Source organism: Lithobates pipiens, unplaced genomic scaffold, assembly GCF_037356315.1.
Source record: "Lithobates pipiens isolate NorthernLeopardFrog02 unplaced genomic scaffold, aLitPip1_a1.2 Scaffold_27, whole genome shotgun sequence".
Classification (NCBI taxonomy): Eukaryota; Metazoa; Chordata; class Amphibia; order Anura; family Ranidae; genus Lithobates; species Lithobates pipiens.
Genome location: NW_027507788.1, coordinates 16833191 through 16948284, shown reverse-complemented (window position 1 = coordinate 16948284; position 115094 = coordinate 16833191). Strand labels below are relative to the sequence as shown.

The 115094-nt window shown below is 44.8% G+C and overlaps 3 protein-coding genes and 1 pseudogene across 5 annotated transcripts; 2 read left to right on the top strand and 2 right to left on the bottom strand.

Moving 5' to 3' along the window:
- The first annotated feature begins 18121 nt into the window (after positions 1 to 18121).
- LOC143933588 (phospholipase A2 inhibitor NAI-like) lies at positions 18122 to 35255 on the top strand. The gene is made up of 5 exons (XM_077456536.1): positions 18122 to 18173; positions 23470 to 23583; positions 27404 to 27553; positions 34460 to 34600; positions 34975 to 35255. Exons 1-5 carry the CDS (start codon positions 18122 to 18124, stop codon positions 35166 to 35168), a joined length of 651 nt encoding a protein of 216 aa, XP_077312662.1. The 3' UTR covers positions 35169 to 35255.
- On the bottom strand, positions 35039 to 87874 carry LOC143933585 (phospholipase A2 inhibitor gamma subunit B-like). Of its 3 annotated transcripts, none has more exons than XM_077456534.1 (6): positions 87730 to 87874; positions 76261 to 76380; positions 65558 to 65707; positions 57919 to 58059; positions 52545 to 52673; positions 35039 to 35164 (listed from the first exon to the last, which is right to left on the bottom strand). In XM_077456534.1, the coding sequence occupies exons 1-6, from the start codon at positions 87779 to 87781 to the stop codon at positions 35157 to 35159; spliced, it is 600 nt and encodes a 199-aa protein (XP_077312660.1). In that variant the 5' UTR covers positions 87782 to 87874; the 3' UTR covers positions 35039 to 35156. The 3 variants fall into 3 exon arrangements, with proteins under 3 accessions (XP_077312660.1, XP_077312658.1, XP_077312659.1); XM_077456532.1 differs by lacking the exon at positions 35039 to 35164 and adding an exon at positions 50290 to 50740; XM_077456533.1 differs by lacking the exons at positions 35039 to 35164; positions 76261 to 76380 and adding an exon at positions 50290 to 50740 and having other exon boundaries at positions 87730 to 87869.
- LOC143933322 (non-histone chromosomal protein HMG-17 pseudogene) lies at positions 40822 to 41107 on the bottom strand (annotated as a pseudogene).
- A 9750-nt stretch (positions 87875 to 97624) lies between the features above and the next one.
- On the top strand, positions 97625 to 113577 carry LOC143933107 (phospholipase A2 inhibitor and Ly6/PLAUR domain-containing protein-like). The gene is made up of 5 exons (XM_077456046.1): positions 97625 to 97732; positions 102108 to 102224; positions 107087 to 107236; positions 109702 to 109842; positions 113293 to 113577. Exons 1-5 carry the CDS (start codon positions 97681 to 97683, stop codon positions 113487 to 113489), a joined length of 657 nt encoding a protein of 218 aa, XP_077312172.1. The 5' UTR covers positions 97625 to 97680; the 3' UTR covers positions 113490 to 113577.
- Positions 113578 to 115094: the final 1517 nt, after the last annotated feature.

Here is a 115094-nt window from a genome sequence, read left to right as displayed (position 1 = left end):
TGGGATCCGTGTGTTATCCAGCAGACAGCGGGGGACCCGCAGGAAGTGGCGTAAATACCCGCAGATTCTGCAGAGAGCTATCCCGGAAGTGGGTGCAGATACCTGTACTGTACAGGTATCTGCACCCCCCTCCCCCCTGAAAGGTGCCAATTGTGGCGCCAGAGGGGGGAGGGTTCCAATGAGCGGAAGTTCCACTTTAGGGTGGAGCTCCACTTTAATTTACAGAACAATGCCCACAACTTTGAAGATGTTTTTTTTTATATTGTGAAGCAAATAACAAATAGGACAGAATAACAGAAAAAAGTCAATGTGCAAAACTATTCACCCCCCTAAAGTCAATGATAAGTAGAGCCCCCTTTTGCGGCTCTCACAGCTCCAAGTCGCTTTGGATAAGTCTCTATGAGTCTTGCCACATCTTACCACTGGGATTTTTGCACATACCTCCTTGCAAAACCGCTCCAGCTCCTTCAAGTTGAATGGTTTGCGCTTGTGAACAGCAATCTTTAAAGGGATTGTAAAGGTATTTTTTATTTTTTATTAAAATAACAAACATGTTATACTTACCTCCACTGTGCAGCTCGTTTTGCACAGAGTGGCCCTGAACCCGATCTTCTGGGGTCCCTCGGCGGCTGTCTCTGCTTCTTCCTGTAGGTACTTCTCACGTTCATGTGAGCTCCTTCACATGGTGAGAAGCACCTGCGGGCACGCTCCCGTGATACAGCCGGCGGCTATAGCCGTGCGCTGTATCACATGGCCCCGCCCCCCCCCGGCGTGCCGCGTCATTGGATGTGATTGACAGCAGTGCGAGCCAATGGCTGCGCTGCCTTCAATCCATCCACTCCTGCCAATCAGCGGCCAGGCTGAGCGGCGAAGAGGAAGTCGGGGGCGAGCGCGGGACTTTCGAGGGGTCAGGTAAGTAAAACGGGGGGGGGGGGCTGAGGGGGGGGGGGCGACATTGTCAGATGTTTTTTCACCTTAATGCATAGAATGCATTAAGGTGAAAAAACATTTACCTTTACAACCCTTTTAAGTCTGACCACGGATTTTCTATTGGATTGAGGTCAGGGCTTTGATTAGGCCAGTGATGGCGAACCTTGGCACCTCAGATGTTTTGGAACTACATTTCCCATGATGCTCATGGACTCTGCAGTGTAGTTGAGCGTAGTTCCAAAAATGTAGTTCCAAAACATCTGGAGTGCCAAGGTTCACCATCACTGGACTAGGCCATTCCAGCACATTTACATGTTTCCCCTTAAACCACTCAAGTGTTGCTTTAGCAGTGTGTTTGGGGTTGTTGTCCTGCTGGAAAGTGAACCTCCGCCCTAGCCTCAAATCACACACAGAGTGGCACAAGTTTTGCTCAAGAATATCCCTGTATTTAGCCCCATCCATCTTTCCCGCAACTCTGACCAGTTTCCCAGTCCTGAGTGCTGAAAAACATCCCCACAGCATGATGCTGCCACCACCATGTTTCACAGTGGGGATGGTGTTCCTTGGGTGATGTGATGTGTTGGGTTTGCTCCAGACATAGCGTTTTCTTTGATGGCCAAAAAGTTCAGTTTTAGTCTTATCAGACCAGAGCACCTTCCTCCATACATTTTGGGAGTCTCCCACATGCCTTTTTGCTAACTCAAAGTGGGGCATTTTGGGTTTGTTGCTGAAAGTAATGTCTTTCTTCTGGCCACTCTGCCATAAAGCCCAACTCTATGGAGCATACGGCTTATTGTCGTCCTATGTACAGATACTCCAGTCTCTGCTGTGGAACTCTGCAGCTCATCCAGGGTTACCTTAGGTCTCTGTGCTGCCCCTCTGATTAATGCCCTCCTTGCCCGGTCCATGACTTTTGGTGTGCGGCCGTCTCTTGGCAGGTTTGCTCTTGTGCCATGTTCTTTCCATTTGGTTATGATAGATTTGATGGAGCTCCTAGGGGATCATCAAAGATTTGGATATTTTTTTTTTTATAACCTAACCCTGACTTGTACTTCTCAACAAAAAGACAACTTCTCCTGCACTCCGGTGTCTGGATCCTCAAAGTGTGATACCGACAGTCTAAAGAGTCTTGCAGCCCTCCTCAGAATATTGGGTATACAAATGCTGGAGAAAACAAAACAAGAAGGGAGGGCGCACTGACCTAGTGCATTACCATAGACAGAGCTTTATTAAAAACAAAACATATAGCAAAATGGCTACTCACAAACGAGTATTGATAAAAGGCATAATCAATGCAGCCGGGTCCATCTCACCGAACATCCACACGCCCGGATCTGATGTCAAGTAGATAGACTAATACCCCAACACAAACGGCTGACGCGTTTTAGGGGAGAACCCCTTTCCTCAGAGCCTAGACGGGCAATGGTTTCTCGCTGGAGGCTAACGTTATATATATATATATATATATATATATATATATATATATATACCTAGATGTATACGTGGGTCTCTGAGTGCATGTGGCCAGAATACCATAGAGTTCCACCCACAACACTCCCACGGACCACCCCCCCAAAAAAAAAAAATACCTTTAATTTAATTAAATTTTCAACCCATTCCATATCCATCTATACTACTGGAAAATCATAATAATAGTAGTAATAGTGATAGTATCTCCAGATCTCTCAGATATCACACATCTCAAGGGGTCACCTCTGATCATAGTACTAATAAAGAATATATAAATATATAATATAATAATAAAATAATATAATATAAGAATAGAAATGAACATAGAACTGGTGGTGGTATAATAACAGCAGGGGCCTTACCCAGAGTGCAGATCCCAGGGATGTATCTATTGGAGAAAATCAGGTCCAGCATCTATACCAGAAAAGCGCTAGCCCAGATAGATTCACTGGGACGCTAGATTGATGGCTGGAACGCACGCAGCCTCGTAGAACAGGAAGTGCGGGTAGAAATGCGTTCCACCCGCAACTTCCGGCCGCCCCATATGTACCGCTTCCGCTCCTGCGCACATTAGAGTCGCTGGAGCGCAAGCTTCCGCAACTTCCGGCCGCCCCATATGCACAGCTTCCGCTCCTGCGCACACCAGAGTCGCTGGAGCGCAAGCTGCAACCAGCAAACAGGAAGCTTGGGTGGTGATAGCTCCACCCGCAACCTCCGACCGCCAGACCCAACCTCTCCGCTCTCACGCACACAAGCCAGATGCCTATGCGCGAGAGCGGCACAGTATCCATGGAGAAACACACGCCGAAGGCGCAGCCCAGAGGGGAAAACCAAATGCCCCACCCACCCCATCCGGCCGTCCATCCATAGAAGAAAGCCAGCCCCTACATCCAATCTACCAGCCCCTCAATCTCCTCTAGTCACCCTAAAAATCGACTAAAGTTCGAAGGAATACATCTCTAGCTTACATCTAGCAAAGATGTGTTAGATGACACATTATAAGTGCTGTCACATAGATGTAAAAAAACTACAGGGAGACCTATTCGAAAAACTCTCCAGCGAGAAACCGTATGCCTGTTGCCAATAGCGTGGACCAATAAACATAATGTTATAGTGTTACAGATTAAAAATAAAATAAAAAATAAAAAATAAAAACATTTTTTGACACAACAGACAGGGCAGAAAAATTAACAAAACCAAAACCAAAACTAAGTCTCCCTAACATATCTACAACTAAGGCTAAACCCACCACAAATTCTATATGACACATCTTAGTGAATATGGCTATTTAGTAAATGAATATACCCAATCTAAAAGATTGGGCCCTCATATGGCAGATGAACCACATGAGCAGATCTCATGGGGTTCGTCTAACCTCAATCAGTCCCGGGGCTCACAGAAACCACCAATCTCATATGAGATTATGTAGTTCGATTTCTTAATTTAAGCCCTTGGGGGCCATGGTCCCTAGGGAGAATATCCAGTAGGCCTCTCTATTACACAGTAGCTGATGTTTTTTGCCATTATCTACATAATTTGGCATAGCCTCGATCCCGAAGACTTTAATGCCATCAACATTACTGGCATGGGTCTCCTTAAAATGTCTCGGTATCGAATACTTGTCCTTCTTCATCAGGATGTTACTTCTATGCTCGTTCATTCTAGTTCTCATCTGCCTTGAAGTACGACCAACGTAGAGGAGGCCACAAGGACACAAAAGGCCATAGATGACATATGGGGTCCCACAATTAATGAACTGCTTGATCTTGTGGATTTTCCATCAGTGTCTATTACATCTTTCTTCCTATGGCACATGTATGTACAGTTGGCACAATTGGTACTCCCGCATTTGTAGCTACCTTTCTGGTCGAATACTGTGGTCCAAATGCTATTCAGGCCACTATTTTTAATCTTCTTTACCCTACTTGGGACAATAATGCTCCTCAGGTCTTTTGGTCTCCTAAAGACCACATTTGGGCATGGGGCAAGGCTAGTTTTCATGATGGGATCTGATTCAAGTATCTTCCAGTTCTTCTTAAGAATTATTTGTATTGCTGGAGCCCTGTTGCTAAACCTAGTGCAAAAGCGTATCTGTAATTGTTTATTATCGTGGGATTCTACCTTCTTCTCCCCTTCATCTCCAACATTGTCTTACAGTAGCAGATATTTAGAAAAGGCTTCCTCAATATGCTTGTCCTTGTATCCCTTTTCTTTGAATTTATTCTTAAGGATAAGACTCTGTGCTTCATAATCTCGTTTGAGGGTGCAAGTCCGCCTTAATCTGCAAAATTGCCCAAAAGGGACATTCCGGATCCATCTTGGGTGATGGTGGCTATGTGCATGGAGGTAGGAGTTGCCAGAACTTGGTTTGAAGTGAGTTTTGGAATAGATCAATCCTTTATCAACAACACGCAGTTCTAAATCAAGAAACACCAGAGACGCATCATCCACCATATGCGTGAATGTGATTCCAAAGGGATTTTCCGCACAGTGTGTTAGGAATCCTTCTAGTTCTTCGTCACTCCCATTCCAGATAATGAGGACATCGTCAATGTATCGAGAGTATAGGACTAAATTCCTTCCAAACGGGTTATTGGTCCAAATGTAATTATGCTCCCAGTAGCCCATAAAAAGATTGGCGCAACTTGGCACAAATCTAGCCCCCATCGCTGTAACTTTTACCTGTCTATAGAAGCCTTCCATGAACATGAAATAATTATGAGTCAAGGTAAACTCGGTGCTGTCATATATAAATTTAGCCTGCGCAGGGTTAAACAGATGTGCTTCTGCCAGATAATGTTCAATTGCTCTTAGGCCAAATTCATGTTGGATGGAGGTATATAATGACGCTACATCCAAAGACAACCATCTGTAGCCTTTTTCCCAAGTGTATGCACTAAGAATGTCCAGAATCTTTTATAAATGATGGCAAATTAATTACCAGCCTTTGAAGGAAGTGATCAATGTAACTGCCAAGATTGCTGGTGAGACTATCCATTCCAGCAATAATTGGTCTACCTGGGGTATATAGGAAAAGGAGAGACAGTCTGGCAAAAAATGTCCCTGACCCTCCAAAGAAACCTTTTTCCTTCTTTGAGGGAAAAGGTTTTTTTCCTTGCAAGAGATGTTATGCTTGCAGACATATTAATGATAAACCCAAAAAAAAGTCATTTAGATCTACGGTGACAGAAAAAGAATATATAATTGATGATTGCATTACCTGCTACACGGAAGGGGTTGTTTATTTATTAGAATGTCCCTGTAAGATCCAATATGTAGGAAGAACAAAGAGAAAATTATGGAAACGATTGAGGGAACACATTCAAAACATAAAGAAAGGTTTTGATAAACATAGCCTTTCTAAACATTATACTAAGTTCCATAATAAAGACCCCACGACATTAAAAATCTGCGGTATTCAAAAATTTGTACCTCATTGGAGAGGCGATAATAAGGTGATTAAAATCAGCCAAGCTGAGTCAAGATGGATATATGAACTTCGTACCCTTACGCCACTAGGACATAATGTCGAATTTGATCTCAATAGTTTTATTTCCAACTTTTAAACTTCTTTTTACCAAAATTTTTATAGATGGTTTTTATATATATTTTAGTAAATAATTATATTTTTTAATTTTTTATATGATATATATTGGCACTTATATATACTGGTACTGTATGGATTTATGTTTATTTTATGATAATATGGTGATTTTTGTAGTTTTAGGAAATCTTATTATAATATTTTATGCAATTTATTTGGATTTTTTTGGATATAGATATATTATTGAGATATTCTCATGAGATATTCACATGAGATATACTAAGATACTCTTATGTAGTTAGCTCTAATGGAGAGGATCATTTATAATACTGATCAATAATATTAGTATGATCTCTCTCTCTGTTTACTAGGTCCTTTGCCTTTTAATGCTTTTTATATTTCAGCATGAATATTTAAAGAGCTATTTTATATTTTAACCACTAGATGTCGCTCTGCTTATTGAGTCCGTATAACCAAAACTGTGTTATATATTTCAGTTTATTAATTTAAAGAGCAATTTTTTATTTAACCACTAGATGTCGCTCTTTTTATCGAATCCGTATTTATTACGGTGCTAATTTAAATTAAATGTATTTTAAAGAGCAATTTTTTATTTTTACCACTAGATGTCGCTCTTTTCGCCGAATCCGTATACATTGCGATATTGTTTTGATTAAATGATTTTTAAATGTTCAAATTATTAATTCCCTTTGGCTAGTGATCCATATATATAGTCCTGGTTTCGGATATTTTTTATAACTAACAATAATTATATAGGACATTGGTATCACAGCCACTATATCATCAGTCAGCAATAGCGGTGCCGCCCTGAGTTAATATGGCGGCGGCGCTCGTTGTATATATATACCTGTGACACCTACTTCCTTATCACCCTTTGAAAAAGTTACGTTTGTAACGCAACGCGTCAGGGAAGGAATTCGGTGTCGGACCCATTACTTCCGGTTTACGGCCGAAACCGGAAGTCCGCGTCTGCTGCACACTCTGCTGTAGTTTTAAATGTAAGTGAACTGTTACTGTTGTTTTCAATAAATATTGAAGTTACTGCACATGAGAGCCCTCTGTGTTTTTCCACCTTGTATGATCTGGATATCCTGGAGCTATTGGGAGGGCATTTAATATTCAATATCACAGTGAAAAACAATCAGCGGTGGAGCAGTGTGAACGAAGTAGAAGCCTGCAGTTATCCCTATACACAGTGCCTGTTTACCAGTTATTGGAGGTGAGAGGCTGGGGGAAATAGGTGGTGCACCCATTTAATGCACTGAAGTTTGCAGTGATTTGTCACCCGTGGGAATCATCTTTGCACATCTTTTTGCATGAACTTTATTTATATATTTTGCAATGGCATCAGTTATTAGTGCACGTTAATTATGGACTATCACGTGTATATATTGATTGTTTGATCAATTTTTTATTTTTTCACGTATTTTCTCTTCACCATTTTTACACTTAATTTGTAATTTTACATGTTTTGGATTATTTATGTGGATCATTTTAGGTGTTTAAATTTTTTCTTCACGGATTTTTGCTCACTAATTGTTGCACATGTATTATATACACGAGAATTTTTGAATTATCGATATTGATTTATTTTATGGTATTTATGTTACACTCAGTGGAAATTAGTTGATTTATATATATTTTTTTAAGAGTATTATTCACGGATTGGTTTTAGCACTTTTTTGGTAGCGCCGCATTTTTTACTTATTTATATTGGTCTACCTGGGGGCTTCTTCAGATCCTTATGTATTTTGGGAATGTGATAAAAGTACGGGACTACTGGGTGCTTAGAATACAAGAACTGGTGTTCGCTCTTGGTAATGACCTCATTGGATAGCGCTTCGTCCAGATGTTTTTTAAGGTCGGTACTATAGTTGGCTGTAGGATCCCTGGTAGGCTTCTCATATGTATTCTTATCTCCAATAAGTCTAAAAGCTTCTTCCACATACTGTTCCCTATCTTGTATCACCACACCACCCCCCTTGTCTGCCTTTCTTATTACAATATCAGAGTTTTTTTCTCAGGCTCTTTAAACATCTAGAAATGTTTCATGGCCCTTATTATATTTTCAAGTACCATTTCCTTCTAAATTCTTCCATCATCACTTCATAAAATGTAGGTATAAAATTCCCTTTATTCCAGTGGGGGTAGAAACTCGATTTTGGTCTGAACGCAGTCTCGATGGTCCTATCTTCATAGATCAGGGAGGAGAGATCATCTATGCACATCTGCCCCCCTTCCACGTATAGATCTTCAAGAGTTTCCAGTATTTTTTCATCATCGAGGGAATCCGTAGGAGAAGTAGGAGAGGTGAATATAATATTCGTATCGGCTGCTCCATTGAGTTCTGTCAACTTAAAGTGGCGTTTCACTGTAAGATTGCGTATAAACTTGTTAAGATCTATGAAGAGTTCAAAAAGATTTGGTGGATTCTCTGGAGCATAGTTGAGCCCTCTTCTAAGTAGCCTCAGTTCAGATTCCGGAAATTCACGTTTAGACAAATTAAAGATCTTAATTGTATCTACTGTTTTGGATTCCTTTGCGATTTTCCGGCCCTCCACTGCAGCCTCTTCTCGTTGCTTTTGCTGCCTCCTGGTGTTTGGGGGTAGTAGTAATCGGGATGTATTGTTTTTCTGCGCTGCGGATTTTACCTTTCCCGCAGCTCCTTCTACAAAAAAAAAGAACTCTCACCATTTAGTTCAAGTCTTTTATTATTTGTTATGTTTTCATCTGTACCCAATGAATCCTGGGATCTTGTTCCTTGAGTCACCTCACGTTGTTTCTTTGGTGCGTCCATATTTGGGTGCACCCTCAAAACTGAATCAGGTTGTTCCTCATATATTATAGTCTCTCTTTGTGGTGGTAGAATAGCTTTACTTATATTGACACATCTCATACCGTCTCCAACCTGACCCCCTTGATCCCTATGGTCCCTAATAGTATTGGGATCAGGGGGTACCAGTGTCCCCCCCTAAAGCTGGGAGGGGCGGAAAATCATCATGTACACTTGCTCTATAGGGTCTGTACTCCAACCTATCATCATCTACACTATTGGAATTAGTACTGGTGTTTGCAGCTAAGTGCTTATTGACATTCTTATCTACCCTTATATCTATATTTTTATTTCTGTATTTATTTCTATTTTTAATTTTAGCCTTAGTGTTACCATACTTATTCTTGACCCAATACCTGTTTCTCTTCTTATTATTATCGTGGTTATACCCACCATTATTATTCCTTTCATTCCTGTTTTTCAAATTCTTACCACTATTGGGTGGAGCTACCAAACGGTCTCTCTGCTCACCACCTTGCCCTACTTCATTTAATTGCAACTTGTTTTTCTTCCAATTAAACTCACAACCCGCCAAATAGTCCTGCCTATCCCTCTCAGCCCTTGTACACATGGTCGGAGAATCTGTCGGAATGTGTCCTATCGGACCGTGTTGTCGGATAATCCGACTGTGTGTGGTATGCATCGGACTGATTCCGTCCGAATCTCCATCGGACCCAATTTTCCAACATGTTGGAAATATTTTCCGACCAACTGGTTCGATCGGACATACTCCGATCATGTGTAGAGAATTTTGATCGGACCAAGTGCCATGCATGCTCAGATCAAATTCCTACATCAAAGCTATTGGCTACTAGCCTGAATGTAGTCCCATCGTAACGAAATTACGTCATCACGTTCTGAATGATCGGATTTTTCGACAACTTAGTCCGACCGTGTGTATGCAACAGTTTCGGACAAGATCCGACGGACAAAATCCCACGGATTTGGTTGTCGAAATCTCCGACCGTGTGTACAGGGGCTAAGACTTCCCTGTTTTTCTGACTATCAAATCAGCCTCAAATTTAGAGGTTTGCTCATTAATCTTTGTATCCCATTCACCTAAGGATTCTACTTCAGAAAATACTGCTAGCTGTTCCTGAATATTCACAATGTCACGCTAAATACGTTCTAAATTTCTCTCTCTTTGCCTAATGATCATATTCAACCAAGATTTGTTAAATTTTCGCATTTCCCTTGTCCATTCCTCACCAATGTCATCATCCAGGAAATTGCACAATTTAGTGATGCGCAACCCCCTAGGAATTCTGTTTACTTCCAAATATTTCTGTAACAAAATAGCGTCCCACCATTGATCTACTTGACATCAGATCCGGGCGTGTGGATGTTCGGTGAGATGGACCCGGCTGTATTGATTATGCCTTTTATCAATACTCGTTTGTGCGTAGCCATTTTGCTATATGTTTTGTTTTTAACCACTTCAATACCGGGCACTTAAACACCTTCCTGCCCAGACCAATTTTGAGCTTTCAGCGCTGTCGCACTTTGAATGACAATTGCGCGGTCATGCTACACTGTATCCAAATGAAATTTTTATAATTTTTTCCCCACAAATAGAGCTTTCTTTTGGTGGTATTTGATCACCTCTGCGGTTTTTATTTTTTGCTAAACAAATAAAAAAATACCGAAAATTTCGAAAAACAAAAGTTTTTTTTGTTTCTGTTTCAAAACTTTGCAAATATGTAAGTTTTCTCCTTCACTGATGGGCACTGATGGGGTTACACTGATGGGCAATGATAAGGCGGCACTGATGGGCACCGATGAGGTGGCACCAATGAAGTGGCACTGATGAGGTGGCATTGTTGGACACTGATATGTGGCACTGATAGGCGGCACTGATGGGTACTGATAGGTGGCACTGATGGGTGGCACTGATGGGCGACATGGATGGGCACTGATAGGTGGCACAAATTGGCACTGATATCTGGCACGGATTGGCATGGATGGGCATGGATAGGCGGCACAGGTGGGCATGGGTTAGTCGGCACAGGTGGGCATGGGTAGGCGGCACAGGTGGGCATGAGTGAGGTGGCACAGGTGGGCATGGATGGGCACTGATAGGTGGCATGGATGGGCACTGATAGGCAGCACAGATGGGAACTGATAGGCGGCATTGTATTATAATATACTGTACTAATGGATGCCAATCAGTGCCAAACAATAATGCATGCCAATCAGTGATGCCCATTGTGGGCACTGATTGGCATCCATTATGGGCACTGATTGGCATCCATTGTGGCACTGACTGGAATCCCTGGTGGTCTAGGGTGGCATACCTTGTCCTGGGCATCCTTGGTGGTCTGGTGGCGTCCCTGGTGGTCCAGTGTGGGCATCCTCGGGGGGGCTGTGCTGATAATCGATCAGCACAGACCCCCCCTGTCAGAGGAGCAGCCGATCGGCTCTCCTCTACTCGCGTCTGACAGACGCGAGTGAGGAAAAGCCGATCACCGGCTCTTCCTATTTACACTGTGATCAGCAGTGATTGGACACGGCTGATCACGTGGTAAAGAGTCTCCGTCGGAGACTCTTTACCGAGATCGTAGTTGCCGGGTGTCAGACTGACACCCCGCAACAACGATCGCCGCGATGCGCGCCCCCGGGGGCGCGCAGCGGCTCATAATCCTGAGGACGTCATATGACGTCCGGTTAGGATTATGAAACCACTTTGCCACCGTCATTTTGTTATAGGGCGGGCGGCAAGTGGTTAATTAAGCTCTGTTTATGGTAATGCACTAGGTCAGTGCGCCCTCCTTTCTTGTGTTGTACTTCTCAACAACATTGTCCCTTACTTGTTTGGAGAGTTCCTTGGTCTTCATGGCAGGGTTTGGTTAGTGGTGCCTCTTGCTTAGGTGTTGCCGCCTCTGGGGCCTTTCAAAAAGGTGTGTCTATGTAATGACAGATCATGTGACACTTAGATTGCACACAGGGGGGACATCATTTCACTAATTATGTGACTTCTGAAGGTAATTGGTTGCACCAGAGCTTTTTGAGGGCTTCATAACAAAGGGGGGTGAATGCATACGCACATGTCAATTATCAGTTTTTTATTTCTGAAAAAATGTTTTATGTATATATTTTTCTAATTTTACTTCACCAACTTAGACTATTGTGTTCTGATCCATCACATAGAATTCAGATACAAAAAAAAAAAAACATTGAACTAAAGGCTGTAATGTAACAAAATAGGTAAAAAGCCAAGGGGGGTGAATACTTTTGCAAGGCACTGTACATGAAAACTACAAATATATTCAATTTATTTATTTGTAAAATCTCAATGTTTAGAGACTGCTGATTTTTTATTTTTTTTGTTTGTTTTTTGTTGCTATATGAATAAAACACTTTATGCTTTAAATAAAAATGTAATACAAATTTTTACTGGCTTTCAAAATGTACAGTTTTAATTGGAAATACAATGTGCCCAGCAGAGAGGAGGGAGGATTTGTGCTCCATTTCAAATATGTTCAGTAGTTGGGAGGCTGTAGCATTTTTTACCACCCCCCCTCCCCCAATGTGGTTGCAAACCCTTACATATACCCAGTGAAGTGACTGGCCTCAGATGATACACAGGGATGAGACAAATCTCCCTACATACACTATATTACCAAAAGTATTGGGACGCCTGCCTTTACACGCGCATGAACTTTAATGGCATCCCAGTCTTAGTCTGTAGGGTTCAATATTGAGTTGGCCCACCATTTGCAGCTATAACAGCTTCAACTCTTCTGGGAAGGCCGTACACAAGGTTTAGGAGTGTGTCTATGGGAATGTTTGACCATTCTTCTAGAAGCACATTTGTGAGGTCAGCCACTGATGTTGGACGAGAAGGCCCGGCTCGCAGTCTCCGCTCTAATTCATCCCAAAGGTGTTCTATTGGGTTGAGGTCAGGACTCTGTGCAGGCCAGTCAAGTTCCACCACCCCAAACTCACTCATTCATGCCTTTATGGACCTTGCTTTGTGCACTGGTGCGCAGTCATGTTGGAACAGGGACACAAAATCGGTCTTCAGACAGTGTAACTATAACAACCCAGACTTTTCATGGCAATAAATGAAAACCACACACATCTCCCATGAGGACTCTGTTGCAGCAAATTGGACACAAACAAGATACAATTTTTATGAATAAGTATAAAACATGCATTATACAACAAGATTAACCACTTCAATACCGGGCACTTTCCCCCCTTCCTGCCCAGGCCAATTTTCAGCTTTAAGCGCTGTCGCATTTTGAATGACAATTGCACCGTCATGCAACACTGTACCCAAACTAAATTTTTATCATTTTTTTCCCACAAATAGAACTTTCTTTTGGTGGTATTTGATCAGTACTGGGGTTTTTAAATTTTTGCGTTACAAATAAAAAAAAGACCGAAAATTGTGAAAAAAAATGTAAGTTTGTCTTAGTTTCTGTTACAAAACTTTGTGAATAAGTTTAGTTTTCCCCTTCACTGATGGGCACTGATGAGGCAATACTAATTGGCACTGATGATGAGGCACTGATGTTGAGGCACTTATATGCAGCACCGATAGGCGGTACTGATATGCAGCACTGATGGGAACTGATAGGTGGCACTGATGGGCACTCATAGGCGGCAGTGATGGGAACTCATAGGTGGCACTGATGGGCACTTATAGGCAGCACTGATGGGTACTCATAGGCACCACTCATAGGTGGCACTGATGGACACTCATACGTGGCACTGATGGGCACTCATAGGTGGCACTGATGGACACTCATACGTGGCACTGATGGGCACTCATAGGTGGCACTGATGGGCACTCATAGGTGGCACTGGTGGGCACTCATAGGCGGCACTGGTGGGCACTTATAGGCAGCACTGATGGGCAATCATAGGTGGCACTGATAGGTGGCACTAGTGGGCAGCACTGATCAGGAGGAGGCACTGGCAGGCATCATTGATGGGCACAGAGTGCCATCCTAATGGGCACTGATCGGCTCACCTGGTGGTCTGAAGTGGGCATCCCTGGTGGTCTGAAGTGGGCATCCTCGATGGGTCTGCACTGATAATCAATGCACTGTCAGAAGAGTAGCCGATCAGCTCTCCTCTACTCATGCCTGCAGGTGCAAGTGAAGGAAAAGCTAATAAACCTCTACCTGTGTAAACAGGCTCTACCTGTTTACACTGTGATCAGCTGTGATTGGACACAGCTGATCACATGGTAAAAAGCCCACGTCATAGGCTCTTGACCTAGATCGGAGATGCAGTGTTTCAGACGTGGGGGCACGCTAGCAGCCTATCCTGCTGGACATCATATGACACCAACTGTCCCAATGCATTTTGACTGTGTTCAGTTTTCCTCAGGGTGTCGGGGCTGGGCTCAGCCCTTCCTTTTCGGAACTCACCACTCAGCTGTCAGCTAATTGCCAGCTCCCATCTCTCTCCACAGTTACTCAGCTGTTGATGATATCCTGCTCGTCAGTCCTGCCTACTTAAGCCATCTAGTCCAAAGGAGCTCTGCCTTTGCCTTGGTCAACATCACAGAAACTCCTGCGATCCTGTTCAAGATTTGCTTTGTTGACATCCCTTCTGGCTCCAGTTCCTACTTGCTGTTCCACTACATTGATCCTTGACTTCTGGCTTGGCTGACTATCCATTCTGGTTACTGAACTTCGTTTTGACTACGTTTGTTCTTTTTACTTTTATTATTAAACAAGTGTGATTTAACTGTACTTCTGTCTAGGCCTGATTTCATAGTTTCTGACACATGGGATATGTGAGGTGGAAATATTCCCAAATTGAAAGAAAAATAACAAGTATATAGATCCAAAATATATTACATATAGCCATGGACTACAGGGTCACCAATTTTAACTCGCATAAGTATACAGACAAGATCTAAAATAAAAAAATTAGTTGTAGCATCTCTTGTGGGACCCCAGGGTGCAGTGGTGGCTGGTGCTCAATATTTTGGGGGAGGGGGCAGCAAACCAAAGCCAAACCCCCCATCCTCCCACATGGGAGATGGATGGAAATACGGCAATCCCCCCCCCCCCCCGTGCGAGAGATGGATGAGAATGCAGTTGGGATCGGAGACCTCCTTACCTTAGAAAGGAGGCAGGTCAGGCAGACATGGATCTAGGCTGCGGCTCCTCACTCCGGGGCCATCGCTTCTCCTCCAGGCCAAACAAGAAGTGTGTCCTGACTGAGACCCGATTGGCTGGAAGTCCTAAGACTCCCTTGCCAATTGGGTCTCAGGAACTGCTTCCTGATTGCCCGGGAGGAGAATCAGGAAGAATCAGGGAGATAAAAGGGAATATTAATTAGCGATTTTCACACAAGTGGCTGAGCTTGGGGCACAGTGCTCTGCGCCCCAAGCCCACCCTTTTTTAAAGCCAATTAGACCCTCAGATTCTAATCATGTGCTTAAAAAAAACAAAAAACATTGGAATCCATGCGTCTGGTGCTCCAAATGTAGATTAGGGGGGCAGACGTATTGATTGGGGGGAGTGCAAGTGTGGCTTGTAAGGTCATGCAACCCATAGGGGATCAAGGATGGCCAAGCAGAGGCAAAGAATGTGAATCTAACCATACACTTGTTAAAGAGGAAGTAAACCCTGATGGGTTTACTTCCTCTTTGTTTTCCTGCAAATGTAAAGCATAATGGGCTACCATGCATCGCTGTTTGTGTCCACCTGTAAGGTGATTGATATGGTCAGTCACCTGTTATAAGCAAACCGAACACTTTATCCCTTGCTTGTAATAGAGACAGTATACCTGCATTATTCCTGTTCAAGGCTCCTGTTTGTCTGCCCCGCTTTGCTAGTCTGGATTTCCCTGTGCATGTCCTGGATCGGATATTGGACTATTCCTTGAACTCTGCCTGCCTTTTACCTGGACTGTTATTGGATCGGATATTGGGCTATTCCCTGAACTCAGCCTGCCTTTTACCTGGACTGTCATAGAACCACATTATCTGTCTGCTAACTTCAGGTAGTCCGTTTGTTTGCTTCCTTCGCATCTGCCCTGAAGTGGTGGCCAGGCACTATAGCATTGTGTATAAGTCCTGGGGGCAACCAAGTACTCAAACTCGTTCATCCATGTCTTTATGGACCTTGCTTTGTGCACTGGTCCAAATCATTTGGTGGAGGGGGGATTAAGGTGTGGGGTTGTTTTTCAGAGGTTGGGCTTGGCCTCTTAGTTCCAGTGAAGGGAACTCTTAAGTCGTCAGCATCCCAAGACATTTTGTACAATTTCATACTCCCAATTTTGTGGGAAACAGTTGGGGGATGGCCCCTTCTTGCTCCAATAACCCCACAGCATAATCCCTGGTCCACAAAATGATTTGGACCGGTGAACAAAGCAAGGTTCATAAAGACATGGATGAGCGAGTTTTGGGTGGAGGATTTTTGACTGGCCTGCGCAGTTGAGTCATGAACTCAACCCGATAGAACACCTTTGGGATGAATTAGAGTAGAGCCTGCGAGCCAGGCCTTATCATCCAACATCAGTGCCTGACCTCACAAATACGCTTCTGGAAGAATGGTCAAACATTCCCATAGACACACTCCTAAACCTTGTGGACATACTTCCCAGAAGAGTTGAAGCTGTTATAACTGCAAAGGGCGGAGCCAACTCAATTTTGAACCCTACGGACTAAGACTGGGATGCCATTAAAGTTCATGTGTAAAGGCAGGTGCCGGGTTGAGGTAAAAAAAACTGTCACCCTCCGAATCTGGTGCAGCTGTACTTGGTAGCCAATCTGCTTCTAACTTCAGCTTGTTCATTTAAGCTTTAACAATAAAACCTGGAAGCTGATTGGTTTCTATGCAGAGCTGCACCAGATTTTGCCCTCTCCAGTTTTAGTAAATTTCTCCCCATTGTGTATCTTTAGATGGCTCGACACACAGAGGCACTGTACCTAACCGATTAGAGGGTCTAGGTACCCTGTAATTGCTGTGATTGCTTGATTATCACAGCAATCACATGGTACCATTTACAGTGTTGATCCTTCCCCTTACAGCAGGGGAAGGATAGAGATCAGAACTTTTACTTAAAGTGGTGCTGCCATTTAAAAAAAAAAATAATAATTAAAAATCAGCAACTACAAATACTGCAGCTGCTGACTTTTACTAATCCGACACTTGCCTGACTCAGGATCCAGCGATGCAGGGGGATCGAAGTCCCGTTCGTCTCCTCCTCCATTTGGCAGCGCCGGCATTGTAACTGTGGGTGCCCGTCTGTGGCTTCATAGCCGGGCACCCACTGCGCATGCTCGAGTGGCTCCGCTCGCCGTGATTGGCCGCGCAATCATCTGGGACCTGTCACATGTTCCAGATGATTGACAGGAAGGAGGGGGCAGAGCTGAGCCCTTTCTGCACCAAGGGGAAGTGATGTCACGAGCCCAGGCACTGAAGGAGGCAGACTACGAGGGACCCCCTAGCAACAGCCATTTAAAGGTGAGTAAAAAAATAATAATTTTTCCAAATGTTTTTTTTTTATTTATTTTTTAGGAACATTCATGATTTTTTTTTTTTTTTTTTTTTTTTGGGTGCAGCTCCACTTTAATTAAATTTTACTTTTACCTACTTTTACCTAATTACTTTTGGTAATATAGTGTAATTTCATTGTGATTATACTGTAAATAGGAAAAAAAAATACAGAATAATATTAAAATTTGTATCCACAGTGACACTAGTTGTTTTAAAGCTAACGATAGTCAAAAGTAGGAAAAAAGTGCCAAATTTTGTTACATATTTTTGTCTATAGATTGCATAGCAAATAAAATATGTTTTTGCAAAACAATATCACTAAACTCATAAAAAAAAAATAGATTTATTACTTTAGATGTGACTCTCCACTTGGTTCGTGGATACACACGTGTCCCTTTTAGGTTGGAGACCCCTGTTTTATATGACTACAAATGTAATGAATTATTATTCTGTATCAATAGAAGACTTGTCTTTTAGATGGAGATTCGAGAGGCAGTTGTAGGCCCTTTAATGGTTTTGTATAGGGCTCCACCCCATATTTAGCCAGGCAAAAAAAAAGCTTTAATGGATAAGAATATTAAATTTTAATTTCTCAGATGGTAATATGACTTTCAAACTTTAATGCGCTCTTCAGTCTAGGCAATTCAGTGTTCATTTAGAGAAAAAGAACTCAAAGGCATTACAAAAAAAAAAAAAAAAAAAAAAAAAACATTGTCAGTAATATTTGTGATGCAGAAATATTATTTGTACCTGGTCCAAACATTACCACACCCAAATTACAGTAAGCAAGGCTTTCTCCAGCAAACAGAGGCAGATGTCCCTTGTACCAATGTAGATGTATTGCAGGCTCTCATAATGTCATTATTCTTACATATTCTCGGTGTGCTCTTGGCTTTGGCAGCATCCGGTAAGTGTTTATTTATATTTTTGTGAAATAATTTATTTAAATGTCATTTATAGATTAAAAAAAAAAAAAATGTAATTATATTTTTTTTAAAATTATTTGTTAAGGTATGTAAATACTTGCCTAAAAGTAATAACAGAAAGGTATGTCAACATTAAACTGATTTACTAAAAATGGAAAAGCTTGAACATGCTTTTTATTTTATTTTATTTTTTTTATTTTTTTTATTCTGAGTACCCAAAGATCTGCCCCAAGCCCCAGGCTCTGTTTGCAGCTTGTGCTACATGCAACTACAAATTGAAAGCACTGGATTTGTGAAATTGAATTTTATTTACAGTGATTTTCATTTTGTTTCTGTAAAAAATAATATAAATACATAAATATTAATACAATATTTAAAATAAATAAGTAAATAAAATAAATATTATAACAAGGCTACTAAAAAGTCAGGTCCAGGGTTTTCCAAAGAGGGAACCATTTAAAGCCCATTTCACCCTTAAAAAAAAAAAAAAAAATGCCTTCTCCATGCAAATGCATCTTGCAAAAAAATTGCAGCTTGCAAAAAATCTTTTGATTTTTACGCAAGATTTTAGGAAAATGACTGTAAAACTCAAATTGTGTACATTTCGAAAGTATGATGTGGGTACTGCAAGGGGTGAAGGAGCCATGCTAGATCTCTAATGTTGGGGCTGAATATGGACATCTCTCATCCTAATGTTGGGGCTGAATATGGACAGCTCCCATCCTAATGTTGGGGCTGAATATGGACAGCTCCAATCCTAATGTTGAGGCTGAGTATGGGCAGCTCCCGTCCTAATGTTGGGGATGAATATGGACAGCTCCCATCCAAATGTTGGGGCTGAGTAATGGCAGCTCCTATCCTAATGTTGGGGCTGAATATGGACAGCTCCCATCCTACTGTTGGGGCTGAATATGGACAGCTCCCATCCTAATGTTGGGGCTGAGTATGGGCAGGTCCCATCCTAATGTTGTGGCTGGATATGGGCAGCTCCCATCCTAATTTTGGGGCTGAACATGGGCAGCTCCTATCCTAATGTTGTGGCTGAATATGGACAGCTCCCATCCTAATGTTAGGGCTGAGTATGGGCAGGTCCCATCCTAATGTTGTGGCTGAATATGGACAGCTCCCATCCTAATTTTGGGGCTGAACATGGGCAGCTCCTATCCTAATGTTGTGGCTGAATATGGACAGCTCCCATCCTAATGTTGGGGCTGAGTATGGGCAGCTCACATCCTAATGTTGGGGCTGAATATGGGCAGCTCCCATCCTAATGTTGGGGCTGAATATGGGCAGCTCCCATCCTAATTTTGGGGCTGAACATGGGCAGCTCCTATCCTAATGTTGTGGCTGAATATGGACAGCTCCCATCCTAATGTTGGGGCTGAGTATGGGCAGCTCACATCCTAATGTTGGGGCTGAATATGGGCAGCTCCCATCCTAATGTTGGGGCTGAATATGGGCAGCTCCCATCCTAATGTTGGGGCTGAATATGGGCAGCTCCCATCCTAATGTTGGGGCTGAATATGGCCAGCTCCCATCCTAATGTTGGGGCTGAGTATGGGCAGCTCCCATCCTAATGTTGGGGCTGAATATGGGCAGCTCCCATCCTAATGTTGGGGCTGAATATGGATGAATATGAATGATAAATGTACCCAGGCACTTCTTACTTAATGATTTTTACTTTCATGTGAATTTTGCTTTGAAGAGTAGTTCCGGCTGATATAAAAGCAAACAAATGAATGCAGTTTTGCAAAGTACATGTGATTAAAGCAGAACTTTACGCATAACAACTTTATAAAAAATAATTATTTTTAGCAAGGAACATACATTGCACACTAACCACGTGCCGACCAGCGCACTTTGATATATGTCGGCACAAAGTTGGGAGCATGAAATTGTCCAAAATGTCTTGGTATGCTGATGCCTTAAGAGTTCCCTTCACTGGAACGAAGGAGCCAAGCTCGACCCCGGAAAAACAACTCCACACCATAATCCCCCCCTTAACCAAATGTTTTTGACCAGTCTACAAAGCAAGGTCCATAAAGACATGGATGAGCAAGTTTGGGGTGGAGGAACTTGATTGGCTGGCACAGAGTCCTGACCTCAACCCGGTAAGACACATTTGGGATGAATTAGAGTGGAGACTGCGAGCCAGGGCTTCTCGTCCAACATCAGTGCCTGGCCTCACAAATGCATTTCTGGAAGAATGGTCAAACATTCCCATAGACACACTCCTAAACCTTGTGGACGGCCTTCCCAGAAGAGTTGAAGCTGTTATAACTGCAAAGGATGTGGCTGCTCTCCTGAGCTCCAGTGAGGCCTACTGATCCAAAGAGCTTGATTACTTCTTATACCCAGAGTGAATTCAGGAATCTGTTGTGGACACAGGGGAGGATCCCCCGGATGGCCAGAATAGCAGTCTTCCCATAGCAGTGTTTTAGGACCTGGGAAAAAGCCCAGCTAAAGGTGAAAGCCTGGCAACCTACAGAAAGAAGGTTTGTGAGAGAATTGCGAGAGTCGCCAAGGAGGAAGAAGTACTTGCAAAGCTAAAGTTTGACTTCAAGCATAAAAAAAAAAATTGCAAGTGACCGGCTTCACAGTTCCAAAAGAAGACGGATTCGGCCTGAGTTAATGGCTTTGGAGGCCAAAGTGGAAAAGCAGAGTCTACTGGTGGCCACAGTGAAAGAAACCAGTGGAGCTTTCAAGGAGAAGTATGGCAATGATGATCGCTTCCGTGCAATGCACAGAGGGGCCATAGAGGCCAGTGGAGGGCAGGCTTCACCAGAGTGCAAGAAGCCAAGGCCGGTGCAATGCAAAAAAGTTTCTGTGGGCTTGGACTGAGTTTCTGGCCAGCACACTGGAAAATCTTCTCATCCCATGCCAAGTATCAGTATGCCTGCAGAAAGCGGAGAAAGCTTCGGCAGACAGTCTGTGGGTAATCATTAGTCAGGGTGTTTTGACTGGCAGTATGTCATCGGGCCAAGGAAGTCCTGTACCCTTATCACCACAACAGGAGGCTATGGAGCAGGGTTGCCAACTATCAGTAAATTTACTGACAGTTTTTAAAAATAAATCTGTGATTTTTACAAATTCCTGTAAATATCGGGGGCTAATAATTTGTTGTTAACTTTTTGTAGTGTAAACCAGGCAAATTTCTTGTTATGGGTACTGTCAGTGTTTCCGTTGTTGTATTTCTACTGTTTAAATATCAATTTTTCTTTGTTTTTATATAGGACAATTGACATTTTTGAGGTTTGCAGTAAAAAATGATAGTAAATTTGTCATGTTTTGCCAGTAAATAAATTCTGTGGGAGGTTGGCAACACTGCTATTGAGCAAGATGATCCATCTGAGCCTATGAAGGGAGTAGGATGTTCTAACTGGGATGTTCATGATGTTAGATGCAATTTTGCTCTGTAAAGATGGCAACCCCCTGTATATCAGTCATTATCCTCTTCTTCATCCTCAGATGATCCAGACACGTCAAACTTGCGACCATGCTAAAGTTCATTGGAGAAATGGAATCGCCTTTGCATGGTCGCAAATTTGCTGTGTCTGGATCATCTGAGGATGAAGAAGAGGATAATGACTGATATACGGGGGGTTGCCATCTTTACAGAGCAAAATTGCACCTAAAATCATAACCCCCCCCCCCCCCATTAGAAGGTATTTTTTCCATAATTTGGTTGGCTACTTTCCATGTAAGAAGTGCAATGTATGTATTCATAACACACGAGGGCGATGTTAGATTCTACAATTTAAATCAGCTATCACCAGTTGTCTAGACCAGACTTTCTCAACCTTTTCAACACAGAGGAACCCTTGAAATAGTTCTGCGGTCTCAGGGAACATCCTGCTAAAAATTTGAAATCTACAACTCATGATACATTAGTGTGATGGTCAGTGGGAAGAATGGTCCTTACACTTGTGGTCATTGGGAAGAATTACCTCCTTACAGATAGTTAAAAAGATCAATGGTGTCGGTGGGAACTTATCTGAGAGGCAGAAATTGCCCAATGCTGAAGGAACCCCTAGCAACCTCTGGAGGAACCCTGGTTGAGAATCACCGGTCTATACAATATTAAACACTCCTCTACAAAAAATGTGATTTATTCGCTCGCCTGCCCATGTGGCAAGCAGTATGTGGGCAGAAGCGGGTATATCTGAATCATGCCTGTAGCTACAGACATCATTTAGATATTGGTATTTTTAGCCGGCGATTCCCTACACCATAAGAACGATCATAGCGCCTGTTCCACCGCTTGATCATTGTTACGGGAGGCGACGTTCCCCTCCCCCTCCTTTCGCCCTCCGGTACTTCTACCGACTCACTGCTATGTATCTTTACATCTTGCTTGGCACACAGAGACACTGTACCCAACCAATCCGAGGGTCTGAGTACCATATGATTGTTGTGATTGCTTGATTATCACAGCAATCACATGGTACTGTTTATAGTGTTGATCCATCCCCTTACAGCAGGGGAAGGATAGAGATCAGTCCTTATGAATGGGGTCAGTAGATCCGTAGATCCATTCATTCTCTTTTAATCATGTCAGGATTTTTTTTTTAACCCTTTCATGCCCCCCTCTTCTCCAACACATCCTATCTGCATACTATCATCATGTGACCTGTATATTAACCTTTTCACGTCCCTTATCCTGCACATTAGCCCCTTTATCTCCATCCTGCCATTGTATGTGACCCGTAACTTAACCCCTTCCCCTCCTCCTCCTTCCTCTATGTATAACCCGTACATTCATTTTTCTAGTGCACCATTCCCCAACTCCGTGTTTAAAGAAAAAAAATTAAACTGTATCTGAGCACCAAAAAACTGAAAACACTTTAATTCACCTTTAATATGAAAAGCAAACTCTTTCATCCATATCTCCAACCTTGAGAAAGCACTTTGAAAATTTCTACTATCCTGGCATTTTAATTTCTAACAGAAGGTAAAGAAAACCATTTTTTTTTTGTTTTGTTTTTTGTTTTCAAAATGTTTGTTCTTTTTTTTTTTCTTTTTTTCAGTAAAAAAATAAAAACACAACACTTACTAAATACCACTATAAGGAATCAATATATGGAAACCTAATTTGGTAATAGCTTTGCATGATTGCGGAGTTGTCAGTCAAACTACCATAGTGCTGAAAACTAAAAAATGGTCTGTAATGAAGGGGTATTGAAGGCCGTACTCAGTCAGGTAAATCCCTTTTTAGTAAATGATAACAGGGCTTCTAGGACTGCTACTCACTCGGTGTTGTGATTTCTCTCTTTTTAGGCTACTCCCTCTTATGCACTCAGTGTATATCTCAATCAAAGTCGTGTGTCGGTTCCAATGTAAGTTGTCCTTCTGACTCTCTTTGTGGAGTTGCATACTCAGAAACCGGTTATGGTAAGTTTCTTTTTTATAAAAAAAACTGGTGCTAACCTTTATATGCCTATTTGATGGTAGAGCTTTAATGGCATAAGTTAGTATAATGAGTTGAAGGGAGATGATGAAATGGGGTGTGATGGAGTTGAGGAAGAAGGAGATAATGAGGAAGGGATAAGGAGGGGGTGGATGATGCTAGCAAGGGATTATTGTGATGGGTGGGTGGGGGGGGGGGGGGAATCAAGAGTTATGAAGATGAGGAGAGGGGGACATAATGATGAGGAGAGGTTATAGAGATGAGGTGAGGGGTGAGATGATGATGAGGGGTTGTTGAGATGAGAAGGGGAGGTGATGAAGTGTTATGGAGATGAGGACGGGTTATGCAGATGAGGGGGCAAGATGGGCGGTTATGGAGATAAGAAGAGATAATGATGAGGAGGGATTATGGAGATGAGGGGGGAAGATGACCGGTTATGGAGATAAGGAGAGATAATGATGAGGAGGGGTTATAGACATGAGGCAGGGTTATTGAGATGAGGAGGGGGGGAAGATGAGGATGATGATTAGGAGTTATAGAAATGAGAAGGGGGGGTGATGAAGTGTTATGGAGATGAGAAGAGGGGGAGAAACAGAGGAGGGGTTATGGACATGAGTGGGGAAGATGACCGGTCATGAAGATGAGGAGAGGGAGAGATAATGATGACTAGGCGTGATAGAGATGATGAGAGGGGGGAATAATGATGAGGAAGGGTTATTGAAATGAGGAGGGGGGAAGATGATGTTGAGGAAGGGTTATGGAGATGATGAGGGGGGGAAATGAGGATGAGGAGGGGTTATGGAGATGAGGAGGGGGGAAGATGATAAGGAGGAGGGTTTATGGAGATGAGAAGGGGTTATAGAGGTGAAGAGGAAGGAGATGATGATGAAGATAGGTTATGGAGAAGAGGAGGGGGAGGGGGAAATGATGGTAGATCTATGCTCCTTGTAATCCATTAAAGTGGAGTAGGCAGGGCTGACACCACATATTTAGGAATTAGGGGTCATTTATACATATGGTTATGGTTATTTATACATATGTATAGCCAACACTTTTTTTTTTTTTTTTTTTAAACAGCAAGGAAGTGTAGCCCTTTTTTGGGAGTGGGGGAATGTTATAAGAAATGGCACTGCAACTAGGATATAACATTGACTGTAAGTATGTAGGTGCACACCAATATGGAAATAATACAAGCTGTATATAAGACAAGAATAATAATTGTACATACCTCCAATGTACAAACAGGTATTATCAGGGCCCAACAATAGTCATGGTGGAATTCTACAGATAAACCCAGGTATATACCGAGGTATATAGTATATAATTATTAATAGAGATACAGCTTGATGCAGCAAAGTCCAGTTGCAGGGCCCCTGGGGATGATCACAATGTGGCATTCGTCTTTTTTTCATAGACCTGAAGACAAAATCTGCAGTGAAGAGGAGCCATTGTACAACCCGACTAGAACGCAGCTTCTCACACTGAAACTAAGAGTTACCCAGTGGGGGCATGTCCATTAGGGATGCACAGGCGCCACCACCACCTATCCATGCGTCTGGCCTCCTAATCTACATGCAGGGCACCAGGACACATGGATTCCAACAAGGGTTTTTTTTTTTGAAGCATGGGATTAGAGCCTGAGGCTCTAATAGGCTTAAAAAAAGAGTGGGCTTCAGGCGCAGAGCACTATGCCCAGAGCCCACCCAGTTCTGTGACAATATCGAATGAATATTCACTATTGTCACACTGATTCTCCTCCTGGCCAATCAGGAAGCGGGTCCTGAGACCCGTGTCCCAATTGGCCTAAAGGAGAAACTCGCCCATTGTCCTAGGAGGAGGAGGGGGAGCAGGGTTGGGATGGTATGGCGGCGGGCTCTGGAGCTGCTGGAGAGTTTTGCGGCCACAACGCTGTTGATCAGAGCCATGCAGAGTATGGGCAGAGAGGAGCGACAGTCTTCAGTGTGAGTACTGAACTGTATAACCAACTGACCCATGGAGGGGGGGCTGTGGGTGCATTGTTTGCCACCCCCCCAAAATATACCACCAGCCGCCACTGGAATTACCCTATCCACTCTGTTCTTAGCCCCTAGTAGTGTCTAATATGTCACGTAGCTGGACCACTAACTACCAGAATTGGCTGCCTGGATGCCTAACCTGGCTCTAGCCTATGCTGATGATTGAGTCCTAAGCTCAACCTAGCTACAGAATCCCAGACTAGAAAGGACATTGTTACCTAAATTAACCAGAGCTGCATATAACTAAAATAACAGGAGCTGTATATAACTTCTATTGCAATAAACAGGTCCACCTACTAATATAATGGAAGGTGACCACTACATACATACATAAGCAACAGACCTAGTTGTCTGGCACTGTGTATGTAAGATAACAACAATAGGACAGATACTGGTCTGTCACCAGGATTCAGATTAAGGTGTTATGGACAGCTACAGTTAAATAACCAGAACACACAAACAATTACCTAATAGTCTCTGCTTCTGGCCTGGATAAAATACAACAGCAGCTCGTGTATGTGGGCATGTGGTCTCCAAAAACCTCTCTATCTACTTGCTTCCTCTGGGGTATTTTAGCCCAGCCTCCCAGAGACAGGCAGTGCATACATAATAAACCCTGTATAATAAAAGAACAGGTATTTACAATCACAGACTGTAGGGGGGGGCAGATTCCTACAGAAGAGTTGAACCCCCTTATTTTTATGCAATCTGTATCCAATTAGAGAGATTTCTCTGTACTTTTTGCCACAGACTGGCAACAGTATTTGAAAGAAAATCTCTGCAAAGTGGGGGAAATCCCCGCTTTGCACCGTTGTCACCAGAACTGGCGTCCCAAATAAGGAATTTACCCTCACTATTTCTGTTGGCCACTATCTTATAATTCTAGATTTTCTATTATTTCTGCCTCAGTGGCAGCAGTCACCAGAAGAGGGAATCTACCTAGCTGGACAAATATAGAAATACAAATCTCACAGGGGTTCTAACCCTTCCCTACTCTATATAAATTGAAAAAAAAAAACAGTTTTGACTATATATTCATTGTGTGCACATCAAAAAATACATCATAGTAAAATAACTGTAGTATACCTACCCATTGCATCCAAATATTTACTCTTTGTTCTAAGGGCAGGTTCACACCAGAATCGCCCACGTTCCTGTGCAATTCTTGTGCTTCCACGTCGGACAATTCGATCGTGTGTGGGCTCCATCGGACCTTTTCTTGCCAAAAATCCGGCGGACTTTAGAAATAGAACATGTTTTAAATTTTTCCACCGGAACTCCGCTGGACCGAGAAATCCATTCGTGTGTATGCTAGTCCGACGGGCAAAAACCGACGCTAGGGCAGCTATTGGCTACTGGCTATGAACTTCCTTATTCTAGTCTGGTCGTAAGTCATCACGTTCAAATCCGTCGGACTTTGGTGTGATTGTGTGTGGCCAAGTCCGTTCATTCGGAAAGTCCGTCGGAACTCCGCTGAAAGTCCGTCGGAAAGACTGTCAGACCTAGTCCCTCGAAAAGTCCGGTCGTGTGTACGCGGCATTAGTCATACCAAAATGCACCAAAAGTAGTGCATGCATATGGTATTAAGATACCATGTGATCTGGGGCCTGCAAATGTTCTGCAATTGGGGTGCCGTTAACATTGTTTTGGCACCCGCAGCAGGTTGCAAACACAGTGCATTTTGAAGGCATTTTTGGTGTGAGCCATCCTTAAATGAGTTAAGTACTGGTCTGCTTTTAAAAATGTGTTATATTCATGGCATGAAATGATATGCTTTGTTTAATTCTAGGCTGCGATACTACAAACCTCTATGTGAGCTCATGTTTGCCTCAAGACAAGTGCGGTTTGAGTGGAAGTGCCACCTTTCCATCCAGGGTGATATTGAGGATGGGTACTTCATGTTGTTCCACCGATCTTTGCATCCCAAAATTTCCTTCTTGTAAGTGGCTTTCTTGACTTCCTCCCTGGCACTACTTTACTGAAAAGTTAAATGCCCAGACTATCAACATTAATCCATTGCTGATGCCTCCCTCTAGCCAGGGGGGACTGACCATTCAGGCACTCATGGGCCCCATGCCACTAAGGGGCCCCATCAGGGTTGCCAGCCTCAATAAAACCAGAGACAGTATGTAAAAATCTGTGTTTTTTTTTAAATCCCAAGATTATAGCTGCCCCATCTCTCCAGTACCTTTTCAATGTGTGTATACTGTGTGTGTTTATTGTGTGTCTGTGTGTGTATACTGTATGTGTGTGTGTGTGTGTGTGTGTGTGTGTGTGTGTGTGTGTGTGTGTGTGTGTGTGTTTATACTGCGTGGCCCATTAATCTATTGCCTGGGGGCTCCATAATCTCCTATTGCCCGGGGGCCCCATAATCTCCTATTGCCCGGGGGCCCCATAATCTCCTATTGCCCGGGGGCCTCATAATATTCTATTGCCCAGGGGCCCCATAATCTCCTATTGCCTGGGGGCCCCATGAGCTGTTAGTCCACTCCTGCCTCTAGCCCTTTAAAGTGATTCTAAAATCTAAACCTTCTGTGTGTAGCCCCCCCAATACGTACCTGAGCCCATCTTGATCCAGCAATGTTGCACAAGAGTCTTGGCCGTCCGGGACTCTACCCCCTCATTGGCTGAGACAGCAGTGAGGCGCCATTGGGTCCCGCTGCTATCAATCAAAGTCAGTGAGCCAATGAGTAGAGAGAGGGGAAAGGGTTGAGCCTCGGCTACTTGTCTGAAAGGACACACAGAGCAGAGGCTTGGCTTGGGTGCCCCCCCATAGCAAGCTGCTTGCTGTAGGGGCACTCGGCAGGAGGAAGGGGCCAGGAGTGCTGGCGAGGGACCCGAGAAGAATAGGATCTAGGCTGCTGAAGGTTAAAAACCTTGAGCCTTTAAAACCACTTTAACTCACATGATTGGGAACCTGTCCCATTGGCTCCCAAATATAAGCAGTGAAAGGGAGCTGTCAGTGACAGACAAGACAGTGTGCTGGGATAGCGCTCTCAGCACAGAACAATGAAGGCCAATGGCTGCATATATACGGCAGTCCAGGTACCTCTGGGAAACATTCTACTACTATACATGCAGTGGGGCTCCCCCTTCAATGCCAGGGTTTAAATTATAATTTTTGTCTGGTACACGGTTTTACTTATGTAACGCTCTCCCCAACCACCAGAGGCCTGGTGGTGACCCCCATAGACTGGGAGGGCTGACATTCCTTATCTGGGTGCAGGTTACTAGGCATGATGGGAGTTGTGCAGAGTGGAAAGATGGGCGCCAGTCACTTTTAAAAATGAACAAAGAGAACATTATTTCTCTTAACAGGAAAATTCGGGAGAGAGGGGTAGGGCTCAGGATACCCTTAGGCAAATGCAATAGCAAATCGGCAGACTCCTCAGACAAATACTAGAACAAGGCCGACAGCAACACAGAAAAAGTGCCTTTATGCTGAACCGAACAATCTGTATTCTTTAGCTGTCTCCTGTAGCAACAACTTAACTCACAGTATCCCACTGAATTTCCTCGGATGAGTTCTCTCCTGAAGTTTTCCCAGCCACTTCATAGTCCCCGGCTTATGAAGAGTCTCCTCTGATACTCATTTAGAACTCCCTCCCTCTCAACCTGTTCACCAGCAACAAGAGGTGTTGACCCTCCGGCAACTTTTTATCTCATGACTCCCGGCATCAACCAGGCTCCCTCCGGCAGAGCCCCTTTACACGTGGTTAGGCCTTAGGCTTCAGGCCTACACCTCAACAGCTGCTCCTCACACACCCAACCAGAGCGCAGTCAGGGTGGAAAATAAACAGATCATCTGACCGCCTCCGAATGAATACCTTGTCCCAGCATCCTCCGCAGCCAAAGAAACTCCTGCTGATTGGCTGAGAGAAGTATGCACACTTATAACCTGCATTCTCTGCCATTCATCACACTGATGCCAAAGGTAACAGTGCCGCCACCTGTTGACAAAAGGGAGAAATCACAGTTAATACCAGGCTTATGAGAAACTCATTTGATCAATAGACTACAAATTAGCCAGGCTAGCTACCACCTAGCATAGCTACATTTATTATAAGCCCTGTTTAGAACAAGGGTGCTACACTTACCTTATCCAACTCTCCCACAGTCTTCTTCCTCCTCTCTGTGCAACCGGTCCTCTTTTCTTCAGTGCTCTGTTAGTTAAACTCTGATGTCATCACATACAATGCAGGACCAGCAGTCCTAGATTGTAAGTGAAGATGCCCAGGGCCCAACCACAACCTGAAACATGGGAGGGAAGAGGAGAGCGCTGACTGCTGGGTGAAGAAAAATTTGAAGACATATTTCTCCACAGTGCCTATAGAGAGTGCTAGAGAAGTGAATGAAGGCTTGTTGTAATGTGTTCCTGCCAAGCTAACGCATATGTGCAGCAGTATGGTGGGTGTACTTTGATGCTGAGCCCGTGCATATATGCGTCAGCCAGCTTAATTTTGCTGTACTGAGAGCATGCTCATTGACACTCTCCCAGCACAGTGACCGAACAGTCACAAAAAAGCTCTTGAATACTGGAGTTTAGGCAGGGTTGCTAACAAATTTAGTTTGCCAGGTGGTAATTATCCTGGTTAATTGTTAGAAGATCCACTGATTCCTCTCTAATTCTGGAATTGCTGCACCTTTTCTCTTCTGTCACTAGGTGGCGCTGTAGCTGGTGACATTAGAATGACAAGGGCTTAGCAAGGTCAGATCATGAATGAATGGATGTCTCAGCCAATTGGCAGGGGTTTCTTTAGTCCCTTGGCCTGCTGGGAGAACCTATTTATTTGGGTGGAGTCAAGTACCTGGTTTTCTGTGCCATCTGGACGGCTGTCTGGGTGGATGTGTTATGTCGTCCTGGCCCGTTGCTAGGCTGGAAGCCTGAGGTCTATCCCAGGGACACTTGACAGCTGGGCTACCTGAGGCCTATCCAGGAGCAGGAGAAGCAGTGTGGGGTTGGGACTGCAAGATTGGAGTCCAACCGAGTTGTGAAGGTTCAGCCGGATGGGGAACCAGTTGTGGTCGGAGGTAAAGTGGAAGCAGTCGCCACTAAGGGACCATTCATTTTACTACCGGAGATTACTGTGAGAGAGCTGGAGTAAGTACCAGAGCAGTCTTCTCACCAGCCGGGGATGGTGAAGAAGTGGGAAAGCATCAGCAAGTGCCAAGCCAGGGACCCAGCAGGATAGCGGGTGTGACGCTTGAGGAGTATAAAGCGGGATAGCTGTGGAAGAGCTTGGGGGATCCAGTGACGACTGGGATCAGGAAGTCTAGTGAGAGACTGGGAGCTCAGTGAGTGAAGATCTACAGTGGGATACTGTGAGATAAGTAAAGGACTATTCTGTGTTACCAAGGGTTATGTAAAACTATCGTTAGTGACTGTTACAAGATTGGTTGCCATAGGAGACAGCGGTCCTACCAGTGGCGGAATTATCAGGGTCGCAACAGTCGCAGTTGCGACTGGGCCCTGGAATTCCATCACTGTGGGGGGGCCCCGGCGTGGTTGCTATCCACAGGGCTGTGAGTGGAGAGCGTGTCTCATGTAAACAGCAGCACAGAGACACCGGGACTTGGGAGTGAAGTTTCGTCCGCTCTCGCAAAGCACACAGCTGATCCTGCTCCCCCTTCGGCCCCCCCCTCCCCTCCCCTCCCCTCCTCTCTCGTGTGTTCTCTGCTCTCTGCGGGCATTCAGGTGTGAAGCGAACAAGCTCACATTTCCTGCAGAGAACACAGGAGAGAGGAGAGGAGAGGAGAGGAGGGGAGGGGGGGCCGAAGGGGGAGCAGGATCAGCTGTGTGCTTTGCGAGAGCGGACGAAACTTCACTCCCAAGTCCCGGTGTCTCTGTGCTGCTGTTTACATGAGACACGCTCTTCACTCACAGCCATGCTGACCCCTCTCCAGTGTGTGTGTGTAGACTCAGGAAGATCCCGCCGTCCATCAACATCATAGAGCTGCTGATCGCTGCCTCCCCCCAGGTGCGGGGGGGGGGGGTACAGAGATCTGCTGGGGGGCAAGGTGCACAGCGGAGTCCAGCAAGGTACAGAGAAACCTCTTTAAGGGGGGTGACTGTCTAGGGACCCTAAAGTAAGGGGGGGTATCTGGGGATCCTGATGTCCAGTACCACCGCCACCCCTCCTCCAGTACCACCACCCCCGTGCCACCCACCTCCAGGACCACCACCCCCGTGCCACCCACCTCCAGTACCACCGCCACCCCCTCTCCAGTACCACCACCATGCCACCCACCTCCAGTACCACCGCCACCCCTCTCCAGGACCACCATGCCTCTCTAGTACCACCACCCACCTCCAGAACCACCATGCCGCTCCAGTACCATTGCCACCCACCTCCAGTACCACCGCCACCCCTCTCCAGGACCACCATGCCTCTCTAGTACCACCACCCACCTCCAGAACCACCATGCCGCTCCAGTACCATCGCCACCCACCTCCAGTACCACCGCCACCCCTCTCCAGTACCGCCACCCCTCTCCAGGACCGCCACCCCTCTCCAGTACCACCACCCCCCCTTCAGTACCACCACTGCCACCCACCTCCAGTCCCACCGCCACCCACCTCCAGTACCACCGCCACCCCTCTCCAGGACCACCATCCCCCTCCAGTACCACCACCACCCCTCTCCAGTACCACCACCACCCCTCTCCAGGACCACCATCCCCCTCCAGTACCACCACCGCCACCCACCTCCAGTACCACCACCCCTCTCCATGGCCACCACTGCACTGGTGACACAAGTTCCACTCGGGACACAGGCTGCACAGAAATGTTTTACTTTGTTGTACAGTGGAAAAAAAATATAGTATCAAAATCATGCTTTTCGGGGGGGGGCCCTTCCTGATTTCTTGCACCGGGGCCCTGAGGTTTCTAGTTACGCCTCTGGGTCCTACCTATACAGAAGTGGCATCCAGCTGGAGGCCTTCCCCCGTATAGCTGTCTACCTATAGAAGTCTCGGAGTCTGCTAATCAACATTGCATCTACTTAAGGGTGTCCTGGCCCTAACCCTCTATCCCAGTTGTGTTAAGAGACAATAAATCTCTTGTTCGCAATTAAAAAGTGACTGGCGCCCATCATTTCTTCTTGCATTACACCCATCATACCTGGTAACCCACTCAACAGAGCTGTAAGCTCTCCCTGATTCTAGCGGTCACTATTAGGCCTCTAAGGGTCGGGGCCCTTGCTGCATACTGTTTACGAGAGCTAAGGTTATGACATGCATGCAATTAATTGACGTATTAGGGCTCATGTCATAGATTGTTTTTTGTATATATGATTTTTATCGATGTTTCTTTCATGTCCTTGTTGTTTGTATTATATATATATATATATATATATATATATATATATATATATATATATATATATATTATCATATCATATTATCATATCATATCATATTATCATATATCAGTAGTAATATACAAAAATATTAACATTTATTGAAAAAAAAAAATATATATATATATATATATATATATATACATATATACATATATACAATATACAATATATATATATATATATATATATATATATATATATATATATATATATATATACAGTGTGTATATATATATATATATATATATATTTTTTTTTTTTTTTTTTTCAATAAATGTTAATATTTTTGTATATTTCTACTGTTTGTTGTGCCTTTAAAGCCCGACCACAGGTTTCACTTATTTGGAATTATTTTTCTTTATTTCTTTACATTTGCATGAAACTAATCTACCTCTTTGTCCCCTGCTCCATTTGTTAAAGCGGAGGTTCACACAGTTGAACCTCTGCTTTTCGGAACCCTCCCCCCCTCTCCGTTTTCACATTTGGCACCTTTCAGGGGGGAGGGGGGTGCAGATACCTGTCTAAGACAGGTATTTGCACCCACTTCCAGGTATAGACCCCCAGGGGAGTCTACACCTCTTCCTGTCCCGCCGTGCTGTCTGCTGGGACACACACGGGTCCCAGAGACAGCAGTGACCATTTGGATTGCGCTGCGCGGCTCACGCTTGCGCAGTAGGGAACCGGGAAGTGAAGCTGCAAGGCTTCATTTCCTGATTCCCTTACCGAAGATGGCGGCGGCAGCATCCGAGGACCGAGGGATGGTTCAGCCTCGGGTGCTGACATCGCTGGACCCTGGGACAGGTAAAGCCCCATACACACTATCAGATTTTCTGCTGGTTTTTGTCTTCAGATTTACCAAAACCATGTAGTAGAAGGGCCTGCCTGATTGCATACACATTGAAACTCCTAAGGTTTGACCTCATATTATATGGTTTTGGTAAATCTGAAGGAAAAACACAGCAGTAAATCTGATATGGGGCTTTAGTGTCCTTATTTTAAAAGTTCAGCAGCTGCAGTATTTGTAGCTGCTGACTCTAAAAAAAAATTTTTTGCGAGACTCCCGCTTTAACCACCTGTCACATGAAGCTTTAATAAAAGGATTTTTTGAAAGTGCAGCCACCCGGAATCATTGCTTTATGTTTACGAGAGTTGTTGGGTTGGGTTCCCAATCATGTGACTATGGTAACAACCAATCACAAGGACCACAGGATCAGGAAGCGGCATGATTTGGACAGCAAAGGGGTTACAATGCTTTTACTGCTTGAACAGAATATAAATACTGAATGTAAATATTTTAGTAAATACTAAAGTGCGCACAGTCTAGGTACGTTCTGCATACCACTGGTTTGCAAAGCCAGAAGCTAGGCCTTCATCCTTCCAAGATCTTCATTGTTGGAAGGACCACGTATGGTGTCTGTCTTCTCTATCCTTATTACTAAAGTAAAGGTACTCACATGGAATTTTTTTTTTCCGTTTTCCTTTAGTGCCATGGTACAATTCAATGCCCAACAATGGGTTGACATGCCAATCTTGCAAGTCAGACTCCACCCGGTGTTACACTTCAGATACCATACAATGCACCGGGGATGAGAACATGTGCCTTCTGCATACTACAAAAATGTCAGGTAAATAGTATAGACATGATCTGTGTTATAAAAAAAAAAAAAAAGGCACGTCCGCGAAGAAGGAAAATTACCCATTTGCAACATTTTATTACCGAAACAAAGAAAAAAATATTTTCCAAATTTTCTGTCTTTTTTGGTTTATTTAGAAAAAATAAAAACCCCAGTGGTGATTAAATATCACATAAAGAAAGCTCTATTTGTCTCAAAAAAATGATAAAAAACGTCATATGGGTACAATGTTGCATCATGACTGAGTAATTGTCATTCAAGATGTGACAGGGCTGAAAGTTGAAAATTGGCTTGGGCAGGAAGAGGGGTGAAAGTGCCCGGTATTGAAGTGGTTAACATTGCAAAACTTTTTTTTTTTTTTTTAGGAAATAGGTCAATGTCAACAACATTTCGTGGTTGTGCCACAAAAAGCCTCTGCAACCTCAGCAGCCAATCTTATAGCACCGAAGAAGTGTCAGCAGAAATGAAGTTTATCTGCACCAGTGGAAGCACCGCTCTCCGAAAACGCTTCAAACTTCCTGCTGTGATCTGTCTTTTCTTGCTGAATTTATTCATCTAAAATGTTTGGAAAATAATTATTAGTACACAAACAAAAAAACGCAAAAGCTGTTTTGTTTTGCAGAATAAGAGATCCATTTATTAAAGTTTTCATCCAAGATTCACCCAACTGTCACTCAAGAGTCCACGATTTCTAGGTAAATCCTAGGCAAAAATGTTTGAATGTGTATGGAAGTGCACCTGGTGCAAACATTCATCTCACTCAGTGGGGGCTGTAGTTTTTTTGGGGGGGGCAGCAAACAACCCAACCCCCCTATGCTTTCGGTTGGTTGGGCCACCCACAACCCGCCCCCCATGGACGGTCCGTCATCCAGTCATGCAATTACCCCATCTAGGTCGCGGAGTGGCAGCGCTCCTATGTGCGTTGGCTTCCATTGCGTCTCCTCCTCCTCTGCATCCTCCACTGCGCATCTCCTCCCTCCTCCTTCAAGGTGTCCTAAAGGATCACCTGTATTTTCAGCCAATCAGGTGATGGGTCTCAGAACCCACTTCCTGATTGGCTGGGAGGAGAATCAGTGTGACACTAGCAAATATTTATTTGCTAGTGTCACACAAGTGGGTGTACTTGGGCACAGTGCACTGCACCCCAAGCTCACCCTTTTTTTAAGCCTATTAGAGCCTCTGGCTCTAATCATGTGCTTAAAAAAAACAAAAAAAAAATTGGAATCCATGCGCCTGGTGCCCTGCATGTAGATTAGGGGGTTGGATGCATGGATGGGGGGGGGGGGCAGCGCCCCTGTGCCCCTTATGGATGGGCCACCGCTGGTTGCAACATGATTAAGATGTACGTTCTAACAAAAGTAGGTTTTCCCCCAAATGTGCTGGCTGTATTTGTCGCTATTAACCAATAAATGTTGGAAAAAGTTCTTCAAGTGCGATCAGCGGTGGCCCCGTCCATTAGGGGCGCCCGGGCACCGCCCCCTCTCTCCAGCCACCCCATATATGTATAATGGATAGATTCATGCATAGTATGCATCTATCCATGGCTGCCACGGCCATCCCCAATTCATGCGTCCAGCCCCTTTTAAGCTGGCCATACAAATATAGATTATCTGCAGATTTTCTATGGTTAGGTGGCACAAGTTAACATTAGGAATTATTAATGGGGCAATACCATATACAGGAGTGAAGGGAACTAGTGTTTAGTTATAAGAGCATACAGTAAAAAGCCACAAAGTGAACATTATGAGTGTGCATGACATAACTATTTGTTGTGGAGCTGAACATAGAACACCAAGGTTCTAGAGGTTCTAGAGGATAGGAACATTTTGACCTCTCCCTCCCACAGAGCTGATTATTATGTGATTGGCCACTGGCAAAGTCCCCTGTCCTGGAGGCAGCTTCAAGTTGCCTTGTAAGTTGCCTCAAGTCGTGCTGTAATTCATACTCAAGTTGTGTCCAAGTTGCCTCCCAAAGTAGCGCTGGAAGTCGTGTTGCCCCTGTGTGAACCGACTCTTAGAGTCCATTCACACAGGGGCAACACGACTTCCAGCAAGACTTTGGGAGGCAACTTGGACACGACTTGAGTATGAATCACAGCACGACTTGGGGCAACTTACAAGGCAACTTGAAGCTGCCTCCAGGACAGGGGACTTTGCCAGTGGCCAATCACGTAATAATCAGCTCTGTGGGAGGGAGGGGGTTGCATAGAAAAGAATTTTTACTTCCTGCAAAGTTGCTTCAGTTAAGACAAGGGATCCGACTTGGAGGCGACTTCCATTGAAATCAATGGGTACAAGTCGCCTACAAGTCGGATTGAAGTAGTACAGGAACCTTTTCTGAAGTCGGAGCGACTTCAGTAGTGTACAAGACGGCTCTCATTCACTTACATTGATTTTATTAGGTTGCGTGACTTGAGGCAACTCGGGGACGACTTCAAGTTGGATCTAAAGTTGCCCCTGTGTGAATGGACTCTTAGTTTTGAGGTTTTAGTCCAGTTGCTAGTGAGGCAGGGAGCAGCAGATTTCCCTGGTAGATTGTGGGGGGATTCAGATGAAAAAAACCACAAGAAACAAAAAACTTGCTGGAATTTCTAGGGCAGTGGGAGCCATTTGCTGCCAATGAAAGCCAGTGATGCAGGAGCGTTGGGTGGTGCCGAGTCCCGCTGTTTGTGTCAATGGACACACTGTGATTGGCCAGAGCCACAATGACGTCACTGCCACACATGCACGGGAGCCACCGGTAACAACAGCTGAAGAAATGGTACCTCTTTGCCCATTACAGCACTCTATACTGTTCTTCCTCCACAGGGGTGAAATCACCAGAGAATTTCACAGATCAGAAGGGCAACATAAAAGCCAGATACACCCCGTGAAGGCTGACAGTCTGTGCGTAAAGGAATGTGAATTCAGCCCTGTGTAGATTGGGGGGGGGGGGGGGGGGTGGTATACAGTGCTGGAATGGGAAAGGAGCTCTGCCAAGTGCCCTGTCCTCTGATTCTCCAGCAGTGATCCCTGTCTTCTGGTTCTCCAGTGGTAATCCCTGTCCTCTGAATCTCCAGGGGTAATCCCTGTCCTTTGATTCTCCAGCGGTGATCCCTGTCCTCTGATTCTCCAGCGGTGATTCCTGTCCTCTGATTCTCCAGCAGTGATCCCTTTCCTCTGATTCTCCAGAGGTAATCCCTGTCCTCTGATTCCCCAGCGGTGATCCCTGTCGTCTGATTCTCCAGCGGTGATCCCTGTCCTCTGATTCTCCAGCGGTGATTTCTGACCTCTGATTCTCCAGTGGTGATCCCTGTCCTCTGATTCTCCAGTGGTGATCCCTGTCCTCTGATTCTCCAGCTGTGATTCCTGTCCTCTGATTCTCCAGCGGTGATCCCTGTCCTCTGATTCTCCAGCGGTGATCCCTGTCCACTGATTCTCCAGAGGTGATCCCTGTCCTCTGATTCTCCAGCGGTGATCCCTGTCCACTGATTCTCCAGCGGTGATCCCTGTCCACTGATTCTCCAGCGGTGATCCCTGTCCTCTGATTCTCCAGCGGTGATTCCTGTCCTCTGATTCTCCAGCAGTGATCCCTTTCCTCTGATTCTCCAGAGGTAATCCCTGTCCTCTGATTCCCCAGCGGTGATCCCTGTCGTCTGATTCTCCAGCGGTGATCCCTGTCCTCTGATTCTCCAGCGGTGATTTCTGACCTCTGATTCTCCAGTGGTGATCCCTGTCCTCTGATTCTCCAGTGGTGATCCCTGTCCTCTGATTCTCCAGCTGTGATTCCTGTCCTCTGATTCTCCAGCGGTGATCCCTGTCCTCTGATTCTCCAGCGGTGATCCCTGTCCACTGATTCTCCAGAGGTGATCCCTGTCCTCTGATTCTCCAGCGGTGATCCCTGTCCACTGATTCTCCAGCGGTGATCCCTGTCCACTGATTCTCCAGCGGTGATCCCTGTCCTCTGATTCTCCAGCGGTGATCCCTGTCCTCTGATTCTCCAGCGGTGATCCCTGTCCTCTGATTCTCCAGCGGTGATCCCTGTCCACTGATTCTCCAGCGGTGATCCCTGTCCTCTGATTCTCCAGCGGTGATCCCTGTCCTCTGATTCTCCAGCGGTGATCCCTGTCCTCTGATTCTCCAGCGGTGATCCCTGTCCTCTGATTCTCCAATGGTGATCCCTGTCCTCTGATTCTCCAGCGGTGATCCCTGTCCACTGATTCTCCAGTGGTGATCCTTGTCCACTGATTCTCCAGCAGTGATCCCAGTCCTCTGATTCTCCAGTGGTGATCCCTGTCCTCTGCTTCTCCAGCGGTGATCCCTGTCCTCTGATCCTCCAGCAGTGATCCCTGTCCTCTGATTCTCCAGCAGTGATCCCTGTCCTCTGATTCTCCAGGGGTGATCCCTGTCCTCTGATTCTCTAGCAGTGATCCCTGCCCTCTGATTCTCCAGGGGTGATCCCTGTCCTCTGATTCTCCGACGGTGATCCCTGTCCTCTGATTCTCCAGCTGTGATCCCTGTCCACTGAGTTTAGAAGCTGATTGGTTTCTATGCAGAAGTGTGCCTGATTTTGCACTTTCCAGCTTCCTTGTCCTCTGATTCTCCAGCGGTGATCCCTGTCCTCTGATTCTCCAGCGGTGATCCCTGTCCTCTGATTCTCCAGCGGTGATCCCTGTCCCCTGATTCTCCAGCGGTGATCCCTGTCCTCTGATTCTCCAGCGGTGATCCCTGTCCTCTGATTCTCCAGCGGTGATCCCTGTCCACTGATTCTCCAGCGGTGATCCCTGTCCTTTGATTCTCCAGCGGTCATCCCTGTCCTCTGATTCTCCAGCGGTCATCCCTGTCCTCTGATTCTCCAGCGGTCATCCCTGTCCTCTGATTCTCCAGCGGTGATCCCTGTCCTCTGATTCTCCAGCAGTGATCCCTGTCCTCTGATTCTCCAGCAGTGATCCCTGTCCTATGATTCTCCAGCAGTGATCCCTGTCTTCTGAATCTCCAGCAGTGATCCCTGTCCTCTGATTCTCCAGGGGTGATCCCTGTCCTCTGATTCTCCGGCGGTGATCCCTGTCCCCTGATTCTCTAGCAGTGATCCCTGTCCTCTGATTCTCAAGCAGTGATCCCTGTCCTCGGATTCTCAAGCAGTGATCCCTGTCCTCGGATTCTCAAGCAGTGATCCCTGTCCTCTGATTCTCCAGCGGTGATCCCTGTCCTCTGATTCTCAAGCAGTGATCCCTGTCCTCTGATTCTCAAGCAGTGATCCCTGTCCTCTGATTCTCAAGCAGTGATCCCTGTCCTCTGATTCTCCAGGGGTGATCCCTGTCCTCTGATTCTCCGGCGGTGATCCCTGTCCCCTGATTCTCTAGCAGTGTTCCCTGTCCTCTGATTCTCAAGCAGTGATCCCTGTCCTCTGATTCTCAAGCAGTGATCCCTGTCCTCTGATTCTCAAGCAGTGATCCCTGTCCTCTGATTCTCCAGCGGTGATCCCTGTACTCTGATGTAAAGAGGAACTCTGGGAACTCAAAACTCTTAAGCCACTTTGAGTATCTTGGCGTGTGGTTAGGGTTCCCAGAACATCCCTTATGTCAGAGTCCCCAGATTTCTCCCTTACATCAGATTCCCCAGAGTTCTCTCTTACATCAGATTCCCCAGAGTTCTCTCTTACATCAGATTCCCCAGAGTTCTCTCTTACATCAGAGTCCGCAGAGTTCTCCCTTACATCAGAGTCTGCAGAGTCTCCCCTTACAGTGAAAGAGAACTCTGCGAGTTCAGATGTAAAAGAGGAACTCTGTGGACTCTGATGTAAAGGGGGAACTCTTGTTATTAACTTCATATGATTAGAAATGTTATTTAATAGCAAAATATAGGTATAGTTTATAGTATAAAAAAAAATTGCTGTGCGCCGCTAAAGTTTTCGGGTTTGACTTGAAGAAAAAGTGGCAACCCTACGTGTGGTGGATGTATTTGCACGCACGTTGGAAAAGTAGCAGGAGGGGGGGCAGGTCAACTTTTGCATCGGGGCCCACAAGCTTCAAGCTACGTCTCTGGGCTCAATGTAGCTGTTAAATGAGTGAAGATGACACCATCATGTCACACCCTGCCCATTAAAACCCACAAAGCATTTGCCAAACACAGCTTAAAATAAAAGGTAAAGCAAAGTTCTGCATTGTTATAAAACTTGATAAAAAATAGTATTTCAAACTGTACAAGTCACCAGAAGTACACAATTATCAAAATTCACGCAGTCCAATTGGCATCAGCAGACGCCTCTGCTTTCTGTGCCTGGTCGGACTTTGCTTCTCCGTTCTCTGCAGCATTTGGTGACATCTTTTCCAGAGTCTTCCTTTCCCTTCTTGCCTTTGGGAGATCTGGCAGATTTTCTTTTTAGCAGCTGCCTCCTTGGTTTTTGGCTCTTGTTTAAGTGGGGCTGGTTTAATTAGATGTAAGCTGGGCAGATCTCCTTTGTGGCTCATCCTTTGGACTTCTCAACCTTTGAGTCTCCTTCAGCCTTTCTTTTCCGCATTATGACTTCGGATGGCAGCGAGTGGAAGCAAGACCCTCAAAAACTTCTGGCCATTATTTCTAGCGAATGAAATCCGAATGGGGTTTTTAAATGGGAATACTACTTGGATGGTTTGTGTTTGGTGGTAATACTGCCCATCGAATGTGAGAGGGGGCACATTTTGCTGCATCAGCAAAGCATTGTGGCTGTGGCATGTCTACAACCTCATCTGGCTGCCTTTGCAACATAAGTGGGGAGGCGATATAAATGCTGCTCAACAGCCAACCCCTCCCCCAACTACAAGTGTAAACTAAGACCCCGTACGCACTAAAATTTTCAATTTGGCCAGCAAAAGACTGATGAGATCTTTTGGTCGGAAAATGTGATTGTGTGTATGCTCCATCAGAGTTTTGCTGGCCGAATATCCTACCCCCTCAGCACATATCCTACCCCCCAAGCACATATCCTACCCCCTCAGCACATATCCTACCCCCCCAAGCACATATCCTACCCCCTCAGCACATATCCTACCCCCAGCACATATCCTACCCTCAGTGGCGTAACTAGAACCTTCAGGGCCCCAATGCAAGAAACCATGAAGGGCCCCCCTAAACCCCAGCCAGGGCCCTTCCCTCTGAGTCCGGCGGTGGAACTCCAGGGCGTGGTCACAGGTATGACCTTTGTGAGCCCTGTAGTTCCACCACTGGTATCAGTAGTTTTTTTTTATTATTTTATATTTTAGTTTTAGGTGCCCCATTGGGGGATTGTCCCTAGGCAGGATGGCGTCCCCCGGAAGAGATAAGGTCCTTTTCTCCAGGGCAGATGAAGTTACTGCCCCCAGGTGAGAAGGGGTCCCTGTCCCCAGGGGAGGTGGGGGTCCCTGTCCCCATGTGAGAAGGGGTCCCTGTCCCCAGGGGGAGATGGAGGGGGTATGTAATGGTGTGTGGGGGATGGGGTCCTCTCACTCACCATGACCAAGCTGTAGGCCGCGCACTCATCCATGTTGGCCTGGGCTCCATCCAGTGTGCTGGACGGGCGATCAGCATATCTCCCAGAAAGACCTTTCATCATCTGTGTATGAGGGGGGAGGAGGGGGGCTGGCAGACAAGCCTGCAGTGTCCTCCGGGGGGCTCTCATAGGGCTGCACTGCATCTGTGTGCTTAAAGTTTGTTTACCCGGGAGAAGTATGCAGTGCAGTGTGGGCCGGACTCGGGGGGGGGCGGGACTCTGGCTGGGGAGAACAGACATCGGACTGAGCGGCAATGCATGCAGCAGGAGAGGGGTACTCTGAGGAGCTGGCTAAGGACACAGGTCATGCAGGGAATGCACAACTAAAGAGCAGCCAGTGCGATAGTCGAGCATGGAGCTCTGCAAGTCACCCTCCACCTCCAGCCACCCATGTGCATGGTACACTGGTACCACTAGCTGCCTATGCTGCTGCCGGCCATATGTAGAGGGGGCTGCATGGGCCCCCTGCATCACAGGGCCCGGTTGCGGTCGCAACTGCTGCACCCCCTATAGTTACGCCCCTGCCTACCCTCCCCTTGCACTAGCCCTCTCCCCTCAGAAAGCGCCCCACCAGCACATATCTGACTCCCCCAAGTGCCCCCCACCACATATGACTCCCCCTAGCGCCCCCCAGCACATATCCAACCCCCCTACCCTCCCCATTGCTCTAGTCCTCTCCCTTCCCAAAGCACCTCCCCCAGTACGTGTGTTACCCCCCTATCCCTCTTGCACTAGCCCTCTCCCCTCCCAAAGCACCCCAGCACATATCCGACTCCCCCCACCACCATCTTGCGCTAGCCCTCTCCCCTCCCAAAGCACCCCAGCACATATCCGACTCCCCCCACCACCATCTTGCGCTAGCCCTATCCCCTCCCAAAGCACCCCAGCACATATCCGACTCCCCCCACCACCATCTTGCACTAGCCGTCTCTCCTCCCAAAGCGCCCCCCAGCACATATCTGACCCCCCCCTTGCTAGCCCTAGTTCTCTCCCCTCCTAAAGCATCCCTATAGCACATGTCTGACCCCCCCTGCTAGCACAAGCCCTCTCTCCAGGACATATCGGTCCCCTGCATTTTGTACATTAAATATTTCTTATCCCTGCTACGTGCACTATTTGCCGCGGCACGCTGTGCGCGTTTCATTGCCATGCGAGTGCTGGAAACAAACATGAAGATGAATTGTATGTTTTTCCCATTTTATTAAGTAAACAAAGTTGCTGGTTAAATAAATCATCTGGTCTGAGTTACTGGGAACACAGGGTGAGAGGGAAGTCCTACAGTGTGTGGGAAGGGGGAACGAAATGTAAACTTTATTACCAGGTTTATTCTAGTGTCTTGATGTGAAAAGTCTCGGTTGTGAACAGACCTTAGGTCCTATTTACGCTCACATTGCTGTCTGAAGAGTAATCCATTGTGGATCACTTTTCAGAAAGCAGTGCAGGCACAGCTCACATGCATTCAAGACACAATACTGCTGTCCCCTGAATGCCTTTTTTTGACAACCAAATGGGGTTTTTTGAATGGGAATACCACTTGAATGGATCACATTTGGTGGCAATTCTGCCCATCAAATGTGGTGTGGGATAATGTTTGCTACACTACAAAGCAAAGCATCCTGGTCATTGCCTTTGCAGCTTAAAGGGAATGGTAAAAACATGACTCAACTGCCTATTTTTACTGCCCCCTAACCACAAGTGTATACTAAGCCTTATGTACACACGATCGGAATTTCGGCCAGCAAAAGACCGATGAGAGCTTTTCGTTGGAAAATGTGTGCATGCTCCATCGGACTTTTGCTGGCCGAATTTCCACCAGCAAAAGATTGAGAGCAGGTTTTCAATTTTTCGGCCCAAAAAAGTTCAGATCAGGAAATTCCGATCGTCTGTAGCAATTCCGACGTGCAAAATCCATACGCATGCTCGGAAACAATTCGACGCATGCTCCGAAGCGTTGAACTTCATTTTCTCGGCTCGTCGTAGTGTTGTACGTCACTGCGTTCCTGATGGTCGAAATTTCAGAGAACTTTTGTGTGACCGTGTGTGTGTGCAAGCCAAGCTTGAGCGGAATTCCATCGGAAAAAAACATCCAAGATTTTTCTGACAGAAAAACCATCCAAGACTTTTCCGACGGAAAATCCGCTCGTGTGTACGGGGCATTAGAAATAGATGTTCAAATTACAAATGCAGCTTAAGGAGTCTCATGCCGCGTACACACGATCGGAATTCCAGCCAGAAAAGGACAGATGAGAGCTTTTCATCGGAAAATGCGACCGTGTGTACGCTCCATCAGAATTTAGCTGTCCGAAGTTCCGCCAGCCAAAAATTGATAGCATGTTCTCAATTTTCCCGACGGAAAAACTTTCTTTCGGTAATTCCGATCGCGTGTATGCAATTCCGACACGGCAAAAATCACCCATGCTCAGATTCAACTACGAGACAGAAGCTATTGGCTACTGGTTATTGAACTTCCTTTTTCTAGACCCGTCGTAAGTGTTGTACGTCACCGCGTTATAAACGATCGGAATTTGATGTGACCGTGTGTAGGCAAGACAGCTTGAGCCGAATTCCGTCGGAATTCCGTCGGTAAAACCATCAGAGCTTTTTCCGACGAGAATTCCGTGTACGCGGCATCAGATAGGACACAAACCCTTCCCATTGGATCTTCAATAAAAACTGTACATTTTAAATACAATAACATTTGTATTACATTTTTATTTGTAACAGAAAATGTTTTGCTCAAATAGTGAACAAAAAAAATCAGCAGTTTATAAACATTGAAATTTAAAGAAAAGTGGAAATTAAATCGATCTTATGCCCCGTACACACGAGCGGACTTTTCGACATCCAAACTCCGACGGACTGAGTCCGGCGGACTATCCGATCGTGTGTGGGCTGCAACGGACTTTAGCGAAGCTAAAGTCTGACGGACTTTAGAAATGAAGCATGCTTTAAATTTTCCCGACGGAACTCCGCCGGACCCGGTCCCCTTTGAAAAATCCGCTCGTGTGTGTGCTACTCCGACGGACTAAAACCGACGCTAGGGCAGCTATTGGCTACTGTCTAGGAACTTCCTACGTCGAATCCAGTCGTACGTCATCACGTTCGACTCCGTCGGAGTTTGGTGTGATGGTGTGTGGTCAAGTCCGTTCGGTCGAAAAGTCCGCCAGAACTCCGTCGGAACTCCGGCGGAACTCCGGCGGAACTCCTTTGGAGGTCTGTCAGACTTAATCCCTCTCGTGTGTACGGGGCATTATACTTCAATAGTTCTTAACCACCTCCGGACCGCCCGCCGTGGATATACTTTGTTTAGTAGACATACCGGGGTTATGGCAACATATAGCTGAAATAACGTTGGTATATTTTTAAACGGCAGGTGGTCCACTTTAACTTCTTGCCATCTGCACTATAGCCGAAAGATGACTACACCACTTACCGACCGGTATTGTATCGAATACTGTCCCCCATTGGATAGTGTCCGCCCTGTACTGCGCTTGCGCAGTATGGAGGACAACAGGGGCGGACTGACAACTCATGGGGCCCCCCGGGCAATAGGAGATTATGGGGCCCCCAGGCAATCACAGTATACACACACACACACAGTATACAATCACACAGTATACACAGACACGTTTCTATTGGCTGAGAAGGTACTGGAGAGGTGGGGCAGCTATAATCTCTGGATTTTTAGACCAAAAGGATGTCGGTAAGGAACATTTCGGAGACAGATGTAAAAAAAAAAAACACAGATTTTTACATACTGTCCCTGGTTTTACTGAGGCTGGCAACCCTGATGGGGCCCCCTAGTGGCTCGGGGCCCTCAGGCAGTGCCCGAGTGGCCCAATGGTCAGTCCGCCTCTGGAGGACAAGGAGACGCCAAAGGTCTCCAAAGATGAACGGCGTCAGATTCAAGCCCCACCATCCAAGTGGACATAGAGTTAGAATAAAAAATTGCCAAGCAAAGCAAGGCCGCGCCCGAAGCGTGTCGAGCGTAGCGAGCCCGCGAGGGGCTCTGTTACAAAGTGCTACCGTATGTCCACTTGGATGGTGGGGCTTGAACCTGGACTCAGTCTGCAGGCGCCGTTCATCTTCGGAGACTTTCGGAGTCTTCTCTTGTCCTCCGTACTGCGCAAGCGCTGCACCTGCACAGTACGGGGCGGACACTATCCGATGGGGGGACAGTTTTTGACAGAAAACTGGCTCATGTACATATACATCGGCAGTTTGAAGAGGAATATCTCGGTAATGGCAGCAGCTGCTGCCACAACCGTGGTATCCATCTTTGGAGCCGGCGGTTCTGTTTGCGATAATGGTGGTCTCTGCGGCGGATTCGCCGCGAGATCACCGTTACCTGCGGCCACTCTCCGGAGCCGTCGGTAGCAGCGGAGGCGATCGGGTCCTTCGCGTTGCTGGGTATGGAGACGAGTGAGGGGAAGATGCCCCCCACCCGTCTCCATACCATAGCAGGGCGGAAGCAACGTCAAAACGTCACTTCCGCCCATACCTCTTAAAGGCACATTTTTCTGTTGTCATTTTTTCAAATGACAATTTTTTTTTTTTTTTTTTATATTTAAGTCCAAATATGAGATCTGAGGTCTTTTTTACATCCCTTGTGATAGGAATAAAAGTGACCCAATTAAAAAAAACAAAAAAAAACAAAAAAAAAAGAAATAAAATAAAGTAAAATAAATAAGAAAAATATATATTTTTTTTAAGCGCCCCGTCCCGACGAGCTCACGCGCAGAAGCGAAGGAATACGTGAGTAGCGCCTGCATATGAAAACGGTGGTCAAACCACACACATGAGGTATTGCCGCGATTGTTAGAGCGAGAGCAATAATTCTAGCCCTAGACCTCCTCTTTAACGCAAAACATGCACCCTGTAGAATTTTTTAAACATCGCCTATGGAGATTTTTGAGGGTACTGTCGTCTTATTTTTCATTTTTTAAGTAAAAAAAGTGAATTTTTTTCCAAAAAAAGTGCGCTTGTAAGACCGCTGCACAAATACGGTGTGAACAAAAATTATTGCAATGACCGCCATTTTATTCTCTAGGGTGTTAGAAAGAAAGAAAAAAAAATATCTATCTATATATATATATATATATATATATATATATATATATATATATATATATATATATATATATATATCATGTTTTTATGTTCTAAGTAATTTTCTAGCAAAAAAAAACTGTTTTAAACTTGTAAACACCAAAATATCAAAACAAGGCTGGTCCTTAAGTGGTTAATTGCCGGGGGGGGGGGGCGTCCATGGACGTCCTCCCGAGTATGCGCTGTCTATGCGTCCCTGTGGGTCACATGCGGTGCCAATCTATGAGACTTGACTGATCAGAGATCGGAGTAAGGGGCCGATCCCAGCCCTTTACCAAGTGACCAGCTGTCAGGTGCAGTGATCAGCCAATGACAGCTGATCACTTGGTAAGGGGCAGTGATCAGCCAATGACAGCTGATCACTTGGTAAGGGGCAGTGATCAGCCCATGACAGTTGATCACTTGGTAAGGGGCAGTGATCAGCCAATGACAGCTGATCACTTGGTAAGGTGCAGTGATCAGCCCATGACAGCTGATCACTTGGTAAGGGGCAGTGATCAGCCAATGACAGCTGATCACTTGGTGTAAACAGAAGATCGATAATCAGTATTTTTTTTTTTTACACTGGCCCTTTGAAAAAAATTAATTTGATCACTTTTATTCTTATTACAAGGAATGTAAACATCCCTTGTAATAGAAATAAGCAGGACCGGTCTTCTTTAATGTTAAATCTGGGGTCAAAAAGACCTCACATCTCATACTAAAGAGGACCTGTCCTGCTTATTTTCTATTACAAGGGATGTTTACATTCCTCGTAATAGAAATAAAAGTGACTCAATTTATTTTTATTTTTTTCAAAGGGACAGTGTAAAATTAAAAAATAAAAAGTAAAATAAATAAGGAAAACAAAAAGTGTAAAGGGCCCTGTCCCGCAGAACTCGAAGTGAACTCATATGTAAGTCGCACCCACATATGAAAACGGTGTTCAAACCACACATGTGAGGTATCGCCGTGATCAGTAGAGCGAGAGCAATAATTCTAGCCCTAAACCTCCTCTGTCACTCAAAACTGGTAACCTGTAAAAGATTTTAAATGTCACTTATGGGGATTATTAAGTAAGAAAAGTTTGTCGCCATTCCACGAGCGTGCGCAATTTTGAAGCGTGACATGTTGGGTATCAATTTACTTGGCGTAACATTGTCTTTCACATTATAGAAGAAAAAAAATGGGCTAACCACCGTTTTCTTATTTTCTAAATTTAAAAAAGTGCATTTTTTTCCCCAAAAAAATGACATTTGTAAGACTACTGCGCAAATACGGTTTGACATAAATTATTGCAACGATCTCCATTTTATTCTCTAGGCTCTGCGCTAAAAAAAAAAATAATTAGAATGTTTGGGGGTTCTCAGTAATTTTTTAGCAAAAAATACAGATTTTAACTTTTAAACAAGGGTGAGAAATAGGCTTGGTGTGTTTAGAAAACATTAAAGGACAGGTTCACCTTTAAAAAAAAATAATAATAATAATAAATGCACATTTTTTTTTTTTGCAGGTAAATTGCAGATGCAATGTCCAGCTCCTGCAGACTCTCAGCATAGCAGTCTGCCCATACCTCGTACAGGCTGACAGTTACCAGAGAGCAGGAAGATCAATGGACTACGAGGACGCTCGCCAGCACCCTTGCAGCTCATTGAAAACTACAAGCTGTCAGCCTCAACGGTAATTGTGGGCATCCATTCACAGGAAAATGTAAATGAATGATGCGGCCGAGTGGGCGGAGCCACGCATGGCTGCGCTGTTTACAAATATTGACAGTGGGTGCGGGGAGAAGATCTCCAGCCTGCTGTCACAGGGAGGGGGGAGATCTTCAAATGCTGAAACATGTTACGTGTTCCAATCCTAAAAAGAGGTGGAACATGTACCGTGTTTCCCTGAAAATAAGACCTACCCCGATAATAAGACCTAGCGCTATTTTCCAGGAGGGCTGCAATATAAACCCTACCCCGAAAATAAGCCCTAGTTTGGTGCTGTGCCACTTGGCGCTCAGCTGATCTCCTCTTCTCTCAGTGGGGAATCTCGGCCCCCCCCCCCCCCCTCCCTGCATTGCTCAGAGCGGGGAAGACAGCTTGGGGCAGGCCATGGAAGCGCCGAGCAGGGCTCAGCTGATCTCCTCTTCTCTTGGGTGTCAGCGGGGGGATCTCGCCCCCCTCCCTCTGCAGTGGTCGGACCGGTGGAAGACAGCTCAGGCAGGCCACGGAAGAAGGCATTTGCACTGTTGCATTGCAGAAATGCACACCTTTTGCATTATGTGGTCCTCTGATAGAGGGGATTCTGGGAAGATAGCACATTGCATGGCAAGCCCTACCCCGAAAATAAGCCCTAGTGTGTTTTTGGCTGACAAAATTAATATAAGACCCGGGCTTATTTTTGGGGAAACACGGTAGCCTGCTCAATAAGTGGACTTACCCTTTAACCTCCCTGGTGGTTTTCCCGAGTGTGGCTCGGGGTTAAATTTTAGTACCATTAGCGGTAACCTCAAAGCCACTCTCGGGATTGCATTGCAGGATCCTGGTGCCATACACTTACCTTGTCCCCAGGATCCTGCGATGTCCCCAGCCCCCCGCCGCTGTGTCCGTGGGCTCTGTCCTCCGCCCAAAGCCTCTCTGTGCCGGGCTCCGTTCTCAGCATGCGTCGCAACGCACGGGGGCGGAACCCGGCGGCAAATTGAAAAAAAAGTGAAAAATTATAATGCATACAGTACACTGTAGTCTTACAGATTATATTACCGTATGAAATAATTTCACGTCCCTTTTGTCCCCAGTGCTTTGCCCAATGCCCTGCATGCAGTTTTATATGATATATACTGTTGTTTTTGCCTGGAAACTGGAGATTTTCCATAGCAACCAAAAAGTGTCCCTTTACTTTAAAAGTGGTTTTAGCTAGAAAACAGCGATAATAAATTAGAACACTTGTAGAATCGAGAGATAGTGAATCGTGGGGAAATTCATTTTATTATATAAATATATATATATATATATATATATATATATATATATATATATATATATATATATATAAATATATTATATTTATATTATTTTTTATAATTATTTTGATTTATTTATTATTAATTATTATATTAATTAAATTAATTAATATTTAATTTATGATTTTGTGTTTCAAACTTCATCATACCCGGGATATCTTCTAGACTCTGGTTTGGACAGATTTAAGTGTGTTATTGCTAAAAATTGCAGGCCTACAATGTAAAACGCTAAATTTCTATGCTAAATAATTGTACCGCTTTGAGACGCAAAAATCTGACATAATCCTACCGCCAGGGAGGCTACGGATTGCGGTTATCTTAGTTTAGAGGCCATTTTTTTTTTTTTACATTTGAGATCAACATTTTTAAAAAGAAAATACAAATCACAGCTGGGACATGGAAGGCTTTTTTTTTTTAGGGAGCAGTACTTCCACTAGTACAGCTAAAGTCGGCATATGTCGTTATTCCTTCATCACACATAGATAGGCGGCCGAAATTGCAGACGCTTCTTGTGGCGCAACCACAAATTGTTGATAAAGTTACTATTTGTTCTGTAAACAATAAGTACATAAAACGTTTCAGAAAATGTTTCATTTTCCCACAAATATAAAAAATAAAAATAAAAAATAGAATGACAATTTGATTTCAATACAATCCCAACAAATATCAACAAGTGCTTAAAAATGAGGCCCCAAATGTGTCAATTTGCTGTTTTTTATTTATTTATTTTTTATCTTGTTAACCTTTTTTTTTTTTTTTTTCAATGAACATTTGTTTAAATGTTGTGATGTTAAATGGGTCTATATATGATAATGTTGCTGTGAGAATGTCTCAAGCAATGATTTAGCTGTCACTAATAATCTACATATTTTGCCTACAAAATAAATTTCCTATGATCTTCAGCTCCAACTACTGGTCATAATGCAGTATTTTCCTAAATTAGACATTTTAGAAAATTACTGCAGCATGGTAACTAGATGGCATTGTTGATTATAGGAAATAAACATATTCCAAAATAAAAGATATATATATTTTTTTTAAATAGACCTCAACATGTATCTATAGCTAAAATGAATTTTCTCCTAGTTTTGGACAGAGCGGTGAAAGGATAGAAGCCCAGTCGGGTTTTACTTCTATTAGCCCTTGTACACACGGTCGGACATTCCGATGGAAAATGTCCGATCAGACCTTGTTGTCGGATAATCTGACCGTGTGTGGGCTCCATCTGACTTTTTTTGTCGGAATGTCCGACCAACAAAGTTTTAGAGCTGGATATAAAATTTTTCCGACAACACGATTATTCCCGTTAAGAGTGATTGACAATGGGTCATTCTTCAGAGGGCACTTGACAAGTAGTGAGATGCCTCCTCACCTGGACTGTGCCCCCATTCAGGAGAATGGGTGGCATTCAGAGGGCGTTACTGCCCACTAAGAAAAATAGGGGATATAATTTTTGCCACAACATAACCCTCATCTACTGCCTTGCAGCTTAAGGGGGACCAGTTGAGGGTGGTAAAAATGGAACTCAACCATGTATTTGCATTGTCCCCTGGTTGTAAGTATACACAAAGCCTATTGGAGTCCTGGAGAGCAGTAATAACCAGAGGTGGCCCATCCATTATATATTATATATTATTACCGTATTTATCGGCGTATAACACGCACTTTCCCCCCCCCTAAAATCAGGGGGAAATCGGGGGTGCGTGTTATACGCCAATCCCCCGCGGCGTCTATCCCTTTCTGCCGCTCTCTTTGGCTTCTGGGTATTTTCGTCTATCTTCAGGCGTTCTCGGCTATTTTCGGCTGCAGTCGGCCATTCTCGGCGGCTTTTGGAAAGCCGAAAGTTGCTGAGAACGGCCGAGTGTGGCAGAAAATAGCCGAGAAAGGCCGAAAATATCCGAGAAAGGCCGAAAATAGCCGAGAACGGCCGAGTGCGGCCGAAAATACTCAAAGGCAGCCGAGAACGGCCGAGAACTACCGAGCGCCGCCGAGATACACAGGACATCCGCTCGCCGGTGCCATTCTTAAACGGCAAACATACTAACAAGACTGCAAATGACTGGCAAGGCTGCAATGCAAGGCTGCAAATGACACTGATAAGGCTGCATTGATGGGCATTTAAATGTATGTTTTTTTCCTTAAACTTTCCTCCTAAAAGTTTTTTTCTTTTAAATTCCCTCCTAAACTTGGGGTGCGTGTTATACGCCGGCGCGGGTTATACGCCGATAAATACGGTATATTAATAATACACGTGTTTCTCCATATTTTACTGCACTGAAATAGTGTAAATGGGCCCATAAAGATCACAAAAAATTATTTTTTACAAATAACACTGGCTGTATCAGTAATACTGACCTGATACTTTTGAGTTTCGAAACAGGTTTTCATCCCCCATACAGTCTATCGGATCTGAAGGGTCACACTGTTTGGAATCAGTAGGCATGGAAGGCGGGCACATCAATTCATTGGAGCTGTCCCTTGATACTAAGGTAAAAAAATAAAAATGGCATGAGATTCAAGAGAATCTATATTTTAGTAATAAACAAAGGGTAACCATACTTGGTCCTTCCAACAATGAAGATGTTAATAAATTGTTAAGATGAAGGCCTACCTCAGTCTTTAGTGCTTCCATGATGTTTGGCTGCTGCCACAGGTGCTTTGGCAAGGAGGTTAGTTTGTAGGTGAGTATCACATACAACATTTTGTGGGGGTCTACTCCTGCACCTCTTGTCCAGCAGCCATGGAAATGGTGAAAGGGAGTATGAGGACACTGAGGGTCACTAGGACATGGGGTGGCCAGTGTAGTAGGCAGTACCAGATCTCTGTGGCTGTCAGGTATGTAGGATGAATGACTGTGGACCACAGGCCAGGAACCAGCTGCAGGGACACCAGGATACCATTTAAAAATACCTGTTGATCTTCCAAAATCCAGTGGGCTCCTAAACTCCTGTCTGGGCTGAAAACACAGGCCTTCTACTGTAGTAAAGTCCCAACCAGCATTGTCAGTCCTGCCTACTGTGTAATAGACTCATAGGCTTTTGGAGGGGACTAAATGCTAGCCTCTTTCATACTGATCATTGGATTTTAAGGGAACACTACTCTTTGTGAGATGTATGCCTGGGGACCCTTGCAGTAATGTTACTTCGGATTCAAGTCCATGTCCCCTCAAGACACAGACTCTGGGAACCCTGTATAGGGCCTATATGCCATATCAGAAATATTGACTGCTTCATACTGTTGGGACTCATAACAGATGATGATGTCATCAACTCCAGCCACCTGTCTGTCTGTTGTCTTCTATAATGTGTTTGTTGTAAATAAGTCTAATGTGGCTTCCAGGCCCGGACTGGGACAAAAAACAGGCCCGGGCAATTTAGACTGAGTAGCCAATTTTCCAGCAACCGCCCGTTCGCGAGGGTGGTTGGTGACGGGATAATCACGGAGTCGATCTCATATTTTTCTTTTTCCCCTCTTTCTGGGTTTTTATTCTTCGTGTTCTTTCATTTTTATCCTTTATTTATTATTATTTTTATTTCTTCTTTTTTTCCTTTTCTTTTTATTATAATTTATATATGTTTTTTTATTTTTTATAATTTTTATATTTATTAATATTTTTATTTTTTCACACTTTTATTTTTTTCTTACTTAGGTAATTTTCTTTACTTTTTTTTTAAAGTTAATTTTCCAACATTTTTTTCAGTTTCACCTTATCTTCCTAATTTGTCTATTTTTCCCACTCATTTTTTTCTTTTTTACTATTTTCATTTCTCTTTTTTTTTATTTTTCACTCGTATTTTTCTCTTATTTTCCTCTCTTTTGTCTCTTTTTTTTTTCTCTCTTTTTCTTTATATATTCCCCCTTTTTTTCTATCCGTTCTTCTTCCCACCTTCCCCTCTTCTTCCCCCTTTCTTATCTCCTTTTTGCCGCCATTTATCTTTATCTATTTACACTTTCCTCCTGTGTCCTCTATTACTCCCCGGACTGCCTTCTCATTTACCTGTTTTCCTTCCTTGTGTCTCCCTTCCTTGTATACACTCTGAATTGGCTTGACGACTCACGTTTACGTCCATTCAAAGCCCTGGCAACGTCCCGTTGCCTAGCTAACGTCGGCCGCAGCGCGCGTGCGCGTACAGCGATCGCTGTTTTAATTGGATCCGACTTGGTGCCTAGCAACCACGGATCCCTGTTCAGTGTACAGATCTCCGGCTCCTCCAGCCCCTGTTCTGCTGATAGATGACATCGTCGGCAGGGGAGGAGAGCCTGGAGAGGAGACACAGGCACAGCGGGAGGTGAGCGGGGACTGCGGCCTGTGTTAACCCTCTCCAGGCCGCGGTCACCGCTTACCTCCCGCTGTGCAGCCCAGCCATCATCGGGCATCAGATCACGGCCCCGAGGTTGAGCCCGGCGGCCCCGGCCCACCGGGCAAATGCCCGGTATGCCCTATGGCCAGTCCGGGCCTGGAGGCTTCTAATGCTGCATACACACGGTCGGATTTTCCGTCGGGAATTGTTGGATGTCAGCTTGTTGTCGGAAAGTCCGAACGTGTGTATGCTCTATCGAACATTTGCTGTCGGACTTTCCGCCAACAAATGTTTGCTAGCAGGTTCTCAAATCTTCCGCCAACAAAACGTTGTTGCAGGAAAGTCTAATCGCGTGTACACAAGTGCGTCGCACAAAAGTTCACGCATACTCGGAATCAAGCAGAAGGAGCCGCACTGGCTATTGAACTTCCTTTTTCTCGGCTCGTCATATGTCACCACGCTCCCACGTTCCTAATTGTTGGCCAACATTGTGTGACCGTGTGTATGCAAGACAAGTTTGAGCCAACAACCTTCGAACAAAAATCCACGGTTTTGTTGGCAGAAAGTCTGATCGTGTGTACGCAGCATTAGGGTCTTTCACCTATTGTTGTTTGTACTAATTAACTCTGCTATTGTGTAAAGGAGTTCTGGCTTGATATTTATGATAATGTGCATTGCAGTGTTGACCCATCCATATGGGGTGCACCCCCCCCCCCAGACAGTCACAAAAAAATATAGAAAAAAATGTCCTTTAAGTGCACTTAAGTGTTCGGGTGCCGGACACATGTATTATGGGAAGTGTGATGTCTATGCGGTCACAAGATTGCAGATGAGATGCTTCATTTGAAGGGTTTTAACTTGCCTTGTGGCGCAATCCATTGCGCCGGAATACTTCCGCCTGTAGTATCACTATGACTACGGGTGCTTTGTTATAGATTGGCACCACCATAGGACATGGGCGGTGCTTTCCCTCTGAGTTACGATGTCACTTCTGGTTTCCCTGTGCCATTGATAAACCGGAAAGCACGGCTCGAGCAGAGCTACTTCAGAATTGGTAAGCAATGTGTCTGCACTCTGCACTGTCTGCAGTATATCCTCCTTGACCCTAACACAATTGAAAAGACCAGTATTTTCTTGCTAGTTGCTATGTAATTTAATGCACTAATGCAATAATAAATTATATTATCTATAGATTCAACACCAAGCACTGATAGATACAGAACAGAGCAAGGAGCTTTTTTCATGTAAATAGTTATAAAAGGTGTCTCAAAGCACAGGGCTAATTCCTAATTGTTGTGAAAAGCCGCCACTTTGTGTTCTTATTCATTTGGCAGAGTTGAAACATCCTGATTCTCTGTGTGTTTCCAAAGAGGTTTGCTTCTGTATGTTCTTGTTGGAGTGCCATTTAAAAAGCTGGCCTTGTGGGGATAGCCATCCTCAGAAATTCACAGATGCTATGGCTCCAAGCAAGCATGATAGTTGAAATAAGATTCTTTGGCTTTAGATTGCTTGAATCATGGCCACAGCTGCATACTGTGTGCTTTGCAAGGCCTTAAGGTGCTGCACACTGTGTGCTCTGCAAATGATGACTGTACTGCAGACTGTGTTCTCTGTGAAGACTGAGCTAAATAATCTGTCTTGTGATGCTGAGCTATATACCCCGATCTGCGATGCTGAGCTATTTACTCTGTCCTGTGATGCCTAGCTATATACCCTGATCTTTGATGCTGAGCTATTTACTTTGTCCTGTAATGCTGAGCTATTTACTTTGTCCTGTAATGCTGAGCTATATACCCTGATCTGTGATGCTGAGCTATTTACTCTGTCCTGTGATGCTGAGCTATTTACTCTGTCCTGTGATGCTGAGCTATTTACTCTGCCCTGTGATGCTGAGCTATTTACTCTGTCCTGTGATGCTGAGCTATATACTCTGTTCTGTGATGATGAGGCTGTATACTCTGTCCTGTTATGCTGGGGCTATATACGCTGTTCTATGATGCTGAGCTCCTGACACTATGGGTGGAAGAAAGTGGAATACAGGGGACAGAGTGGGTGGATTCTATAAGGGGTGGGGCTTATGAGGAGTAGGAGTGGTCAAACGGGAAGGGCGGGGTGTGGTGCCCCCCATCCTAAAACTTCACCAGCCGCCACTGGTGTATTGTAGTGAGCTAGGAAATGACAAGGCTAGGACCTGAAAAGTCATATGTCTGAGTCACCTAGTCTTGTTGAATGATTAGTTAATTAGATCATGTTAATTATATGTCTGGTTACAGTTTGTATTGTCATCCTGGTGTATATATTTGTGTGAGATCTCAAATAAACCAAGTTATTTCTGGTGTACTTCAAGATTGGTGTTGTCTGGTTTTTGAGGGTTAATATAGCCAAATACCTTGGTCTCATGTTCCAGGAGTTGGGAAGCAGCTTCTCAACAGAATTACCCAACAGGGTGTTGGGACTCCGTCACATTTAGTGGCAGCGTGGGATGCTTCCTTGTGCCTGGAACATCCAAACCACAAACGGGACCTAAGATCAGGATTAGGGATGAGCCGAACAAACTCCTGTAACTGTTCAGTTCGCAGCAGAACATGCCAAAAATTTGGCAGAACGCATGAACACTGTTAAAGTCTATGGGACGCGAACATGAATAATCAAAAGTGCCAATTTTAAAGGCTCATATGCAAGTTATTATCATAAAAAGTGTTTTAAAAAAATGCCTGTTTTTTCAGGAGCAGTGAATTTTTTAATGATTAAAGTAAAACAATAAAAATTTAATTAGCCTGTAAAGTGGCACATTTTCATGAGTTTAGAACAGTACCACAGCAAAATGACATTTCTAAAGGAAAAATTGTCATTTAAAACTGATTGCGGGTGACCCCACCCCCCCTCTGACACCACGGGGAAGCCATGGGGAAGCCCCAGTGTGTCAGAGGGGGGCGGGGTTGACCGGTTACGTCAACGAGTGGCCTCGCCCTCAGTTATATAAGAGCTGGAGGCGGATCAGAAGCAAATTAGGGGATATCATTTTTGCCACAACGTAATCCTCATCTGCTGCCTTTGCAGTTTAAGGGGGACCAGTTGTGGGTGGTAAAAATGGAACTTAACCATGTATTTTCATTGCCCCTGATTGCAAGTATACACAAAGTATAAACACACAAAGTACACACAAAGCCTAATGAAGTCCTGGTGAGCAGTAATAGTTCTGATCCTTCCCCATGCTACCAAAACCTAAAAATCTGAATATAGACAGACTTTAATCTTGGTGGAAGATGAATAGAACTCCAGTGGACCTCACTGTGTGTAATGCAAAGAATAACGTATAATATGTGCGTTTCACTACATTTTAATGCAATGCAATAGTGTAAATGAGCCCATAATGATTTAAAAAATAACTTTTTATAAATAACACTGGCTCTGTATGTAATACTGACCTGATACTTTTGTGGTCATGCGAAGACACATGTTCTCATCCCCCATACACTCCATCATTTCCGAACAGTCACAGTGGTAGGAATCAATAGATATGCAGGCTGGGCACATCACTCCATTGTATCCTGAGCTGTCCTTTGGTACTAAGGTAAAAAAAATGGCATGAGATTCAAGAGCATCTATATTTTAGTAATAAACGAAGGGTAACCACACTTGGTCCTTCTAACAATGAAGATGTTAATGAAATTAAATGATGAAGGCCTATGTTAATGAAATGGTATGATGAAGGTATGATGTCTTTAGTACTTCCATGCTGTTTGTCTGCTGCCAACGGGTGCTATGGCAAGGATATTAGTTTGTGGGTGAGTGTCACTTACTTGATGGGGGACAAACATTTGGGGAGGTCTTCTCTTGTACCTATAGTGAAAATTCAATGATTTAGAGCTGCACTATAACCGACCATATAGAATGAAAGTCCAAAGCAAAGTCCACTGGATTTATGAAATAAAAAAAAAAATTAAAATTGAAAAAATAAAAGTGAAAAATGAAAGAAAGAAAAAGATTCACGAGTTGTACCAATAAGTGACTATCCTCAATGTCTTACTTTTTCTGTAACATAAACACGCCATGTGCTACACAGATCGCCACCATTGGCCGCTCACCTTACTCTTTGACCTATGCTCAGTAGGTCACTTGGGCATGTCTCTTTATGGGATGTAATCAGATGTGTCAAATGAATAGGTATCTCTCTTAATCCAATTAAACTTTACACGTGTTCCCACTAATCCAAATGGAAAGCTCAGAGATAAAACATATGGATAATCATAGTGCTTCCCTAAAAACACACTAATTTATAAACTACTTCCATACCAGACCTATTCTGGCACTCCTCTCCAACATGTAAAAAATATATATATTTTTTTTTTTTACCCCCCGATATACTATTAGCAGCAATTTGGATGAAATTTCATACTTCCAGCTCTTTTTTACCCTCTGTCAACGGCACCGTCACATACAGGAAAGCTATATAACAAACCTTACAAGGCATCCACATAAATGCTCTGCAGACTCCTTCATCCCTCTCTCTCTCCAACTACTATCACCCAACTTACCACTACAGTATTGGTCTACAGCATGGATTCATAGGATTGGAGACCTACACCATCAACTACACCTTATGCCACGTACACACGATCGAATTGTCCGGCGTACTTAGTCCAGCCGAAACGCATTTCAGCGGACAATTCGATCGTGTGTGGGCTTCAGCTGACATTTCCAGCGTAAAGTCCGGTGGACTAAGAAAGTATTTTTGCACTCCAATATTTCCCGTCGGACTTGGGTTTCAGCGGACAATACGTTCGTCAGTATGCTAGTACGGCGGACTAAGAATGACGCATGCTCAGAAGCAAGTACGAAAAAGGAAGCTATTGGATACTGGCTTTTTCTAGTCCCGTCGTACGTGCTGTACGTCATCGAGCAAGCGAACGTCGGACTTTCTGTGTGTCCGTGTCTGGCCAAGTCTGTTCGGTAGAAAGTCAGCCGGATTATCTGCCGGATTGTATGTCGGACTAAGTACGCCAGACAATTCGATCGTGTGTACACGACATTACAGCAACTCTCAGCCTCATACAACCTCCTTAGTAAGGACTTCTACATTTACCTCATGATTCGTCATATTATTTCCTCAATATCAATTACTGATGGAACTCTAAAGCCCCGTACACACGAGCGGACTTTTCAACATCCAAAGTCCGACGGACTGAGTCCATCAGACTATTCGATCGTGTGTGGGCTGCAACGGACTTTTGACTCGCCAAAGTCCGAAGGACTTTAGAATATGGAACATGCTTCAAATTTTTCCGAAGGAACTCCGCTGGACCTGGTCCCTTCGAAAAATTTGCTCGTGTGTATGCTATTCCGACGGACTAAAACCGACGCTAGGGCAGCTATTGGCTACTGGCTATGAACTTCCTTATTCTAATCCAGTCGTACGTCATCATGTTCGAATCCGTCGGAGTTTAGGGTGATTGTGTGTGGCCAAGTCTGCTCTGCCGAAAAGTCTGTCAGAACTCCGTCGGAACTCCGGCAGAACTCCGACGGAACTCCTTCGGAAGTCTGTCGGACATAAGTCCTCTCGTGTGTACGGGGCTTTAGGATTTGCTCTCCGACTATCCACCAAAACCAAGGGGATATCCTACATTTATAATCTTCTCTCCCGACCGGCTTCCACATCCAAATCCTCAAATATGGTATTTTGGGAATCAAAACTGCAGATCTCAATTCTCCCAGATATTTGGCATCGATCTCTCACTGGGAAACTCTCATAAAAATATACCTCAAATGGTATTATACCCCTGGCAGACTGGCCCACTTCTTCCCATCTCACTCCCCGAAATGCTGGAGAAATTGCGATGCAATAGGGGACATTTTTCATATTTGGTGGGACTGCCCTGTCATTGCTCCCTTCTGGGAAAATGTGTCTACACTGATTGCTGAGGTTAGTCTTGTTTCACAGGTGCTGACTCCACAAATGGCTCTCTTTGGTCTAGAACAGGGATATGCAATTAGCGGACCTCCAGTTGTTGCAAAACTACAAGTCCCATCATGCCTCTGTCTCTGGGTGTCATGCTTGTGGCTGTCAGAGTCTTGCTATGCCTCATGGGACTTGTAGTTCTGCAACAGCGGGAGGTCCTCTAAATGCATATTCCTGGTCTAGACCCTTACTTGGCTACCTCATTTCTTCCCATTGCAGCTCACATCTCAATAGCAGCACGTGTAACCCTAGAAGGGGCTTGTAAGGACCCACTTCCACTGACACTATGCTCCCTCACCTCAACTATCAACGACCACTGTCATATGGAATTTCTATTCACCAAATCAAACATGACTGGAAACAAAATTCCACAAGTACTGGTCTCCATGGCTAGTTATATTATAGACTGTATGGGCACTTTTGTTATAGGTACTCATTACATACTTAGTAAGGTTGAATGAATTGAAGACACCAGTCCATTCAGTTCAACCTGAGTTGAACTGGGACAGTTGTCCCTATCCCTGTACATTGCACACTCACATGGGTCCCTACCCTCAAGAAGCCCACAATCCAAGGTCCCCATTCATATACTAGGGCCAATTTGGGACAGAAGCCAATTAACTTACCTGCATGTCTTTGGAGTGTGTCTCTCTCTCTCTCTCTCTCTCTCTCTCTTTCCCACAATGTGCATATAACAAGCTTTATTGCAATGTATTTTGTAGTTTTATTAACTAATTATTAAAAGAGATGTAAATTAGATGTGATATAATTTATTAACATTGTTGAAGTATACAATGAACGTATGTATTTTTATGTTTATATGTTTTCTATATGAATTTTTGTGTTAATAATATGTATATACAGCATTTCACGAAAGTGAGCACACCCCTCACATTTTTGTAAATATTTTATTATATTTTTTCATGTGACAACACTGAAGAAATGACACTTTGCTACAATGTAAAGTAGTGAGTGTACAGCTTGTATAACAGTGTAAATTTGTTGTCCCCTCAAAATAACTCAACACACAGCCATTAATGTCTAAACCACTGGCAACAAAAGTGAGTACACCCCTAAGTGAAAATGTCCAAATTGGGCCCAATTAGCCATTTTTCCTCCCCGGTGTCATTTGACTTGTTAGGCCGCGTACACATGAGAGGATTGTCCGCCCAACTAAGTCCGCCGAAACACAGTTCAGCGGACAATCCGCTCGTGTGTGAGCTTCAGCGGACTTTTTCAGCGGATTGTCTGACGAACAAAGTCTTACGGAATTTCCGTAATTTTGTCCGTTCAAACTTGGTTTCAGCGGACAGTCCGCTCGTGAGTAGGCAAGTTGGACGGACTAAGTACGGCGCATGCTCAGAAAGGATTTCGACGGCGAAGGTTGCATTGCAGTGTATTGGACGTCGAATTTCTAGTCCCGTCCTGTACACGTCATCGCGTAAGTTTTCAGCGGACTGTTCGTTCATCGTGTGTGGTCAAGTCCGTTCATTCTAAAGTTGGACGGACTGTCTGTCAGACTGTTTGCCGAACTTAGTTGGGCGGATAATCCGCCCGTGTGTACGCGGCCTTAGTGTTACAAGGTCCCAGGTGTGAATGGAGAGCAGGTGTGTTAAATTTGGTGTTATCGCTCTCACTCTCTCATACTGGTCACTGGAAGTACAACATGGCCCCTCATGGCAAAGAACACTCTGAGGATCTGAAAAAATACATGAAGATGGCCTAGGCTATAAAAAGAATGCCAAGACCCTGAAACTGAGCTGCAGCATGGTTGCCAAGACCATACAGCGGTTTAACAGGACTGGTTCCACTCAGAACAGGCCTCACCATGGTCGACCAAAGAATTTGAGTGTACATGCTCAGCGTCATATCCAGAGGTTGTCTTTGGGAAATAGACGTATGAGTGCTGCCAGCATTGCTGTAGAGGTTGAAGGGGCGGGGGGGTGGGGGGTCAGCCTGTCAGTGCTCAGACCATACGCCACACACTGCATCAAATTGATCTGCATGGCTGTCATCCTAGAAGGCCTCTTCTAAAGATGATGCACAGGAAGGACTGCAAACAGTTTGCTGAAGACAAGCAGACTAAGGACATGGATTACTGGAACCATGTCCTGTGGTCTGATGAAACCAAGATAAACTTATTTGATTCAGATGATGTCAAGCGTGTGTGGTGGCAACCAGGTGAGGAGTACAAAGAGAAGTGTGTCTTGCCTACAGTCAAGTATGGTGGTGGAAGTGTCATAGTCTGATGTTGCATGAGTGCTGCCGGTACTGGGGAGCTGCAGTTCTTTGAAGCTTCACTGAAGCAGAGCATGACAGATCTTCAGATATTTTTGCAAGGTTTCCACATCCTGCAGAGAAGTTATTGCCCTGCTTAGCTTAGTATTGTCCGCAAATACAGATATTGAACTGTTTTCCCCATCCTGCAGGTCGTTTATGAACAAATTAAATGGGATTGGTCCCAACACAGAACCCTGGGGGACCCCACTTCCCACTCTGACCATTCCGAGTACTCCCCATTTATCACCATCCTCTAAACTCGCCTTTGTAGTCAGTTTTCAATCCATGTACTCACCCTGTGGTCCATGCCAATGGACCTTATTTTGTACAGTAAAGGTTTATAGTGAACTGTGTCAAATGCTTTTGCAAAATCCAGATACACCACGTCTACGGGTCTTCCTTTATCTAGCTGACAACTCACCTTCTCATAGAAGGTTAGTAGATTGGTTTGGCAAGAACGATTCTTCATGAATCCATATTGATTACTGTTAATGATACCGTTCTCTTTACTAAAATCTTGTATATAGTCCTTTATCATCCCCTCCAAGAGTTTACATACTATTGATGTTAGGCTAACTGGTCTGTAATTCCCAGGGATGTGTTTTGGGCCCTTTTTAAATATTTGTGCTACATTGGCTTTTCTCCAATCAGCTGGTATCATTCCAGTCAGTAGACTGTCAGTAAAAATTAGGAACAATGGTCTGGCAATTACTTGACCGAGTTCCCTAAGTACCCACGGGTGCAAGCCATCTGGTCCTGATGATTTATTAATGTTAAGTTTCCCAAGTCTAATTTTAATTCTGTCCTCTGTTAACCATGGAGGTGTCATGAGGATAAACACTGCAGTTTTGGTTACTGAAGCCCCCCGATTCCCTCGTGAAGACTGAGGAGAAGAATGAATTCAATAAGTATTACTTTAATACTGGGGACAGTGGACTTTTCTTTGGACCTCATACAGCTGTAAATTATTGAATTGTCACTATTATTGTTTGGAGCGTGTGGTACACTTATAGATTTTAGCAGCAGCACATTTTCAGTTATCTCTTGAAAAATTGTTTTGCTATCTTAAACCAGGATCAGAAGATAGGAACAGTCAGTGAGAAAAGCTTAGGTTGGCAATGGCTCCGCAACACAATATCTCCTGCACTAGGGAAAGTGCTCCCTCCAGATAAGTAGGTTAAATCTCCATCCTGGTTCTACACGGATGCATATGGTCTTGCTGCCCTAAAAGACTGGGGGAGTCTGGAACACTAAAACCACACAAAAGAAACACAGGACGCACCAACCTAGTGCATTATCCTAAGAAAAAATATTTATTAAACTAAAAAGTGTCACGTTTTATAATCTCAAATTGTATAAAAGCTCATCACAAAATCCAGCATAATTCATCAACTCATATGACTGACACGTTTTGAGGACGTGCAGATACCTGTCTAAGCCCCTTGTACACACGGTCGGAGATTTCGACAACCAAATCCGTCGGATTTTGTCCGTCAGATTTTGTCTGAAACTGTTACATACACACGGTCGGACTAAGTTGTCGAAAAATCCGATCTTTTAGAACGTGATGAAGTAATTTCATTATGATGGGACTATGTTCAGGCTAGTAGCCAATAGCTTTGATGTAGGAATTTGATCTGAGCATGCGTGGCACTTGGTCCGATCAAAATTCGCTACACATGATCGGAGTATGTCCGATCGAACCAGTTGGTCGGGAAATATTTCCAACAAGTTGGAAAATTGGGTCCGACGGATATTCCGACGGAATCAGTCCGATGCATACCACACACAGTCGGATTATCCGACGACACGGTCCGATAGGACACATTCCGACGGATTCTCCGACCGTGTGTACAAGGGCTAAGACAGGTATTTGCACCCACTTCTGGGCATAGACTCCCACAGGAGTCTACACCTCTTCCCATCCCGCCACGCTGTCTGCTGGGACACACACGGATCCCAGCAGGGACCCTTCGGATTGAGCAGAGCGACTCACGCATGCGCAGTAGCGAACCGGGGAGTGAAGCCGCAAGGATTCATTTCCTGATTCCCTTAACGAAGATGGCGGCGGCAGCACCTGAGGACCGAGGGATGGTTCGGCCTCAGGTGCCGACATCGCTGGACCCTGGGACAGGTAAGTGGCCTTATTTAAAAAGTCAGCAGCTGCAGTATTTGTAGCTGCTGACTTTTTTTTTTTAAAAATTTGGCGGGACTCCCGCTTTAAATGACCTTTTTGTTTCAGCTACTTACTCAAAGCTGTTGTCCACATGGACCCGTAGAATGACTTGAAATGGACCAACGTTCTCAAGGTTTATGCATTACTACATGACTCTCACTTGTAACGTAAATATGTTTTACCAATCGTTAACCATACAACTACTGTCCTAAATCTCTGTATGTTATTTTTTTTTTCTTAAATAAAAATCTTTATGGAAAAAAATAAAAAAAATAAAATAAAAGTCATACATATAAAATATATATGCAAACCATTTCATCCTTTTTTTTTTTTAATTAATGTTAATTTGCATTTTTATTTTTAATAGTTGATTTTTATGTATTTTTTTTGTAGCCCTAATGAAGGGGGGAGTCCATTTGGCATCCAGAGCATGTTGGATTTTTTCTAATAAGAACCACTTTTATCAATAATATTTTGGATGTGTTTTTGACACTCCCATTGGACTGAATATGCAGTACAAGAACTGTGCTGTGTGGAAGAGCTGTGTAAATCGCAGAACTAGATGGACAGGAACACAAATCATTCAGCAGGTAAATCGGCCACATACATGTATTTAGCTGTTTATATGAAGGCAGCAGATAGAGTCACTTACAGGTAGGAAAAGTCGGGGTGCAATGGTCAGTTGTACAACACGATATACCCATCTTCATTCTTACATAGTGAGGAAAGCTGGCACTTCCTCTCACGTTACACATGTCCTGCGACACACATATCCTCTTATATGATTTTTTGAGATAGAAACCTACAAGTAAAACAAATGTATCATTCTCTGCAATGAAAATAGGGGTAAATGAAAATTAAGAAATGGTGTGACCTGACACAACCCTGTATAATAATGGCAGGCCTCCATCCCTGTCGTACAACAGGAAAAGTTGGGACTTTAAATGAAGCCTGTCATTATAATTTTTGAAAATAATGTATTTTATTTTCAAGATCCTATTTAAAACATGCCAAATCATGAAAAAACATCTACAGTGCCTTGCAAAAGTATTCACCCCCCCCCCCCCCCCCCCCTTGGCTTTTTAAATTTTTTGTTACATTACAACCTTTTTTTTTTTTTTTATCGGAAATTATATGTGATGGATCAGAACACAATAGTCTAAGCTGGTGAAGTAAAATTAGAAAAATATATACATAAAACTATTTTTCAGAAATAAAAAGCTGATAATTGGCATGTGCGTATGTATTCACCCCCCTTTGTTATGAAGTCCATAAAAAGCTCTGGTGCAACCAATTACCTTCAGAAGTCACATAATTAGTGAAATGATGTCCATCTGTGTGCAATATAAGTGTCACATGATCTGTCATTACATAGACACACCTTTTTGAAAGGCCCCAGAGGCTGCAACACTTAAGCAAGAGGCACCACTAACCAAACACTGCCATGAAGACCAAGGAACTCTCCAAACAAGTAAGGGACAATATTGTTGAGAAGTACAAGTCGGGGTTAGGTTAGAAAAAAATATACAAATCTTTGATGATCCCTAGGAGCTCCATCAAATCTATCATAACCAAATGGAAAGAACATGGCACAACAGCAAACCTGGGAGCGCAACATCAATTTATAATTATTAATTTCATATTTATATGAGAGTGTAACTCATAAAGTGTTTGCAGCACCCAGTCAGGTAATATTTTTTTCCATTTCATATACAGCGCAGGAGCCCTTACATACAACAGCAAACCTGCCAAGAGACGGCCGCACACCAAAACTCACGGACCGGGCAAGGAGGGCATTAATCAGAGAGGAGCACAGAGACCTAAGGTAACCCTGGAGGAGCTGCAGAGTTCCACAGCAGAGACTGGAGTATCTGTACATAGGAGGACAATAAGCTGTACGCTCCATAGAGTTGTCCTTTATGGCAGAGTGGCCAGAAGAAAGACATTACTTTCAGCAAAAAACAAAATGGCACATTTTGAGTTTGAGAAAAGGCATGTGGGAGACTCCCAAAATGTATGGAGGAAGGTGCTCTGGTCTGATGTATGGAGGAAGGTGCTCTGGTCTGATGTATGGAGGAAGGTGATCTGGTCTGATGAGACTAAAATTGAACTTTTTGGCCATCAAAGAAAACGTTATGTCTGGCACAAACCCAACACATCACATCACCCAAAGAACACCATCCCCACTGTGAAACATGGTGATGGCAGCATCATGCTGTGATGTTTTTCAGCAGTCAGGACTGGGAAACTGGTGAGCAAAACCTGTACCACTCTGTGTGTGATTTGAGGCTAGGACGGAGGTTCACCTTCCAGCAGGACAATGACCCCAATAACACTGTTAGAGCAACACTTGAGTGGTTTAAGGGGAAACATGTAAATGTGTTGGAATGGCCTAGTCAAAGCCCAGACCTCAATTCAATAGAAAATCTGTGGTCAGATTGCTGTTCACAAGCGCAAACCATCCAACTTGAAGAAGCTGGAGCAGTTTCGCAAGGAGGAATGTGCAAAAATCTCAGTGGTAAGATGTGGCAAGCTCATAGAGACTTATCCAAAGTGACTTGGAGCTGTGATAGCCACCAAAGGTGGCGCTACAAAGTATTGACTTTAGGGGGGTGAATAGTTATGCACATTGACTTTTTCTGTTATTTTGTCCAATTTGTTGTTTGCTTCACAATAGAAAATAAATCTTCAAAGTTGTGGGCATGTTCTATAAATGAAATGATGCAAATCCTCAAACAATCCATGTTAATTCCAGGTTACGAGGCAACAAAACACGAAAAATGCCAAGGGGGGTGAATACTTTTGCAAAGCACTGTATAATAATCCATAATATTATATTTGTAGTCAACAAGACTTACGTATAAAATAAGGCTTACAGCATGGAGTACACAGTCGTTGGACATGATTGACATGCAGGATACAAAAAACAAATATTACAAATCAATATATACCGTATTCATCAGTGTATAACACGCACTTTTTTCCCCTAAAGTCAGGGGGAAAGTGGGGGTGCGTGTTATACGCCAACCCCCCACAATTTTTAACCCTTTCTGCCACTCTCTGTGGCTTCAGGGGTATTTTCGGTGCACTCGGCCGTTCCCGACTATCGTCGGCCGTTCTCGGCTATTTTCGGCCATTCTCTGCTATTTTCGGCCGCACTCGGCCGTTCTCGGCGGCTTTCGGAAAGCTGAAAGCCGCCGAGAATGGCTGACTGTGGCCGAAAATAGCCGAGTGCGGCCGAAGATAGCCAGGAACGGCCGGAGATAGCCGAGTGCGGCCAAAAATAGCTGAAAGCCGCCGAGCGCGGCCGAGAGCTACCGAGCGCGCCGAGATACACAGGACATCTGTATCCCGGCGGCACCATTTTTAAATGACAAGGCCACAGAAAAGACTGCAAATGACTGACAAGACTAAATGCAAGGCTGCAAATGACTGACGAGGCTAAATACAAGGCTGCAAGTGACTGACGAGGCTAAATACAAGGCTGCAAATGACTGACGAGGCTAAATACAAGGCTGCAAGTGACTGACGAGGCTAAATACAAGGCTGCAAGTGACTGACGAGGCTAAATACAAGGCTGCAAATGACACTGACAAGGCTGCATTGATGGGCATTTCAATGTAAGTTTTTTTCCTTAAACTTCCCTCCTAAAAGTTTTTTTCTTTTAAATTCCCCCCTAAACTTGGGGTGCGTTTTATACACCGATAAATACGATAATATTAAAAAAATATGATTAATACAATAAATTCATAAGTTACTCATACATCAGAAAGTACACATGATATAAAAAATATTGTGAGATTGAAGCTCGGTATGTCTTGGCACTCTACGTGTTTTGTGAATCACGTTCACCCATCAGGAGTATGGATTTAAAAATGTATTTACTGTAAGTACAGGGAAATCAAATATATACATATAATAAACCCTTAATAATAATGAGGGAGGGAAAAATTCCCTTAAAAAAATATATGGATATACTGATACTTACAGATCAGCCCAAGAACTGAACTGGCTCATGTGAGGGTGAAGGGATTGGAAGAGGGGGGGTCACCATCACATGCCCGGCATTGAGCTGAGGAAGGAAACCCAAACCAAGCCAGGGGGTCAGCTCGTAGGCAGGTCAGGTCATCAAAATGCAATCCCAGAGAGGATAGATGGTCTAATAACAATCCACCCCAATCTGGAAGATAATGATTTTATAGTGAGTAATGTGTGAAATTGATAAATAGGGGAAAATGTGGAAAAGAGTTCAGAAAAGATTGTATGGAAAAAAGTGTGTATACTGGATAAAGTGTTCAGTGCTCTATGTGCAAGTTCCTTTAGTGCTTTAAATCCACCACCCTGAAACATCACCACTCTGGAGAGCTCACCAGATGGCCATGACCTCTCATTTAAGGCTCAATGCTCTTTTCCCCAAGGGGGTTAAACATCCAGGGTTCCTGCTTTACTCTCTCACTCCATGTTCACCATTGCCATAAAATTAGAGGAGAAAGAGCTCCAATAGTGTAAACCCTTCAATATGGGACATGCAACATTAGTTAATGCGCTTACATTTCATTGTGGGCGGCACAGTGGTGTAGTGGTTAGCACTCTCACCTAGCAGTAAGAAGCATCACTGGTTCAAATCCCAACCACGACACTACCTGCCTGGAGTTTGCATGTTCTCCCTGTGCCTGTGTGGTTTTCCTCTGGGTACTCCAGTTGGTTAAACAACCTGTGAGCAACACAGACATGTGGAAGAGGTTTTTGTAGTTGAACGCAGCAGCACTATATCACTGATTAAAGGGAAATTAGATATTAAGCACTGTATACTAAGGATTATCAATACACTAGTATAGTATATGTAAACCTGTATTATATACACATACATTACACACATACATTACACACATACATTACACACATCGAACCAGCTTTCCTTTGACCAGGCAGCTGCAGCTGGGGTATTCCCAAATGAAACAAAGGGGTGGGGATGGTGGCTAATGACATTATCCAAATATAGGCACATGACCAAATTTGGACAATATCACAATGTCATTCACCAATATGGCCATATCAGGTTAATGATGTCACCAGCATCCCCAACCTTTTGTTTCGTACAAATACAGGATGGGAAACTTCTTGGACGTAGCTGATTGGTCCAGTGGCCTGCTACCATGTGACAGCTTTCCGCAGGATTGGTCAGAACTGGGTTAGGCCCAAACAATTGCTCATTACAAATGGAGACTACAAGTGGCTGCCTAGATGCCCAATGCACACTCATGCACTGCAGTTTTCACCATCAGAAAGCCCACCATGAAAAATGCCATGCAGCCACCTATAGGGTATTGAGATGGGAAAGGTTAAAACTGTATTCTTTTTCTTTTCAAGAAAAGAAAAAATGCCAAACTAAACTCATCCAGATAGAGTTTGGAGCTTTTTGAGGCAAATTTGTTGGTGTTTGTGGCTATTCTAAGGAGGTTAAGAAAAAGAATGCCCCGTACACCCAATCAGAAATTCTGCAAGCAAAATTTCCGACTGTGTGTGCATGCTTCCCACGGAATTTCCACCAGCAAAAGATTGAGAGCAGGTTCTCTATTTTTCCGAGGGAAAAAGTTCCGATTGGAAATTCCGACCGTTTGTAGCAATTCCGACGCGCAAAACTCCTACGAATGCTCAGAAACAATTAGACGCATGCTCAGAAGCATTGAACTTCATTTTCTCGGCTCGTCGTAGTGTTGTACCTCACCGCGTTCTTGACGGTCAAAAGTTCAGAGAACGTTTGTGTGACCGTGTGTATGCAAGCCAAGCTTGAGCAGAATTCCGTTGGAAAAACCATCCAAGATATTTCAGACGGAAATTCCGCTCATGTGTACGGGGCAGAAGAGGTTTGGCTCTCATGTGTTCATGTTCCTTTAAGCAGCGCACCTTGCTGGATCATTTCTTTGAGGCAGAAGTGTTCACTAAATTTCATCTGTCTAAGCCCTTGTACACACGGTCGGACATTCCGGCAACCAAATCCATCGGATTTTGTCCGAAACTGTTGCATACACACAGTCGGACAAAGTTGTCAGAAAATCCGATTGTACTTAACGTGATGACGTTTTTTCGTTAGGACGGGAATAGGTTCAGGCTAGTAGCCAATAGATTTGGTCTAGGAATTTGATCTGAGCATGTGTGGCACTTTGTCCGATCGTAATTCTCTACACATGATCGGACAAAGTTCGATTGGATCATGTTGTTGGAAAATTTTACAGCCCAGCTGGAAAACTTGGTCCGTCGGATACTCCGGCGGAAACAGTCCGATGGAGCCCACACACTGTTGGATTATCAGACAACACGGTCCTATCGGATATTATCCATCGGAATGACCGACCGCGTGTACAAGGGCTAAGGTGTTGATTATGCTGCTGTTTGGGGATTTGCCCCCTTTTCTGGAACCCACCACACTGTTCCATTCCAGTCATAACCAAGTTGCTGTCCTGCACTTTTTTTTGGCAAGATAGTAGCTGGAGAGGTGGCTGGAGTATCACAGCCATCTTTGTCACATTTGCTTGCTAAGGCCCTGCAGGGTTTCTGGAAAATTGTCCCCAAACATATCTACATGACTACCACACATCAGGAGTGGGATCAGATAAAGAACAATTTGTATGCGGTAGTCGGTATTCCAAATGTCACGGGTGTCATAGACTGTTTGTATGTGTCTTTTTTTGCCCCCTCCGATAAAGAGCACATCTACCGTGATAGGAAGGGGTACCACTCCCTGAACATCCAGATTGCTTTGATACAAATATGTTCATCAGAAATCTGGCCACTGGCTTCCTAGGATCTGTCCACGATGCCCACATATTAAGGCAATCACAGCTCTACCACCATTGTGACACTAATGCCGCGTACACACGATCGAATTGTCTGACGTACTTAGTCCGACATACAATCCGACGGATAATCCGGCGGACTTTCTACCGAACGGACTTGGACACACACGGACACACAGAAAGTCTGGAGTTTGCTAGCGCGATGACGTACAGCACATACGACGGGACTAGAAAAAGGAAGTTCAATAGCCAGTAGCCAATAGCTTTCTTTTTCGTACTTGCTTCTGAGCATCCGTCATTCTTAGTCCGCCGTACTAGCATACTGACGAACGTATTGTCCGCTGAAACCCAAGTCCGACGGGAAGATTGGAGTGCAAAAATACTTTCTTAGTCCGCCGGACTTCACGCTGGAAAAGTCCGCTGAAGCCCACACACGATCGAATTGTCCGCTGAAATGTGTTTCGGCGGACTAAGTACGCCGGACAATCTGATCGTGTGTACGCGGCATAACAGGATAACTGGAGGCTGGATTCTTGGTAAAATACTTTTCATCAAATATGTCTCAATGCATATCACGTACATCGTAAATTGCTCATTTCACTTCCTCACTACCTATCTCAGTTTCGTAGGCCATGAAATGCCAAGATAGCACAAACCCCCCCCCCCCCCCCCTCCCAAATGACCCCTTTTTCGGAAAGTACACCCCAAGGTATTTGCTAAGAGGCATGGTGAGTATTTTGCAGCTCTCATTTGTTTTGGAAAGAAAAATGTATTTGTTCTTTTTTCATTTTTCAATTTTAAAAACTTTGTGACAAAAAGTGAGATCTGCAAAATAATCAACATGCCTCTCAGCAAATAGCTTGGGGTGTCTACTTTCTGAAAAGGGGTAATTTTGTGCTATCTTAGCATTTCATGGCCTCTGAAACTGTGATAGGTAGTGAGGAAGGGGAATGAGCAATTTACGCCCTTAGAAAGCCTTAAGGCGGTGATTGGTTTCCGGGGTCCTGTGCGCGGTTAGACTGCCAAGAAGTCTCACACATTTGTTATCCCCGTACTCAGGAGAATCAGCGGAATGTATTTTGGGGTGTAATTTCACATATTACCCATGGCATGTTTGAGCAATATATCATTTAAGTGACAACTTTGTGTAAAACAAAATTATTATTTTATGTTGTAAAATTACTTTGAACCCTCAAACAGTATGTAGCAAGGTCTCCGGCCTCCTCCAGTCTAACGAGAACCTTCAAGGCCAAAGATAGCTGACATACTTCTGTACCTAATGGGTTGGGAGCCAATGGGAGGTATAGTGGGTACAAGATGAAAGTTATTGGGCGTCAGACACGTCTTGAATGCAAAAGAGATGTTTATTTCTCCTACAATATTTTAGGGGGGAAAGAGGGTTAGGGCCAAGACACCCTTAAGCAGTTGCAAGTTCAATTTTGCAGACTCTGAGACTTCAATAGGAGGACAGCCATGCAGGGAAAGGCCCCAGCAAAGTGCCACATCTGCATGTGCAGGAATGCTGTCTCCTATGGCAACAGTCTTAAACAGTTCCCAACACAAACGTAACAGCTTCACTACAACTTATCCTTGTAGTTCTTCAGCACTGAGCTCCCTTCACTGAATCTGAATCCCTTTGAGCTTCTCCAATCTTTACAGTGGTATCTTCCTAAAACATCACCCCTGCTTCCCTGCTGAGTCCCTAGCTTGGCACTCCAGATAATTCTCAAGCTTCACCCCTGCTGGCCTGCTCGGTCCCTAGCTTGACTCACAAGGATGCTCTGCAAGCGTCACCTCCGCTGGCTGGGTCCCTGACTTGATCACCATCTAAAGTTTCCCAAATATCCACCGTGCCCGTTCGGTGAGAATGCTGCTCCGGTTCCTCAGTTACTCACTGTGGTCCCTGGTAATAAAGTGTTTGGTCCCCTAGTGGGGGACAGCTTCCCTTTTACGTCCGACCACTGACGGGTTCTCCAGCGGAAGAACTATCCCTTCTGGCTGGACTTCAAGCCACAATCCCAACCCTGCGCTGCTATCTTGCTTCTGGATAGACCCTCCCCACCCCCCCCCTAGGATAGGTCCAATCTCTGGCCTAGCAGCCCAGGGCACACAATAAACGGCCACCCAGACAGCCATTCAGGTGGCACAAAACATAGATTACCTGACTCCACCCGAATATGTAGACGCTCCCAGCAGGCCAAGGGATTCAAGAAAACACCTGCCCATTGGCTGAGGTACCCCATATACCCATTACCTGACCTTGAGTTGTCCTTCTCATATCTAGTACCACCAAGTATATGCAAAAGATTTAAATAGATGGGGTTTGATCTAGAGATAAACTGGTACCACATCCCAAATTGTGAATTTTTAAAGATACAGGGAAGATACAAACAGGGGACTGGAGGGTAACCAACCCCCGGGACTTTTTAAACGGTACCCAATATCAAGACAGAAAATAAAATCAATATAATTTTATTGAAAATACAAATATGTAAAACATTTCCGGAAAAGGAAAATATATGAATATAAATAAACAGGTCCTTCAATACAGGAACTGGTGCAAAGTCATACAGAACTATACATGTTACCGAATTTGTACATTATATATGCTGTTGAAGATCCAGTTGAAGATTTAAATTAAACTATTTTTAGTTTAATTTAAATCTTCAACTGGATAAGTTTTGAAACTGTCCAAGGTTGTTTCAATGTTGAAGTTCATGTATATACAATTCTATGATATAATGATTTATACCTATGTTATTTTGCATCAATGTCCTTGTTTGAATTTCTAGTTAATGAGGTGGGTGTCTGCTTTGATCAACTAAGGCGGGTTAGAGCAGATACCTAATTTTAATAGAAAACCATGTGTTTCAAATTTTTGGGATGCATTTAATAAATTTACTGATTATTTTGTATATATTTTTTCAGTTTCTCTGTGTAACTGTACACGCTGTCATGTCCTGAAGAAGCTCAGAAGAGCGAAACATGTAGAAAAAAAATGCAGCATATATAATGTACAAATTCGGTAACATGTATAGTTCTGTATGACTTTGCACCAGTTCCTGTATTGAAGGACCTGTTTATTTATATTCATATATTTTCCTTTTCCGGAAATGTTTTACATATTTGTATTTTCAATAAAATTATATTGATTTTATTTTCTGTCTTGATATTGGGTACCGTTTAAAAAGTCCCGGGGGGTTGGTTACCCTCCAGTCCCCTGTTTGTATCTTCCCTGTATCTTTAAAAATAGTACCACCAAGTGTCGGGCCACTTTGTGGTAGAAGAGAAAAGTACAAGATGCCAAACTTAGGGAGAAATCAATAGTTCCCTGACAATCAACCAGGGTAATTACTCCTGGCAAGTAAATTTGCGAGGAGCATCCCTGCCTAAACTCCAGGGTGCTACATCTCTATATTTTTTTTAAAGCTGAGGCCTTACAGAATAAAATGGCGTGTGTTGCAATTTCTTTCTTCACACAGTATTTGTGCAGCGATTTTCCAAATAACTTTTTTTGTGAATTTTTTTTTTATTTGAATGCACAAATGTTTCCTAAAATATAAAAGGTGATCGTATGCCGAGTACATAGATAACAGAAAGACAAAAAGTTTAGCTGCTGACTTTTAATAAACAGACACTTAGGCCGCGTACACACGCGGGGACTGTTCGCTCAACTTTGTCCGTCAAACAGTTTCAGCGGACAGTCCGCTCAAAATTAGCATGGACGGACTTGCCCACACACGACGAACGAACAGTCCGCTGAAACCGTGCGCGATGACGTGAACGGCACGTACGACGGGACGAAAAATACGACGTCCTATACACTGCAATACAACTTTCGGCGTGTAAATCCTTTCTGAGCATGCGCGGAACTTAGTTTGACGAACAAGCCTACACACGAGGGGACTGTTTGCTGAAACAAAGTTTCAGCGGACAATTTTTCGGAATTTCCGAAAAACTTTGTTCAGCAGACTGTTCGCTAAAACTATCCGCTGAAAGCCCACACACGAGCGGACTGTCCGCCGAAACACTGTTCAGCGGACAAAGTTGGACGAACAGTCCCCGCGTGTGTACGCGGCCTTACTTATTCCACGGTCCAGCGATACGGCCGCACGGAGCCCCGCTCCTCTCCCTCTCCTCTCCTTGGCGCATCCATTGGAACTGCGGGCACCTGGCTGTGACAGCTTGCGGCGTCACGGCTGGACGTGCAGTGCACATGCGCAAGTCGCCAAGTTGCGCACTCCCAGTGGACAGGTAATCTTCTGGAACCTGCCACTTGTCCCAGATTGCCAAGAGGGAAGGACCACCCAGGGGAGAGGAGGAGTCCCCTAGGCGGCCCGTGGGCGAAAGGAGGAAGTGGGACAGGAAGTCCCTCTATAAGGAGGAGTGCTTAAAGTGGAAGTTCCACTTTTGGGTGGAACTCCGCTTTAAGTATGTTATTCACACATTGTGCACATAAAACATAAAAACTGATATTTTTGAGGCCTTTAATGTGAACTGAGGCTTGTGAAACTTTGACATAAATTACACGTAGCATTTTTTTTTTTTTATATCTTACCTGGAAGCCCGGTTTCATGGTAAAAAAGTCCACATGGAGCTCCAGGAATACAAGGCTCACTGGGACCGGTACACCAGTTTCGTTTTTTAGTAGAACACTGTGTACAAGATATCGCGTAGCCTAAAAAGAGAGAAAACACAGCACAGGATGAGCATCAACCATAGTAGCCCTGTAATATTTTACCAAATTAAGAACTTCATTTATAAGCCATTTTCCAACTCTCATCTTCCAGTGTAGATTCAATGTCTGGGTCAGCCCAAACAATGCTTTTGACTTTCTGTGAGCAGGTGACAACTAGTGCTGGGCGAATGGTTCGGCTCGAGCATGAGTTCGGGCAGAACATTTGCCTGTTCGGCTGTCTGCCCAATGAGTCATCAGCTGTAGGTTAAACAAAAAAAAGTTCTGGGGCCCCCCTGCTGCATACCAGGCACCCACCCCAAAGCACCTTGTCTCCAAGTTGATGGGGACAAGGGCCCTATCCCAACAACTGTGGCTGGTTGTTGTGGGGGTCTGCGGGTGGGTTGGCTTATCTGAATCTGGAAGGAGATCCCAGATCCTGTCCCCCCTATGTGAATGAGTATTGAGTACATAGTACCCCTACCTATGGCATAACCTTTTTTGGGTCCGGCGGGCGATTGACAATAGATTTACATTGAGGGACACTTTTTTATTTTTTAATAAAGGATTTGTCAAAAACCTGTCTCTTGTTCTTATTTTCATATACTTTTTTGGAGAATGGGTAGGGGTACTATGTACCCGATACTCATTCACATGTGGAGGCTTCCAAAATCCAATAAGCCCCCTGCCCATAGACCCCCACAACCACCGACCACGGTTGTGGGGTGAGGCCCTTGTGCCCATCAACATGGGGACAAGGTGCTTTGGAGTGGGGGCGCAGAGCCAAAGCTCCCACCCCCATGTTGAGGGCATGTGGGCTGGTATGGTTCGGGAGGTGCTCGTTTATACCCCCCTTTCCTGACATGCCAGGCTGCATGCCCGGATAAGGGTCTGGTGTGGATTCGTAGGGGACCCCCCAAGACGTTATTGGGTTCACCTAAAATCTATACTAGATCCGACGAAGGGCCTGGTATGGACTGGGGGGGGCATGCCATTTTTTCTTTATTTTTTCAATAACCAGGTGCTGGCAATTGACACGCTTTTTTTTCTTTTCTTTGGAAATGTCAATTTTGCTGTAGCATGTTCTATATATGTTACAGATGTGCCACTTTACAGGCATTTTCATTTTTATTGTTGCACTTTAAGCATAATTAAAATCACTGCTCCTGAAAAAACTATATATTAAAAAAAAAAAAGTTTGCATTGATTCATGTCCCCCAAGGCAGTACACAGACCCCCATACCCTTTTTATTGCCAATAACTTGCATATAAGCCTTCAAAATGAGCACTTTTGGGGGGGGAGGGGTGGAGTTCGCCGAGAACCGAGGTGGTCGCATGAGAGAGGAGGTCCGGAGACATCGGGGGCACACTGGCACCTAGCAACCCGCTGAGACACAACCCAGACACCCCAACACAGCGTACGGACTCCGCAGACCTTATCAATCATGACAAGGAAGAGGTAGGATGATAAGAGGCCACTGATGGCCTTCTTCACCATCTTGCCCTTCTTCACCCATGGGCAAGATGGTGACGGCTCCTCTCCATCCACCTCATCCAGTACCCATTAGACCTCATGGTGGCAATCCTTCCAAAAGGAACACACCTGCCTAAAGGAGCCCAAGGAAGGCACACTTCAGGATGAATGGACCGGACATTAAACCTGAGGTAAACTTGGGCCCAGACCCAGGGGATGACACTAGAGAGCTCTCTGACTCCATAGATTTCTTCCCCACTAACAACCAGCCGGTCTTAAACACCACTCTAAAATACCTGCTAGTTTCATTGAGAAGTTCCTTACATGCTGATATTATGTCATGTGTACACAAGTTTGGGATAGAGCTTCAATCAGGGTCCTCCAAGGTAGATCACATTGAGACAAAGATGGGACAGTTTGCCACCACTATAAATCATCTCATTGATGCCCATGACACTAAAGAGGATGAGCTGGAGAAAGTTTAAGCCAACATTGCTGACATTGAGGACTGTTCCAGAAGGAACAATTTAAAAATCAGAAGAGTTCCTGAGTCAGTCCAACAATCAGATGTGCGCAACTATGTCACACAACTGTTCACCTCCATACTGTCTGATCTCACAGAATTGGACAGTACGATGGACAAAATCCTCCGATTGCCAAAACCGTCACACCTCACTGACAAGGTGCCAAAGGACATTATCTTATGCCTGCATTTTTTTCACACAAAAGACTGGCTAATGTCTACTTTGTGCAAAAAGGAGCTCTTCTCTGCACAATACAAAGACCTGCAGTTTTTCGGTGATCTGTCCCAATATACCCTCCAAAAGAGAAGAAAACTTAACACTATCCCTAAGGCAATGATTCTCAACCTCACTAGTGCTGTGACCCCTTGATAAAATTTTCCAAGTTGTGGTGACCCCTAATAGTAAAATTATTTTCGTAGTGTGGGTTGTCAGCACCCAAGCCACAGCAAGTAATTTGCACCCCTAACCCATGGACATTTAGCGCTCCCTGAGTCCCTTCCACTCGTTCAGTATTAAAACCTCTTATGGTACGTTTTAGGATGTACCACTCTTTCTCTTTGTTCTCCTTTCTTTTCATTTTATCTCTCTCTATCCTAATTTCTTGTTTTTTTCCCCATCCCTCTCTCTAGCCATCTTTCTTGTTCTTTCTCTTATTCTTTTCTATTTTTCTTTTTCTATTCTCCCCTTTCCTTTGTTCCTTCCCCTCTTTTCCTCTCCCTTCCATGTATTCTCTCTATTTTTATTCTTTCTCTTACTCCTTGGCGGGGGGGTGGGATGGGATGAGTGGCAGTGCTGGTCAGGAGTTGGGATGAGTGGCAGTGCTGGCAGGGAGTTGGGATGAGTGGCAGTGCTGGCAAGGAGTTGGGATGAGTGGTAGTCCTGACGGGGAGTTGGGATGATTGGCAGTGCTGGTGGGGATTGGGATCAGTGACAGTGCTGGGGGGAGTTCTGATCAGCCAACTTTGGTGCTCTTAATCAAGGTCATATGCTAATCTAAAAACTGTAGTGGGGACTTTTAATGGCAACTCTAATCCCAGCCTGCTAGTGTCTCCAGCTATGTGGTGTCTCGCAGCAGTGACGCCAATGCCGAAAGCTCCTCCCACTGCTCATTCCTTACTGGTCAGCTGGCCTCTAGTCTCTCCCCCACTCATGCTGAATGGGTGGCTGCGAAGAGGCTGATTGGGCAGCCGCGGGTTCCAGCAACAGCCCAGCTTGGTGGCCACAGGCTCCAGGGACAGTCCTGCTGGGCAGCTGCGAAAAGGCTGGGATAGGGGTCCCAACCCCAGGTTGAGAACCACTGCACTAAGGCATTAAAGAACCACAAGATCAGCTAAAAATTGGGTTTCTCGACTAAATTGATTATCACCAAGGATGGGAAGGATCACATGCTGGACTTTCTTACAAAAGGTTTAGGCCTACTCAAATCGTGGCCCATAGTTCCAGATGACCCACCACAAGCATCCGATGCCCAAAGTCCTGATCATACTGCAGAGGACTGGCATCTGGTCACTTCCAAAAATGCTTGTGTAGCAAGGGCCCCGACCTCCAAAAGCCTAATGGTGACCTCCAGGGTCAAGGAGAGCTGACATCCTTCTTTGAGGAGTGGGTTAGTGGCAGAGAGTGTTAGGGCCAGGACACCCTTAAGTAGATGCAATGTTGATTAGCAGACTCTGAGACTTCTATAGGTAGACAGCTATACAGGGGAAAAGCCTCCAGCTGAATACCACTTCTGTATAGGTATGACCGCTGTCTCCTATGGCAACTAATCTTGAACAGTCATTAACGGTAGTTGTACATAACTCTTGGTAACACATAATAGTCCTTTGCTTATCTCACAGTATCCCACTGTAGATCTTCACTCACTGAGCTCCCAGTCTCTCACTAGACTTCCTGATCCCAGTCGTCACTGGATCCCCCAAGCTCTTCCACAGCTATCCCGCTGTATACTCCTCAAGCGTCACAACCTTCATAATTTGGTTGGACTCCAATCCTGCAGTCCCTGCTCCTGAATAGGCCTCAGGAAGCCTAGCAGCCAGGTGTCCCCGGGATAGGCCTAAGGCTTCTGGCCTAGCAGCCTGGGGCCACATAACACACATCCACCCAGACAGCCATCCAGGTGGCACAGAACACCGATCACCTGACTCCACCCAAATAAATAGGTTCTCCCAGCAGGCCAAGGGACTAAAGAAACCCCTGCCAATTGGCTGAGACACCCATCCATTCATGTTCTGACCTTGTCATTCTAATGTCACCATCTACACAGCTCCACCTAGTGATAGAAGAGAAAAGGTGCAGCAACTCCAGAGTTAGAGAGGAATCAGTAGATCTTCTAACAATTAACCAGGATAATTACCACCTGGAAAAATACATTTGTTAGAAACCCTGTCTAAACACCAGGGTGTTATGTCTGCATGCATAATTGACCTGGCCAGCAGGCACACTTTGCACCAAAGTTCATGTCCCTATACCAGAGACACCCTACTAAGCTGAACTTTCTTTTTTTTCCCCTTCAGTTTTAGGTCGCAGTTACCTATATTTGTTCTGTTTGGACTGTTCTGTATGTTTTCTTAATTGTTGTTCTTCAATTCACTTACTGTTTATGTTCACATTCAGATACGTATCCACCATCCTGTTTAGATGGACCCAAGCTGGAGCAAGCTCGCACATCTATAACTCAGGGACTTCACTCCCTATTTTACAGCTGGGAAGTGTCCCTCGTTTGATGTAAGTGTTACCCACATGTGCTACACCCCCCCACTAGGATCTCCAAATTTCTTCTGCATTACTCCCCTCTCTGCTTTTGCAGTTGCACCGATGTAGGTACCCATCTACATATCTGGTGGGAGTGCCCAGTTGTACAGGCCTTCTTGTCAGAAATTGTTGACATTCTCACTCAGCGGTGGTCCATCTATAAGGGAGCACGGAAGCCGTTTCCTCTCTCCAGCCACCACCTCTATGGCCAATGGATAGAGTCACTGACCTAGTGCATTACCATAAAACAGCTTTATTTAAAAATAAATCAAATAGCAAAATGGCAATTGCCCTTTTTGGCTCTGAAGAAAGGGGGTCACTCCCGAAACGCGTTAGCCATTTCCATAGAGGTATTTACCAATTCCTCTGACATCTGGTCTGGATTCGCCAAACGTTTGGTGCGATGGATCTATTTGTATTGATTTTGCCTTTGATCAATACTCGTTTGTGAGTAGCCATTTTGCTATTTGATTTATTTTTAAATAAAGCTGTTTTATGATAATGCACTAGGTCAGTGCGCCTTCCCCTCTTTTGTATTGTTTCTCTCTAGTATTTGAACACCCAATGTTCTAAAGGAGGGCTGCAAGACTTAGTGACAACACCATTTCAAACTGTCTATATCACATTTCAAAGACCAAGAAACCAGAGCGCAGGAGAATTTGTTGTCAATGGATAGAGTCATGCATAGCATGACTCTATCCATGGCCACTGCTGACACCCCCTATTTAGGCAATGGAGAAGCTGCGCTAGAGAAAGTCTCATTCAATGAATCCAATCAAAACTATATAAAAGATAATAAAAAGTCCATATAAAAACACTTGGAATTCTTGATGTCACCACAGTGTGTAAAACCACAGACAGGAGAGTGCCCAACCACCATAATTTAGATCTGCTTACCAGATAGTAAGCATAAAGGGCAGGTAGCTCTAACCCAGCCATGGCCTTTAGCATTGCATTTGGGCATTTGATGGCACAGTGGGAGCATTTGATGGCACAGTGGCAGCATTCGATGGGCACAGTGGCTGCATTCCATGGGTGCATTGGCAGCATTAGATGGGCACAGTGGCTGCATTGGATGGCACAGTGGGGGCATTTGATGGCACAGTGGGTGCATTTGATGGCACAGTGGCAGCATTCAATGGGCACAGTGGCAGCATTCGATGGGCACAGTGGCTGCATTCCATGGGCACAGTGGCAGCATTAGATGAGCACAGTGGCTGCATTAGATGGATACAGTGGCAGCATTCGATGGGCACAGTGAGAGCATGTGATGGGCACAGTGGCTGCATTTGATGGGCACAATGGCTGCATTTGATGGCACAGTGGCTGCGTTTGATGGCACAGTGACTGCACAGTGATGGCACAGTGGGTGTGTTTGGCACAGTGACTGCATTTGATGGGCACATTTGCGGCATTTGATGGGAACAGTGGCTGCAATTGATGGGCACAGTGGCTGTGTTTGATGGCACAGTGGCTGCAATTGATGGGTTTCTTTTTCTGAATTTTTCAGTTTGTTTGCACCAGCCGCCACAATTTTGAGCACCAGCCGCCACTGTTCTCACTAAACTTTTTGAAATACCCCTAGCTCCGTACCCCTCTGTAGCACTTCTTAATAAGAAACCACAACCACTTAACTGACCGAAAATTTCAATTGCTACTCCAGGTCACCACTGCAGCTAAACAGATGATAGCGAGAGTGTGAAAAACCCCTTCCCTTAGAGATCTAGACGCTGAGACCTGGAGCGAGATTTGAATCAATACCAAAAACGCATCCCAAAATGTTGTTGCCTCTGAGGCTAATTTTAAAGTACTAATGCGTTGGTATCTAGTTCCAGCTAGAATTGCCAGGTACGTTCCAGGATACTCAGTGCTCTGTTTTAGGGGCTGCACGGATATTGGCACACATCTGCACATCTGGTGGACGTGTCCGATAGTCCGGCAGTTTTGGGAGGCAGTATTCCAAATGGCTTCTACCCTATTTAAGTTCACACTAAAACCAGATCCTATCTTCGCTATACTTAACAAATCACCCGAATGCTGCACCCGTAATCAGCTAAAACTATTCCTTCAACTCACCACTGCAGCGAAACAAACCATAGCACATGCCTGGAAGACAGCAACTTTACCCTTGCCCGCATTTAGGAATAGGGTAACGCAGGCCATGATCCACTGCAGGATCGAGGCCAAGATCCTTGACCGCCACCCCAAGCATAATAAAATTTGGCAACCATGGGTAGACCACTTTGTACCTCTTGATGTTGACTTAGACACTTTGGACTGTTGAAATAGTCTGATCAACACCGTATGATACCTTGTTCTTTCCAAGCCCCCGGACCCGGGTGGACTGACTAGCCTCCCCCCCTCCTCTCCTCTCCCCTTCCCCCTCCCTAGTACCCCTATTCCCTCTCTTCTGCTTCTTTCTTTTCTCTCCCTTTCCTCTCTACACCACCCCACTCTGGAAATAACCCGCTACGCAGTACCGTGGTCCCTACTCGGGACCAGCCCTCCAACTTGGGAAGGCCCCGTTCCCCGTTCCTAAGTGCCATTTTACTCATAACCTTCCTTACTGTACATTTGTTGTGCATCTTTTTTATAATGCATCCTCTTGTGACCACCCTGTTTTACTGTTTGGGTTTTGATGCCCGCTAAGACTGTATGGCATTTGTAACTTTGTCACTAACTGGTTTGTGAATATGCACTCCTACAAGTGCTTTGTACTGTGTAACTGCTATCTTGCATGTTAATAAAAATATGTTAAAGAGAAAAACCCCTTCCCTTAGTGCCCTTGCGGTTTGCAATCGTGTCACTCAAGCAATAATTTATACTAAAATTGAGGCTGTCCTTTTAGACAAGGTTACCAACTGTGAGAAACATTGGGACCCATGGGTGAATAGTTTCCTACTCCCTAATTTTGATTCCACTCTGCTGCTTCCCTGAGCACATTAAAGTCCTCATCGTATAACTTCTGAGATTCACTTGTCAAGCACCTCCCACTGCCTTGTGGATTATAATGGACGAATGGTCATGCCCCTCCCAAAATCTTAAAGAAGGGTGGGAGTTCGCATTAGTAGAGAAAATTGGGTATAAAGGTTTGTCAACAGTGGGTTTTGAGGTGTGGAACTGAGTAAAGAAGGAGGTTTTGGGGTAAAGTGGTGAGCATTGGGGGATTTGGGGTGCAACGATGAACAGAGTGGGGGATTCAATGTATGAAGTTGAACAGAGGGGTGGGCGTGGAGGTGAACAGAGAGGGGAGTTTGGATACAGAAGTGAGCAAAGAGGGTGGTTTGGGGTACAGGGATGAGCAAGGAGGGGATTTAGGAGTACAGAGGTGAGCAGTGAAGGGGGTTTAGGGGTACAGAGGTCAGCAAAGGAGAGTTTGGGGTACAGAGATGAGCAAAACGTTTTTTTGGGTATAGAGGTGAGCAGAGATGGGGAGTTGGGGTTCAGAAATGAGCAGAGAGGAGGTGTGGGGTAAATAAGTGAGCATGTTTTTTTTTTGGGGGGGGGCGTACAGAGGTAAGTTAGCATGGATTATGGCATACAGAGATGATCAAAGAGGGGGTTTTGGGGTACATAGGTAAGCAGAGAGTGGGTTTGAGGATACAGATGTGGGCAGATAGGAGGTTTGGGGTACATAGGTGAGCAGAGAGGGTTTTTTGAGATACAGAGGTAAGTAGGCATGTATTTCTGGCATACAGAGTAGAGAGGGGGGTTTGGAGTGCAGGGGTGAGCATAGGGACGTTCGGGGTACAAAGGTGAACAGCGAGTGGGGCTCGGGTTATAGAGGTATGTAGAAAGAGCGCTTGGGGTACAGAGGTGAGCAGAGAGGGGGGTGTGGAGGAAAACAGAGAGGGTGCTTCTGGGTGCGGAGAGCAGAGAGAGGGGTATGGAGGTGAGCAGGGAGGGTTCAGGGTACAGAGGTGAGTAGAGAGGGGGTGTGGAGGTGAGCAGAGTGGGAAGTGTGGAGGTGAGCAGATAGGTGGTTTGGGGTGAGGTGAGCACCCCAAAGTGGAGGTTTACATATGTGCTGCTGCATGTAGGCGGTCCATTTGTTTCAATTGGCTTCCCTATCCACAGAAAAACAGGGAAAACATTTTGTGCCTCCTACTTGCCAACTATCCTGGTTTAAATTTCCTTGTCCCTTGAGGTTTTAGTCCTGTGCTGTGTCCCAATATCTCAGTGTGAAGTGCTGCTACTAATGCTGCCCAACTCTGCCCTATTAGTACAGATGACTCACCTGCAGACCCTGTGTTTACATGTAAATAGCGGCAGCATTTATATGTAAATAGCAGTGGCATGCATATGTAAATATTGGCGGCCAGCGGCATTCATATGTATATCATGCCCCCCTGAGATTATATCCACAGTAATCTCTAGCAACCAATCAACAAGCAGAAATCATGTGCTGTAACCTCTAGTAACTAATCAGCGAGCCGCAATGTGTGCTGTAACCTCTAGTAACCAATCAGTGAGCGGTAATGATGCACTGTAACCTCTGGCAACCAATCACAATAGCTGCCTGATCTGATTCAGTAAACTGATTTTGAGTCTAGCTGTTATTTATTGTATGGCAGGTGATTAAAATAAATAGCATTCAAGAATGATAACACATAACAGCAGATATAATTAAAATCCAACCTCCAGACCCTAAACCAAGAGCCAAAGGGGTTTATTAATGGGCAATCGACCCCTTTGCCGCTTTCTTTGGTTCCTTTTATTGGGAGATTTTTTGTCCTTTATTTAATTTTGGTTTTGGATTTAGGTCAGTCGTTACTTTTAGCTGCTGTCCCATACAGAGCAGATGTTTTTTTCAATGCTCAGTAAAAAAAAAAAAAGCCTGGGTTGTCTTTGAGATCTTCATTTATTTTGGGGGCACAAGTCTTCCCTTTAAAGAGTAGGCTTTTGTCTCAGGGTTGGTATTTTGTGGTTTTAACTCCTTTGGAGCTGTTCTGCTGCTGGCCAATTTTGTACTGTTGGAGGGGAAGAGGAGAGGGGAGAAGAGGAGAGGAGAGGGAAGAGAGGATAGCAGAGGAGAGGGGGAGAGGAGTGGGGAGAGAGGATAGGAGAGGTGAGGGGGTAGAGAAGAGGGGAGAGAGGAGAAAGGAGAGAGGAGAGGGCAAAGCAGAGAGAAACAAGTAGAGCAGAGGAGAGGACAGGGGGGGTAGAGGAGAGGAGAAAAGGGAGAGGAGAGGGGAGAGAGGAGAGGAGAGGGAGGAGAGGAGAGGGGAAAGAGGAGAGGGGAGAGAGAAAAGCCGAGGAGAGGATAGGGGGATTGAGGAGAGGGGAGGAGAAAAGGGAGAGAAGGGGGGAGAGAGGAGGTGAGAGGAGAGGAGAGGGGAAAGAGGAGAGGAACGAGTAGAGCAGAGGAGAGGACAGGGGGGATAGAGGAGAGGAGAAAAGGGAGAGGAGAGGGGAGAGAGGAGAGGAGAGGGAGGAGAGGAGAGGGGAAAGAGGAGAGGGGAGAGAGAAAAGCAGAGGAGAGGACAGGGGAATTGAGGAGAGGGGGGAGAAAAGGGAGAGAAGGGGGGAGAGAGGAGGTGAGAGGAGAGGGGAAAGAGGAGAGAAACGAGTAGAGCAGAGGAGAGGACGGGGGAAAGGGGAGAGGAGAAAAGGGAGAGGAGAGGGGAGAGAGGAGAGGAGAGGGAGGAGAGGAGAGGGGAAAGAGGAGAGGGGAGAGAGAAAAGCAGAGGAGAGGACAGGGGGATTGAGGAGAGGGGAGGAGAAAAGGGAGAGAAGGGGGGAGAGAGGAGGTGAGAGGAGAGAAGAGGGGAAAGAAGAGAGAAACGAGTAGAGCAGAGGAGAGGACAGGGGGGATAGAGGAGAGGAGAAAAGGGAAAGGAGAGGGGAGAGAGGAGAGGAGAGGGAGGAGAGGAGAGGGGAAAGAGGAGAGGGGAGAGAGAAAAGCAGAGGAGAGGACAGGGGGATTGAGGAGAGGAGAAAAGGGAGAGAAGGGGGGAGAGAGGAGAGGAGAGGGGAAAGAGGAGAGGGGAGAGAGAAGAGTAGAGCAGAGGAGAGGACAGGAAGGATAGAGTAGAGGAAATGAGAAAGGGGAGAGGAGAGGGGAGAAAGAAGAGTAGAGCAGAGGAGAGGAGAGCAAAAAAGGCAGAGGAGAGGGGAGAGTGGAGATGAGAGGGGGAAGAGGAGAGGAGTAGAGAGGCTTAAAGGCCTCTAATTCTTATTCAAGATGATTCAATCCCTGTCTAAAACTGGACAATTTTATTCGAGGAGAGGAGAGCAGAGGCTTAAGCGCCCCTAATTTTTATTCAAGATGATACTTAGACAAGATGGTATCTATTAGTGCCAACCCCAGTCTATGCCCCCTGGGTGTTGGGGCTTTATTTTGCAGCTAAATTATTTTGAATACTTAATTCCCAGGACCTGAGTCTTGGAGAGCTTTGAAGGAGCAATGTCCAGGTACTTCCTGGTGTAAACTCTGACCTTCTAAAATTGGCCAAATTACTAGATAGTTCTGCTTTATATTAGTATTGATTTCTGTAATTTAGTTTCAGAACTGCACATGTTGTTTTAAATTAAATAAAATAAAATTGGCAAACACTTTTAAGTACTTTTGTGAATTATTACTTCAGATTAGGAAGCTCTTACCAGACACTACCAAAGCCGAGAATACCCCGAGAATCTGGAAGAGTGATGCCATTATGAGAGCCTTCTGTTTCTCTAGGTTGGTGCAAAGGAGAATTGACTGAGTGTGCCCGGGTGGTTTTCCTTTTCTTTTCTAAGACTTATGGGCGTGGACATATGGTCTTTGGACTGCTGAGGAGTAGCTTGGATGGTTGCTGTAGTAACATGATCTTATAAAAGGGCTTGGGCTAGAGGGCTTTCCCATCCTACTGAAGAAGCCAATCAGATGGCGATACGCGTCTAGGAGGGAGGAGCTCAGCCCACAGATCTCCAGAGCCACCGCTAATTTGGCCGAGTGTTGAGCTGTCTGATATGAGAATATTATATGCTAGTTTTTATTGTACATCTTGTAAGTGCTATTTTAGGAGGCATTTTAATAAAAGCTATCAAAATTGAGAACACTATGTAGTTGCTTTGTATTTCATGTGTTCGGAATGATACATTGTCTATGAGAAGTGATCTACCCCAGGAGAGGATTAGGCTAATGACATCAGCGGGCGAGTGAGTGAATAGCTGTGATAATCCGGTGCGGGGGGGGGGGGGGGGGGGAGACAATCCATCCCAGGAGAGAAAGGAGGAAATCACCTTGATGAAAACAGCAGGAGGGATGGTGAATATGGTTTTACTATCTGTTGGAAGGTGGTGGTATTGCACTTTGATCTGTTTGATCAGAAGACTGATAAGGATCGTGGTGGATCTCACAATATGAAAGACTGATGTACTGAAGGACTACTGTATATCATTTATTTTCATTTGTATTTGTTTTTAGTTTTAGTTTCTTTTTATTATTTATTTTTTTATTATTTTTGGATACATTTATTTGTAAATTACACTGGATGTTTATATAGGTATGATTAGTAGCGCTGCCTTGTATTAAGTATTGCAGTCTGTAATTGTAGTGTGGGGAAAGCGCTGATTAGTGTACAGCTGATACTAAGATAAGAAGTTTTTACTGCGTGATTTGAACTTTAACCACTTGCGTTCAGGACGTATATAATTTGTAAACAACATATTTGTAGGTGGCCTTGATTACTCATTGAATTAAAGACCCCATACACACTATTAGATTTTCTGTAGATTTTTGTCTTCAGATTTACCGAAACCATGTATTACAATGGCCTGCCGGTGTCCTATCATATACTGTCCCCCATCGGATAGTGTCCGCTGTGTACTGCACAAAGGAAAGGGGGTCGCAGTTTGGCATCTTTGCCCTGGGCGCTGGATGACCTTGTCCCAGCACTGCCGGTGTTCTGGCAGATCGTGTCCTGCCATCATATAGTGTCCGCCCCGTACTGCGCATGCACAGTACGGAGCAGACGAAGCTTCGGAAAATACCCGAAGATGAACGGCGCCTGCGCCGTGAGTCCAGGTTCTATCCCCACCATCCAAGTGGACATACAGTTGGAATAAAAAAGAGCAGAGCACAGCGAGGCCGAGCCCGAAGAGTGGTGAGCGGCCCTCTAATTTTCCCAACCCTATGTCCGCTTGGATGGTGGGGCTACCCCCTCCACTCACGGCGCAGGCGCCGTTCATCTTCAGAGATTTTCGGAAGCTTCGTCTGCTCCGTACTGCACAATGCGCAGTACGGGGCGGACACTATATGATGGCAGGACACTATCTGCCAGAACACCGGCAGTGCCGGGACAAGGTCATCCAGCGCCCAGGGCAAAGATGCCAAACTGAGCCCCCCTTTCCCTTAGGATTAGGGTCAGGGTGCCCCCTACCCCTGCAATAAACCATTGCGCCAGGGGCAGCCGTCCCTCCTGCCCACCCCTTGACCCGGCCCTGCCTGCCGGATTGCATACAAATTTAAACTCTAATGCCGTGTACACACGATCGGACATTCCGACAACAAAATCCATGGGATTTTTTTTCCACCAGATGTTGGCTCAGACTTGTCTTGCATACACACAAATGTTGTCGGAGATTCCAAACGTCAAGAATGCGGTGACGTACGACGAGCCGAGAAAATTGAAGTTCAATAGCCAGTGCGGCTCTTCTGCTTGATTCCGAGCATGCGTGGAACTTTGTGCTTCGGAATTGTGTGCACACAATTGGAATTTCCGACAACGGATTTTGTTGTTGGAAAATTTGAGATCCAGATCTCAAATTTTGTGTGTCGGAAATTCCATAGTTACATAGTAAGGTTGAATAAAGACACCAGTCCATCCAGTTCAACCTAAGTGAGTGTCTACAGTTGTCCCTATCCCTGTACATCGCACACTCACATCGGTCCCTAACCTCAAGGAGCCCACAATCTAAGGTCCCTATTCATATACTGGGGCCAATTTCGGACAGAATTCAATTAACATACCTGCATGTCTTTGGAGTGTGGGAGGAAACCGGAGTACCCAGAGGAAACCCACACAGGCACAGGGAGAACATGCAAACTCCAGGCAGGTAGAGTCGTGGTTGGGATTCGAACCAGTGACCCTTTTTACTGCTAGGCGGGAGTGCTAACCACTACACCACTGTGCCAATGGAAAACATCCAATGGAGCCTAACACGGTCAGAATTTCCAACAAAGAACGCCCATCGAAAATTTTCCGTCGGGAAATCAGACAGTGTGTACGCGGCATTATGCCACGTACACACGATCGGAATTTCCGACAGAAAATGTTCAATGGGAGCCTTTTGTCGGAAATTCCGACCGTGTGTAGGCTCCATCGGACAGTTTCCATCGGAATTTCTGTCACACAAAATTTGAGATCTGGTTCCCAAATTTTCCCAACAACAAAACTTCATTTTGCTTGGCTCGTCATACCCGTTGCACGTCGCTGCGTTCTAGCGTTAACCCCTTCCCTGTCATTTATACAGTAATCAGTGGCTATTTTTTATCTCTGATCACTGTATAAATGTCAATGGTCCCAAAAAAAGTGTCAAAAGTGTCCGATCTGTCCGCCGCAATATCGTAGTCCCGCTAAAAATTGCAGATCACCGCCATTACTAGTAAAAAAATAAAAAATAAATTATAAAAATGCCATGAATATATCCCCTATTTTGTAGACGCTCTTTTGTATAACTTTTGCGCAAACCAATCAATATGCTTATTGTAAATTTTTTTTTTTACCAAAAATATGTACAATACACATTGGCCTAAACTGATGAAGAAATTTTTTTTGCGATATTTATCATAGCAAAAAGTAAAAAATACAGTTTTATTTTTTAATTGACGCTCTTTTATTGTTTATAGCGCAAAAAATAAAAACTGCAATAGGTGATCAAGTACCACCAAAAGAAAGCTCTATTTATGGGGGAAAAAAAGTCAAGTTTATTTGGGTACATCACCGCGCGACCGTGCAATTGTCAGAGATGCAGCACAGTATCACAAAAAATGGCCTGGTCAGGAAGGGGGAAAATCCTCCGGTCTGTAAAGCCCCATACACACTATCAGATTTTCTGATGAGTTTTTCTTTCAGATTTACCAAAACCATGTAGTAGAAGGCCCTGCCTGATTGCATACACATTGAAACTCCTAAGGTTTGACCTCATTTTATATGGTTTTGGTAATTCTGAAGGAAAAAGTCAGCAGAAAATCTGGTAGTGTGTATGGGGCTTAAGTGGTTAATGGATGAAGAGTCGATTAAGGAATGGTATATTTTCTTCAGTACAAAAGGGATTAAAGAGGAAGTAAACCCTGATGGGCCTGCGCGCCGCTGTCTGCGACGCATGCACCGTAGACAGCGGTGCCTGTGTTTTGGCAAATATCTCCTAAACTGTATAGGTTTAGGAGATATTTCTTGGACCTACAGGTAAGCCTTAATCTAGACTTGCCTGTAGGTCAAAGTGGTTTGTAATGGTTTACAACCACTTTAAGTGGCATTCATTTTTACTCAAATGGAAAAAAACTAAGATCAAAAAATCTGGATGCACAGATACAGACTTTGAAAGATGTAGATGAACCACATAAAAAAAGCACTGGAATTTACAGGATTATCAGGAGAGTTGAAGGTTAATATTGAAAAATGTGAGAAGGAAGTAAAAGATTAAAAAAAGAGACATTTTTGAGAGATAAGGCTGACTACAGAGATAAAAAAGTGTTTAAGTGGCAAAAATTTGAAGAACAGGAGACCCCCTCTCAAAATACCACCCCATCTTGATCAGAGGTGGGAGGTAATATTACGGCACAAGGGGGCAACCATATAAGTGCCCACAGAATGGGCAATACAGCAATTTTACCAATGGGAATAGACCCTATAATACACCTAGAGGATATACAGTACCTCACAAAAGTGAGTACACCCCTCACATTTTTTTTTTATAAATCTTTTCTTCTATCTTTTCATGTGACAACACTGAAGAAATGACACTTGTCTACAATGTAAAGTAGTGAGTGTACAGCTTGTATAATAGTATACATTTGCTGTACCCTCAAAATAACGCAACACACAGCCATTAATGTCTATGGGTTTTGGCTGTGAGGGACCCCGGTCTGTGCCCCTGTAAGGGGCCCGGTCTGTGCCCCTGTGAGGGGCCCCGGTCTGTGCCCCCGTATTTGCCCCCTGTGAGGGGCCCCGGAATGTGCCCTCAGTGCGGAGCCCCGGTCTGCACCCCCTGTGAGGGGCCCCGGTATTTGCCCCATGTAAGGGGCTCCGGTATTTGCCCCAGTGAGGGGCCCTGGTATTTGCCCCCTGTGAGGGCCCCCGGTATTTGCCTCCTGTGAGGGGCCCCAGTTCCCCCCCCCTGTGAGAGGCCTCGGTTTGCGCCCCTGTGATGGTTTTGCCCCCTGTGAGGGGCCCTGGTTTTTGCCCCCTGTGAAGGGCCCCGGTATTTTCACCCTGTGAGGGGCCCCTGGTCTTCAACCCCTGTGAGGGGCCCCAGTCTGCACCCCCCTATTAGGGGCTCTGTTTTGTGCCCCCTGCAAAGGGGCCTTGGTCTATGCCCCCTGTGAGGGGCCTCGGTCGACATCCCATATGTGGACCTCGGGCGGGGGTTCCAGTTGGTGGCCCCCTCCCCCAGTGTTTTTTGGGGTAGCGCTTAGGCATATAGCCTAGTATATGGCACCCCAGCCCTCCCCTCCCCCCTCTGTCTGTCTCCTATCTGGCTCTGAGGACAGGGTATACCTTGCGGGGTGGTGGCCACGCTCTCCCTATCTTGTCAAGGAGTGAGGATGACTGCAGTAGGGCACGAAAAACCGATGGTTATCGCACTTATTACATCTGTGCAGGAACCTTTCAAGATGGGGGATGCTCTTATCTTGACTATATTGTCCTTGAAGACTGGGAAGGTCTAAAGTACATTTGTGTTTCTGAAAAAAAAAAAAAAAAAGAAACGCGTGCTGTGAGGTACCAATTTAGGAATTCCCCTGCCTTTTCTGCATTGCTGGACCTATGGTCTAGGCATTGCAGTATGTCAGCTATGCCTCTTGGCCATAGTTCCCCTGGTTACTGAGCTTCTAAGGTCTCCTCAGTGGTGCTTAGACAGGTATTTTGGGGGCTACACTGGATGTCAATACTTCCAATGGGCATCTACTGCCAGACTGCTTGCTGTTTTCTGCGAGGGGAATGTGCAAGCTCCGTTGCTGCACAGGGTGGTTGTCACAGTTCCCATGTCGGGAACAGTTTAAGGCCCTGACCTGCCTTGTGTGGGTACAGAAGGTCAGGATGGTGTCCGTTAGCAAGGCGGTAGCACCCCTTCATCATGGGGACCTTCTGGTTTCTATCGACATCACAAATGCTTGTTTACACATTCCGTTATGTGTCCGACTGTAGTTTCTTTACAGACCTTGACTGATTTCAGTAGGCATCTATACTATCTGAAGTCTTCTTGGGCCCTTCCAGAACATTGGATTATATAAGTCCAAGCATCAACTCTGGTCAGCATGTTTTCTTCTCTTGGACAAACTCCAGAAGTTTCATGCTGCATTTTTAATCTTTCTGTCCGGCAGGTAGGCCCTCTGCAGACCTGAGTGTGGATGTTGGGTCTGAGATTTTCTACCTTTTTGAAACGATTCCATTTGCGCAGTTCCATACAAGCTCCCTTCTGGGAGATCCTGGTGTGAGACAAATGCCCAAGGTCTTGGGACAATCAGATTCGGCTGAGTTAGGAAACCAGGGTTCCCTGTGTATACATTCCAGGAGTGGAATGCTGACAGGCGGATACCTCAGTTGGCGAGGGTAGGATGGGCACTTCGCCAGGCCGTGTTTCTTCAGGTTTGTTCCCATGACACTCATGAGGTAGTTCTCCTGGTGTCCCGGTTTCTGGTAAGGTCATGGGCTGCTCTGGCAGCTCTGGAGCTCTGGTGGCCCTTGGGGCCAGTGACGCTTCCCTATGCCTTTCCTCCTCTCCGGCTCCTGTTGTGGCTTTTACGCAGGATCACGGCTGCCGGGGTTCATTCTATAATCCCCTGATGGGTCCAGTTGGTCTGGATGGATCAGACAGATGATGACTCTCGGGTTCCTGCTTTCCCTGTTACGGCGCATTCTTCTTGGGCTCCTAGTGTGTCTTGGGCCTTCTGTCTTCAAGCGTTCGTGGCGCATTTTTCACAAGTTCTACGAAGTGGATGGTTTGGCATCTGCGGGTGCCTTTTTTGGCCGCACGCTTTTTGCAGGCTGCTGTTCCCTAATCCCTCTTGAAGGGGTATCGTTCAGGTTGGGTTCCAGCTTGTCCTGTATGAAGCTCCTGATACCTGGTTGGCTTTTGAGTTAGCCTTGGGATTTTTTCACTGTCCCACCCCTCATGTTCTACACTGCTTTGGGACATCCCTACCATTCTGAATAAAGAATGCTGTGTCTGTCAATGAACTATTTTTTACTTACTGTAAAATCCATTTCTCTGAGTTCATTGACAGACACAGCACCCACCCCTCTATGGAGTTTTTTGATACTTCTATTACTGCTTGCTACTAAACTGAATACCTAGAGCAGGGAGGGGGTTATATATTGACGGAGGACAGCCCATGGGCGTAACCAGGGGTTGTTTTTTTGTTCTGCCTAGTCCTACTCCTGCGGAGATGATATTACCCTACCGTTCTGAATAAAGAAGGCTGTGTCCGTCAATGAACTCAGAGAAACAGATTTTATGGTAAGAAAAAAATCCTATTTTATTCCAGAGAGATGTCACATATTTAATTTATAAATCCATCTTGATTCACTTTTACTCAATACTGCAATCTTATTGCTCCCTCTGCAATGTGCATTATATTTTTCTATTGCTCAAAACTTGAAAACTGTAGGATCCTTAGCATGGCACTGTGTAAAGTGTTTTGAAACACTATGTTAAGTAAAACCTTTACAGATCTAGACATGTTCTCAGATTCTTTTCCACATGGGTCGTTTTGTTTTCCCTACATACTGTTTCATGCACGGACATTGGAGAACATACACCACTCCCCTGTTCTACATAATGCTCGAAAAACCCTCACTAGACCCCACTTGTTTAAATAACTTAAGACCCATCACCCTGCTTCCGTTTGCCTCCAAGCTCATCGAACGCCATGTCCATGACCGAATGAGTCGCGTCCTCCATCCGATAGTGTCCGCTGCGTACTGCGCATTTGCAGTACACAGCAACACAGATTCCGAAAATTGCCGAGGATGAACGGCGCCTGCGCTGCTCTATCCCCACTATCCAAGTGGACATAGATTAGGAATATAAAAGAGCCGAGCACAGTGAGGCCGAGCCCGAAGCGTGGCGCAAGGGGCCCTCTAATATTCACAACCCTATGTCGGCTTGGATGGTGGGGCTACCACCTCCACTCACGGCGCAGGCGCCGTTCAGCTTCGGAGATTTTCCAAAGCTTTGTCTGCTCCATACTGCGCATGCGCAGTATGGAGCGGACACTATATGATGGCAGGACACTATCTGCCAGAACACCGGGCAGATACAGGGGTAGAACAGGGGCGAGAGGAGGAAGAGGGGGTGAGCTGTATACATCGCTCATCTCCCATCTGGGAGGGGGGCGTGAACTCGCTGGGCTGTGTGAGACGAGTGTCAGAGACATTAAATGCATAGACTGATTCTCCTGTCCTACGGGTGAGAGAAATCAGTCTGTTTTCTCGAACCGTCAATGGGATAATGGGATCCTGGAAACATTACTTGGCCCCCTCCACAGTGCAGGAACTCCAGGGCCCAGTCGCAAGTGTGACTTCTGTGACCCTGATTGTTCCGCCGCTGAAATATTTATTTCACACATTAAAATTAAAATCAATTTATAACTTTTTTGAAATGGGCTTTTCTGGATATTTTTGTTGTTGTTCTGTCTCTCAGTGTTAAAATAAACCTAGCAACAGACGAAAAACAAGCTCTGGACTGCCGCACTCTTCAGAAGACCACTTTCTTTTATTGGAAAATCACATCACAGCTCAACAAACACAGCAAACAAGGAAAAATTGCTGACGTTTTGCACTAGCTGTAGTGCTTATTCATAGCTAGTGCGAAACACCAGCAATTTTCCCTTGTTCGCTGTGTTTGTTGAGCTGTGATGTGATTTTCCAATAAAAGAAAGTGGTCTTCTGAAGATTGCGGCAGTCCAGAGCTTGTTTTTCGTCTGTTGCGAGTGGTAATAGCCAGCACCTGTGGCTTCCCAGCCGAAGAGACAGTTTACAGCCTGCATGTGTACTCCTGGAAGGGTGAGATCCCTTCTCCTTCATGTTAAAGCGGTTCTCCACCCAAAAGGGGAAGTTCCGCTAATCTGATCCCTCCCCCCCTCCGGTGCCACAATCGGCACCTTTCAGGGGGGAGGGGGTTGCAGTTACCTGGATAATCCAGGTAACTGCACCCACTTCAGGGACAGACCGCCGCAGACCCCCGCAGATGCCCCGCCCCCCCCCCCCCCCGTTGTGTTCTGGGAAACACACAGTTCCCAGGACACAGCGGGGACCAGAAGAGACGTGCAGCGCGACTCGCGCATGCGCAGTAGGGAACCGGGCAGTGAAGCCGCAATGCTTCCCTTCCCGATTCCCTGACAGAGGACGACGGCTGGGGCAGCAGAGAGACGAGCGATCGCTCGTCATCTGCCGCCGACATCGCTGGACCCTGGGACAGGTGAGTGTCCATTTATTAAAAGTCAGCAGCTGCAATATTAGTAGCTGCTGGCTTTTAATATTTTTTTTTTAGGTGCAGAACCGCTTTAAAATAAACCTAACAATAAAATTATAGACTGATAATTTCTTTGTCAGTGGTGAAAGTTACAAAATCAGAAAAATCTCACTGTATGAGGCAGCACAGGCAGCACAGTGGTGTAGTGGTTAGCACTTTCACCTAGCAGCAATAGGGTCGCTGGTTCAAATCCCGACCACGACACCATCTGCCTGGAGTTTGCATGTTCTCCCTGTGCCTGCATGGGTTTCCTCCAGGTACTCTGGTTTCCTCCCACACTCCAAAGACATGCTGGTAAGTTAATTAGACCTTGTCTATAAAAAATTGGCCTTAATATGTGTATGTCAATGTTGTATGTGTTTGTAAGCATGTCAGCACCTTACGGGGTAATGGACCGTGCAAAGCCGCAGATGGACTCTGGTGGCAAGAAAGCACCCTGAGGCAATTCAGTTCTCATAGGTAGCGCTGTACAAGTCACTCACTCACTATGAGTACATGTAAATGTGTTTTTTCATGTAACAAAAGACCAATTTATTATTACCTGTAAATAATGTGAAGTATGATCTAAAGTACAAAGGGTCATGCTTTTTGGCTGCAAATGTATAAATATGGCCCATTTACCAACTTAGGAATTAGAAATTAGTTGAAAACTTCTTAAAGTTAAATTTACGCTTTAGATTTGGCATTTATAGAAAATCGAATTAAAGAAATGGAAGGAAATGAAACCTAGTCTGTTTTTTTTTTGTGGTACAGAATATTTATGCATGGTCAGATCCAAAAAGTCAATGCAAATAAGTTTTACAAAATTAAACAGCTTTCAAGCATACTCAATCACTTCTACCCGGCACCAACTTAGAGAAACAGAAGGCTTTTATCATGGCATCACTTCTCCAAATCCTCGGGGTGGTATCAGCTTTGGTGGCATCTGGTAAGAGCTTCTTAATCTTAATAATAATTCGCACATGTCCTAAAAAGAATGTGCTGTTTTTATTTTCAATAATATGTGAAGTTCTAACAATAAATATCAGGAATCAACATAAAGTAAAACTATCTACAGTGATTTAGACATTTTTAGAAGGTCAGAGTTTACACCGAGAAGTACCCGGACATTGGTCCTTCGAAGATCTCCAAGATTCAGGGCCTGGGAACTTAGTATGCAAAATAATACATTTAGCTCCAGCATCAGAGCCCCAAAAAAGCCTGGGGTGGCACAGGCTGGGGATGGCACTATACTAGACTGGCATATACCATCTTGTCTAAGTATCATCTTGAAAATGAATTAGGGGCACTTTGGCACATCATCTGCTCTTCAAGTATACAAAGAAGGTGGGTCTTCCAGGTGACCAAATATGGACAGGACACCCTCATCTTGGGGGCATGGGACCCAGGGCCGTCTTTAAGGCAGGGCAAAAGGGGCAGCTGCCCTGGGCCCTGTCATTGTTGTGGGGCCCAAAGCTGCTGCTTCATACTTGCCAACTATCCCAGTTTAAATTTCCTTGTCCCTTGAAGTTTTAGCCCTGTTGTTGTGTACAGATGACTCACCTGCAGGCCCTGTGTTTACATGTAAATAACTGGCATTCATATGTAAATAGCAGCTGCATTACTAAGTAAATAGCTGTGGACATCTGCATTGATATGTAAATAAAGGTGGCATTCATATGTATATCATGCCCCCCTGCAGTGAGAAGATGATGTGCTGTAACCTCTAGCAATCAGTGAGCAGTAATACTGTACAGTAATCTCTAGCAGCTAATAACAAGCAGAAATCATTTGCTGTAACCTCTAGCAACTAATCAGTGAGCCGTAATGTGTGCTGTAACTTCTAGCAACCAGTCAGTAAGCAGTAATGATATTCTGTAACCTCTGGCAACCAATCACAATTGCTGCCTGACCTGATACAGTAAACTGATTTTAAGTCCAGCTTCTATTTATTGTATGTCTCAGAGCAGGTGGAGGGGTCCAATCAATATTAAAGACGGCCCTGATGGGACCTAGTATGGTTCAGGAGGGGGGAGGATGCACATTCTTCCCCATCCTTTCCTGATCAGCTAGGCTGCATGCTAAGATAAGGGTCGGGGGGGGGGGGGGTAAGGGTGTACAGGCGTGAGGGGGCTAAGTATGACATGTGTGTGTGGGGGGGAGGGTTGTGTGCGTACTGGTGTGGGGGGATGGGAAAAGAAAATGCCCCCCCAAGTGAGTGATGGAACCAGGTGAGCTGGGGATGGACTCCTCCCAGGGGTGCTAGCCTCGGCTCGTCGGCCGTGTAATTGGATAAGAAGGAATGGATGGCTGCACACCGAGGTGATGATAAGTCTCTTTCATAAGAGTATGAATAAGTACAGCGTCGCTGTGTGAAACGCGTCTTCCTGTACCCACTTTCCTATCCTGTGGTGTTATTCATGTTACGGATTTTACAAAAAAAAAAGACTTATCATTACCTCGTTGTGCAGCCATCCATTCCTTCTTATACAGGTGTGTGTGTGGGGGGGGACAGGGAGTGTACATTAAAGTGTATTTTTTTCCCCAAAAAATTGCGTTTGAAAGACCGCTGCGCAAATAAAGTGTGACATAAAATATTGCAACAACCATCATTTTACTCTTTAGGGTGGGGGTCTCCAAACTTTCAAAACAAATGGCCGGCTTACTGCCCTCCAAACTTTAGGAGGGGGCCGGACTGTGGGCAGCGGGAGTTGAAAATGCCCTGATTTTGGAGAGAGTAAACAATATCATAGACTTGGTGGTCAGTGGGAGTAAGGAAATTACACCATTGGTGTTAGCGTGAGGAATAGTGCCCCATTACTGGTGTCAGTGGGAAAATCGGTTCCTCATCTCTGGTGTCAGTGGGAGGAATACTACCCTATTGAATAGTGCTCTGAGGGCCAGATAAAGGCAAGCAAAGGGCCGCAGTTTGGAGACCTCTGCTCTAGGGACTCTGCAAAAACAAAAATATATATAAAATATTTGAGGGTTCTAAGTACTTTTCTAGGAAAAAAATAATGATTTTAACTTGAAACCAACAGGTGTCAGAAAAAAGATTTAGTCTTTAACCACTTGCAGACCGGACCATTTTGCTGGTCAAAGACCAGACCACTTTTTGCGATTCGGCACTGCGTCGCTTTAACTGACAATTGCGCGGTCGTGCGACGTGGCTCCCAAACAAAATTAACGTCCTTTTTTTCCCACAAATAGAGCTTTCTTTTGGTGGTATTTGATCACCCCTGCAGTTTTTATTTTTTTGCGCTATAAACAAAAATAGAGCGACAATTTTGAAAAAGACGCATTGCTTTTTAATTTTTGTTATAATAAATATCCCCCAAAAATATATATAAAAACATTTTTTTCCCTCAGTTTAGGCCGATACGTATTCTTCTACATATTTTTGGTAAAAAAATCACAATAAGCAATTATTGATTGGTTTGCGCAAAAGTTATAGCGTTTACAAAATAGGGATCGTTTTATAGCATTTTTATTTAAAAAATTTTAGTATTTTTTTTTTTACTAGTAATGGCGGCGATCAGCGATTTTTATTGTGACTGCGACATTGTGGGGGACCCTTCGGACATTTTTGACACATTTTTGGAACCATTGTCATTTATACAGTAATCACTGCTATATAAATGCACTGATTCCTGTGTAAATGACACTGGCAGTAAAGGGGTTAACCAGTGGGTGGCAGTGTAGGGTTAAGTGTTACTAGGGGCGTGTTACTAACTGTGGGGGGTTGGGCTTTCATTTAGTGAACACTGATCTCTGCTCCAATCACATGGAGCAGAGATCAACGTCACTAGTTGCTAGGCAGAATGGAGAAATGCTGTTTACACGGCATTTCCTCCATTCAGCCGTCCCGTGAGACAATCGTGGGGATGCCCGCGGCGATCGAGTCCGCAGGTCCCGCGACCGGACTCACAGGGGTCCCGACCAGCGCGGGAGGCAGGGCGGCATTGAATATTGGACGTACATGTACGCCAATATGCCTGCCCGTGCCATTCTGTCAACGTACATCGTCGTGCGCTGGTTGGGAACCGGTTAAGTGGTTAAACTTCCCTCATTTACACACAGAAGTTCATTCCTTTGACCTAAAGGACAAAACGTTACAATGATTATACTTAGCAGCTGGGGAATGCAATACTTGGCAGACTGCCCATTTTTCTTTTTTTGACAGCAGTCGGCTTCAGCGGAGAATTCTCTGCATTGAAAGAATCGGGAAAATGCTTTGTCAAGATCGCGAGGGGGAAAAGATTGCGATCTCCATTCTTAACGATTAATCGTGCAGCTCCAGGCTGAGTGTGTACAGGTGTGAGGAGGGCTGAGTGTGTACAGGTCTGGGGGAAGGGCTGAGTGTGTACAGGTGTGGGGGATGGGCTGAGTGTGTACAGGTGTGGGGGGTAGGCTTAGTGTGTACAGGTGTGGTGGGGTGGGCTGAGTGTGTACAGGTGTGGGGGTTGGGCTGAGTGTGTACAGGTGTGAGGAGGGCTGAGTGTGTACAGGTGTGAGGAGGGCTGAGTGTGTACAGGTGTGAGGAGGGCTGAGTGTGTACAGGTGTGAGGAGGGCTGAGTGTGTACAGGTGTGAGGAGGGCTGAGTGTATACAGGTGTGAAGGAGCTGTGTGTGTACAATGTCCCCCATGTAGATGCATTTCAATCACTAAGATCGCCACTTGCGATGAAGGCAAACCGCCAACTACCTGCTCCACCGTTTGACAGTTCTTATATAGGTATGGGGCAGGGCCACCTGGCAACATCGTCTGGTGACACCACCTCACGTGACGCCACCGACCAGTGCATGTTAGGTTGGTGACTTTACAAGGGGGCAGTGCCACCAGGTAGCGTTGCCAGGTGTCGATGCCCCTTACCTTAATAGGAGCTTTCAAAAGGTGGAGCAGGTAGTTGGCTGTTAGAGTTTGTCATGGCCGGAGCATTATTTTCTTTTATTTTTTCGGGGCCAGCGGTGCGGCGGGCATCATGATTGATCTACATCGGGGGACATTTTTTAAAATTTTTAATAAAGGAACTGTCAAAAACTGTGTTTTTATTTCTTTTTGAGACTTTTTTTTGGTGAATGAGTAGGAGTACAATGTAGCATTGTGGGGCACTCAGCAGATGAACATCCCGCCGTGCGCCCCGCAAATTCGGGGGTTCGCCCAACTCTACCGGTCACATATGTTTTCTAAGATGTATGGAAGAGCTGTGGGTTAAATCTGCACTGGAAGATGAGAGTTGGGAAATGGATGATAAATGAGGTTCTCAATACAGTAAAATATTACTGCTGCGGTTGAATCTTTGCTATATTTTCTCTCTCTTTAGGTAACTCGCTCTTTTGTACACGGTGTGTTTCTTCATCTGACTCGTGTTCTGGCCGGATTGCAAATTGTTCTTCTGGCTCAGTGTGTGGAGCTGTATACACAGAAAGCTGGTCTGAGGGTAAGTTATTCAATAAAAAATGCTACAGTATGTGGAATTTATGTCGGAGAGAAGACACGTGCAATTCGCTTCGTTCCAAATTAGTTTTTTAATAAATTTCAACAAATTTGTTTATTCGGAAATATCCAAATTAACGAAAACCCATTTTAACAAATTTTTCCAAATATTCGTAAATTCGATTATTCAAAAATTCCGAAATTCCGAAAACCCGAAAATTTGAAAATCTGAAATAATAACTAACTAATAATAACTTAACTATTACTAACTATTAAATGATAGGTTTTGGAATTTCATTTCAAATTTGGCTGTTAGTGAACGTAACAAATAAAAAATGTATCCGAAGTTACGAATTATCTGAAATAATGAATGCCGTATCTATAACGACTGGAACTTAACAAATTAATAATAATAAATAACAATAATAATAATAAAATATTTTTATTATTATTATTTATTATTTTCATTCTGTTCCATTTGTTTTTTGATGCGCCATTCGTTATCTCGGAAAATTCATAACTTCGGATAAATTTGAATTTGTTACGTTCACTAACAGCCAAATTTGAAAGGAAATTCCAATACCTATCATTTAATAGTTAGTTATTATTATTTAGTTATTCTTTCAAATGTTTTAAATTTATGATTTTTCGAATTTCCGAATTAGCAAATTTACGAATCGCAATCATAACGAATGTAACGAAAAACAAACAAACAAATAAAAAACAAATGAAACTAAAAACAAATTTTTCAGCAGTGCACATGTCTATCGGAGAGACACAAGCGTCAGTTTTATGGGCACAATGTGTGAATAGCACACTCAAAGTTCATCCAAACAACAAAATAATATTGCAATGCACAAAATATAATAGCCCAATATATTCAGTCAACATTCACTACTAGCTCCTAACTTTATCTGGATGACAATAATGCCGCGTAAACACGAGCGGACATTGCAACAACAAAATCCTGGATTTTTTTTCCGATGGATGTTGGCTCAAACTTGTCTTGCATACACACGGTCACACAAATGTTGTCGGAATTTCCGAACGTCAAGAACGAAGTGAAAAATGAAGTTCAATAGCCAGTGCTGCTCTTCTGCTTGAATCCCAGCATGTGTGGCACTTTGTGCGTCGGAATTGTCTACACACGCTCGGAATTTACGACAACGGATTTTGTTGTCGGAAAATTTGAGATCCAGATCTCAAATCTTTGTTGTCGGAAATTTGGACAACAAATGTCTGATGGAGCCTACGCATGATTGGAATGTCTGACAACAAGCTCCCTTTGAACATTTCCCGCCGAAAAACTTTTTTTTTTTGGTAAAAAAAACAGTTTACACCTTTTTCATGTCAGCGCTGCTGACCTCCCCAAGCCTCGTCCTGCCTACACACATGTTATCTATAGGTGACTACATGGCATTTTTAGGGTGTTTTTTCTGATGGTGACAACTGCAGTATTAGACATGTACACTCCACAAATTTTTGTGTTGTGTCAACATTGGAAGAACAGAAGAAGGAAGAAGAAGATGGCGACGGCGATGACGAAGGAAAAAGCCGGCCTCCTCCGCTAGTAAAAGAGCGGCAAAAGAGCAGAAGATAGCAGAGGAGCCTGGCGAGAAGAACCGGAAAGCGATGAGAAGTCGGAAGAAGACCACCAAAGTATATATATATATATTTATATAGATGTAGTGCCCTCTACTTTTAGGTAGGGGCTTTATAGTATTTTTATGATGGTGTAGGATATAGAGACATGCAAATTTAGCCAAGGCCGTGTTCTTTACTAGGCCTGGTTTTTGATTCAGGGTTGGAAGTGCAAGAATATCAGGGGGTGTGGCCGCCTACACTTGGGCTCAGGGATACCTTCTCTGCTTGACAGTGGATTACACTGGAAAGAGAGGATGGGCTGAGACCTGTGTGGCAGGAAACCCATGTGAGAGGATTACTCCAGGTGACGTCTATGAGGATGAAACGCGTCGGGTGTACTACACCAACAACATTACACTACTTTTAATGGTCTTGACAAGCCTTTTCCATACTACACAAATGTAAGTTTTTTTTTATCTATGTTATGATTAAATAAATATCCCTTGCCGTTATTACACTATGCAGTGTTCTCTTTGATATGGTTTTTAAACGTATGAACATGTGGCTATTTGATGACCGCCCCTTTCCATTCTAACCTCGCTATACATCTCCTGAGACTGTATTGATGTCATGTTGTGTGAAGCATTGGTGACAGTTTTGGACCAGCCGTATCCCTGTGACTAATAATTACAAGCCTATCACGACTTGAGAGGTATAAGCCTCTTCGGGTCTGTGAGTTCCGGTGTCTTGTCATATAACGTCCTCCATCCGATAGTGTCCGCTGCGTACTGCGCATGCGCAGTACACAGCAACACAGATTCCGAAAATTGCCGAGGATGAACGGCGCCTGCGCCGTGAGTCCAGGTTCTAGCCCCACCGTCCAAGTGGACATAGAGTAGGAATAAAAAAGAGCCGAGCGCAGCGAGACTGAGCCCGAAGCGTGGCGAGCGAAGCTCGCCCGCGAGGGGCCCTCTAATATTCACAACCCTATGTCCACTTGGATGGTGGGGCTACCACCTCCACTCACGGCGCAGGCGCCGTTCAGCTTCGGAGATTTTCCGAAGCTTCGTCTGCTCCGTACTGCGCATGCGCAGTACGGGGCGGACACTATTTGATGGCCGGACACTATACGGCAGAACACCGGTAAGCCTTATTCCTAAGGGTGGTGGTGGTGCCAGCACTTTGAAATTACAGGACTTTTGGATACACTGGAACTTTTATATTTATTTTTGTATGGACTGTCTTTTTTTTTATGTCCTAAATAGATATAGCCCACATAAGACGCATGCTTTGAATATATTTTTACAACACATATTGTTTATAACTTTTGCTTATTTAATTAATTGTGATTACTTCTTTATTGTTCACTTCACGTGATTTTTTGTTATGGTCACTGATTTCTTGATATAGATTTCACTTATTTACATATAGGTTTAGCGCAACATCTTTTATATCCATGTGAGAGGATTGACCAATGGTTAATTTATATGGTCAAGGAGAGGTCTCTCATAAAAAGGGGGGTCACATGCTCTAGGGAGGTTTGAGAAGGGAGAGTTCAGGTTTAGAGGTTCGGGAATTCAGAGATCCCAGAGCTTGGGAGACGGAGGAGAGTCCAGGGAGGCCGAAAGCCTGGCCTCTGGAGACGAAGCCAGCAAGTAGCGCTGGGGAAATACAGGACATCCCCATGGTTCGCCAGACAATTCGCCCGTGTGTGGGCTCTGGCAGACTTTTTGTTCCCAAAAGTCCGGTGGACTTAGAAAGAAGTCTTGACTCAAAATTGTCCACCGGACTCGGCAGTCCGGCGGATAATCCGCCCGTCTGTGTTTTAGTCCGCCGGACTTTTGAAATGAACGGACTTGCCCACACACGGAGTAAAGTCCGTTAATTTTGAACGTGACTCCAGGTAGACGGGACTAGCGAAGGAAGTCAATGTCGCCGCCTCCATCGGCTAAATTTACACCTTGCTAGCCCCATCGCCTGGTATGGATTTAAAGGGGAACCCCTACACTGAAAAAAATGGCGTTGGGGTCCCCCCAAAGTCCATACCAAAACCTAATCCGAACACGCAGCCCGGCCGGTCAGGAAAGGGGGTGGGGACGAGCGAGCACCCCCCCCCCCCTCCTGAGCCGTACCAGGCCGCGTGCCCTCAACATGGGGCGGTGGATGCTTTGGGGAAGGGGGGCGCTCTGCAGCCCCCCACCCACCCCAAAGTACCTTGTCTCCATGTTAATGAGGACAAGGGCCTCTTCCCAACAACCCTGGATGTTGGTTGTCGGGCTCTGTGGGCGGGGGGCTTATTGGAATCCGGGAGCCCCCTTTAATAAGGGGGCCCCAGATCCTGGCCCCCCACCCTATATGAATGAGTATGGGGTACATGGTACCCCTACCCATTCACCTGAGGGAAAAGGTGTTAATAAAAAAAAAAACACAACACAGGTTTTTAAAGTACTTTATTAGATAGCTCTGAGGGTCTTCTTCCGACTTTGGGGGTCTTCTTGCTGGGCTCCTCCGCTATCTTCTGCTCTTTTACTCTTTAATTTAGACTGTTTGGTGTCATGTGAGTGCATGGGGGATCGGAAGCGGAGTGATCGGCAAAAGGTAATAAACAAAAATCAGCTACTGCTTCACAAATAACTGCAATGTGTCAGCTGTATATATTTCTAATAAACATGTCATGATTCTATCTAATAGTGTGTATGGGGTCTTAAGCCTCGTACACACGATCAGATTTTCCGCAAACAAAGCGCCTGACTTTCGTCCAAAGGGCGTTGGCAAGGAACTTGTCTTGCATACAAACGGCACACAATTGTCAGCCAACAAACACGAACGTAGTGACGTACTACGTGTTTTTTCAGCTCTTTAGTACCACTCTTTGGGCTCCTTACAATGTTGTGTTTGGTTAGCATTGATTCCGAGCTTTGGACTTTTGTCCAACAGACGTGTGTACACACGCTCGGAAGATCTGACAACAGACCGATGTCGGCGGAAAATTTATAAGCCTGCCATCCAACATTTATGGGTGGAAAATCCGACAACTATTGTCAGATGGAGCGTACAAATGGTCGGATTTTAAGCCAACAGCCTGTCATTACACATTTCCCTTCAGAAAATCCGATCGTGTGTACGAGGCTTTAGTGCGGGAAACTTTTGTTTTGTTTGTTCTTTGCAAAGCTCCTCTAAGCATTTGGTATAAATTGGCGGGGGGGGGGTTGCCATTTTTTCCACATTAAAACATTGTCTATTTTCATTGTAGAGAATGATACGATTTGTTTTTTATTGTAGGTTCCATTGTTTCACAATCATACGTGATGTTATGTACACGGCAGGACGAGTGTAACACGAGCGGAAGTTTCAGCCATCATAACCATGCAAGAATGAAGTTCGCTAGATCGTGTTGTAGAACTGATCTTTGCACCCCGCCTCTTCCTTCCCGTAAGTGACTCTGTCTGCTGCTTTCATACAAGTATAAAATACACATATGTGGCTGATTTATACTCCTGTCCATCCAGTTTGGGGAGTCTGATAGTGCAGGCTTTATGCCGCGTACACACGAGCGGAATTTCCATCGGAAAAATCTTGAATGGTTTTTCCGACAGAATTCCGCTCAAGCCTGCCTTGCATACACACGATCACACAAAAGTTCTCTGAACTTTCGACCGCCAAGAACGCTGTGACGTACAACACTACGACGAGCCGAGAAAATTAAGTTGAATGCTTCCGAGCATGCGCCGAATTGTTTCCGAGAATGCGTAGGAAATTTGCGCATCAGAATTGCAAACAGACGATCGGAATTTCCAATCGGAACTTTTTCCGTCTGAAAAATAGAGAACCTGCTCTCAATCTTTTGCTGGTGGAAATTCCGCCAGCGAAAGTCCGATGGAGCGTACACACAATCGTCATTTCCTACCAAAATCTCTCATCGGACCTTTGCTGGTGGGATTTCCAATCGTGTGTACGGGGCTTAAGCCTTGTGCACACGATCGGGACTTTCCGACTGGAAATGTTCGATGACAGGCTGTTGGCGGTAAATCCGACCGTGTGTACGCTCCATCGGACAATTGTTGTCGGACTTTCCGCCAACAAATGTTGGCTAGCATGTTTTAAAATTTTCCACAGACAAATGTCTGTTGTCGGATTTTCCGAACGCGTGTACACAAGTCCGTGGGACAAAAGTCCAAAGTACAAACGCGCATGCTCGGAAGCAAGGACAAGTGGGAAGCGGTCGGTCTTGTAAACTAGCGTTTGTAATGGAGAATTAACTTTCGTGACGCGGCAAATCATAAAATCTGGAAATGCAGCGCACAATTCTCTTCTTCTTTAATGGGATAATAATGAAGCTGCTTTGCTGGTGATACTGATGGAGTTATTGCAAACTAATTTTCAAATGCTTTGCAGGGACACAAAATCCATCACTGTCCCCCTCCCTATGTTTAAATAGGCACAGCTCCATTAAATAGGCACAGCTCCATTATCGGCGGGTGCCGTCAGACATCCAGTGCGCGGCACCCGCAGATCGGCTTCTGCTGTGAGTAATCACAGCAGAAGTGGCCCGCCAGCTGTGCACGTGCTGCCTAGGTGGAAGTGCAGGATCAGGCGATGAGGTGGCACTGATGAGGTGGCACTGATGAGGAGGCACTGATGAGGAGGCACTAATATGTAGAATCGATGGGCACTGATAGGCTACACTGATATGCACCACTGATGGGCACTGATACACGGGACTGATGTATGCGGAAAATTTCAAAGCCTGCCCTCCAACATTTGTCTGCGGAAAATCCGACAATTGTCCGATGGAGCGTACACGCGGTCAGATTTTCCCCAACAGCCTGTCATCACACATTTCCCGTTGGAAAATCCATTTGTGAGTACGAGGCTTTAAGCCGCCTACACACAATCAGAATTTTGGGTGGGAAAAAGCTCTGATGGTTTTCCCGATGGAATTCCGACGGGATTTCACTCAAGCTGTCTTGCCTAAACACCAAAATCCGACGCCAAGAACGCGGTACACGTACCACATGTACGATGGGACTAGAAAAAGGAAGTTCAATAGCCAGTAGCCAATAGCTTCCGTCTCGTAGTTGAATCTGAGCATGCGTGAGTTTTTACGTGTTGGAATTGCGTACACACGCATTTTCGCATAGGAACTTTTTCCAACCGGAAAAAATTGAGAACATGCTCTCAATCTTTTGCTGGCCAAAAGGGGTGCGAAGGGGTTAACATGTTCATTGTTAGAAGGTCTAAGTGTGAAGACCCTTTGTTTGTTACTTAAATACAGGTGCTCTTTAACCCCTTCCCGCCGAGCCTATGCAGATGTGCGTACTCGGCTTCCGGGGGGGGTATACCGGGATGATGCCCGCTCCTGCACGCATCATCCCAGTACCGTTTTTTTCAGCAGGCGATTGGCTATCCAGCCATAACAACCGATGCGGCTAAAAGCCGCTCGCTGTTATGCCGGAGGAGCGGGAGGGGACGTCCCCCCCTCCCGCCGCCTCCCGCCGCTGTTACCGGTGCTCCCGTACTTTGTCGTCAATCCACGAGTGCGTGCAATTATAAAATGTGACATGTTTGGTATCTATTTACTCGGCGTAACATTATCTTTCACATTATGTAAAACAATTGGGCTAATTTTACTGTTTTGTTTTTTTTAATTCATGAAAGTGTCCCTTTTCCCAAAAAGTTGCGTTTAAAACACCGCTGCGCAAATACCGTGTGACATAAAATATTGCAACAATCTAGAGTCTCTGCTAAAAAAATATATATAATGTTTGGGGGTTCCAAGTAATTTTCTAGCAAAAAATATAGATTTTAACTTGTAAACACCAAATGCCAAAAATAGGCTTAGTCATGAAAGGGTTAATCCCATGCCATTATGTTCATATTATGTTTTCTTACCTTAGTTCCAGGGAACAGCCCACAGTCCAATGGATTGATATGCAAAACCTGTGAGTCTGCTGACTCCTCCTGGTGTGACGGTTCAGATATGATGATGTGTAAGGGGGATGAGAACATGTGTTTTCGCCAAACCACAATAGTATCAGGTCAGTATTACAAACAGAGCCAGTGTTATTAAAAAAAATATATATATTTATCATAATGGGCCCATTTACACTAATGCATTGCAGTAAAATGCGGGTAAACACGTGTATCATCATGCGTAATTGTCACGTAGCTCGTGGCAGAGTCTGACGTGTAGAGGGAGGCCTCTCGTACAGCTCTGGGACCACTGATACTGCGACAGTAGCTGCGAGAGCACAGCAAGGTACGAGTGCCTGTAAGATGTTCCATCAGCGGTGGCAGTGGGTAGCAGGTGTGTCGCCAAACACCGGTCAGATCACTGGAACAACAGATGGCAGCGGAGACAGCAGACCTGGGACTGGGCAGACAGCAGGTGACAGGTGCTTGACAGGCGGCTGTCAGATAGCAGATGTGGAAGGAATGACAGCACTCAACAGGTCAAAAACCAGCAGGGAACAGATAGCATGCAGAGCAGGACAGGTGGACAACTGGATGCAAGGTCAGAAGAGCAGGCATTGATGGTAGGCAGAGAACGGTCAGGATACAAGTATAGGTCAGCAACGTAGAATCAGGCAGATGAGCAGGAGTCACAGCAAATCCAGAGACAGGCCAAAGTCAGGGTAGGTAGCCTTCAAGCAAGGCCAGGGCAAGTCAGGTCACAACAGATGGTCAGATGCATCCTGACCGTTCTCTGCCTGATCTCCATGCCTGTATCTGACCATCTGTTGTGACCTGACTTGCCCTGGCCCTGCTTGAAGGCTACCTACCCTGACTTTGGCCTGTCTCTGGATTTGCTCTGACTCCTGCTCATCTGCCTGATTCTACGTTGCTGACCTATACTTGTATCCTGACCGTTCTCTTCTCTTGCTATGCATACTAGCTCATTATGCCTTTATCTTGCAAGGTGTGTTTTTTTTTTTCAAGAGGGTTTACAACCACTTTAAGCTGCAAAGTCACCAGATGGGGGTTGTATTGTGGCAAAAATGATGTCCCCTGTTGTGCTCAGTGGGCAGTACTGCCCTCTGAGCGCTACCAGTTCTTATAAATGTATGTGCAATGTACGTGGTTATGGTGTAGTGATGTAGGTTTTTTGAGGTTCAAAAAGTTAATGTGGATGGGACATAATGCCACCTCACCACCTGTCCAACACCTTCTGAACACAGGACATCTACTGTATGCTTTTCAAATACAGCTTCGCCCTTTTATATGATGTTGTGACATATAGGACATGTACATGGTTTTTATTCTCCAAATTTTATTTGTACATATGGCTCTAAATTTAGTGGTACACTAGTGAGACTCACAGGTAAAAGAGCTCCTGGCTATCAGCGACTGTATCCAAACGCTACCAAAAAAACTGTTAGCGATCGCAGGGATCAGGCCTGACTCTGCGAACGCTGCAGTTACGTGTTTAGTGTTTTGTAAGTGACAGTGATCGATCGATACTGCACTTGGGTGGGCTGGGCCGAGCGGAGGGGCAAAACGCAGGTGCTAGCAGGTATCTGGGCTGATCCCGCTAACAATGCATTTTTGGGAACCCTAAACTGCTGGGGACGCTAGTATAGATCTGATCATATATCGATCCGTTACTATACCACTAAGGGAGGTGCATGCTGCGTGCGTGGGTGTTAGCAGTACTGGCACTAACCTGACGCTGCCTGGGGCGACGCAGACCCTAAAACCTGACTTATATCACCCGCTGGACGATCGGAGGTTAAACCTTTTTTAGGTAATGAAGGGCAGGTGCCTTAACACTATATAAAAAAAAAAACGAACTAACCAGCGTCACCCGTAACAGTTATATGGTGATCACTGGTGAAAGGGTTAACTAGAGGGCAATCAGGGGGTTAAAACCTTTATTAGGTAGTATATGGGGGTCCCTGACGCTATAAAAAGTTGCTTCGAACCTAAATACTTACCTGCTCAACTAGCGTTACCTGTGACACTAATACAGCGATCAGAAAAACGATTGCTTAGTGATACTGGCAACGGGGGAGGGGGGGGGGGTGATCACGGGGTTAAACCTTTATTAGAGGGGGTTAGGGGGGTACCCTAGAAATAAAGGGGGCTAACCCTAACTGCCATACCATTTATAATAGTCACAATGCACCAATGCAGTAATCAGTAAAAAAAAAAAAAAAACTGCTATTGGTGTCACTGTGTCAGGGGGTACAGGGGGTGTAGGGGGGTGCAGGGGGGTGATGATTGGGGGGTGAAAAGTGTGCCTGCATGTTCTACTGTAAGTCTAGTGTTGGTGCAACTCACATTGATATCTTCTCTCCTCGGCGCCGAGACAAAAAGACCGACTTCACTTACATCCGACTTCACTTCCGCTGCTTCTGTTTACATTACAGAAGCAGGGGAAGGATTCCATTCGCCAGGAGCAATTAGGGGGGGGCAGGGTGGCCAAGAATCAGTGGCCTCCCCCTTAGCACGGATCACTCCCGAAACTATCTCGACCGCCTCAAGCATGCACGTTACTTTGCCGGTGCGTTACTTTGCCTGCCCGTGCCATTCTGCCAACATATATCGTCATGAAGTGGTCAGCAACTGGTTAACATATGTCATCACCAATAGAAATCACTACATGTTTCACCAGAGGCTTCTTCAGGTCATTCTATCGGTATAATATATCAAGTAAGCCTGAGATTCAAAGAGACTTCATTCTACAACACTGGGGGAAAGGGGTGAGAAAGAAAGAAAGGGGTAAATTGCTTCCAGCTCGAGCAGAAGGGTGGACAGAGAGAGAAACCATGGTTTCATGGATACCTGAAGAAGCCTCTGGCGAAACGTGTAGCGATTTCTATTGGTGATAACACATTGGTTCCTATGTCTGACCCTCCATATGGTGGCTTGATCCCCATTCTCATACATATATCTAATAGCGGGCCACACTGTTCCAGCTTGAGCAGAAGGGTGGACAGAGAGAGAAACCATGGTTTTATGGATACCTGAAGAAGCCTCTGGCGAAACGTGTAGCGATTTCTATTGGTGATAACACATTGGTTCCTATGTCTGACCCTCCATATGGTGGCTTGATCCCCATTCTCATACATATATCTAATAGCGGGCCACACTGTTCCAGCTTGAGCAGAAGGGTGGACAGAGAGAGAAACCATGGTTTTATGGATACCTGAAGAAGCCTCTGGCGAAACGTGTAGCGATTTCTATTGGTGATAACACATTGGTTCCTATGTCTGACCCTCCATATGGTGGCTTGATCCCCATTCTCATACATATATCTAATAGCGGGCCACACTGTTAAAGTCCTATTTTAATATTTTTCTTTATTTTAGCAAGATTTAAAAAAAAAAAAAAAACTGTGAATTGACACATTTGGAGCCTAATTTTTAAGACCTTATTGTGTTGGTGTTATTGAGATCAAACTGCCATTACAGTTTTAATAGTTTTAAATATTTGTTATAAAATTTATAATTTTCTGAAACTTTTTTTTTTAATATATTTATTTTTAGCCGGATCAACAAGAAATTCATCAGCAATACGTGGTTGTGCCACAAAAAGCATCTGCGATTTTGGCAGCAAATCTAGCAGCAGCCACGGAGTAAAGACGGTTTCTGAATTTATCTGTACTAGTGGAAGTGCTGGTCTCCAGAAAAGTTTCTACCTCCCAGCTATGATTTACATTTTCTTTTTAAATGTATTTTTTTAGAACGTCTAAAAAAAAAAAGAAAAAAGAAAAAAAAGGCCTTTAGACTACACTATTTTGTCAAAAGTATTGGGACACATGCCATTACACATACCTGTCTTTGCTACCAATCAGCCTTTTTGTACACCATATTACCAAAAGTATTGGGACATCAGCATATACACGCATATGACTTTAATGGCATCCCAGTCTTAGTCTGTAGGGTTCAATATTGAGTCGGCCCCGCCCTTTGCAGCTATAACAGCCTCAACTCTTCTGCAAAGGCTGTCCACAAGGTTTAGGAGTGTGTCTATGGGAATGTTTGACCATTCTTCCAGAAGCACATTTGTGAGGTCAGGCACTGATGTTGGACGAGAAGGCCTGACTCGCAGTCTCCGCTCTAATTCATCCCAAAGGTGTTCTATCGGTTTGAGGTCAGGACTCTGTGCAGGCCAGTCAAGTTCCTCCACCCCAAACTTGCTCATCCATGTCTTTATGGATCTTGCTTTATGGACTGATAGAACACTGTTGGGAAGGCTTTAGGTTTAGGAGTGTGTCTATGGGAATGTTTGACTCTTCCAGAAGCGCATTTGTGAGGTCAGACACTGATGTTGGATGAGAAGGCCTGTTTTCATCCAACATCAGTGCCTGACCTCACAAATGCTCTTCTGGAAGAATGGTCAAACATTCCCATAGACGCACTCCTAAACCTTGTGGACAGCCTTCCCAGAAGAGTTGGATGAGTGAGTTTGTTCGGGTGGCGGAACATGACTGGCCTGCACAGAGTCCTGACCTCAACCCGTTCGAACACTTTTGGGATGATCTAGAATGGAGAAGGCAAGCCAGGCCTTCTCATCCAACATCATTGCCTGACCTCACAAATGTGCTTCTGGAAGAATGGTCAAACATTCCCATAGACACCCTCCTAAACCTTGTGGATGGCCTTCCCAGAAGAGGTGAAGTTGTTATAGCTGCAAAGGGTGGACCAACTCAATATTGAACCCTACAGACTAAGACTGGGATGCCATTAAAGTCATATGCGTGTATATGCTGATGTCCCAATACTTTTGGTAATATGGTGTACAAAAAGGCTGATTGGTAGCAAAGACAGGTTTTTTTTTCCTCTTTAGTCACTTTGAGATAGTAGTAAAAATAAAAAAATAAAAAAAATAAAAATAATTTTTTTTTTTATAACCGCCTTCCAATCCATAATGTTATCCATGCTGAACACAGTATAAAGGAAAAGCATAGCGGTCGTAAAAATGTATTTAATTTTCGCTTCTTTTAAAATGTCAATGTTATAAATTGCTGTTTTATTTCACTTTTATATGATTTTAATTAAATATGCTAATTTACAAATAAAAATGTAATACAAATGTTATTGGCTTTCAAATCTACAGTATAAATAAATATCCAATGTGCGATGGAGTATGGACAGGGTTTGGATGTTTTTTAATAGAGCAGCTAACATGCTACCCTGTTTCCCCCGGAAATAAGACCTAGTGTGATTGTCGGTGATGGCAGCCCCCCGATCCTACACCACAATAGCAATATGTGTTTTCCAGAGTTTGACAATCAACAGATAAAGATACTCCAAATACCTGGTGTTGGCGCTTCAATCATCCCGGC

Bases quoted from the DNA above. Each gene is read 5' to 3' on its own strand.
- LOC143933588 (XM_077456536.1), top strand. From the start codon at position 18,122: ATGTCATTATTCTTACATATTCTCGGTGTGCTCTTGGCTTTGGCAGCA. The intron at 27,554-34,459 runs GTAAGTGGCTTT...GTTTTCCTTTAG, and splicing joins CATCCCAAAATTTCCTTCTT to TGCCATGGTACAATTCAATG. The intron at 34,601-34,974 runs GTAAATAGTATA...TTTTTTTTTTAG, and splicing joins GCATACTACAAAAATGTCAG to GAAATAGGTCAATGTCAACA.
- LOC143933585 (XM_077456532.1), bottom strand. From the start codon at position 87,781: ATGGCATCACTCTTCCAGATTCTCGGGGTATTCTCGGCTTTGGTAGTG. The intron at 76,381-87,729 runs GTAAGAGCTTCC...CTCTCTTTTTAG, and splicing joins CTCGGCTTTGGTAGTGTCTG to GCTACGCGATATCTTGTACA. The intron at 50,741-52,544 runs GTCAGTATTACT...TATTGTTTACAG, and splicing joins TCGAAACTCAAAAGTATCAG to AACAAATAGTAACTTTATCA.
- LOC143933107 (XM_077456046.1), top strand. From the start codon at position 97,681: ATGGCATCACTTCTCCAAATCCTCGGGGTGGTATCAGCTTTGGTGGCA. The intron at 97,733-102,107 runs GTAAGAGCTTCT...CTCTCTCTTTAG, and splicing joins ATCAGCTTTGGTGGCATCTG to GTAACTCGCTCTTTTGTACA. The intron at 109,843-113,292 runs GTCAGTATTACA...ATTTATTTTTAG, and splicing joins CCAAACCACAATAGTATCAG to CCGGATCAACAAGAAATTCA.